Raw genomic sequence first — 144,179 nt, 5'->3', positions numbered from 1 at the left:
AAAGCCATGGTCTCAAGCTCAATGCCAAAAAGTGCATTGTCATCCCTTTTGGTAAAAATTCTGTACACATGAACTACCACATAGGCGGTAGTCTACTTAACACCAAAAGTGTGATAAGAGACCTTGGGACACAGGTGGAGAGTAGTCTCTCCTTTGATATTCACATCACCACAGTAGTCAGGAAATCCTTTAACATGGCACACCTCATCACAAAAGGTTTCTCATCCAGGAAAAAAGAGGTCATTGCTCCCCTCTACTCATCACTCATTAGACCCATTATAGAGTACAATGCCCCTTTTGGTATGTATCTCACATGACACATGACATCTATAACAACTGGAAAGGCCACAGAAATACCTGACAAAGAGGATTACCGGCTTTAAACAGATGCCCTACGCAGACCAGCTCAAGAAACTCCAGCTTTACTCTGTCACATATCACCTATTCAGAGGCAATCTTTGCCTAACATACAACGCTATGTCAAACCCAGAGCTGTTGGACATGCTCTACGTAAAAAAATCCCAATCCCTCTGAGCTACACATTCTAGGGACCTAAACCTTGTCACCACAATAAACAGAACATGCTGGAGGGATAGATTCATGTCCCAGAGACTTCCCATACTCTGGAACAAACTACCTATCTATATCAAACAAAGCTCCTCATTAGCACTCTTCAAGAAAAATCTTGATGATTGGATGGGAGACAGGAAATTCACCCCAGAGATCACTTCTGTGGCTCTGCTTGACAGGGGCACAGGAAAATAATTTTCTTGGGTGGCAAAAGCCAGGGTACCATTTGGCTAGGCTTATATAGTACCTAGGGCCAATAGCCTAGTACCTAACTATGAACCTATGAACTTGGTATTAACCAATATGAGTAACCAATGCAGCATCCGTACAGTGTCATCTTCCCTGGTAAGATCCAAAAACAAAGCAGTCACTTTCAAAGTTACCATCTCCCCTGAACCCCCTCCCCCAAGCTAGGTTCAAAGAAAAAAAACTTCTCCAAAGCTGATTACAGCCTCCTGAGGGAAGTTATAAACAGTTTCACAGGCCCCTCTGCCTCCATAGGAACTGGCACATATATCAAAACCTACACTGAAGTAATATATGAGCATTTATATAGCTGCATGGAATCAGAAATACCCAAAAGGACAAAATCCTCCTCCTCAAGGAAGAGTAAACCTGTATGGTGGACATCTGCTATAAATAAACTCTATAATAAATGGAAAAAAATGCTGCCCAGGACCAAGAAGGAGCAGGTGCATAATTGGAAGCAATCTCTCCTTAGCTCGAACAAGCAAATAATAGCACTAGTGAAATCCTCCAAAGTGAACTTTGAGTCTAAACTGGCCACATCTACTAAAGACAATCATAAGGCCTTCTTCAGATATGTCCACAAACTCAAAAGAAGCACTCAGGTCTGTTCATAACCGGTGGTCAAGGACACCACATAAAGAAATGCCATAGATACAGCCAACCTGCTGGTGGAGAGGTTAAGTGAAAACTTCACCCCCCCCCCATTAGTAAACCAGGACATCCCCAGTATCCACCCCCTCTCCTTATCTCTAGGAAGTAAGTCATCACTGCCCACTGAAAGGCAAAAAATACAGCCTCCATGGGACCCAATAACATCCCAGGCTGCATCCTTTAAGAACTCATGCAGGAACTTGCAGCAATATCAGGCACCCTGTTCAACCAAAGCCTGAGTACCAGCTTCATCCAAGCCAAACGGAGGACAGCCACTGTCATCCCTTTGCACAACCTTCTACATTTACTCCAAAAACAAAACCTTGGTCACCCTTACTGACCATACCAAACTCCTAGGGGTCATAATTGACAACAACCTAAAATTTGATCTATATATAGATCAAACCATCAAAAAAGTACATAAGAAATTTGGCCTCCTATATAGGAACAAGCTATTTCTAACTAACTCAACAAAAATAACCATTGCCAAAAGCCACTTATCTACACTCCTCTATGCATCCCTAGTCCTATCCAACCTCCGTAAAACTGACCTTGGTAAACTGGAAGTCTGTTACAATAAAATCTCTAAATTTGCCACCAACACATCTTACAAGTCACATCACTGCGTATTTCTTAAACAGCTCAATTGGCTCGAACTCCCAAAACTCCTACATTTCAATTAGCTAACCTTAGTCCATAAAATTCTCCACCAGCCAAATAACATACCAGCCCTCAAAGACCTCATTCAGCCTTCATCAGGTTCAAGATTCCTCTGCTCCAACAATAAACTTCTACTACAAGTTACTAAAGCAACAAACTCAGCAGGAGAATCCCTTTTCTCCAACTACATATTAAAGCTCTGGAATGGCCTACCAAATGTAGTAGTGACCATTCCCTCATCTAAACAATTCAAAATGCACCTAAAAATACATCATGCAAACTCCTGTCTCTGTCCCTGTTGCCCCCCAGGATAGCCTACTTCCACATTCCACTTTTGTCTACTAACACATCTTCTAACCCTTGCTTTAGTGACTTATGACCAGTTCCTGAAACTAAAAGATGAATGCTCTTTACACCTCATTGACAATGTTGTGTATATATCAACTATAATTTATATATCTCTTGCATATTGATAATACTTTGTAGATAACTTTTAGCCGTACTAGGCATTATAGTTGTAATGTCTAACATTGTTTTTTTAATGTCTTTATTGTTATGATTATAAGTTCTACGTGATGTTATATCTATGGTAACTATGTCTAATACCATTTTATTACCCTTGTTATTATGAAATGTTTTAAATTTTTAACATGTGATACTGTCACTGTTACTATTACTTTATGACTTGGCGCTTATCTCCCCGGGCCTCCACTGAAAATGGACACATGTTCATTTGGACTATCCTGGTAAACAAATGCAAAACAAATGTAAAATAAATAAATAAACAAAATAAATAAAAGGTGGAGCGTCCACCGATCCAGAAAATTATAGACCCATCAGCTTAACTAGCCTGACCTGCAATGCCATGGAATGGATTATCATGGACCTCATTAACAAGGACATTGGCAACCTCTAAACACTCGAGCCCACACAGTTTGGTTTCATCAAGGGGAGGTCATGCCTGTCAAATCTGGTTGACTTCTTTGAGACAGTAGAACTCCAAAATTCCAAAAGACAAACCACGTAAACCAAAAACGAGCTTCAAGAAGCAGTTCACGCAAGATGTTGTTTGATAAAACTATTGTTATTTAATAATAATAAACAACATTATTAAATAACAATAGTTTTATCAAACAATGTCTTAAGTGAACTGCTTCTTGAAGCTGGTTTTTGGTTTACATTCTTTGAGACAGTCACTAAAGCCATGAATGAGTGCAAACCGCCTACCTTGACCAGCCAAAACCTTCGATACTATTCCCACTCGGGTATAATAGATAAACTTTCTCAACTAAACATCAATATTTATGTTACCAGATGGGTAGCAAACTGGTGCACTGGTAGAATTCACCTAGTCAAAATAGGGGAAGTCACCTCAAGCAGTAGACCCATAATGAGAGGTGTACCCCAGGGATAGGTCTTAGGGCCTCTGTTATTTGCAATATAATTTTCTGAGGTGCAGGCCAAAACCATTGGGCTATGGCTGACCAAGTTTGCAGATGACTGCAAGCTGGGAGTTGTCATTAATTCCCCTAGTGATGTGGACATCCTCCAAGAGGGTCTCACCCAAAGAAATGAAGGGTGCCAGAAACATGGCCTCTAACTGAATGTCAAAAATCCTTATCATCCCCTTTGGGGAGACTGTCATCCCCACAAGTTATCCCATTAATAACAAGGTCATAAGCATACAATCAATCACTCGTGAGGGACTTGGGCATCCAGGTTGATAGTAAACTGACTTTTAACCACCATATTGCCTCCTTTGTATGGAAAGCTTTCTACATGACCCACTTCATTAGTAAGGGTCTCTCATCTAGGGGCAAGGAGGTCATAACATCCCTGTATTCTTCCCTTATAAGACATATTATGGAGTACAATGTTCCTTTTGGCATGGACCTCACAAAGCACATGCAGCAGATGAAGAGACCAAAGAGGTTCCTCACCAGGAGAATCTAGGGCCTCAAACATCTACCCTACACAGATAGGTTAAAAGCCCTGTCCATCTACTCAGTCTCATACAGACTCCTCAGAGGTGACCTCTGTCTGGCATACAAAGCAATCTAAGACCCCGCCTTGATGGGACTGCTGCATATCTGCAAGTCAAGTTCTACTTGAGTAACCCACATGTGCAACCTCAACCTCATCTGTGACATCAATAGAACTTGCTGATGAGACAGATTTGTGTCTCAGAGACTCCCCCTTCTGTGGAACAGACCCCCTCTCCACGTCAAGCAGAGTACCTCATTAACCCCTTTTAAGCACAACCTGGATAACTGGATGGGGAACAGAAAATACACCCCTGGGATTCCACCTGTGTCCTTGCTGGACTGGGGCATCAGGTGCTGACTTGTTGGAACATGGGCTAAATTCTTGGCTAGGCTAGTAAGGACCTCTGGGCCAATAGCCTAGTAACTTCCTATGATCCTATAAAATTGAGACATACACAACAAATACTACCTGGAGAAAGATTGATATTTTGCATGAGTTAAGTGACCAACTGTCAAATCTTACAGGTATAACCCACACCGGCTAACAGTGCCATTACAGGTATGAAGACTTACAAAAGCGTAGTGCTGACCAGTTGGTTGAGTGGGTAGATCAGGTTGTGGCAAGAAGGCCAAAGTTCTATAGTAATTAAAATAAAATATTTGGTTTCTTACTGAGTCACTTTAAAGATAAAAAAAAGTTAATAAGATTGCATAACCACAGGTATTAGCAAATAAAGATATGTGCAGCTGAAAATATTACTTGTAGTCTTGTCATGAAATGCCTATATGTTAACAGATTTTAATAATGTATACAAAGATCACAAGTCTATTAAAAACAGGTACAAGTAATGGTGATTGGATTTATAAAATAATGAAATAAAAATTGCAATTATACATTTATAATTTATTAGTATTGCAAAAAAAGACTTCTAATAGTTACATTAAATGAAACCAGTTTTGTGTAGGCCATAGAAATATAATTAAAACAGTTAACACATTTTTTTGTTCAAAAGTATTTCTAACTGCATGCACAACATGGCTGAAGTTACACAAACCACATGCTAGTTAGACTGCAAGTCGGGGTATAAGGTTGAAGGTTACTGTGCCAAGTGAATGACCAGCACAAACTTTACTGAGAAAGTGCAGTTTTATTTCAATAGTACACGTTTGTACAGTAAAGGAAATGCAAACTTCCATGAATTACTACATCTCTGTGGTTGTGAATTAGTTATACTATAACACAGTGCAACGTGTATTTTGAAAACAACATTCCACACTCATTTCATTTTCCTCTGGAATGATAGGGGATGTTGGCACAGCACTATGCACATTCACTCAGCTATGCATGTACAAGAGAAAATAAAAAATAAAAAAAGTAATTATTGTTTAGACAAGAAAAATGACATATATAACACGTGCAAATACAGGTAAACAGGAATTGTCTTCTTTCTTTTAATCATAGCTGAGGAAGAAATTAACTATAATCAGCAGCAGCAAAAGCAAAGAATAGAAAGGCTGGTGGAATCTTCTGGTAAGTATAATTGAAGTCCAAGATACTTTTTGTCTTACTATTTTGTAGTATTTATAAGAAACATACAAAAAAAGGATTTAAAATCAGTAGAGTACTGTAAAAATAAAACTGAAATATGTGCTTGTACAACTGCTGCACTCTTTTATTTTTATAGATTTGCATATGAAAGAAATGCAGCTACAATTCAAGCTAGTGTTACTGTCTTTAACCCGATTTTTAACTTGATTGCATTGATTAATTGCAAGGTATATTTTAGAACTGCATTCAAAGTATTGCAAGTACATACCTTGAGAAATACATACATCCCTTCAAGAAGTCAAAAGCCCTTACCATTTGAATTCATCACAATTATGCATAAGCACTGCCCATATAATTTTCCCATGTGCAAAAGCACGTCCTAAATCTCTACTCCCATTGTACGCATAAACATTTCCTGTAGGTTTTCCTTCAATATTTACTGCAGTATTTCAATAGTGTATGAAATGGCGTGTAAACAGTATTGTGTGGCTTTATTGTGCTTTTTCTGTCTTGTCTGTCCCTCCCCATTTTCCCCTGTTTTTCTTAATTTGATTATACATTTATTTCTCCTTTATTCATTTGTTTCTCTCCTGTTTATTTTTCTTTCTTTATAGTTTAAAATCTCTCAGGTTCAGACTGAGCACATAGCTTGCAGGCTAGGGAAAGATTACCGTCTGCCTGGCCGGGCACATCCTTGGAGCCAAAGGTCCTGCAGGCAATACAGTAAGTGGCAGCCTGAAAAGCTTCACAGAAAGGAAGCTTCAGAACTTGGTTGAGGATGTGCTAGTGAAGGTAGTAGACAGGTGAATTCAGACAGTCAAAGCCTTTCTTCAATGTGTAGAAGACACACTATCTGAGTTGGTGCCAACCACCATGCCAACACAGGCCCCTACCCCCTCAACATCAGGATCCTACCTGAAACACCATCTAGCAGTAGATATGTTTCAGGCTCTGTGAACTGGGATTCCTGCTGGTACTTCCTCTGTACTTCTACCCTTATCCTCTCTCTCCTTTACCCTCTTCCCTATTTCTCACCCACACACAAAAAAAAAAAAAAAAAAAAAATGAAAAAATAGCAGATCTGTCCCGCAACAAAAACATAGTGCCCATCCTTTCCCATCTCCTCCAGTAGAAACCCTTATGATGTTTCCCTTGTGTGTTTATTTTGTCTCTCCTTTTTTATCTTTCCTGTCACGCTCTTTCTATTTTTTAACAAAACCATAAAGTTGTCCACAAAATGATATCCTTATATAAAAAAATGATAAATCCCTTTCCTTTAAAAAAATACCTTTTATGTATTGCACAGTATGCAGCTTTCCTCAAGTGTTTCAAGCATGACTGCACTCAGCCTCACTTGCCCACTATATGCGAAAAACATAACACCAACCCTCACAATTTTGCAAAGTAATTCACAAGTTTGGAATGCAAAACTTTTTTCAACTCACTCTTTTTGTGGTGTGTTTTTTTTAAAAAAACTTTGCTTTTCTGTATTCAATGCAAATGTCTTTCTCTGATGTCATTTGCATATCCATGTAGCACTGCTATTCACAGATAACTGTAAGTTATTTACAAAGCCCTGGGCTATGAATACTAGCCATAGATGATATAAATGCGCATATATCACTCTTTCTCTTAGTTTGTCTATCTATCTGTACTCACTCATGCGATTGCACACACACACACACACACACACACACACACACACACACACACACACACACACGCACACACATTAATATATATGATGGAGGAATTACTCCTTGTATATATACATCGTTTACTCCTTGCAATTGCTGCCAGAATCATTACTGCTATGAATATTGTTGAGGTTGTGTTACCTGGAAGGTAGTATACATGTTTGTGAGATACTGTGCTACTGATATATAAGTCTCGTCAGGAGATATCCCCCTGCCAGAACTCATCTGAGGTGTTAAGTAGTGTTAGCACCTGCTTATAAATGTAACTGTGCAATACAACACATGAGTTTATGTATTTACTTATTTATTTATGTTCATTTGATAACCATTGTGGGTGAATTGGTCCATTAACCATTTTCAGTCATGGCCCATGAGAGAATGATCTCATAAATGCCTATCTTCAAGTATAAAAGTGACTTCAACAGTTAAATTCTGAGACAAGTACTACATTTACAAGCACAAATACAAAATCGTCTCAAGGAAAGAAATGAATTACTGCTTTATACGACATGAAGGAGCACTCTATATGTAAATGTTTGTACCTTCTTTTTAATACCGTACACTAAACCAGTACTTACTTTTGTTTTCTTGAGACAGGTTTACAGTAGCATAGCTAAGGTGAGGTGAGAGGGGCAACTTCCCTGGGTGCAAAGTGTTATGAATGTTCAACAAGACCATCCTTATTTCTTTTTAATGGAATACCATCATTTTTAAAACCAGAATTGCATTTAAGGTCAAATCCATGTACTGATGTGCTCCATGTGTGGCAAGCAATTTGCTACAGTTTAAAAGTAAAAAAAAAAAATAATAATAATATTTTTTTAACTAAAACATTAGTGCTGTAGCACTCCTTGCAGGCATGGTATAAACTGGTGTAACATTGCTACAGTTTAAAGGATTTTCTTTTTTAATAAAAGACGTTGAAGGAAGGATGGTGGCAGGGCACAGAAATGGGACCCGAATGGCTGAGGCAGGAGGGAGGGGGGTTGTGTTGTTGTGTGGTGCATCTGGCTACATGGTTGGTGTGGTAGAAGAAACGTCTTCTTTTTTTTTTTTTTTTATTTTGGTTGCTCTTCAATGGAAGAGCAGGTTTCAGTAGATATAACCATAATAAGCTGATCATTTACAATGTAGCAATCTGCTTATTACAGTGAAGTGCTTTTTTTGTTTGAGGGAGTGGGGCATTGGTTCACAGTACTGGCCCAGGGTGCTGGCTGTAAAACCTATACTTCTGCAGTTTTGTTTTGTTTTTCACTTACCTGACTGCTCTAAAAGCTTAATACCAAAATTTCAAACAATTAAAATGTTATAACCTTGAATAACAGTCAATTAGTTAAAATGGCCAGATGAACTATTTTACATTAAAATTAGCTACAAAACATATAAATGTCACACATAAATTGTAAATCTCTAACTGCAAAAAAAAAAATACAGATGCCCGTTGTATACATGCAGTAAATCACCTGGGGATATGCATGGAATAGATAATACTACATGCAGGGGATTGTAAGGCCCTTATCATTAGGGCTTGTGCCTCATAACACCCCTGTGTGTGTGTGGTGATATCTGTTTCGTGTATGCCCCCCATCGTGTATGCCCCCCATGCCTAATTACATACATATGCCACAAACGTGTTTAATGATTTCAAGAATGAATTTAAATAGAGACATGTAGAAGGACACTAGACAGTGTATGATTTTCTAATGAAAATGCCTATTAAAAATATTTATACTCTTGCATGTCTTCATAGCACATTTGCTCAGATTTCACAGAACTATTGGAGATATAATTAAGGGAGGAAGTGAGATTGGTTCCATATATTTTAGGCCTGTCCACTGCTTCTTGATTATAAAGAAGGTGTGATGTCAATATTAAATAAGTTGTTTGGGGATCCTCAGCTTACCACACAATTATATTTTTTGCACGGTGAGTGGTAAATCTTTGTTATGTAGATAAGAAACTGATATTTCTGATTTTGGTACTGGCTAAAAAGAGAGGTGGAAATCTGTAGATGAACAAAGTGGTTTAGAATAGGGCAATTGACATAGGAGAAAGTAGGGGCAGAGGTGGGTGGGATGATGAAGCAGACATATTGAGAAACAGTCTATATGGCTAAGATATTCAGACACAAAACAGTTAAGAGAGCATGACTATGGTTGGTGATTAAAAATTCACAATTTCACAAATGCATGGTTAGATTGGAACTGGCTGGTTAATATTATAGCTGGAGAATAATAAAAAATAACATGTGAGAGTAAAAGCTGGAAACTATAAACAATTGTCATTATGTTCACGCTTAGAATAATTACAGTTGATTGTTGTTTAGAGTTCTAATAAAAAAAAAGCAACAAAGGGAGAGAGAGAAAAAGAGAGAGAGAGAGTCTAGCAGTGCCCATGATAATATAGATACATACATTATCTAACATATAGTTGCATATACTTTAGTTTAGTGGCAATTTGTTGACAAATCCCTCACTGCAAGTTCTTACAAACTGGTCCTGCTATTCCTGTCCAACAATATCCCTAAATTAAAAGCAGGAAAGACATATTTTAATGCTGGAATATGGATTAATATTTAAATTATGCAAACTCATATACACATCCTTTAACTTGTTAAGACCTTCCCCATCATAAAACGAAACACACCAGTTGATGTTTCCTCGCATATGTACTCCATATTAAAATCGATAGAGTGAATTGTATATCTCCCTCACAATTCCTTGAGGGAATTGCATAGTTCCCTCATAGAACTGCGCTTGCATAAAGAGATAGTTGGTGCCTGCATCCTTCTTTATCTTACATTTTCCTTCCTTCCTTTTCTTTCTTTCTTTCTTTGATACTGACTAATAGCAGTCTTGTATTCCATGCTCTAATATTTTGCATGAATACATAAAAATGAATTAAACAACCTTGATTCTTGTTTCTACAATAAAAAATGTATCCAGCACAGTCACCCTGAATTTCACTTAACTTTTTCTCACATTGCTCAGTGGTCTGTCATCCAGTTATTAATTTTTGCATTCATAGATTTAGAAATATTAAGAATCTGATACAAGGATAAAGTATTGCTTTGTTACAGTTATATACAGAATAAATATCTGGGAACTGTTTTCTGTAGGAGTCAAGCTTAATAATTTCAGTGAGGAGTTCAATTAATTGCTTAGATCTGTTGATGTTATTTTTGGCATGCCATATATGCCTTGTATTAATCATGCTGTTTTACGGCAAATGTGCCCTACAAGGTGTTTTTTTACAGGAACCATCAAATCATGCCGGAATTTGCAGCTATACTATCATATGCTGTAAATGGAAACTGGAAGATAAGTAATCTTAAAATTTGCATACAATCATTGACAGTTGTCAAATAGGTGTGCTTGTTTTCGTCTTTATGACTATTTACAAAATATAATTGCAAACATAAACATAATATGCATTCCTTCTGATATGCTGAGTGAGATGTTATAGTTTAGCTTGCAAAAACTTTCATTTAATTTGTACCATTCTGAATGAAAGCTCATCACATCTGTTACTGAATATTATCATCATATGTCAATTACCCTTGTATCTTAATTTTTTTATAAATTCCATTGCACAAATCAATTGAAATTTTACATATTTTTCTAAATTTTGATATATATTATAACACATCTTCTGAGAAGCATTGCCTCATGAGTCACAGACCCACTGCTTTGCACTTAAGTAAAATTATCTTTTAGGCAGAAATTATGGAACTGAGGAGAAATCATCAGCATTCAGAAAAAAAGGTATTACCGTATTTCTCTGTAAATAAGACCTAACCAGAGAATAACAGGAGAGAATACTTCCAGATCCCACTAAAGGTGGTGAAGACAAAAATACGAAAAAGCAGCAAGTGAAGACTTCAAAACACCACCACGGCAACTGTGTTCCAAACAAGCGACCAAATAAACATGAAAAGTATAAAAATAAACATTTATTGGACAACAAACACTTGAAATAAGCTATTAATAATGAAAATCGATAAGCGCTTTCAGGCTATTCAGCCTTCATCGGATCGTAACGCTTATTCCCAAGCATCATTTAAAAATCATTTAGAAAAAGACAACCATCCAATCATCTTCATTATTCTAAAATAACAGTGAGATTAATAGCCAATGGCTGTAACCAAAATAATAGTTTCTTATAGGACGTATAAATGAAACAAACATCCAATCAGAAGAACAGAATAAGTTCCATTTAATTTATTTAGAGCCAATCAAGTGGTGGTAATAACCACCAATCATTGTTCATTACCTTTAAGAACCTTGTTCCTTGCTCGTCCATAGAAACTTTAGTATTTAACGTGCAACCCTTGCCATTAACCCATAAAATAAAAAGAACATTTCACTACTTCATAGGCTAACTACATATCAATCGTCCATTATGAAGTATAATGAAAAAAGTCTCTTATCAAATCAATAACAAAAACCAGTAAATAAGAGCACAAAACATAATATTACATTGGCCCCTTATCAAAATATACAATTAGGAAAGGGAATAGACTGATGTTCAAGCAAATAGACTAATGACAGCTGTCGCCTCATACATATTCCTTTGTTTCAATGAAGCGACAGTTGCCAAGGCAACATTTACAGCTCCGTGAAAAATGACAATGAAAACTGACAATAAAAACTAAATAAATGAATCATCAATAATGGCAAACATCCCTAGAGAGATTCATCATCATATAGCTAATGAACATATATCAAAATAGTGAATAACAATTCTTTCTTCCTGGCATTTTGGTGCTAATGAGATACAGAGAATGAAATTCTCATTATAGATTGATCAAAAAAATTGGCCAATAGATGATACATAAAGACCAATATCTTATTGGTCAGCTAGCGTGACAAGTGTCCAATGAAAATTCATATCATATCTTGTCTAGCCACGGAGGATGGTCAGCTGTCAACACCAGCCTCTCGTCAATCAAACTAATGCTAATAAATATTTAAAAAAATATATATACACAAAAAGTCCCAAAACACCGCAAAAGTGCTATAAGTGAGTTAATCGTTAAATAATTCTTAAATAACATTAAAAATTCTTGCAGATTCATCACCACAAAACTAGCAATAGCACAACAACTTCAGTGTTCTATAGATGGCCAATGGCATAAACTCATTACATTAGGTAACCAATGAGTTGGGACAAGCTCAATTCTTCCCCATAGGTCAATCAAGAGAGCAATTCTCCAATGGAAAATGCATAAAAACAATATCTTGGTCAAACAGCATAACAAATGTTCAATAGAAATTCAAAATATAACTTGTTTAGTTGTGGAAGAAGATCAGCTGTCAATACCAGTCTCACATCAATCAGGGGCATAAGCTAATACTAATGGGTTATAAAAATATATATACACAAAAGCACCAAAAAGGCGCTATGAATAAAACGGTCAATAAATAATTCTTAAATAGCAATAAGCATCGTCATAGGCTTGTCACCAGAAAACTAGCAAGAACATAACCACATCAGTGTTCTATAGACAGCCAATAGCAATAGTTCACATGACGGAAGTATTGAATTATAGAATAATAATATTATTGACACCTATTGACTGTGGTTATCGTACTCTGCTCGCCATTTTCGGACCATTTGGTCACCCAACTTCTTTTCTTTGCAGAAAGTCATAAGATTCTTTCCCCGGGAGTCCTCCATGATTCTTAATGTAACCCGAATCCTTAGTGTAACCCGAATCCTCACTCACACTTCACGTTTGAAATCTTTGGCCCATAAACACTGGTAAGTGTACTTTGATTGGTCAAAGTACAGACAATGCACGTATAACATGTGCACTTGATAACAAATGGGTGTGGTTGTGTCTTCTTAACTGTCACCATTTTTGTTGCCACTCCTGTCTCATAAGTTTTCAATTAACCGCCCCAGACAAGATGAGTGGAAAAAGAAAGAGCTATTCCATTGAGTACAAGAAATGAATCGTGGAGGACTCCTTGGGAAAGAATCTGATGGCTTTCTGCAAAGAGAAGAAGTTGGATCTCTGAATGGAGCGAAAATAGCAAGCAGAGTATGATAACCTCAGTCAGCAGGTGGACAAGGGAAATGCTAAGAAGTGCAAGTGTGGATCAGGTCAACAACCATTATTTCCTGAGCGGGGAGACATCATCTGTGAATGGATTGCTAACAGGCAAGCAAAGGCTTTCGTTCTGCGCAGGGCTGATATTCAAGCATTTGCCCTTGCAATGGCACCACAGTTAAAAATATCCCCATAAGAATTCAAAGCATCACAACACTGGCTGGATGGCTTCCTTCAGCGATATGAACTGTCTCTAAGAAGATCGACAACACTGTTCAAGCTGGAAGATACTGAAGTTATTAAACGTGCACTTGCATTCAAGTCCTTTGTTGATGGCATCGACTTTTCTAAATACCAACTCTCCAACGTGATTGCTATGGATGAAACTGCAGTGTTATGGGACAAGTATCTCAAACAACAATTAATCAGAGGGGTGCCTTGTCAATCTACATTCCCTCCACTGGTCATGAAAGTGCATGTGAGTGCATGTGTTACCTGTATTTTGGCAGTTCATGTAGATGGAAAGAAAACCCCACCTCTAATCATTAGTAAGGGCAAGAAAGATAAGACTGAACGTGTTTTAGGCATTTACATTCTAGAAACCGAAAAAGCCTGGTGCACACAAGAAGTTATAAGGAAGTGGGTCGATTGAATGCTGCCACTTGTTTTGCGAGGTGGCAAAAGAGGTCTGCTAGTCTGGGATTCAACCAGCACTCACTGTGCTAAAGACATCAAGAACTTTCTTGCACAGAAAAGAATAGATCAAATAATGATTCCCACAGGAATGACTGCCTATATCCAGACTCTTGATATTGCAATAAACAAGCCATTCAAGGATGATTTGCACATGGAACTCAATGACTACATTCTAAATAGAATGGGGAGAAATTAGCGTGGAAACTTTGTGAAGTATAGCCTGCAAGAGGTCGTGACTTGGGTGAGAAATTCATGGGATAAAAATCACTGACAGCTGTGTTGCCAATGCACTATGAGCAGGCTACATGGACAAGCAGTGCTTATTTAAGGAGACCTCTGTTGCTGGGTATGACAGATTAGGGCCAATGGTTCTACAGGAAATGGAGTCGCAAGAAATTCCGGCTGGAATTCGGGGGTTGGAGCCTTATGGCAGTGTTCCAGAAGAAGATGACATGACTGTATTTGAATAAATTTTCCGTTATCAGGGCAACATAATGGATTGCTTCTGCTTCCAGCTGCCAGCAAACTCTTGTCAGTTTTTTTACTTTATTGTATTAAGGTAACGTTTCTTTATCAAGGGGTAATTACAAAGTAAGGCCACTAATTCCAGACTTCATTTTTATGGCTTTCCATCATTCTTCTCTTATGGTTTGGTTAAGGAATAAAGAAAACATCACCACTCAAAAAGTGGCAGTTATTCACCTGCTTTATTCCCCTCCTCCAATACACATGTATTGAGATTTTTCTCCACTTTCTGTTAAGATGAAATATTGCACTATGAAAACCGAGGTGTAGATATTCTGAAGTTGAAATGTTTGTTGCACTGTTTATGTAGAGTTCTCACACAACTGTTAACGTGTTACCTAGAACTGTTGCCCAGTAATGGAAAAGTACCAAATAAATGTCAATGTACATGATAAATGTAGATTTTTGTACATGAATAAATGTATATTGTTGTACAGGGGGAGTAAATAAGCCATCCCCTGATAATAAGCCCTAATGCGTATGTCGGTGGGGGGAAAAAAGTATAAGACCCGATCTTATTTTTGGGGAAATATGGTAGGAATGTTACAAGTTGTCAATATTATGAACTTGTACTACATTTGATGAACACTTTCCATTTTCCATTTCCTAAATGTGAATTTCATAGTTTCAATAAAACATCTTTGAAGACTCTTTTCTTGAAGCAGAACAAAGTTGTTATGCACTTTCACCCAAAAAGGTAATTTCTCACATCAATATTAACATCAACCTATGGGATGATATTACACATCAATTCTGTAATTAATCAAAATAGGTTTGCAGAACAGCTATTCTGAAGATAATCTTCTGAAGGTTATTATTTTTCCATAGGTAAAAACATCAAAAAGACCCTGGTAAACCAGGAATTCACTGTGTGTGTGACACCTTGAATATTTCTGAAGGAGACCCATGAGAAATAAGCATGCTATCTATTAAGGACAAACAAGTGTTCCAGCAGCTGAGTACCCCTCACCATTTATTGTTTGTTTTTATTATGGCATTCAGCTAATAAAGTCAAACCTCACTAGCTGTATATATGACATAGTTCACCCTTTTATTGACTTGTGAATGCAGTGAATTGTTTGGCTGTAATCTGGAAATACTCAACTTTAAACAGTCTTATATCTTAACATTAAAGTGACTGCAAAATTTCCTAATAATGAACAAAACATCAAGTTAAGAGGTCACACAGAAAAAAAATCATTAAGAAAAATATCAGAAAGTCCTTAGCAAACCAAAGACTTTGCTGTGTGTAATACCTTAAATCTCCTTTAACAGAGGTCCATGGGGAAATATAATTCTGCAGGCCTCCATTAAGTGACATAACTAAAGCCTTTCCAACCATTTACTACCCACCAACTAAGAACTAGACTCTTCATCCACTGGTCTACACCCGCTAGCATCTTATGACACAACCTTTCACTTCCCTAAAATTACAGAAAAACAGACCATGCCCCTAAACAATTCTGGATCGAAATCCAACAGTCTTTACTTCACCTTCCTAAGGCTTGCAGTTCAAAAAAATGTATAACCTATTATTCATGTCTTCAACCTCTCTCTTACCTCGGGCACTGTCCCAGCAGCATCAAGCACACAGTTATAATCCCTCTACCTAAAGTCACTTCTACTAATGGTTTGAAGGATTATAGACCCATTTCTACTCTGTACCCCATTACCAAGAAATTTGAAAGACTGCAATACAAGCAACTACTTCAGCACATTAACAGCTAAGGCCTGTTATATGTTGAACATCATTGCTTTCACAATGCCTTCAGTACTTTCATTGATCTGGTAATAGCCACTGATATCATTTACTGCAACCTGAATGAGGGTCCTATTACTGTAGTTCTCTTTGTTTATATGACAAGGGCTTTTGAAATGGTCAACCATACCCTTCTTCTTAACAAATTCAAAAGACTCAACTTTGGAGATAACACTATCTGCTGGTTTCATCTATCTGAAAGACAGAGCCTTCTAAATTCATAGAAATGTCTTACTTTGTAATGCTGGTAAACTTAATACAGGTGCACTATAATGGTCTGTTCTAGGTCCTCTTCTTATTCTGTAATGCTGGTAAACTTAATACAGGTGCACTATAATGGTCTGTTCTAGGTCCTCTTCTTATTCTGTAATGCTGGTAAACTTAATACAGGTGCACTATAATGGTCTGTTCTAGGTCCTCTTCTTATTCTGTAATGCTGGTAAACTTAATACAGGTGCACTATAATGGTCTGTTCTAGGTCCTCTTCTTACTCTGTAATGCTGGTAAACTTAATACAGGTGCACTATAATGGTCTGTTCTAGGTCCTCTTCTTATTCTGTAATGCTGGTAAACTTAATACAGGTGCACTATAATGGTCTGTTCTAGGTCCTCTTCTTACTCTGTAATGCTGGTAAACTTAATACAGGTGCACTATAATGGTCTGTTCTAGGTCCTCTTCTTACTCTGTAATGCTGGTAAACTTAATACAGGTGCACTATAATGGTCTGTTCTAGGTCCTCTTCTTACTCTGTAATGCTGGTAAACTTAATACAGGTGCACTATAATGGTCTGTTCTAGGTCCTCTTCTTATTCTGTAATGCTGGTAAACTTAATACAGGTGCACTATAATGGTCTGTTCTAGGTCCTCTTCTTACTCTGTAATGCTGGTAAACTTAATACAGGTGCACTATAATGGTCTGTTCTAGGTCCTCTTCTCTTCTTTCCCATTGCTAATGATCTTCCTCGAGAATTACCAAGTCTTAAATTAATAATGTATGCAGATAATATGCTACTCCTGCAATCCATTACTAGCCACTCTGACCTACAAGTTACCGGATATTTCACTCAGCTTTGTGCCTGGTCCACTACTAACTAACTATTAATTAACATAAAAAATATGGTTTTTGCATCAGCCAAGAAATTACCCACTATTTCTCCTATTTTCTTTAAAGATTCTAATGAGAGCCGAATACCTAATGTCACTAAAAAGAGGTGCCTAGGCCTAATACTCAAATCTACCCTTTCCTTCATGACACAAACACACACACACACACACACACACACACACACACACACACACACACACACACACACACACACACACACAGATCTTGTAACTAATAAAGTCCTTGTTCAATTAGAACTATGTTACAACATTATTCATCTCCTATCACCTGCTTGCCACAGGGCCATTGCTAAAAACATTTTAATACCCAAGTCTGAATATGGCCTGCCTTTCCTCATTATGGATTCAGCTCTCAATAACCACAGAATACAAACTGCTGAGAATAAAATCTGCTGATCCATTCTATTATTAGACCTCCAGATACATCACTGCAATTTGCTAAAAAATTTCAGATGGCCTTTGATGCCTCAGTAATGGCACTTTTCTTCTAAGTACTCTAATTTACAAGGTGTGAAAACATGACTGCGAGGGGTCTATATCACTTTGTTGAAAACTCAAATGAATGAACGCTCATTTGTCGAGCACATATTCAGCAAAACACTATTCATCAAACGACGTTTTAAGCAAAAAATTTTCTAGGCCAAACTGATGGTAGTCTGTCCTAGTGACCATAGAAACCATAAACAAAACCATAAAACTTAACACCTATGCAACCCCTCAATGTGGGGCATTGTGCCCCCCAGACTCCCCTAACTAAATATACCAACTCCAAGATCACACTGTAGTGGGGAAAAGGGCAAATTCCAGATGGTGGCCAACTATCAGTTTGCCTAGGAAACTTCACACTTAAAACGTCTTTCGATGAATAGTATTTTCGCTGAATAGAGGTGTTTGACAAGTGAGCATTCCCTCATTTGAGTTTTGACAAAATAATATGGACCTGGCCATGAGCCTGCTTAAAGAGTGAAATTACCTTTACAAGGCAACCCTTATGTACTCAGAATTACACATGACAACAGTTTTCATTCCAGTACACCCCCCATTTATAACTGCTGTAAGTGAAAGAGCTTTCTGTACTCTAGTACCTGCTACCTGGGACCACTTGCCTACTGACATAAAAAAAAATCTAGAAACCATTAAAAGCTTCAATGATGGACTTAAAGAGCATATATTTAATGGATTTATCTGCAACTGCTACCATGCCATTGGTAAGGTAACTTAATCCCATATCATAAATATTAAAGTACACTTTTCTCCGTTTCTTAATGTGGCATCTTATATGCATATACCTCACATATATATAGAAGTGTATGTATTATATGTCTTGAACCGGGGACCTTGGACTCACCAGTCTGCATGAAGTACCACTACACCACAGCAGATATAACTGATATAATTATCTTCTCAGAAAGTTGTTATCATGTAGTATGGTTGTATCTAAAATATTGTAATAACTTGGATAATTAAGAGGTAATTTATTTATTTATTTATTATTTTATTCATCAGGTAAGTGGACTGGTCTATTGATCCTTTTCACCCACGACCCAAGCAAGATGTATGATTGCACTCTATTTTATGCACAGCTTAGCTTGCATTTTTAAAATATGTTTTTTTTCAATGCACTCTGACTGGATCTTTTAATGTTTTCCTGTATGCAGTCGACCCTACAATGTTCTGGAATTTGCTATGTACACATTTTATATACTATATTGTAGATAGACAGACCATTATGTATTTTCTGCTTGGGTCGTGGGTGAAAAGGATCAATAGACCAGTCCACTTACCTGATGAATAAAATAGTAAATAAATAAATAAATTACCTCTTAATTATCCAAGTTATTACAATATTTTAGATACAACCATACTACATGATATCAACAGCAATTAATAGTATTAGCTAAAATCTGATGGTGACTAAATGGGTATCTGAATGGCCATTTTTCTGCTACTCAGCCATGTTTGATGGTATGTCTAATTATCAGTTATATTCTTACTTAGTCATGTGGCCCCTCCCATTATCCACATTTCTAGCCTGTTATCTTCTCAGAAAGTTGTTTAAACATTGTATGTAGTATATGATGAATATTACCAGGAACTTATCCTATATACTGAAGTTAGCAGATTAAGTTAGTCCTTACTCTGCAAACTAAAACAAAACTCTTTTTTTCAAATGTTGTTATATTGTTTTATCTGTGTTATTATGTGCAAACATTAGTGCCACATGAGATAATAGAAATGTTGTGATAAGAGCGTACATAGGGGCATTCTATGACATCAAATGTTTGTAGTGTGCTTTTTGTATTTGCCTGTATGTTTAGGAATTAAGACACAACTTAACGTGTTAATATGCTTCTTAAATGGATCAACCTGCAAAGAAAATGATAAATGAAAAAAATATATTGCTATCAAAAAAGAAGGAAATTAGATGTAGCTTAATATTTTGAACCTATGGTCCTGGATTCCAAAGGAAAGTTACATATAGCTCAGTATACTGAAGGAAGACATCAGTGCATCAGTGGCAGACAAAATTCCAGAACAAATGGGAAAACAAGAGCAAGTAATAACATACTCAGCACTGGATAATTGAGAACTCTGTGCATGCCCACAGATTAAAAAAAAAAAAAAAACAACACATGCGTCTAACAAAAATAAAATTGACAGCCTAGTGCAGTAACAATTTCATGAAAGTACTCGGTAAAAGACTATTTGTGCTTTCACTTAATGCTACCATATTCTCTGAATTTGTAAGCAATCCTATGCATTCTGCGAAATGTAACTCAAAAAAAAAAAAACTGGAAGCTGCATTTAATGCACTAGAGCAAGCTACACGCCATAAAAGAGGACGATCAGCAAACACATCCTACAAATCAGCCACCAAGATGCTAAATTAGGCTACACTTAATCCAACAATCTGAACAGGAAAGAATAGATAGATGCAGATTAGGTAGAGAGGTGCTGCAGGCTGTGTGGAAGATATCTCCACCCCACATGCATGCTCATAATCTCTGAGGTAACCCAATACTAGTAGGAACAAAAGTGCATCGGAGTCTGGGTTTACTGGTCACTGGGACATATCAACAGCACACGGGTGATGCTGTTGATGTGTCAAAGACAGCTGGCAGTTTGCATTCTAGCACAGTTCCTGGCAGTAATGTGCATGAAAGTGGATGAATGCATCCAATTCACAACAGCCATGGAGCACAGAAGTGCCAAACAATAAATCCATGCCATTACCAACTTCCCCTGTGTCCTCGGTGCAATCACGTACATGGCCATCCCAGTCTCAACCCTAGCAGTACATGATGCTGAATGGTACATGAATAGAAAGGGAAGTGGCCATAACTCAGTTGTCAGGTGGTATGCTCCCCGGGTGGCATCATTACTAATATATCAATATGCCCTGAAAGTGGGCACTATGCAGCAATTTGGAGGGAAAGTGCATTGAGGGCTGCTTTCCAACATGGTGAAATACCAGGTGAGCTCCTACTAGATAAGTATATGACCACCATATTGTAAGCAGTAGCCAGACAAGTGAACAGTAGGCATGATGAATAAATATTTCTTTTCATCACCCTAAAAACAGTTGACTATAGTTAGCCACTGGAGCCATGGCATTTGATGCCATACAGAGCCCCATCAACACATGCTGAGGATGCATACAACAGAGCACACACTGTGACACAGAACATGACTGAGCATGTGTTTGGCATGCTGCAAGCAAAGTTCAGATGTCTGGACACATCCGGGTGTGCACTACAATACACACCAGAAAAGGCATCACAGACTGTTACCATGTGTGCCATGCTGCACAGCATGATAATATCAAACCATGGTGGCCTGCAAGCCATAAATGTGGGTGAGCTAGCCCAAGAACCTCAGGTGTCAGACATGGAACTATCAGTGCTGTCAGAGGATGATCAGGAGGACACAGGGATAACAAGACATAGGCTTGGGTGACAGAGGGTGTGGTCATATGTTCTAGCTCAAGCAATATAGCAGCATCTGACTTACACCTTTGAGCCTTTGACTCATGATAAACCATATGTCCAGAATGATATATATATATATATATATATATATATATATATATATATATATATACACATAAAACAGAAACGTTGACACAGTGTTGCCCTAGAACAGTGCAGCACAGAGAACGACTAACGGAAACAGCTCATTATTTCTCCACATTGAACATTGTATATAACATAAGCATATGATTCAACTGTAATACCTTACACATAAACATAAGATATAAAAAGAACATATCTGAATGTCTACAGAGGTAAAGTCACCACATGAATGCTCTCTGCAAGGTATAGCACAAAAGTGAACCACACTGGCATATGTGTGGCCTGCATGACGTGCACACAACAGAAGGTGTTTTCCAGGTAGGATATCATCACACAAAAAAAACAGCATGTGAAGTTAGCTGTACAACAGCTAGTAATACAATACATCTTGGCCCATGCAGTTTATGGGCATGTATCAACAGAAACAAAACCTAATTACAGGGGTGTTACAATAACACACATGCATCACACATAGCATAGTGATGTGTAACAGTTTCATACGACACACTATGCTGTGGCTTACAGCAGCATGTGCACTGACAACATGTCAAGGACAGGCCAAAATGAAACACATCCGTATCAAAAACAAGTTTCATGTTACATGCCTGATCTGGAATGTCACACATAAAGCAACACTCCAAAGAATAGGTGATTGTTGCAGCATGAGTTATTAAGCTGTAAGAATATGTTCAGTCATGCAGAGCATTAATGGCAGATAGCACACATCAGCCATGGAACATGCATCCTTGTTCTTGATATTGCAACACAGGTATATATACTTGTGTGTGTGTGTAGGTAGGTAGAGATGGGAAGACACACATGGAAAGTACATGTTAGCAAGAGGATAATAAAGTGAAATATGTAAACCTAAGTGCATGTAGGGCCGAAGATGAGTCATATACGATATTAAAGTGCCACATGTAACACTTGTAAGCGTCCACAGGAGTACCTGCTCATGCAGGAATAGCAGATAACAATGAAACATGTAATGTAGCAATCAATGTGGAAGAATAAGATCCCATGTTGATGGCCATGAAAAATTATTGCTGTATGTGAAATATCAAGAGATGCAATCATGGAAGCAGGGAGATTGCCATATAGAGCATAGTAGCCATCAATATCCAAACTAACATCTAATAATGACATATATGTACAACATAACACAACTTGAAGGTAGTCATTTAAGTTAGATAAATGATCAGAAAATGTCTGAGTATCAGACATTTGAGAAACAGCTCACAGATGTAGTAGGCAGTGGTCAGCCCAGCAGTCATAATTGCCACAGGGTCAGAATGACACAACAGGAAGCACATTGGATCAATTCTCAGTGTTACTGTAACTCAGCCTAGGGCACCCATGCTTTCAGCTCACACTGCAGTCCTGGCAGTCCTTTCAATTTCTAGAAACATTCATCCCACTGCTCTGTTCCCTCCCTCAAAATAAATAAATAAATAAATTAAATATATATACCCTATTCAACTGTTCTTACTGTAACTGCCTAGTTGCTGTTCTGGGTGCTGTTATCTGTTCAGTCGCTCTTACTCTGCACTTATTACTGCTTGTTAGTAGCCTTCTAATTTACTGCCTTCTGCACTTGTTTTTTAGTCATTTGTTAATTTAATTGCATTTATTTAAACTGCATTTGCCGTAATATTGCTACATACTCAAGTGTGCTAGCCTGCACTGCAATTTGAATTGTATTTATGCTGTTTTAGCTGCTTTTCTGTAAAAAAATTCTAAGCGTGTTTTCTGCCTTTCCTGTAACTAGTCTAGTCCAGATACAGACTTGCTGTATCCAGGACTGTCGACAAGCTTCTGAGCCCCCCAAGCCTTTCTGTGTTGGAGGAAAGCCTTCTAGCTTATCAGTAGGAGTGGTAAGCACTAGGTAGCCTATCTACCACAGGAGGAGTGGTTTCTGACCCAGAAATTATAGTTTATTGGCCGTTTGGGAAGCTTTTCCATCTCTTTCAACCTTCTGATTTGAAAGCCTGTGTTTGCACTTGTTTCCTGCCTTTCCTGTTACTAGTCTAGCCCAGGTACAGATTTGCTGTATCCAGGACTCGTTGTAAGCTTCTGAGCCCCCCAAGCCTTTCTGTGTTGGAGGGAAGCCTTCTAGCTTATCAGTGGGAGTGGTAAGCATTCAGTAGCCTATCTACCACAAGAGGAGTGGTCCCTGGCCCAGTAATTGTAGCTGTTGGCTGTTTGAGCAGTTTTTTTCCATCTCTTTCAATTTTCTGGTTTGAAAGCCACACTTGCACTTGTTTCCCACCTTTCCTATAACTAGCCTAATCCAGATATAGAGTTGCTGTATCCAGGACTGTTGGTAAGCTTCTGAGCCCCCCAAGCCTTTCTGTGTTGGAGGGAAGTCTTCTAGCTTATCGGTGGGAGTGGCAAGCACTAGGTAGCCTATCTACCACAAGAGGAGTGGTTCCTGGCCCAGAAATTGTACCTTATTGGCCGTTTGAGCAGTTTTTTCCATCTCATTCAACTTCCTGGTTTAAAAGCCACATTTACCCTTGTTTCCCGTCTTTCCGGTAACTAGTCTAGTCCAGATACAGACTTGCTTTATCTAGGACTGTTGGTAAGCATCTGAACCCCCCCCCAAGCCTTTCTGTGTTGGAGGGAAGCCTTCTAGCTTATCAGTGGGAGAGGTAAGCACTAGGTAGCCTATCCTCCACAGGAAGAGTGAGTTTTGGCCAAGAAGTTGTAGTTTATTGGCCGTTTGGGCAGTTTTCCATCTCTTTCAACTTGCTGGCTTAAAAGCCTGCATTTGCACTTGTTCACCACCTTTCCTGTAACTGGTCTAGTCCAGGTACAGATTTGCTGTATCCAGGACTCTTTGTAAGCTTCTGAGCCTCCAAGCCTTTCTGTGTTGGAGGGAAGCCTTCTAGCTTATCAGTGGGAGTGGTAAGCATTAGGTAGCCTATCTACGACAAGAGGAGTGGTTCCTGGCCCAGAAATTGTAGCTATTGGCCGTTTGGGCAGTTTTTTTCCATCTCTTTCAACTTTCTGGTTTAAAAGCCGCACTTGCACTTATTTCCCATAATTTGTTTAACTGTTGTAGGCTACACACTAAAGTGCGATAGCCTTTTCTGATCATTTGCAGTCATTTAAAGCTGTTTTAAGTATATTCTTTACTGTTTTTGCCTTATCTTTTCAAAAAAAAAAAAAAACAAAAGAAAAAAAAAAAAAAACAAAACAAAAAAAAAATGTCCCTGTTTCCTGCCTTTCTAAGCTAGTATAGTCCAGTTTTCAGGCTAGTGCTGAATTCAGGGCTGTGTTACAAGTTTCTGAGTTGCCCATACCTTACTTGGATGGAAGGAAGTTTCTCTGTTCAGCTGTGAGAGAGGGGAGCTTTAAGCAGCCTATCTGTCCCTGGAGGAGTGGTTCCAGCCCAGAAGTTAGTAGTTTATTGGCCATTTTGGGCTAATTTCTCTTTCATTTTCCTGCTATAAAAAATGTGTTTGTGTGGTTTTGCACGCTGGGCAGCATTGTTTAGCTAGGGATTAAAGTATTCCCAGCTCCACTAAGTCTCCTCTTCAGTTTTTCCCTTGAAACTAGTCTAACTCTCAACCTAAGCACTCAAAAAGCATCCTACAGCCCAGCACTTGCTCAGACCTAATAGCAAGCACTAATATACCCTGACATTTGATTGCCCAGCAAGGCAAGGCTCTTTATTCACCCTTCATCAACCAAGCAACTAAGCAGCTCACCCTACTATTCAGGCATGACCAAAGGGCAATTTAAGGTGTACTCTCCAGTTCAGCTGGTGAATCTGGGTGTCCTGAGGCAATGTTACAACTGCCTCATGTACACAGACAACCCTCTCCTCCTACCACAAAACACTAATATATGCGAGAGATGTAATTATACAGCTAAACTGGAGGCTAAGCTCTCTCCACCCAAGACTGGAACACATAGACCTACTAAACCTGCACTGGCAAAAAATACACATAAATACACAAAATCATACTTGGAGGCTCTAAATTCTTCTTCTTTCGGCTGCTGCCATTAGGGGTCACAACAGCGGATCATCTGTTTCCATTTCTTCCTGTCCCCTGCATCGTGTTCTGTCAAACCAACCACCTGCATGCCCTCTCTCACCACATCCATGAACCTTATCTTAGGCCTTTTTCTTTTCCTGTTACCTGGCAGCTTCATCCTTAGCATCTTTTTCCCAATATACTCTGCATCCCTCCTCAGCACATGTCCAAACCAACATAATCTTGCCTCTCTGGCTTTGTCTCCAAACCTTCCAACCTGGGCTGACCATGTAATATACTTATTCCTAATCCTGTCCACCCTTGTCACACCCAGTGCAAATCTTAACATCTTTAACTCTGACACACCCAGCTCTGACTCCTGCCTTTTTGTCAATGCCACTGCCTCCAACCCATATAACATAGCTGGTCTCACTACCCTCTTGTAGACCTTCCCTTTCACTCTGACTGGAACTCATCTGTCACAAATCACTTCCTGATACTCTTCTCCACCCACTCCATCTTGCCTGTACTCTCTTCTTCACCTCTCTTCCACACTCACCATTACTCTGAACTGTTGTTCCAAGTATTTAAACATATCCACCTTTGCCAGCTCTACTCCCTGCATCCTCAATATTCCTCTATCCTCCCTCTCATTCACACATATATTCCTGCTGACCTTCATTCCTCTTCTCTCTAGGGCATATCTCCACCTCTCCAAGGTCTCCTCCACCTGTTCCCTACTCTCACTACAGATCACAATGTCATCTGCAAACATCATAGTCCACGGGGACTCCTGTCTGATCTCGTCTCTCAACCTCTCCATCACCATTGCAAATTGGAAAGGGCTCAGAGATGATCCTTGATGTAATTCCACCTCCACCTTAAACGCATCCATCACTCCCACTGCAGACCTCACCGCTATCACACTACCCTCGTACATATCCTGTACCACTCTTACATACTTCTCTTACACTCACGACTAACTCATAAAATACCACAACTCCTCAATAAGCACCCTGTCATATGCTTTCTCTAAGTCCACAAAGACACAATGCAACTCCTTCTGACCTTCTCTGTACTTCTCCATCAAAACTCTGAGAGCAAACATCACATCTGTAGTGCTCTTTCCTGGCATGAAACCATACTGCTGATCACTAATCATCACTTCCCTTCTTAACCTAGCTTCCACTACTCTTTCCCTTAACTTCATGCTGTGACTGATCAATTTAATCTCTCCGTAGTTACTACAGCTCTGCACATCACCCTTATTCTTAAAAATCGGTACCAAAACACTTTTTCTCCATTCCTCAGACATCCTCTCACTTTCCAAGATTTCATTAAACAATCTAGTTAAAAACTCCACTGCCATTTTACCTAAACACCTCCATGCTTCCATAGGTATGTCTTCTGGACCAACAGCCTTTCCATTCTTCATCCTCTTTATAGCTATCCTTACATCCTCATTGTTAATCCACTGCACTTCATGATTCACTTTCCGAACATCATCCAACCTTCTCTCCCTCTCATTCTCTTCATTCATCAGCCCCTCAAAGTACTCTTTCTTTCTGCTCAACACACTCTCCTCGCTTGTGAGTACATTTCTCTCATTATCCTTTATCACCCTTACCTGCTGCAAATCTTTACTCGTTCGGTCCCTCTGTCTAGCCAATCCGTACAGGTCCTTTTCTCCCTCCTTAGTGTCCAACCTTTCATACAACTCTTCATACACCTTATCCTTAGCCTTCACCACCTCTCTCTTTGCCATGCACCTCATCTCCTTATACTCCTGTCTACTTTCTTCATCTCTCTGACAATCCCACTTCTTCTTCGTCAACCTCTTTCTCTGTATACTCTCCTGTACTTCCTCATTCCACCAACAGGTCTCCTTGTCCTCCTTCCTCTTTCCAGATGTCACACCAATCACCTTTCTAGCCATCTCCCTTACTAGCTCTGCTGTAGTTACCCAGCTATTCGGTAACTCTTCACTGCCACCCAGAGCTTGTCTTAACTCTTCCCTGAAGTCCACCTCACAGTTACCCTTTTTCAATTTCCACCATTTGATCCTTGGTGCTGCCCTTACACTCCTCCTCCTCTTTTTGATCACCAGTGTCATCCTACAAACCTCCATCCTATGCTGCCTAACTACACTTTCCCCTGCCACTACTTTACAGTCTCCAATCTCCTTCAGACTGGCCCTTCTACATATCATGCGTTCCGGCCCCAAAACCCGGACCACTCCACAAAAGGAGGGGGTGTATCCATATTCATAAAGGATACTCACACCTCCAGGTTGGTGGCAACGCATGAAGCTTCGGAAACCATCCAGGTGCAACTAACAATAGGCAAAACTGCTCTACAAATTGTAGCATGCTACAGGCCACCCTCTCAAACTCAGGAACCCCACACAGCCTTCCTGAAGACACTGGAGGGTATAAATGTATCTCCAAACACCATCATATTAGGTGACTTCAACTACCCGAATATAGACTGGGAACATTACTCAAGCCCTAACTTTCTAGCCCAACGGTTCCTGGAGTTCATAAATTCAAATGCCATGGAACAGCTAGTCACTGTTCCCACGAGAGGAGAAAATATACTAGATCTCATTGTCACAAACATGGGGACAAAATGCTCCACACCGAAGTATATCCCTCATTGGTGAGATCTGATCATAAACTAATCTCACTGGAAATCCACATCCCGCCCCACCCCAAACAAAAGACCATAGTGAAGAACTTCTCTAAAGCAAACTTCACACTACTCAAGACTGGTGTGGTATCCTTCAAGGCCCCTGAGTCAGAGGAAACCACAACCCAAGCTGCGGAAGCCCTTACAAATGCCTTCTATGAACACCTCCAGGACTGCATGGATCAGGCAATCCCAAATAAAACCAAGACTCTTTCCACAAAGGGCAAACGTCCAGTCTGGTGGACCCCAGCCATTAACAAACTTTACAATAAGAGGAGAAAGCTATTACATGATAGAACAAAATCCATAAAAGGGAAGTCACCCCTGATCATTATTAGTAAAAAATTATGAGCACTCATAAAATCAACTAAGGCCAATTTTGAGAGAAACATTGCCATGGATTCAAAGGACAATCATAAGGCCTTTTTCAGCTATGTTAGGAACTTGGGTGGAAACTCACAGATATGCTCAGAATTAGTCCAAAATGATACAAAAATCACTGAACCCACAGACATTGCCAACATACTGGCAGACAGGTTCAGTGCAAACTTCACCCCCCTCCCCTAAAGGAGAGATAACTAGCCCAGCCGAGTGTGGCCTCCCGGACATCTCAAATGCTCAGGTGAAAGCTGCTCTCTAAAGCTAAAACACAGCATCAATGGGACCGGATGGTGTCCCCGGCTGTGTGCTACACGAGCTAAATGAGGAATTAAACCCGCACATAAGGCAGCTGTTTAATCTCAGCCTTACCACAGGATACGTGCCCAAGGAGTGGCGTACGGCAACTGTGGTCCCACTCCACAAAGGTGGCGCCTCTACGGACCCTGGTAATTACCGCCCCATAAGCTTAACAAGTCTAGTCTGCAAAGCTATGGAGAGGATCATAATGGAGCTCATAAACAAAGATATAGGGGACTTGCAGACATTGGACCCGACCCAGTTTGGCTTTGTCAAGGGAAGATCATGCCTTTTGAACTTGGTCGACTTCATTGAAATAGTCACCAAGGCCATTGATGAGGGAAAGGCAGTCCATACAGCCTACCTTGACCTTGCAAAGGCTTTCGACACAATACCCCACTCGGGTATTGTAGAAAAACTTACCAGCTTAAATGTAAACCCATATGTCACAAGATGGGTTGCAAACTGGCTTAAGGACAGAACCCACAGGGTTAGAGTTGCTGGCGCTGTGTCAGACTCCAAGCCGGTCACAAGTGGTGTCCCACAGGGCTCGGTCCTTGGCCCCCTATTGTTTGGCATCTACTTCTCAGAAGTACAGGCCAACATGGGAGGACTTTGGCTGACAAAGTTTGCAGATGACTGCAAACTGGGCGCCATAGTGGAAAGTCCATCGGACACTGATATCCTTCAGAAGGGACTCACGGAAACAGATAGCTGGTGCCAGAGCCATGGCCTGAAGTTAAACGCCAAAAAATGTATAGTCATACCCTTCGGGAAAAACAAGGTAACCCCAAGCTACCATATAGGTGGCAATCCACTAAGCACAGAAGAGGTTATCAGGGACCTGGGGACCCAGGTTGACAGTGGCCTTTCTTTTGACACTCACATTGCTAAAGTGGTTAGAAAGACCTTCTACATTGCCCACCTGATCATGAAGGGATTCACATCCAGATCTAGTGAGGTCATTGTTCCCCTGTACTCTTCACTTATCAGACCAATGATCGAGTACAATGCCCCATTCGGGATGTATCTCACCCGACATCTGCAGCAATTGGAGAGACCCCAAAAGTTCCTCACCAAAAGGATAAAGGGACTCCAAAATCTGTCATATGCTGCCAGATTGAAGAAACTCCAGCTCTATTCAGTCGCATACCGTCTGCTCAGAGGTGACATGTGCCTGACATACAAGGCCATGTCCAACCTGGAATTAATGGACATGCTCCACCTCAAAAAATCCAAATCCACCAAAACCACTAGAGCAAGCGACTTAAACCTTAGCACGGATATAAATAGGACGTGCTGGAGGGATAGATTTATCACTCAGAGACTCCCTATGCTGTGGAATAAAATCCCGGTCCATGTGAGGCAGAGCACCTCGCTGACTCTGTTCAAGAGAAATCTAGACCTGTGGATGGGAGATCGTAGGTTTACCCCGGGAATCATCTCTGGGTCACTGCTGGACAGAGGCACAACAAACTAATGGGCACAGTATTTTTTCATATAAGGGGTGGCGTAAGCCACAATAATTTGGGCTAGGCTTATAAATGCCTTAGGGCAGATAGCCTAGTATAAACCTATGAACCTATGAACCTAAGATATCTTCCACATGTGTGCATCTCCCTCCACTCTTGCATGTCACCCTATTTTCCTTCCTCTTGTTAAAATACATATTTGCTACAGCCATATCCATCCTATTTGCAAAATCCACTACTGTCTGACCTTCTGCATTCCTTTGCTTAACACCATACCTACCCTTAACTTCCTCATCCCCTCTGTTCTCTTCACCAACATGCCCATTGAAATCTGCTCCAATCACCACTCTCTCACCCTTGGGTACAGTCATCACCACTTCATCCAACTTACTCCAAAATTTTTCTTTCTCATCCATCGCACACCCAACTTGTGGAGCATATGTGCTAACAACATTCATCATTACACCATCAATTTCCAGCTTCATAAACATCACTCTATCCAACAATCTTTTCACCTCCAAAAACTCTTAGCATACTGTTCCTTCAGGATACCCCCTAAGCCATTTCTCCTCCCATCCACACCATGATAAAACAATTTGAACCCACCTCTGATACACCTAGCCTTGCGCCCCTTCCATCTGGTCTCTTGCACACACAATATACCAACCTTTCTTCTATCCATCATATCAGCTAGCTCTCTCCCTATACCAGTCATATTGCCAACATTCAAAGTTTCAAACCTCACTACTACAGTCCTAGCCTTTACCTGCCTTCGGGCATGCCTTCCCCCTTTTCTCCTCCTTCAGCCAACAGTAGCCCAATTTCTGCCAGCACCCTCTTGACCAACAGTACTGGTGGTGGTTGTTGTTAACCTGGGCCTCAACTGATCTGAGAGGCTCTAAATAAAAATCTGCAAAAGCATCAGAGACCTCCAAAGCAGACACCCAAACAACCTGGACCTCCTGTCACAAACCAGACAACACATAAAACACAAAATCAGTGTGCCTCACATTCACAGTCCTAAAGGCGAAATAACATACCTAACTCACTAGTAATAGGTGACTCTATAGTCAGGCACACTGACATCCTACTCACTAGGCTGGACAAGGAGAAGGTTACTGTTAGCTGCCTGTCAGGAGCCAGAATCTGCCACATAACACAAGCACTCAGGTCACTCCATAACAAGTACAAATATGACTCTGTCATTGTTCATGTTGGTGTGAATGACCTGAGGCGTACCTCCAGGGACTACATGAAAAGAGACATGGAAGAGATCTCTGATCATGTAGCCCAGGCGGGTATGACCCTGACCCTGAGTAGCATCCTGCCCTCACCAAGAATGATACCTCAGTATAAAGAAAAAATGATCAATTTCAGCAATTGGCTAAGCTTCTGGTGTCATTCAAAGGGGATCCAGTGTCTGACAGCCTGAGATGACATGCTCGACAAGCCGCATTGCTTCGCAAGAGACAGCTTGCACCTGTCACCCCTAGTCTTTTGAATACTGGCCAAGGCTCTTGCTGCCCCCCATAGTGCCTTTTTTAGGCAAGGCTCAAAAGTCAAACCCACCTCCATAAACAGCACAATTAACAAAAAACTGAGGGTTATACTTCTCAACGTCAGGAGTTTAAATCTCAAAATGCACACGCTCGAAGCACTCCTCATTATGGAGTACATCGACATCTGTGCAGTAACTGAAATCTGGTTCAAGGCTACAGAGAGCACCCCAGCACTACCGGGCTACAAATCATACCACGTTTCGGCCACAGAACACGGACTGAAACACAAAAGGAGGAGGTGTATCCATATTCATCAAGGATACCTACACCTCCAGGTTAGTGGCACAGCATAATACCTCTGATGAGATCATCCATGTGCAACTAGCATCGGGTAAATCTGCAATGCAAATTGTGGCCTGCTACAGATCACCCTCCATGACCCAGGACCACCACTCCGCATTTCTGGAGACACTGGAAAACATGAAGGTCCTACCAAACACCCTGATATTGGGCAATTTCAATTACCCTACCATTAATTAGGAAAACGTCTCAAGTACAAAGTTCCAAACCTCACTATCACAGTCCTAGCCTTTACCTGCCTTCGGGCATTCCTTCACCCTTTTCTCCTCCTTCGGCCAACAGTAGCCCAATTTCCACCAGCACCCTGTTGGCCAACAGTACTGGTGGCAGTCGTTGTTAACCCGTGCCTCGACCAATATGGGAGGCTCTAAATAAAAACCTGCAAAATCATCAGAGACCTTCAAAGCAGACACCTAAACAACCTGCACCTCCTGTCACAAACCAGACAACACATAAAATCCAAAATCAGTGTGCCGCACAATCACAGTCCTTAAGGTGAAATAACATACCTAACACACTAGTAATAGGTGACTCTATAGTCAGGCACACTGACGTCCCACTCACTAGGCTGGACAAGGTGAAGGTTATTGTTAGCTGCCTGTCGGGAGCCAGAATCTTCCACATAACATAAGCTCTCAGGTCACTGCAGAACAAGTACAAATATGACTCTGTCATTGTTCATGTTGATGTGAATGACCTGAGATGCACCTCCAGGGACTACATGAAAAGAGACATGAAAAAGCTCTCTGATCATGTAGCCCAGGTGGGTATGACCCTGACCCTGAGTAGCATCCTGCCCTCACCAAGAATGATACCTCAGTATAAAGAAAAAATGATCAATTTCAACAATTGGCTAAGCTTCTGGTGTCATTCAAAGGGGATCCAGTGTCTGTCAGCCTGGGATGACATGCTTGACAAGTCACATTGCTTCTCAGGAGACGACTTGCACCTGTCACCCCTAGGCTTTTGAATACTGGCCAAGGCTCTTGCTGCCCCCATAGTGCCTTTTTTTAGGCAAGGCTCAAAAGTCAAAGCCACCTCCATAAACAGCACAATTAACAAAAAACTGAGGGTTATGCTACTCAATGCCAGGAGTTTAAATCTCAAAATGCACACACTCGAAGCACTCCTCAGTATGGAGAACATCGACATCTGTGCAGTAACTGAAATCTGGTTCAAGGCTACAGAGAGCACCCCAGCACTACCATGCTACAACTCATACCACACATTTCAGGAACAGAACATGGACCAAAACACAAAAGGAGGAGGTGTATCCATATTCATCAAGGATACCTATACTTCCAGGTTAGTGGCACAGCATGATACCTCTGAGATCATCCATGTGCAACTAATATCAGGCAAATCTGCAATGCAAATTGCAGACAGCTACAGATCACCCCTCCATGACCCAGAACCACCACTCCGCCTTTCTGGAGACACTGGAAAACATGAAGGTCCTACCAAACACCCTGATATTAGGCGATTTCAATTACCCTACCATTAGTCGGGAAAACTACTCAAGTACAAACTCCCAGGCCAAGTGTTTCCTGGAATTCATCAACTGAAATGCCCTGGATCAACTGGTAAACTCCCCTACCAGAGGTGAAAACATATTGGACCTGGTCATCATCAACATGGGTGACAGGTGTACCACACTGGAGGTCAACCCGTCACTGGTTAGATCAGACCATAAACTAAACACTCTGGATGTCCACACCCCACCAGCACCCCCAACTAAGAAAACCACAGTAAAAAACTATTCTAAAGCAAACTTCACCTTACTTAAGACAGATGCGGTAAGTTTCACAGCCCCCCACGCTAAAGGATAACGCTGCCCAAGATGCAGAAACATTTACAAATGCACTCTATGAGCACCTACAGGGATGCATGGTTTGTGCCATCCCTAGCAAAACCAAGATTCACTCCTCTAAGAGAAGGAAACCGGTCTGGTGGATCCCTGCCATAAACAGGCTATACAATAGAAGGAGGTAACTAGTTCAGAAAAATAGCAAATCCCAAGAAAAAAAGACATCCCTGATCAGTATCAGTAAGAAACTAAGGTCCCTCATAAAATCATCCAAGGCTAACTTCGAAAGAAAAATAGCCAAGGATTCAAAAGATAACCACAAAGCCTTCTTTAGCTATGTTAAGAATCTAAATGGCAACTCACAGATATGCACTTACTAGTGCAAAATAGTACAAAATATATTGAAACTACTGATATTGCCAACATCCTGGCAGAAATATTCAGTGCAAACTTCACCCCCCTCTCACCCCCAAAAGGGCCCACAACAATACTGGAAAAGTGTAGTGTCCCAGAAATCACAGACGCACAGGTGAAAACAGCCCTTTCAAAAGCCAAAAACACAGCGTCAGTGGGTCAGATGGTGTCCCAGGTTGCATCTTGCAAGAATTACAGAATAAACTAACCACCCATCTAAACAAGCTGTTCAACCTCAGCCTCTCCACAGGTTACATGCCCATAGAATGGCACACAGCAACGGTTATTCTGCTCCACAAAGGAGGGGTAACAACTGACCCTGGTAAATATTGCCCCTCACCAAGCAAAAGACTGACAAATTATGTTCATAATAACCACAATTTGCTTGTCTAGTTTAAACCCATAAGAAAGGGTTATAACAACAAGGTGTTCTCCTGTTTCACGCTGGTAAACAGACCAATTTGCTGAGCCAAACGGTACTTGTCAACATTGGTTTGAAAAGACACTAAACTAGAAACAAAAAACAAAAATATTTCCAACGCTAGTTGAATCTTGATGTGCAGGAAGCCACAGGCCCACAGCAGGGAAACAACGTAATCCAAGAAACAAACAACCCCTGCAAGTAAGGCAACTGCCAGGTCCCAAAATTCACATAAGTCAAAGTCAATGACCAGCAGACAGTGGTATATAGCACGTTATAATATATTTATTGTTGGTGTTTAGAAGCACATTATTCCATAGAGTTAAAATATCACCAGACCGGTTTCGGCTGTAACAATAAAACCTTCTTCAGTGTGACATAAATAACAGAAAAAAGACAAAAGAAAAATCCTTCTATTTATAAGTGTGGCAATCAAGCCTAATGTCAATCACCTAAATTTCTACTAATGCCTTATATAAGTACACAGTTAAACACCCCAATGCCAGGTTTTTCTTTACAATTATAGATAAGATCCAAGGCAACAGATCTAAAACTGCTGGTTGGCATGAGATTCTAAATCGAATGGAGAAAAAATAGATTATTAAATTAGGAGGTTTGTTTTCTCCAGGTTTGAATGAGCACCTTTAAGAAATTTAGATGATTGACATTAGGCTTGATTACCACACTTATAAATAGAGGGATTTTTCTTTGTCTTTTTTCTGTTATTTGTTATGTTACACTGAAGAAGGCTTTATTGTTACAGCCGAAACTGGTCTGGTGAAATTTTCACTCTATGGAATAATGTGCTTCTAAGCACCAACAATAAATATATTATAATGTGCTATATACCACTGTCTGCTGGTCATTGACTTTGACTTATGTGAATTTTGGGACCTGGCAGTTGCCTTACTTGCAGGGGGTTTTGTTTCTTGGATATTTAGTTAGGGGTCAGGAGTTGTGGGGAACAAATCCCCGAACTTTGGTGGGTTTTAATCTCTTCATTGAGTGTTTGTTGTCCTGGTAACCAAGTGATTACTTTCCCATTGAACGTTTTTGCTAGTGTACAGTTTTGTGGAAGTGAAACTTCTATACTCTCATCTCGATGATGTGGGTTTCGCTGATATGGGACTTCAGTATTTTGAAGGGGACCCATCCTCTGACAATACTGTTCATCTACTCCTAGCTATCCTGACCCTTTGATTAAGAGTTCCACTTGATGGTATAACTACTCAAGGATTTGAGCATTTCTGTGAGTAGTATTTGAAAATATGGGGTTCATTGAAATGTGTGATGAAGAAATATGGTGATCCCTTAGTTTAGTAATTCATGAAGTGATTGCTGTTACTCTGAGAGACTTAAATGTTTAACTGTGAGTACAGTATAAAGGAAGCTTTTTTTGTCTGTAAGATGAATAAAATACTTGAATTTGAATTTCTTGTTACTTCAAACTATTTGCATGTGTTTCTGGAATGATACTGAATCTCTTTGCTAATCAGTCAGGCAAAAATAATATTCTTTCCTGAAAAAAGTTAAATATCTAAAATTTAAGTTATTTTAAAAACTACTAGATTTTACATGAGGAGTTAAAATATTTTAGGCATAACACAAAAAACACACATGTACACATTATTTTATATGCAATATATAGCATTAAACCAATTTTATTTCTAGTATTAAAGGTGTGGTGGTGCTGCAGTAGCGTTGTCGCCTCACAGTTAGACGTTGCCCATTCGATTCTCAGTTAGAGCATCTTCTGTCTGGCGACATGCGTGAATGGGCGTTCCTTCGTTGAAGGTTGTGCGTTAGGCCCAGCAAGCCAGTACATAAAAATCTACTGCCAATCATTAGCGGACCGGAGTTCTGCTGTTGCGACCCCTAACTGGGAAAAGCCGAAAGAAACAAACATTAAAAGTGGAATGTTGAAAAAACTCAAAAAAATCTGTATTCATCTAGTTTTCATTCTAATGTGGAATTAGAAAAAAAACCTTTAATTTCTGAAGTAGAAAAGTATTAATATTCAGTTCATGCAGTTTATTCAGATCAGCAGTATTTTGTGGACAGATGTTGGTTCAAGAGGAAATAAAAAAAAAAGATATGTGTTATTTCTGAATATCACATATAAGGTTTTGCAAACAGAACAAAATGAGCAGGATACATTATTGGTTATAATGTCTTTCATAATTCTTTCGGTACAGTCACACTGTTCTTTTCATTTCAGATCACAATTTTGGCACTGCTGTCAGACAGACACACTTATGAAATGAAATGTGGTTGTCTGCAAAGAACTGTTATGAAGTGATGAATATATGCCAAGTGACAGAAATATGACACTTGGACATGTTATGTAGTTGCATTTCTGCTGTCCTTTAAGAAATCTGTTTTAGGTACCAACCATTCAAGAACGTGTCTACTGCAGGCTTGTATACCATTTTCTGCATTTTAATCAAGTTTAGAACTACTTGTCATATGAATGATAAACAATCTGCCAGAGATCTCAGACTCATCATATAGATTGATCTGCCATGATGTCAGTTCTGGAGAGATAAGGAGGTCTGAATGATTGCACTGGTAATTACAGCCACAGTTACTGAGTTAGAGAAATATGGCTTAAACTGTGACACAAACTTTAGAAATACATAATCTGTGATTTCTAGCCTTTATACCTGAGCATACTGAAGTGATTGCTGTTTACTAGTTTGCATTAGAGCATACATACTCCAAAATGTGTTTCAATAATATCTTCTCTTGCACACTGACTGTTCTACTCATTCTGAAACTAAATGCAGCACACTGCAGGACACAGCAGGACACTACTCAACTGAATTGGGCTAGAAGCATATAGGGATAAGATAAACAATTGTTTCTTCTTGTATATAGGTATATATCTATATTTATTTATATATATATATATATATATATATATATATATATATATATATATATATGGATTCACTTTATATCCTTGAAATACTGAAATGTCGAAATTCAGTATTTCGAATCTATAAAGTCGAATTTTTGAAACATAAAAAACTCAGAAGCATGAAATTCAAAATCTCGCACACCGGAGATTTTGAATTTCGCGATACTACTGCATACACACACACACCATCCTCCCCACACACACAAACACAAGCTCTCTACTACATAAAAAAGGGGGACAAGCCACCCTGCACCACCCATGTGGGGGGCTGCACCCCCACACCCCCCCTACTTAAATATTCTAACTCCGAGGTCGCACTACATACAAACACACACACACCACCACACAAGCTACAGTCTGCTTGCACACACACATCACAGCAACAAAACACACTAACACACACCACAGCCCCTACACAAAACCCTTAACACACACACACACACACACACACACACACACACACACACACACACACACACACACACACACACACACACACACGCACACACACACACACACACTTATCTGAATCCATAACCACAGTGGAACCTCAGAAGCACGAAATTCAAAACCTCCGGTACTCGAGGTTTTGAAATTCACACTTCTGAGCTTTCGCTCTTTTCAGGATTCCACTTTATGGACTTGAAATACTGAATTTCGACATTTTAGTATTTCGAGCTTCTAAAGTGAATCCGTATATATATATATATATATATATATATATATATATATATATTTTTATATATATATATATATATATATATATATATATATATATATATATATATATATATATATATATATATATATATATATATATATATATATATATATATATATATATATATATATATATATATATGTATAGATAGATATATATAAATTCTACCTCTATTTTTCATCAGATGTCCATAATCTACCAAAACTGAGTATTTTGAGCTGAAATGTTCAGTATAACATCTCTGTGCTGCCTCCATCTGAGCTATGGTACTGGATTTGTACAACTCAGATCCAAAGACATGGCTTACATATGCAACTGAAAAACCTTAGAAACTGTTCATGCTTTTTTGGTCAAATAATACAAATATCAATGTCTTTTCTCCACAGCAGTACATTTTCTTGATAACTAGGCTCTTCTGAGATATAGTAAGATGACATCCTGATTCATTAATCTTGGAGCAATGTAGCACACCCCCTCTGGTTTGTACAGACTCAATGTGTGTACTGCTAGAACTTAGATAATGCACCATTTTACCCACTAACAATGAGATGAAGGATGTCGTACCTACGAATGTCAGATCTGTGTATAGAATGACTAAACTGCAATGAAAGAAGCCCATGCTAGTTAATGAGAGCTATCACATCCACAGGGAAAGAAATGATAGATAGTGGCTGGACATACAAGACATGTGTCCAGAAAAGGACCATGGACTTCAGATATAGGATTATAACCCTGCAAACCAACACAGGAGGGAAATGATGATGATGTCTGTATACCACCAACAAACCTCTGCTGACAAGTTAAAACAGCTAAAATCATAACTTAGGCATCAGTGTCTTCACATATCCCAATTGCTCACTGTTGCAGTGAGAATGTTAAAGGAGATAGTGCAACACCTTCCAAGAAAAAAAAAATCACACTCTAGTAAATGACTAAAAAAGAGAGGGGGGAAAACACAGGGACACAAAGACCAGGACATCCACCCCATCATGGGTGTGACTCTAGAGAATATGCCAGTCCAGAATGGATCCTTCATTTTTAAAAATGGTGAGATTGCAGAGGAATGACAGCGGATCTGTATATTTGTGGCAGAGGGAAACATCAGATGTGTTGAACACAATTCTCTGTGGACTATGGATGACACCTTCCCACCACAGACTGCTATGAACTTGCAGCTAAAGAATATTTACAACTGTCTCGAATCGGTGAATGCCAATGGGTATAACTATTGTACAGCTTTCACTAACATATGGAAAGATTTGAATTACAAAAATTCAACTGCTTCATTTATAACCTATCTGAATATTCTACCTTGCTTAGTTGTAATTCAATATAAACTGATAACTTAGAGTGTGCTTGATATCATGTAGCTTTTCAGATAAATGCACATTATAACAGCAAGCACAGTCATCATAATATAAATGTTGCCATCACTAGTGAGTTTTCATATCCTTCATCAGTTAGTTTAGAAAATGACAATGTTAGCAAACTTTTATATAATAAATATGGTATTAGTGTTAAACTGGTATTTCTAATTGCATGACCTTATCATTATAATGTTTGCAATGACATTTACGCAATACTTTACTCTCATAATGTCTGTATTGCCATGTACTCACTGTACACATTATTGTTGTTACTGTCAAATCAGATTAAAACTACAATATCATATTTAATGTAAATTTGTCTGGCATAATTTTTAATGAATATATTTGTTATTACACAAGTGTTCCTATTTGGTATATTTAACTATTGGCTCAAGATGTGTCTAAAAATCATGGTTGGACCAGTTAACTTACCCAATTAATAAGTGCAATAACAATAAAAATAAAAATAAATAAAATGTGGAACATTAGAATATTGTTGTAGTGTTCTGCAAGAACTGACAATGAGAAGACTGGGTCTTTGACCATTTGATTTCTCTGGTAGAGGAGTTAGGTATCATCTTTGCATGCAGTTCTTTATCATGACTTTGATAGTGTGCCTGTGAATGCTGGGTAATCTGCATTTCCTGTTACAAAATCACATATCTTTATTTTTCACCTAAGGTAGATACTGTTGCACAGGATACAAAAATTAGGGCTAAAGGTGACAGAGGTCCTTTTGCTATCAGAGCAGTTTCCAGGTAGATAGCAGTGGCCTTTCAACTACAGTGGGAGCATTCTTTTTGTGGTTCAATGGAAACTATATGTTGGATTGTACACACAGGTATGGCATCTATGTATCTATCCCCACAGACTTACCCCAGCCTTTCCTGGTAAATTTTGCCCACATTCTAGCTGTTGTATGACTACCTGACATGCATGCAAAATGGCATGGAATGCTGGTATTGATGGCAGAAGACATCATGTTGTTCAAAGTCTGTTCATCTGCATGACCTCCTTTGTGTTTTCTGTTGTGGAAAAAAACTCCAAATAACTACGTGAAGCCTTTATCTGAGGTGTTTTGACTCCGCAAAGTGCCATAGGTTGGTTATGCTCTGCTTTGCTAGCATCTCTTTTCCTGTAAGTGTCGGCATTCTGCTTTGATATCCCTCAACTATGCCAGGTTTATTGCCTTATTGCTGCATATTTTGAGTACCATTTTTTTTTGGAACCGAATGATGAGTCTTACCTACATAGTGGTACAGAATCCTACACTAGACCTTTCTTCAGCAATGTATTTTGAATTGTTACATTAAAGGCATTAAGACTTTTTATGCTGCGTTGTCCCTTATAGAAATGCAAGCTTTAGTTCTCATCCGTGAACTGTAGCTACTTGTTTTGGTCACTGCCTCGTTCATTTTTGGCCACTACCGCCACAATCTGCACTTACATGTGCACACTATTTACTACACTGCTTTCCCCTCACATCGTGAACTGTATGTTAGCTTTTCACTACAGTCATTCATCCACTTGCACTCAGTGTGCTCCATTTCAAGCAGCTGCAGTGTATATGCAGTGCAGCTAAACGACGTGCAATCAAAAGCAAATACTCTTTGGCACATAACAGATACCCCATATCATTTACAAGTAGAATTCTGTGACAGCACACACTAGTTTGACATAAGGCTATGACTACACTGAAAATTTCACTACAAAATTCCAAGTAGTTAATAGTTATCGCCATGCATAACAATTGATTTGTTAAAATGGTCAATGGACTTTTTAACACCATCTGTGAAGTAGTTTCCATAAGCTTGCAAAACTAAACATTTTGAGCTCACATTTTTAATATATCATCAGTAGATCAGCATAGCTGTAGATCCCCAATACCTGAATTATAATACTCAGGCTATACAACCTGGATCCAAGCAATGACTTATAAAAAGGACTGAAATGATGTTTACAAATGGAATTGTCCAAAGACATAAAACAATTTGTTACAAGGGCCCCTAAAATTGCTTGTATGAAAATGCAATGTCCACATTATATATATTTGCAAAAGCTGTAACATTGTACAGCAATGATATAGTTAAAATGAGTAGCACACATGTTTGGCATTATTTTCACTAAGTATATATTACTCTGACAAAACTTAAATTTTGAGATGAAGGTTTTAAAATGTCATTATGGAACACCACCACTGAAGTGTAACATTGAATTTGTTTAAAAGTGCTTCTAAAATAAAGTTTGCAAAAACAACTATGAAATGACATTTACAAATGGAATTGTGCAATGGAACACAACAACATTACATTAAGTTTCTCTAAGTGACTATGCTGAAAAGTTCTTCTATATAATTAAACACTATAATGTTGCACATCAATCTGCTAGCTACAATGCAACAATTTTGCCTCAAAATACACTACATCTCATTTAATTGTTATACATAAACTAGTAAACATACAATTAAAAGTGTAAAAATGCAGCTCTGGGGTATACTATGCAGATATTTCTACATGCCCTGGAAATGTAAAGTACTAGCCCTTTTTGTTTTTGTCTCACAATGTCTCTAATTATGCAATAATATTTTCACAGTGTGCACATAAATTCTCAGGAGCATAGTTCTAGGTAATAACATTCACAGAAGACATAAAGTACAAATATTTTAGGTAACATGATAAAGGCTACACAGCATGAACAAGGAAGAAATTCACACCCACATATATATATATATATATATATATATATATATATATATATATATATATTTAAACTGATTATATTAATGATATCCAAAAACAATGCACTTGTTATCTTCAGAAATTTCATATCTGCATTGCATAGGTGGGCACAAATGTTTAAAGGACTTATGTTTATTTACTTTTTATGCAGTATTAAGCAAAGATTGTCTTCAAAACTAGTAATTTCAGAAGTGCAAGTCAAATATGTTTTTATTTCACCTCCTCTCCCCATTAGCTCATACCCAAATTAATCAGTGATTGACAAGAGAGTTTAATAAGTAAGTATTAACATTAACACTAACATTAAGACAGAGTTCTCCATTTCTAAGACCAGGACCAGCATTATTTGTTTATACTTTTATATATATAGATAATATTTAGAACTTCATTTTTAAGCAATTCCATTACATCTCTATAGCCATCATTCAAGAAATAATTCCAGCATTCCTTCATTTCCATATAATTCCATTTTGTACCTTACTTAGCATTCTTCTCTAATCAAACCTTAATCCTTCAGTTGTAATTCAGCACCTCGTTATTTTTTTTACAGGTTTATATATGTGCCAATTATATCTAAGTCTGTGAGAGCTGCAGAGTTAACTTACTCAGTGTAACTCTTGGAAGCAAATTACTTTCTTACCATTTCAGCTTTCAACATTCACCAGTCGTATCCACTATGTCATGTTCTCATCTTATAACCAATAATCATTTTTAACTAGAAGGGTATGTGGAAAACAATTTTGCAATTAAGTGAATGTCAAGGGAGATATAGACTGCATCCTCACAGCTAGCATGGGGACATAACTCACACCATATAAACAGGCACTTGGGGCATTATCTGATTCCCACACTCCAGCAAAATTTCTATTTAACAGAACAAATTATGAATTTCTAAAGAACAATTGACTGCTCTGCATTTCAAAGAGTACTGTGTACTTCTTATTAGGGTCCATAGCCCTAATATCATGCTCTTGCATTGGGAAACATCACCTATCCCCTGTCATGAATGTTTCCATGAGGAGACCTGACCTGCTCCCTACAGCAAGGATGTAAGGACACAGCCTGCACATCCTACCTTGGTGGGATGAGGGGGCATCACCCATACCTTGCACCATATCATGAATATCTCACCTATGACATATAGCTGAAACTATCTCTTTTTTCTAAATGCTGTCTATTTCTTCATTTTATTCTTTTTTATTATTATTGCTAGGTTATAGAATAACAACCTCATGTGCAGGTTAAACAAAGCCAATGTAAACATCCACTCAGTAGCCGATACGAGGGCAGAGTTTTGTACTCCAAATCTTCAGCATGCAATCCACAAAAAAAAAAAAAAAAAAAAAAAAAAACAGATTGATCATGTCTGCAGGTTCATTTATTAATGCATTTCTTGGCTTTGTCGATGACTGTTACAGGCCTCCATATAAAACTTTATTGATATTCTTTTTTTTTTTTTACTTTTTCACAATTAATACTGCCTAGCATAACTAAACACATGAAAATGAATATTTATCTTGTATGAACCAATATTCATACCTGATTTCAGAGTTAAACTATAGCCCAGATCCTTTCCTCCTAAGTGGTTATTGCTCATGTGTTAATTTCTGTTCACTAAATTGATGTTGCTATAAGCCGGACTTACTTGCCAAATATTCTTACAGGATATAATGGCCTAATTACTGAATGATCATATCAGGAATTCCAACTGAGAAAACTGTCATCCATCTGTGTCTTTTAAAACTTGGTTCAAGCAAACCTAATCTAAGAAAACATATGCAAAATCATGGCTAAAGTGCATGAAAACTTTTATTGCATAAATTATGATATTACAGCAGGAATCATTTCCCAGAAATGTAACAACAAAACATTGGCCTGTCACACATTCAATGTTCATAGGTTCATAGGTTCATAGGTTGGTACTAGGCTATCGGCCCTAGGGCCTATACAACCTAGCCATAACAATTCCTTGGCTATTTCTTCCCACAATATTTACTTCCCTGGACCGCTGTCTAGTAGGGTGACTGACGTGATCCCCGGGGCATATTTCCTATCTCTCATCCAGTCATCAAGGTTCCTTTTGGAGAGGGTGAAGAAGGCACTAGGCTTGACATGTATGGGCAGTCTATTCCAGAGTTTGGGAAGTCGCCGGGTCAGGAACCTATCCCTCCAGCATGTTTTGCTCATTGTGATGACAAGGTTTAGGTCCCTGGAGTGTGTGGCTCTGATGGATTGGGATTTTTTTAAGTGTAGCATGCCCCACAGCTCTGGGTTTGACATAGCCTTGTATGTTAAGCAGAGATCACCTCTGAGTAGACGATATGCGACAGAGTATAGCTGGAGTTTTTTTAGTTGGTCAGAATAGGGCATCTACTTTAGGCCTGTGATTCTTTTAGTGAGGTATTTCTGCGGCCTTTCCAGTTGATGTAGATGTCTTGTGAGGTACATACCAAAAGGGGCTTTGTTTTCGATAATGGGTCTAATGAGGGATGAGTACAGTGGGACAATGACCTCCTTTTTTCTGGATGAAAAGCCCTTAGTGATGAGGTGTACCACATAGAAGGATTTCCTGACTGTTGTGGCTATGTGGTTATCAAAGGTGTGTTTCCACCTGTGTTCCTAAGTCTATCACACTTTTGGTGTTTAGTGTACTGCCACCTATATGGTAATTCATGGGTACATGGTTTTTCCTAAAGGGGATACCTATACACTTCTTGGCATTGAGCTTAAGACCATGGTTCTTGCACCAAGCATCTGTTTCTATAAGGCTCTTTTGTACAATATCTACATCACTTGGGGATTCAATAATGGCTCCCAGTTTGCAGTCATCTGCAAACTTTGTTACCCAGAGTCCCTCAGTGTTGGACTGTACTTCAGAGAAGTAGATGCTAAACAAGAGCGGTCCCAGGACTGAACCCTGAGTCGACTAGTTTTATAGTGTAGGTTCTTTCAGTAAGCCAGTTGGCAGCCCATCGAGTGACGTAGGGATTTATGCCCAGCTTAGTAAGTTTATCTAATTTTCCAAAGTGGGGGATGGTGTTGAAGGCATTGGTGAGGTCCAGATAGGCTGCGTGAACTGCCTTACCCTCATCCACAGCTCTGGAGACTGATTCGAAGAAGTCAATCAGGTTCAGGAGACACGATTGGCTCTTCACGAAACCAAACTGAGTGTGGTCCAGTGTTTGAAGGTTGCCAATATCTTTGTTTGTAAGTTTCATGATAATACGTTCCATGGCCTTGCAGATCAGGCTCTTCAGACTGATGGGACGGTAGTTCCCAGAAACCAAGGTGGACCCCGCCTTGTGGATTGAGATAACTGTAGCTGTGCACCACTTCAGTGGGCAGAAAGCCTGAGGTGAGGCTATGATTAAACATGACACTTAGGTGAGGTGCCAGTTCATTTTGTAGTTCATGTAGTACACAGCCCAGGATGTCGTCTAGTCCCACGGATGCTGTATTCTTAACTTTGGAGAGTTCTGTTTTTACCTGTGTGGCCATAATTACTGGATTTTGACAATCTTTCTGTATTGAGACAGGCCCTTTAGGGGGTGAGAGGGGAGTGAATTTGGCACTGAATCGATCTGCCAGGATATTGGCAATGTCCTTAGGATCAGTATACTTAATGCCGTTCTGTTGTAGCTCAGGGCAGATCTGAGCATTGCCATTTAGATTCTTGACATAGCTATAGAATGCTTTGTGATTGTCTTTGGAATCTTTGTCAATTTTATTTTCGTAACTAGCTTTGGAGGATTTTATGAGGGATCTCACATTCTTACTGAGGCTGGTAAGGGAGTTTTTTGCATCCCGGGATTTTTCTCTTTTCTGCAACAGTTTTTTTCCTTCTGTTGTATAGTTTGTTTATGACAGGGCCCACCAGATTGGCTTCCTTTTTTGGAGGAGAACATCTTGGTTCTATTTGGGATGGCATGATTCATGCACGAGTGGATGTGCTCATACAGTGCTTTAGTGCAGGATTCAGCAGTCGAACTTTCAGTTCCTGTCTGCATGGATGTCATGAAGTTTGTCACTTCTGACTTGAGTAGCATGAAGTTGGCCTTGGAGAAGCTTTTTACAGATGTCTCCTTACTGGGAGGTGGGATGTGGATACCAAAGGTGATTAGCTTATGGTCAGACTTAATCAACAAGGGGGTGACCTATGTTGGTAATGACCAGGTCCGGGATATTGTAGCCCCTGGTGGGACTATGGATTAGTTGATCCAGGGCACTGGAATTTATGAATTCCAAGAACTGCTGGGCAAAGGTGTTGGTACAACAGTAGTTTACCCATTTAAGGGCAGGGTAGTTGAAATCACCCAGTATTAGGATGTTTGGTTGTACCTTAATATTTTCCAGTATGTTTAGAAAGGTGTAGTGAGAATCTTGGGGCATGGTGGGGGATCTGTAGCAAGCTATAATTTGGATTTCAGTCTTATCTAGTGGTCATTGATGCATGTCATGTGGTTCTTTCTCCTTAAAATCTCTCTCCTCTGTGTACAGACTTTCCTGATAAAGTCAGATGTTACTTGAAAAATGTTGTACCCTGATAAACAAGAAGAAATCAGCCAGGTCACACACTACTGACCTCACTGCCTATGACCGCTATCCATTACCTTCTCATACCCTAGATCACATGAGCGACATTTCTCCATATTTTTTATGCTAATTGTTTTTCTTTATGCATTGAATGCACTAAAAGAAAAGCTCTGAAAGCCCCTCTATCCATCCTTTTAATGCACTTCACAGCACTCTCCGTCTAGCCTAGTTCATAGCATACCCTATCTATAACAAATGATTGGAAAATCAGCTTATATTGCTATCTTTATACTCCAGAATCTGCTCCACAGCTGTGTTAAAGTACTCTATTTGCAAAATTGTTTCCACTGAGTGCCACAGTTATTATCATCCTCTACATTTTGATTCTCAGAAACTTTTCCTAGTAAAGACTATTCTGTCAGAACAGAGGCTTACCTCTGTGTGGGTTCCCAAATTGTCTGTAGTTGCCATAAACATAGACAGCACCTTCTGAATTTTTGTGATTTCATTATACTTGACATGACATTGAACAATCCATTCATGTACTGAAATACCAGTTATTCTGGTGGCTTCCAACAATGCTTGAATACACTTTTCATGTACGTCCAAAACCCTTCTGATCTATGTCCACTTTTACCAAGCCAACAGCCATTACGATATTTTGTTCTTCTCTCTGTTTCAGCAATAACAGTCACCTTTTATACTGAACCCACATTCAACTCATTTATTCTTCCCTATCCACTTGCTAGTGTAGTTTTACTCTTTTTTCTTCACATCTGTTGAAAAGTGAATTCACAATGCCCAAGCACTGCTTAAAACAATCAAACAAAAAATGCTTATTCCTTCCCAAAGATCAGTACAAAGATAAATTCATCTTTAAAATCTTTTCAAATGCAATACAGATATATAAGCAATATTCCAAACAAAACTGCTTGGAATAACAACTGATATCAAATACAAATTTGAGTTCTACTTGCAACATAATGCAAAAAAAAAAAAACCCTCTAAAAACTAGGTGTGTTATATAGACACAGACATTGTCTTACTAACTCCACAAAAGCCATCATAGCAACAACTCATCTATCTCACTTTCCCTCTCTCTCTTTCTTCTCTTATACAGTGCCCCTATCCTTACCAACTTGCAGGTCTCTGTTAACGCCAAACTCAAATTATGCTGCAACATTTCTAAATTTGTCACCAGTAAACAATACTGCACATATCACTGCAAAGGTCTCACAATCTTGTACTGGCTTGAACTACTCCAGCACCTTAACTTTGTACAACTAGCTATGACCCACAGTACCATACATAAACTTCTCAATTGCCCAGCATTAAACTCAATTCTGTGCACCTGTCGCCCAAATAGACCCCTTCATTAACATGAGATGCAACTCCTTAGCATCTCTACACCTGAAAAAGGGCTCTACTCCTGCTCATTTGCCAATAATTGAATTGTTTTCCACAATATATTAGATTAGGAAACAATAATCTTTTTTTAAATGCCTTATGAAAGAGCATTTATCAAACTCATGCTTTTGTTCATGCTCAAGTCCTGGCTGAAATGTATCATTCCTTATTACTGCTATGAAATGACTCATTATCCTCACTAATATCTCCCTGTTCAACCTCTCAGACTTTCTCTTCCTTTCCTTCCTCTATAACTATAAACTATAAGCAATACTTTCCAAATACTGCTGTCATTGCCTTATTAAATATTATTCCTCAAACTAAAATTATAAATTACATTTTATCTTCTTTCTTCTTCTCACTGTCATATTTGCATATTTTTATCTGTCTGTATTATACTGTAAATAATTGATTATGTATCTTACCAATATGTTCTGTAGCTTAACTGTTTAAACTGAAGCTTTTCTTCTTAGGCTTGCTCTGAAAATGGGTTCTTGAGACCCAGGTGAACTTTCCTGGTAAATAAATGTCAATCAATCAATCAATCAATAAATTAATTAAATACGTTATTAAAAAGGCAATATGTCTTAATATCAGTCCATCTCTCTGGATTAAACCTACACTTAGAAAATTACTATTGGTATCAGGACGCACAGGTGTTGGGTTGTCACTTCATTGTAGGTGAGCAATGCAGGTGACATCAGCATTTGCCAAACTATGCTGAACATTTGGGCTTGAAAAATCCCAAGCTGTATTTGGAAAATCTGTCTGAGAATGTTGACAGATCTGGTACAAACTTAGCCAAAGAAACTGTCAGAAAAAAATGTATTAATGTGTGTGCTTAATACTAATTAGAAACTAAATGAGTTAACATGTTTTTCATTCTATTTTATATGCACAATTTTATATACAGCTTAATTTCATATGAGACTAAAAGATGGTTTTGAAACTGCAGTGTGCTTTCTGAAACTTGTAAGATGCCCTCTAACCTAGTAATTGCTAGCACAGCAATATTCATGTTTATGCCTTTTGGAAATGTACTTGAGAAGCACTTCGAACAATTAGCTCTGTTCGAAGTATGAGAACATGCACAGATGCAGAAGGAAGAGATAAAACAGACAAAGGACTGTTGGAGAAATGAACTGCAATCTATACTTGCTTTGTGCTCAAATTAGCCATAGTACCTTGAATGGTAACATTGCATATATCTAACCGGTGGTAGCCAAGGCCACATTGTTTTTCTTAGGATGTTTCTCACAAAAATTGATAGTACAAGCAGAAAATCATATAAACAAGCACTACGAAATGATGATGTTAAAACTTGTGATTTACTATGTCAGCTTGGTAGGCAATGTCTTATTAGAAAATGTATAAAAATGCTTGCATTTCCTGATTCTAGTCAGACAAACTCTGTATTAGCACATTTTTGTCTCCTTGCTGCAAGATTAAAGTGCCTTAACCTGAACCTACCGTGTATTGATCATTTTTAAAGTATATTTTTCCTTTGACAGATTGGTCCTTCGAGCCGGATACATATCTCTCACTCTGGCTCAGGTCAGAATTGGGCCCGGTGGCATGAACCAGTACGGGGAAGAGGCCACATCGGTTCTTCTGCTTTGAAATACCTCCGACTGAATTGTCATTCAAAAGAGGCCAGCCACTGTTTCTGATCTGTGATTGGAGGACCAGTCAATGTTCCGGTGGGATCAACACACGGAGGCTCAGGTAAGGAGGAATTTACCTTTTTCTGTTTTAGATCAGGGACTTGTTACAGTATTATTGTTTTTGTCAGGGATATTTGCATGTGCAGATCAGGGACAAAAAAGATTGCTGTCTTGTCATGGATCAGGGAAACAGAATAGGTAGGCAGTTATTCTAGATAAACTGTGAAAAGGTGTAAATCGTGGTACCACATGATAAAAAGGGTTACGTAACAATTTCTAACTTAGCTAAGGCAACATGGGAAATCAGTGCACAAAAAGTTCCCGAGACCCACCCTTAACCGAAGACACAAAATATATGCAACTACAGCATGCCGATAATATTAGGTATTATACAAAATGGGTTAATAAGTACAAATTTGATGGTAATTTAGATAAACCTTCACTTATTAAACTTGTTAGACAACTTAAAACAGACACGAAAGATCAGCTAAAAAAGCAACGACAATTAGGAGTCCCTCAGGCACACAGGTGGCTTGAGGAAGCAAACTGCAGGGAACAAAATATTAAAAATTCAAAAGCAATGTTTTTAGATAAAGAAGACAATAACTTGGTAATAGCAACAGCCCCTCCGCCCTTTCCGCTTCCCTTAACAGAATATGAAGTGAGTGGACAAGCTGATCCACCTCCACTATACTTACCTGTTCCTGCAAAACCAAAACCGTTTGTCAGAGATCCTATCGAGACCAGATCTTGAGCATGCAACTTTAGAGGGGATATTGAATTGTATGAAATAAATAAAAATTCACAAGCTATGAGTGAAGAAGACATATGTCCACTCATAGGAGTACCAAATCCACAGGCAGGACAGGACCCAACTCTTCTAGTATATAGACCATGGACACCGGAAGACATCCGGAAAGCCACAGAGGGAATTCCCATCCAAAAGTTAATTTTAGAAAATTCTTAGAAGACTTACAGGGCATGAGGTTAAGTTACCATTTAAATGGAGAGGAAGTAGAGAAAGTAGTTAGACAAATCGTAGGTCCAGATTGGCACATGATCTGTGGCAACTGGAATCCCCGTGACGCAGAGCTTAGACCACTCCCACATAGTAACGCAGAACTGGACAACAGAGTGAAAGGTCTGACAGACCAAATCTCTGAGAAATGGAAGCCTAGGGCTGATTGGACTTGCATTAATCAATGCATACAACAAGAAGGTGAAACTGTTGATAGATATTATGCCAGATTATTAGAATGTTTTAATAACCATTGTGGAATGCAGGTACCTGAAGACCAAACACATGATTCCTCATATGAGCAGCAGCTAAAGAATGCATTTTTGAAAGGCAGTTTTGCACCATTAGCAGCTTTATTACAAAGCATATGGTAGATCATCATACAAGTAGATTACAGTCATTACTTGAATATGCAAGACATGCCAAAAGGCATTTTAATAGCAAAAAGAAAAAGAAAACTCAAGTATTCGCAGTAGAAGATGGATCAGAAGTCTTTGTAGTACAAACTGGGAAGAAGGGTAAGGAAAATACCCAGGGAAACAAACAATCTGATAAACGATCAGAAGACTTTGAAGAGAGAAAGAAAAGGGGTGAATGTTTTAAATGCGGGAAAAAGGGACATCTAGCAAGGGATTGCAGGCAAAATAAAAAGGTAACCACAGAAGACAAGAAGGGTGAGGACTGACTATATGGTAGTCAAGAATCACTAGAAACGAATAAACAAGAAAAGACAAGTGCAAATGTAGTAGAAAGGGTAGAGGATGTGATAGAAGAGGTAGAAGATGTCCATGAAATCACAGATAATGAAGAAAATGAAATTTTGGACTTAGCATTATTGAGCCTAGAGCTCTACTTAGCAAACACAAAACCGGAAGTTACACTTCTGGTAGAAGGGAGGGAAGTTAAATTCCTGTGTGACTCAGGGGCTTCACGGACCCTGATACATCCTTCCAAACTACCAGAAAATTCAGAATCACTTGACTACATATTAGTGAAAGCAGCTAATGGACAGCTGTATCGGGAGCCACTCTCCCACAACATAGCGATAACTGACCCAGTTTCAGGGATGACCCAGAAAAGCAAAATTGTTGTTTCTGCAAAATGCCCAGTGAATCTCTTGGGCAGAGACCTAATGCAGATATTTGGCATAGCCATAGTTCCAACTATGCAGGGTATGGAAGCACAGCAACAAATGGATACTTTTGAAGTGAGACCGGAGGGTGAAACATTTTATTGGTACAGCCAGGACTTAGTTACTACTGGTCCAGGGGCAGTAACCGAAGAACTTGATGAACGTAGCCATCAGTAAATCCCCCTCCCTTGACACTGATAAACAGCATTTGTTGCATTGCATTCTATATTACTGTAGCAAACCAGGACCTGATAAAGAATATGAGCAAGAACTGTTTAGAAACCATGCTAACAGATTAGTATTATGAAATTTGTACTGGGACACAGAAGGAAACAGTGTAGTGAGCTGTTCATTGCCCCAGGAATTCCTAGCACTTTACAAATCTAATCAATTACCACATGTGAGTTTAACTAAAGATAGAAATGTGAAGTGGGCAGACCTAGGAGAAAAAGTCACAAGGTGGGAAAAGCAGACAGAGTTAGAACTTTCCGAACAGGGAGTACAAAAGCAGAAAATAAATTGGATAACGCAGACACACCAGCTGTACACTCACAGGCAAGTGAGGACAGCTGAGTAGCACTCTTACTAGAGGAAGAGGAAAAAGCCTTACGAGACATACCAGAGACTCTCTGGTCAACAGGGAAATCATATGTAGGACTTATTTGTACAGCAGGACCAGTTACTATCACACCAAAATCAGCATTTAGACCTCAAAAGAGACAGTATCCCTTGAGAAAGGATGCAGAAATAGGAATCAAACTTATAATAGCAGCCTTACTTAAGGAAGGAGTCTTAATAGAATCTCCCGATTCACCATGTAATGCACCCTTATTTCCTGTTAGGAAAGCAAACGGAGAATGGCGTATGGTCCAAGATTTACAAGCTGTGAATGACGCAGTTATACCCAGGGCACCTATGGTGCCAGATCCACACACTTTATTAAATGATTTGTAACCTCAACAAAAGTATTTTTCTGTGGTAGATATTAGCAATGCATTTTTCTCAATACCGATACACCCTGACAGCCAACATTGGTTTGCATTTACATTTCAGGGGAAAAGGTATACATATACATGACTACCACAGGGATATTGTGAAAGTCCAACAATATTGGCACAAGAAATGGCAAGTAACCTTGCGGGATTTATCCCACCGAAAGGCAGTCAGATTTTACTTTATGTAGACGACATTCTGCTGGCAGCCCCCACCCAGCAAGAATGCAGAGAGGATACCATAGCATTATTACAATTTTTAGCTACTCAGGGACACAAGGTAAACAAAAACAAACTGCAACTTTGGAAAAAACACGTCAAATACCTGGGATATGTAATATCCAAAGAAGGCAAAATATTAGATGAAGACAGATAAACAGCAATATTACAAGCACCTAAACCAACTACCAAGAAGGAAATGATGTCCTTCCTGGGTACTACTAACTTTTTTCGGAGTTGGATTCCAAACTATGCTTTGGAATCTGCTCCGCTGACCAACTTGATATTTAAAAAGCCTATGGCAGCACAAGATTTATTACAGTGGACACCAGAAGCAGAATCAGCTTTTTGCAAATTGAAATAACTGATAGCTTCTTCATTAGTTTTAGGATTACCAAACTATCATAAATGATTTTTTCAAACTGTAGATTGTAAGCAAGGTTATATGACATCAGTGTTAACACAATAGCATGGGGACAAACAACGCCCCATAGCTTACTATTCATCACAGCTAGACCCAGTGGTGCGATCCCTGCCCCACTGTGTACAAGCAGTAGTTGCAGCTGCAATGGCAGTGCAGGCTTCAGCCTCAGTAGTATTGTTCCACCCTCTCACATTGAGAGTGCCTCATGCAGTTGCGATTATTTTACTGCAAGAAAAAGTAGCATATCTTTCTCTTGCTAGACATCTTTCCTGTATGACTATACTGCTGAGCCAACTTCATATGACAATTGAACGATGCACAACTTTGAATCCATCAACCTTGCTCCCAACCCCTGCAGATGGCAAACCACACTGCTCCCTGCAGGAGATTGAGCAAAAGACACTACCTAGAAAAGATCTTACAGATGTTCCCTTGGGTGATGCCGAGGTGACATACTATGTGGACAGCTCGTGCAGGAGGGGTCCTACAGGACAGAATCTAGTGGGGTATGCAGTAGTTTCTGATACTGAGAGTTTAGAAGCAAAGTCTTTACCACACAACTTATCTGCACAAGCAGCAGAATTGATTGCTTTAACAAGGGCATGTACCTTGGCAAAAGGTAAACGAGTGAACATTTTTACTGATAGCCAGTATGCTTTTTCTACTGTACATGTTTTTGCGCAACAGTGGAAAAACAGAGGAATGATAACATCTACTGGTAAACCAATTAACCATGTGCAATTTATTTTAGACTTGTTAGACTCTATTCAGTTATCTCAGAATGTAGCTATTTGCAAATGCGTAGCTCATACCAAGCAACAGGATAGAATTTCAAAAGGTAATGCAAGGGCTGATACAGCTGCAAAACAAGCAGCTTCAGCTTCAGAAGTATTTCTTTTGAGTGAGGAATTACAACCATCTGAGATTTTATACTTAGAAATGTTAAAAACAATGCAAACACTTACTACAAATGTAGAAAAACAAAAGTGGATAAAACGAGGAGCAATCCTTGAGAAGGGACTGTACATCTCCAAAGAGAAGAAACCGAGTTTGCCATCTAACTTGTTTAGATATGCAGCTTTGTTGAGCCATGGGCAGTGCCATGTCTCAACGGGGGGTGGTACATTAGTGAATTGAGTGTTTACAACGTATGGATTTACAAACTACACAAAAAATTTTTGTGCAGCATGCCATGTTTGTAACAAGCATCATACACAAGGGGCATTGAAACCTAAGCAAGGGAGTTTCCCTACACCACCGTATCCGTTCCATACTATTTGTATGGATTTTATAGAGCTGAACAAATGTGAAAATAAGAAGTATTGCCTTGTCATTATAGATATGTTTTCCAAATGGGTGGAAGCTTTTCCAACTAAAAATCCAGATGCAGCTACTGTTGCAAAAGTCCTCGTTAAAGAAATTATTCCTAGATTTGGCATACCGGAAAAGATTTATAGTGACAATGGCACACACTTTGTAAATCAAACTATACAACAACTCAGCGGTTATTTCGGGATTTCTCTGAAAAATCATTGCGCATACCACCCCCAATCTGCAGGATTAGTAGAGTGGCACAATGGGGTTTTGAAAAACCAACTTAGGAAATTGATTAGTGAGACACAAAAGAACTGGGTGCACTGTCTACCTCTGGCACTGTTGAGCATGAGAACTGTTCCAAATGCAAAAGGGTTAAGTCCTTTTGAAATTCTGTTTGAGAGGGAATATTATACACCTCAATGGAAACCTCTCATGCCTGCAGAGCAGGAGGCTGACAGTTCACTTGCAGAATATATGAGGCGATTTTTGAATAACAAACTTTTGCAGTTAAATTCTGTTTCAGATAAAGAACAAACCAGGCCATCGGAGGCAGCAATAGCCACAGGCACATGGGTCTGGGTGAAGGTCGTGAAGAAAAAGAACTGGAGTTCTCCGAAGTGGGAAGGACCATACCAGGTACTACTGTCGACACCCACTGCAGTCAAGACCGCAGAGCGAGCATCCTGGATTCATCTAACACACTGTAAACTGGTTAAGAACTTTGAACTGGACAAAAACTTTGTTACTGTTGTACAATGAGAACAAAATGACCAGGTATAGAGTAAACAGAGATGCAGAACAACCTCAGAAAATTTGCATGATTATTCTGATAGCTATACTGATAACATTGATCTTTTTGCTGTGGCCTTTCCTTTTCCCAGCCAAAAGAGTTGAACTGATAAAACGTGATGCATTACTCACAGACTGGCATCCAAACTTTAACACTTACCAAGCAATTAAATATGTGTATGCTGAGACTTTCAATGTTTCGAACTGCTGGATTTGCACAGCTATACCAACAGCATACGGGGGATTATTAATGACTGCTGTCCCCCAAGGGGTCAACGAGACCTGGAAAAACTTGATTTTTGATACTACACCTGTGAAATCACAAGACAAAATAGCATTGTACCTACCTGTTACACAAAAAGGGATTGTATGTTTTTACAAGAATGACACTATTCAGGTGGGTTGGAGGAATTGCAATGTGACTGTTTCTTATAAATGTTATATTAAAGCCAGTAAGACTAAAACCATTTGTGATACAAACTATGATGCATATTTCATGAATATGCATAGAAACGTTGATGAGATACAACATAATCCTGTTCTTTTAAAGCAGCTTTCTATTATTGATAAGAAAATGTTTCATGCAGGGCAAGCTTATATCAATACTAAAGTAGAGAATTGTTATTTTGTTTGTGGGGAAAAAAGCATATAAATGGCTACCTAAGAATTGGTCTGGCAGTTGTTTATTGGGTTACCTGGTTCTGGCCATACGACACACTGCAGCTTTGTCTCAGGGAAAAATTCAAAACAACACAGAGGTCAGCAGTAAACCTAGAAGTCCAATTAAGAGACCCGAGAATCCAGTAGGACGAATCGAAGCAGGATGAAGAAACCATAACTCCATAAAAAACAAAGATAAACTGACACACATGGATTTGAGTGACACCATTATATCATGGGCAGGCATAGCCCCTGCATATGGCACAGTGAAATCAATTTGGGAGCTGAGAAAACTGTCTAAACTTCTCGAAGTTATAAGCAATGCAACTTTTTCTTCTCTTGAATTAGTGACTGATGAACTGAATGCTATGAGAACTGTGGTGCTTCAGAACCGCGTGGCTCTCGACTTCACCCTAGTGGTGAGAGGTGGTACGTGCGCTTTAATCAAAGAAGAATGCTGTTAGTATATTCCTGACAACCAGCATGAAATAAACAACCATCTTGAGGTGATCCAGCAAGTGTCAACCATGACCAAACCAGGCCCAAACCCTCTGATGGACTTTTTCCAGAATTTGTTTGGGGGGGGGGGTTCCATCCTAATGAACATCCTGATTGCCATTTGTGTGGGATTACTCCTATTAAGAGCATGCATTTGCTGTGGTATTCCCTGCATGAAAAAGTTAATCAAAGAATTTATAGATATATCAGTTTCTGAGACTTTGTATCAAAGTACTGAAATTGAAGAATTGTTGAAAAGTGAAACACTTTCATAAGTTTAAACTGAATGACTCTCTTAACTGCAAATCCTGAATGGAAGAGGTTAGGAGAAGAAGCAAACTGTTTATTCTTTTGAAAATAGAATTAAAAAGTATTAACAGGGGGGAAATGTCAGAAAAATATGTATTAATGTGTGTGCTTAATGCTAATTAGAAACTAAATGAGTTAACACGTTTTTCATTCTATTTTATATGCACAATTTTATATACAGCTTAATTTCATATGAGACTAAAAGATGCTTTTGAAACTGCAGTGTGCTTTCTGAAACTTGCAAGATGCCCTCTGACCTAGTAATTGCTAGCACAGCAATATTCATGTTTATGCCTTTTGGAAATGTACTTGAGAAGCAGGTGATTATCTGCTAGGTCAGGAAGCAATGAATGAACAATGCCATATTCTATAATGTAATGGTTTTGAACAATTAGCTCTGTTCGAAGTATGAGAACATGCACAGCTGCAGAAGGAAGAGATAAAACAGACAAAGGACTGTTGGAGAAATGAACTACAATCTCTACTTGCTTTGTGCTCAAATTAGCCATAGTACCTTGAATGGTAACATTGCATATATCTAACCGGTGGTAGCCAAGGCCACGTTGTTTTTCTTAGGAAGTTTCTCACAAAAATTGATAGTATAAGCAGAAAATCATATAAACAAGCACTACAAAATGATGATGTTAAAACTTGTGATTTACTATGTCAGCTTGGTAGGCAATGTCTTATTAGAAAATGTATAAAAATGTTTGTATTTCCTGATTCTAGTCAGACAAACTCTGTATTAGCAAGTTTTTGTCTCCTTGCTGCAAGATTAGAGTGCCTTAACCTGAACCTACCGTGTATCGATCATTTTTAAAGTATATTTTTCCTTTGACAGAAATGTATTATGTCAAGGCCATACATTCCTCATTTACACAGGACCTTTAGCTCTGCAATGTTTTTTCCTTGCTTAAATCTAGCCCGATTGCATTAAAACATATGCTGTAAAGCAGATATCAAATTCCAGGCTTAACAAAGCTGCACTTATTACTATTTAGCTTCATACCCGACTTTCTAATTGTTTGGAACATTGCCTCCAATCTATTGTCATGTGTCTCTTTATCAGTACAAAACACTAGCACATTCTGGGACTGCTCCTATTTGACATTTACTTCTCTAAAGTCAAGGCCAATGTCAAGGGCCTTTGCCTGACTAAATCTGTAGATGATTGCAAGTTGGAACTTTCATAAAATCTCCTACTGACACACATGTTCTTCAAGAAGGACTAACACAGACAAGTAATATGTGTCAGACCTGTAAACTAAAACTAAATGCCAAGAAATACATAATAGTATCCTTCAGGAAGTCATCCACCCCTGGTAACTATAATATTTACAGCACATCCTTAGGAATTGACTCAGTAGTCAGGGACTTCAGAACACAAACTGACAGTAATCTAGCCTTTGCCCATTGGATTTTGGAACACAGATTGACAATAATTTAGCCTTTGACTATCATGTGTCTACAGTAGTGAGGAAATCATTATATGCTGTGCAACTTATAAACAAAGGTATGGCATCTAAGTCCAAGGAGGTCATTGTTCTACTCTATTCAGCATTCATCAGAAACTATCAATGAGTACAATGCTGCCTTTTTTACTGTACTTATCCAGACGCATCCAACATTTGGAATGTTCACAAAGATTTCTCACTAAAAGAATACAGGGCATAAGTATCATGTTCTATGCAAATCACCTCAAGGTCCTATTCATGTATTCTCATTCCTACAGGATGTTGAGGGTCTACTTCACTTGACCTAAAACTCATTTAACTGACACCCAATTGACCTAAATTTAATTTATCTGACAACTCATTTGATTGACTCCCATTTCACCCACATTTAAGACATAGACTTGTTGTAGGTTTTCCTTCACCTGTGACTTGCTTGTGATAAAAATAATTACTGTAACTTACAGTGCTGACTGTTAGAATTCTGATAGTCATGTCACAAGTATTATTGTAGTGTTTCTAAATGTGGGTTTGTCTCTTTACATTTTTATGCAGTAGTAGTGGCAGCGAGTAGGTACTCTAAGGCAAGTTAAAGGTATATGCCCTTTTCCCCACTGTAGTGCAATCCTGGAGTTAGTATATATAATTATGGGGGTGTCTGTGGCACAGCCCCCCACATTGGGTGATGTGGGGGGTGTACCCCCACCTAGTTTGGTTGTACATTGTCCCGTTTCTGCTAAGAGGGTAAGTAAGTAGTTTTTAAGTTCTGGAAAGGGTTAGTTATTGGTGTTCTAAGTGTGCTTGTCTATGGTTTAAGATTTAGGATGTTGAAATTCAGCATTGTAAGCTGTCAGTGAAATGGGAGTCAGTCAAATGAGTTGTCAGTCAAATGAAATTTAAGTCATTTGGGTGTCGGTCAAATGAGTTTTAGGTCAATTGAAGTAGATCTGCTGTTGAGGTGGGACCTATGTCTGGCATACAAGGCACTGTCAGACCCCACCTTAATGGCCATCCTGCATATCCACAAAACAAACAGCAGCTAAATTGCCTGTTCTATCGACTTAAACCTTGCCTGTGATATAAATAGGACCTACTGGAGATATGGCTATATATCCCAGAGACTACCACGTATCTGGAACAGGTAACCCATCCATGTGATGGACTGAGAGTTCCTCACTAACTCAATTCAAGTGAAACTGGGACAGTTGGATGGGGAACAGGGAATCCATCCTTGGTTTGGCACCTAAGTCTCTAATGGACACAGGCATCCTGTAAATGTTTCATCTCAAGCCCCTGCTTACCCTTATTGATGGTATCAGTACTTGTCAAAGATTTGGGATGCTCATTTCATGCTGAAATATTTTCTTGCCCAAATTAAACCCAATGGCAGTCTTTTAGGAAAAAATAGATTGGAATAATGATGGTTGTTACCTTTTGAGTGTCTCTCACTAGGGATACCTGCCAAACCCTTCTTCAAACACCTACTGTGGAGAACATTTTGACAATAACAAGCTTAAGTGTGATATCTTCAAGAGTAGCAATAATGAAGCTTTCTCTCATAAATACATCATTTAAGTTTTCTAATCAACAGATATTCTTACATTGCCATTTTTCTGAACTGTACAAAGTATCATTTGAGTCCTATTCCTGCTTTAAACAGTATTCAAAATTGTTCACTTCTGCAACTGTAGGCATTTTGAGATGCTTCTATGAGAAACAAGTCACTTTACAATGTCAGCCTGTATCTATTTTAAAGCTTACTGGGGTCCTCTGTACTAGTCATTTGACATAACAGACTAATTCAATGCTTGACTTAGCAGTCAATGAACCCAGAAGAAATGCATTCTGAATGCATCCCTCAGTTTTATTATTATTTTACAAGTTTAGTTTTTCATGCATCAGGGAAGATGCCTCATTTTCCTACATTTCTTATACCTACTGCACAGTGCAATGCACTCCTCATGCCCAGTATGGCAATGGTTTAAATATGCTCTTGCCCAGTACGACAACAGTTAATATATACACATTTGTCCAGCATGCATCTCTCTTCTTCTTATGCACATGCTTTCTTTGACCATTATCATACTTTTTGCTGAATTTGACATTTTCTTTTTCAATTTGCATCACACACATCATTTGCTGTACTTACATTAGCATTTTCCCTAGTAATTCACCCTCCAGCAATCTGAATGACCTTTTCCAAAGTTAATTTCATAAATAGGTTCATAGGTAAATATCTGTCTGCAGACTATTACACGTCTAGTCAATAGCCACAGATCAGAATTAAACCCAACTTATCTGCACAAGCAGCAGAATTGATTGCTTTAACAAGGGCATGTACCTTGGCAAAAGGTAAACGAGTGAAAATTTTTACTGATAGCCAGTATGCTTTTTCTACTGTACATGTTTTTGTGCAACAGTGGAAAAATAGAGGAATGATTACATCTACTGGTAAACCAATTAACCATGTGCAATTTATTTTAGACTTGTTAGACTCTATTCAGTTATCTCAGAATGTAGCTATTTGCAAATGCGTAGCTCATACCAAGCAACAGGATAGAATTTCAAAAGGTAATGCAAGGGCTGATACAGCTGCAAAACAAGCAGCTTCAGCTTCAGAAGTATTTCTTTTGAGTGAGGAATTACAACCATCTGAGATTTTATACTTAGAAATGTTAAAAACAATGCAAACACTTACTACAAATGTAGAAAAACAAAAGTGGATAAAACGAGGAGCAATCCTTGAGAAGGGACTGTACATCTCCAAAGAGAAGAAACCGAGTTTGCCATCTAACTTGTTTAGATAGATATGCAGCTTTGTTGAGCCATGGGCAGTGCCATGTCTCAACGGGGGGGGGGGGTACATTAGTGAATCGAGTGTTTACAACGTATGGATTTACAAACTACACAAAACATTTTTGTGCAGCATGCCATGTTTGTAACAAGCATCATACACAAGGGGCATTGAAACCTAAGCAAGGGAGTTTCCCTACACCACCGTATCCATTCCATACTATTTGTATGGATTTTATAGAGCTGAACAAATGTGAAAATAAGAAGTATTGCCTTGTCATTATAGATATGTTTTCCAAATGGGTGGAAGCTTTTCCAACTAAAAATCTAGATGCAGCTACTGTTGCAAAAGTCCCCGTTAAAGAAATTATTCCTAGATTTGGCATACCGGAAAAGATTTATAGTGACAATGGCACACACTTTGTAAATCAAACTATACAACAACTCAGCGGTTATTTCAGGATTTCTCTGAAAAATCATTGCGCATACCACCCCCAATCTGCAGGATTAGTAGAGAGGCACAATGGGGTTTTGAAAAACCAACTTAGGAAATTGATTAGTGAGACACAAAATAACTGGGTGCACTGTCTACCTCTGGCACTGTTGAGCATGAGAACTGTTCCAAATGCAAAAGGGTTAAGTCCTTTTGAAATTCTGTTTGAGAGGGAATGTTATACACCTCAATGGAAACCTCTCATGCCTGCAGAGCAGGAGGCTGACAGTTCACTTGCAGAATATATGAGGCGATTTTTGAATAACAAACTTTTGCAGTTAAATTCTGTTTCAGATAAAGAACAAACCAGGCCATCGGAGGCAGCAATAGCCACAGGCACGTGGGTCTGGGTGAAGGTCGTGAAGAAAAAGAACTGGAGTTCTCCGAAGTGGGAAGGACCATACCAGGTACTACTGTCGACACCCACTGCAGTCAAGACCGCAGATCGAGCATTCTGGATTCATCTAACACACTGTAAACTGGTTAAGAACTTTGAACTGGACAAAAACTTTGTTACTGTTGTACAATGAGAACAAAATGACCAGGTATAGAGTAAACAGAGATGCAGAACAACCTCAGAAAATGTGCATGATTATTCTGATAGCTATACTGATAACATTGATCTTTTTGCTGTGGCCTTTCCTTTTCCCAGCCAAAAGAGTTGAACTGATAAAATGTGATGCATTACTCACAGACTGGCATCCAAACTTTAACACTTACCAAGCAATTAAATATGTGTATGCTGAGACTTTCAATGTTTCGAACTGCTGGATTTGCACAGCTATACCAACAGCATACGGGGGATTATTAATGACTGCTGTCCCCCAAGGGGTCAACGAGACCTGGAAAAACTTGATTTTTGATACTACACCTGTGAAATCACAAGACAAAATAGCATTGTACCTACCTGTTACACAAAAAGGGATTGTATGTTTTTACAAGAATGACACTATTCAGGTGGGTTGGAGCAACTGCAATGTGACTGTTTCTTATAAATGTTATATTAAAGCCAGTAAGACTAAAACCATTTGTGATACAAACTATGATGCATATTTCACGAATATGCATAGAAATGTTGATGAGATACAACATAATCCTGTTCTTTTAAAGCAGCTTTCTATTATTGATAAGAAAATGTTTCATGCAGGGCAAGCTTATATCAATACTAAAGTAGAGAATTGTTATTTTGTTTGTGGGGAAAAAAGCATATAAATGGCTACCTAAGAATTGGTCTGGCAGTTGTTTATTGGGTTACCTGGTTCTGGCCATACGACACACTGCAGCTTTGCCTCAGGGAAAAATTCGAAACATCACAGAGGTCAGCAGTAAACCTAGAAGTCCAATTAAGAGACCCGAGAATCCAGTAGGATGAATCGAAGCAGGATGGAGAAACCATAACTCCATAAAAAACAAAGATAAACTGACACACATGGATTTGAGTGACATCATTATATCATGGGCAGGCATAGCCCCTGCATATGGCACAGTGAAATCAATTTGGGAGCTGAGAAAACTGTCTAAACTTCTCGAAGTTATGAGCAATGCAACTTTTTCTGCTCTTGAATTAGTGACTGATGAACTGAATGCTATGAGAACTGTGGTGCTTCAGAACCGCGTGGCTCTCGACTTCACCCTAGTGGTGAAAGGTGGTACGTGCGCTTTAATCAAAGAAGAATGCTGTTAGTATATTCCTGACAACCAGCATGAAATAAACAACCATCTTGAGGTGATCCAGCAAGTGTCAACCATGACCAAACCAGGCCCAAACCCTCTGATGGACTTTTTCCAGAATTTGTTTGGGGGGGGGGTGTTCCATCCTAATGAACATCCTGATTGCCATTTGTGTGGGATTACTCCTATTAAGAGCATGCATTTGCTGTGGTATTCCCTGCATGAAAAAGTTAATCAAAGAATTTATAGATATATTAGTTTCTGAGACTTTGTATCAAAGTACTGAAATTGAAGAATTGTTGAAAAGTGAAACACTTTCATAAGTTTAAACTGAATGACTCTCTTAACTGCAAATCCTGAATGGAAGAGGTTAGGAGAAGCACAAACTGTTTATTCTTTTGAAAATATAATTAAAAAGTATTAACAGGGGGGGAAATGTCAGAAAAATATGTATTAATGTGTGTGCTTAATGCTAATTAGAAACTAAATGAGTTAACACGTTTTTCATTCTATTTTATATGCACAATTTTATATACAGCTTAATTTTATATGAGACTAAAAGATGCTTTTGAAACTGCAGTGTGCTTTCTGAAACTTGCAAGATGCCCTCTGACCTAGTAATTGCTAGCACAGCAATATTCATGTTTTTGCCTTTTGGAAATGTACTTGAGAAGCAGGTGATTATCTGCTAGGTCAGGAAGCAATGAATGAACAATGCCATATTCTATAATGTAATGATTTTGAACAATTAGCTCTGTTCGAAGTATGAGAACATGCACAGCTGCAGAAGGAAGAGATAAAACAGACAAAGGACTGTTGGAGAAATGAACTACAATCTCTACTTGCTTTGTGCTCAAATTAGCCATAGTACCTTGAATGGTAACATTGCATATATCTAACCGGTGGTAGCCAAGGCCACGTTGTTTTTCTTAGGAAGTTTCTCACAAAAATTGATAGTATAAGCAGAAAATCATATAAACAAGCACAACGAAATGATGATGTTAAAACTTGTGATTTACTATGTCAGCTTGGTAGGCAATGTCTTATTAGAAAATGTATAAAAATGTTTGTATTTCCTGATTCTGGTCAGACAAACTCTGTATTAGCAAGTTTTTGTCTCCTTGCTGCAAGATTAGAGTGCCTTAACCTGAACCTACCGTGTATCGATCATTTTTAAAGTATATTTTTCCTTTGACAGAAATGTATTATGTCAAGGCCATACATTCCTCATTTACACAGGACCTTTAGCTCTGCAATGTTTTTTCCTTGCTTAAATCTAGCCCGATTGCATTAAAACATATGCTGTAAAGCAGATATCAAATTCCAGGCTTAACAAAGCTGCACTTATTACTATTTAGCTTCATACCCGACTTTCTAATTGTTTGGAACATTGCCTCCAATCTATTGTCATGTGTCTCTTTATCAGTACAAAACACTAGCACATTCTGGGACTGCTCCTATTTGACATTTACTTCTCTAAAGTCAAGGCCAATGTCAAGGGCCTTTGCCTGACTAAATCTGTAGATGATTGCAAGTTGGAACTTTCATAAAATCTCCTACTGACACACGTTCTTCAAGAAGGACTAACACAGACAAGTAATATGTGTCAGACCTGTAGACTAAAACTAAATGCCAAGAAATACATAATAGTATCCTTCAGGAAGTCATCCACCCCTAGTTACTATAATATTTACAGCACATCCCTAGGAATTGACTCAGTAGTCAGGGACTTCAGAACACAAACTGACAGTAATCTAGCCTTTGCCCATTGGATTTTGGAACACAAATTGACAATAATTTAGCCTTTGACTATCATGTGTCTACAGTAGTGAGGAAATCATTATATGCTGTGCAACTTATAAACAAAGGTATGGCATCTAAGTCCAAGGAGGTCATTGTTCTACTCTATTCAGCATTCATCAGAAACTATCAATGTCATATTCTATAATGTAATGCTGCCTTTTTTACTGTACTTATCCAGACGCATCCAACATTTGGAATGTTCACAAAGATTTCTCACTAAAAGAATACAGGGCATAAGTATCATGTTCTATGCAAATCACCTCAAGGTCCTATTCATGTATTCTCATTCCTACAGGATGTTGAGGGTCTACTTCACTTGACCTAAAACTCATTTAACTGACACCCAATTGACCTAAATTTAATTTATCTGACAACTCATTTGATTGACTCCCATTTCACCCACATTTAAGACATAGACTTGTTGTAGGTTTTCCTTCACCTGTGACTTGCTTGTGATAAAAATAATTACTGTAACTTACAGTGCTGACTGTTAGAATTCTGATAGTCATGTCACAAGTATTATTGTAGTGTTTCTAAATGTGAGTTTGTCTCTTTACATTTTTATGCAGTAGTAGTGGCAGCGAGTAGGTACTCTAAGGCAAGTTAAAGGTATATGCCCTTTTCCCCACTGTAGTGCAATCCTGGAGTTAGTATATATAATTATGGGGGTGTCTGTGGCACAGCCCCCCACATTGGGTGATGTGGGGGGTGTACCCCCACCTAGTTTGGTTGTACATTGTCCCGTTTCTGCTAAGAGGGTAAGTAAGTAGTTTTTAAGTTCTGGAAAGGGTTAGTTATTGGTGTTCTAAGTGTGCTTGTCTATGGTTTAAGATTTAGGATGTTGAAATTCAGCATTGTAAGCTGTCAGTGAAATGGGAGTCAGTCAAATGAGTTGTCAGTCAAATGAAATTTAAGTCATTTGGGTGTCGGTCAAATGAGTTTTAGGTCAATTGAAGTAGATCTGCTGTTGAGGTGGGACCTATGTCTGGCATACAAGGCACTGTCAGACCCCACCTTAATGGCCATCCTGCATATCCACAAAACAAACAGCAGCTAAATTGCCTGTTCTATCGACTTAAACCTTGCCTGTGATATAAATAGGACCTACTGGAGATATGGCTATATATCCCAGAGACTACCACGTATCTGGAACAGGTAACTCATCCATGTGATGGACTGAGAGTTCCTCACTAACTCAATTCAAGTGAAACTGGGACAGTTGGATGGGGAACAGGGAATCCATCCTTGGTTTGGCACCTAAGTCTCTAATGGACACAGGCATCCTGTAAATGTTTCATCTCCAAGCCCCTGCTTACCCTTATTGATGGTATCAGTACTTGTCAAAGATTTGGGATGCTCATTTCATGCTGAAATATTTTCTTGCCCAAATTAAACCCAATGGCAGTCTTTTAGGAAAAAATAGATTGGAATAATGATGGTTGTTACCTTTTGAGTGTCTCTCACTAGGGATACCTGCCAAACCCTTCTTCAAACACCTACTGTGGAGAACATTTTGACAATAACAAGCTTAAGTGTGATATCTTCAAGAGTAGCAATAATGAAGCTTTCTCTCATAAATACATCATTTAAGTTTTCTAATCAACAGATATTCTTACATTGCCATTTTTCTGAACTGTACAAAGTATCATTTGAGTCCTATTCCTGCTTTAAACAGTATTCAAAATTGTTCACTTCTGCAACTGTAGGCATTTTGAGATGCTTCTATGAGAAACAAGTCACTTTACAATGTCAGCCTGTATCTATTTTAAAGCTTACTGGGGTCCTCTGTACTAGTCATTTGACATAACAGACTAATTCAATGCTTGACTTAGCAGTCAATGAACCCAGAAGAAATGCATTCTGAATGCATCCCTCAGTTTTATTATTATTTTACAAGTTTAGTTTTTCATGCATCAGGGAAGATGCCCCATTTTCCTACATTTCTTATACCTACTGCACAGTGCAATGCACTCCTCTTGCCCAGTATGGCAATGGTTTAAATATGCTCTTGCCCAGTACGACAACAGTTAATATATACACATTTGTCCAGCATGCATCTCTCTTCTTCTTATGCACATGCTTTCTTTGACCATTATCATACTTTTTGCTGAATTTGACATTTTCTTTTTCAATTTGCATCACACACATCATTTGCTGTACTTACATTAGCATTTTCCCTAGTAATTCACCCTCCAGCAATCTGAATGACCTTTTCCAAAGTTAATTTCATAAATAGGTTCATAGGTAAATATCTGTCTGCAGACTATTACACGTCTAGTCAATAGCCACAGATCAGAATTAAACCCACTACCTTGTATCTATGAGATAAAGACATTCACCACTATGTCAAACCCTCTCTTCCAACAGTATTTTTTGAAATGCAACACTGTCATCTCAATCACTATTCTATGCCTAATTTGTTGACCTTTTGTGTAGCTAAGCTGCTAATATCCAGTTTATGCAAGCTTCTGACAAATATTTCCAGTGATTCTCTCTTAGCTTGACCACAAGCATATAATTTTATAAATAACATTTTTATTTTGCAGAATATGCTCATTGCTCTTACTCATTACAGAAGATGAAAGTGGATTATAAATGGCTTCTACTTCTTTGCTCATGGCTTAAAGTGTTTTCCTTCCATCTCTTCACTTCTTTTTTTAAAACTGATGTTTTTCAAAAGCCGGCAAATATCTGCCTCCATGGTGGCAAGGCTATTGGTGTTGTGAAATTAAGTGGTTCTGGAAGGTTGAATTTTGCCACGTTGTAATTAATTTTAAGTTGTGGGGATGTTTTTGGTTAAATATCAGTAAAAGAATTTTTGAGGCAAAATGGCCAACCATCAGTAAAACAGCTTTGTGTGATCTTTGTGCTATCTCATTGGTAGAGTGCCATAATTTCTGGTTCTAAATCATATTTTTCCATTTAGTTTCAGTCACACTAAATGAAAAAACACTACAGTGACAAGATTTCACAAATTCCAGTTATGGCAATCAATACCAATATTAGACTTGGGATTATAAGGTTATGATATAGACTTAATTTCACACAAAATGTTAGCATACTGAAAATACCATTAACAAAGCTTCTTCAAGAGAGTGAGATTAGAGCATTATGCATTACACAGATTAAATATTCTTAAAGGTACAAACACATTTACATATGCATATGTGTACACACACAATTTATATATATATATATATATGTGTGTGTGTGTGTGTGTGTGTGTGTGTGTGTGTGTGTGTGTGTGTGTGTGTGTGTGTGTGTGTGTGTGTGTGTGTGCGTATTAGGCTATTGCAAGTGGTTATGTGCTATTAACTCATGGCATACCTGCTTGCTGCCACTTGTTTGAAAATGGAAGCTCTAGCTTGCTCTTACTTGACTTTTTATGCTTCCCAACACCTAACCCTATTAAACTATAAACTATACTCCTCTAATGTATCTTCTCCCTTCTCTATCCTACTTTCATTAAACTGTCTCGCTACATTACTGCCCCACTAATGTATCTTCTCCCTTCTCTGTCATGCTTTCAGTAAGCCATCACCATGCACTTTATGTCAGCTTGTATCAGAAGCTTACCTTTGTGATCCTTCAAACCAACATGGTACAGCAAAACTGTATCTAGACACAAATTAGAGGACATAGAAAATGCTATAAGTCTGAAATTAAATACCTCAAAGAAAAGTATTAGCTACTACAATTAAGACTATCTACTTTTGTTCATTGCTTTAATGTATATATAAGGGTGCAATGTAAACTCTATATATCTCTAAGTGTGTTATGTAAACTCTATGTATCTCTGATGTATTGCAAAGTGTGTTATGTGAACAAATCTGTCAGATGTAAAAGTATGTAAAAGTTATTTCCTGTATGTGGAGCTTTTCTTCCCAGGCCTCTGCTGAAGAAAGACCTTTGTCCAGTCAGACTTTCCCTGTAAACAAATGTAATATAAATAAAATAAATAAATAAAATATATAGCAGGACCCTATCTCTAACCTTAAAACTTTCACCTAAGTCCTAACCCAATCCCTCATTCCCTAGACCGAAAACTTCAACCCCCCCCACCTCCCTAAACATAAAATCCCCTATTACTCCTAAATCTTAAATTCAATCCTCTCCCTAAACCCAAAATTCCCAGATTACTCCTTAGTCCTAAACTCCTTTCCACTCACTAAACCTAAAGTCCCCCCTGCTCCATAATCTTAGAAATCCTCTTCTGCTCCCTAACCCTAAAACTCCCTTCTTGGTCCATAAAGTAAAAACCTTTTCATACCCTAACCCTAGAATCACTCTCCTTCACCCTAACTCTAAAGTCTCCCTCCCTCTCCCTAACCATAACCCAACAATCTCCTTCTCTTTCCCTCACTAAAGCTGCCACTCTTAGCTCACTCAAAGTCCAATAATGTGCTTGATTAAGGTGTAGCACCAGCTTGTCTGAACTCATATTTAAGTCTACGCATGAGAAAAAGCGTACATGCATTACAAGCCTCTTGAGTACATGGCCATATATTATGAAAATTAAAATGGCTATATATTATATAAACTAAAATGATCTGCTATCATCACACCAAGGATACACCACTTTTACAGTCTGATTATATATTAAGTCATTTTCTTATTTTGAAAGTAGCAGATGGACAATATCATCAAAAGCATAAGACCTCTAGTGGTAAACAAAAAGGCATTACCAATCTTTATTGTTATACAGGAGAGTTTTCCAGATAACAGCAAAGTCTGATAGTATCATTAAGTCATTGCTATATAATTTATTTTATGACAATGTTCTTCTACCTCTGACCAAAGTACTAAGATAGTCTTTTTCCCGGATTCAGTAAACTGCCATGTAGGAATAGCTTATTCCTACACGGAAAGCCTGTTCCTGTGCAGCATGGCAGCCTGCCATGCATATTTATGAAGGCATGCTGTCATGCTCTAATACGGACATGGTTCTGTGTACAAGTGCATAGGGTGTGTCTGAGAACAGTGCTCTCACAATGCACACACTCCCTGCACACCAGAATTTCCATACAGCAATTTAAATAGAGCAAGATTGCTAGTTATACCTCCCAACCTGTCAGGATAAGACATCTGGACAAAGCCATAAGGGAAAACTGTCCCTACAAACCAAGAAAGTTGACTGACTAACAGGTTTAGCATTACCATGAATTTTCGGAAGGGTATGAAATATATAATGCACACTTCTCAACCTGTTAGAGTAAGAAATCTGGAGAAAGCCATAAGGGACAATTGTCCCTACAAACCTAGAAAGTTGATAGAATAACAAGTTTAGCATTAGCATGGATATTCTGAAGGGTATGAAGTAAAAACCGCAACAAATATTTTTTTTTTTCACATGTGCAATAATGTTTAAGCATAGCTGTGTGGGTGTGCCCTTTACTTAGCTATGCTTAGGCCAGCTGAAATAGCACAATAAGTTAAATAGCAATAGACATCCAACCTAAGCATTAGTGCAGTAGTCTAGCAGTTAGAGCATGTGCCTTGCATGTAATCATTCATGGTTCGAGCCTCACCAAAGCAATTTTCATTTTGTATGTGTAATCATTACAATTTTAATTTATTTGTATATTTATGTAGGAAGTAACTTATTTTTCTCAACCAGAGTAGTGTATTAGGCCCAGATGTGAGGTGTCAGTGTAATAAAGTAGTGAAACCCCCATATAAACACAAGTGCCCCATACAGTATAGTCACACAAGAATAAATGTAATTACAGCACATTGGTGGATATCAGGGAAGGTAATCAAATTTATAATATGTCATGAATGATGAATCAATCCCATACAGGTGGTAGTCCAATAAAATAAAACGTAAGCAATGCTAAGCATTGCACATCTATGCTGACTGGGTGCAAGCATTGTGTACATATGAATGCTAAGGAATGAGTAGCCCAGCTAAGTGGATTTGCCTATTGGTAAGCAGTGCTGAACCTGCCCCTTTAAGCACTGTCAACCTTTGCTAAGCAGGTTTGCCCGTAGCTTAGTTTAGCTGAGCATATTCAAAGCCATCTAGTCATGGCAAAGGGAGGGAAATTGGCCATATTTCAACCCCACAGGTGGGAATACAGCTCATAATTGGTTGCAGCTCTCCACTGTAAGCAGTATGGCAGCTATTGGAGAGGGCATGTGCTTTTGGGCACAGCGTTGGGGCATACAGGAGTCTAAGGTCATGGTAGGACTCCTGGTAAAAAAATGACAGGAGACTGCTGCAGGACCAGTACTAGGGCTTCCAATACAAAGCAGAAGCCTGGGAAAATCTAACTCATGATCTCACCAGTGCCACTGGTATCCCTCAGACTGGTGAGCAGCTCCTGCACCACTATGCCGACTTGAAATGGAGGAAGAGGGAGCTCTTGGAACAGTGGGTCCAAGAAGCAAGACATAGAGGTGATGTCCCAGCAGTAAGTATTCATAGCAATAACTGTTTACCAAAGTCCAGCCTGTGTATGTGATGGATAGGTATGCAGAAATGTTTCTGTATTTTCATTACAACTCCAGCTAAGCAGGTTGAGAACCAGGAAGGCCACACCAGTAGGTTGCAAAGGCTGCGTCGCGAGGATGGTGAGTAACAATCCTGTTGTAGTAGTCATACCAAATAAATATAAAGGAGTAGAATGCCGCCTGGCAGTATAAAATGTGTATGGTTTGTACTGAATAAACCAGACAATCTGACAGTAATAGTCCCATATAGGTCATATTTAAATAAAACTGTAACTGCCTGGCAATAAAGTTCTAAATCCTAGACTGGTTGTGTTTACTCTGGTATTGTATGGCTTGAAATGTTGCATTCACCAAGATCTGATATATGAATAGTAATGTTGTGTTAACCTCTGTTTTCCACACTGTGCTACATACAAAATATGTCGAGGAATGTCTGTATAATAATGGTGTAATCACAAGATCAGATTGTACAGCCAAGAGAGAATTAGACAATAAACATTGAAAAAAAAAGACAGCTGTTTCTCATTAGCTCACTTTGATGAAACACAAATTGTATTTTTAGCAGACATAGCCATGGTTCGAATCCCGGGAGTGGTAGTAAGCTGTATGCATAATTTCTACCAGGATTTTGTGAAACAGTCAGGTAGTGTTAATAAACATTCCTACCACAGGTATTCCAGGTAAAAGAACTGTAACTGCCTGGCAATAAAGTTCTAAACCCTGGACTGGTTGTGTTTATTCTGGTATTGTATGGCTTGAAATGTTGCATTCACCAAGATCTAAAATCTGAATAGTAATGTTGTGTTAACCTCTGTTTTCCACACTGTGCTACATAAAAAATATGTCTAGGAATGTCTGTATAAGAATGTTTTAATCACAAGGTCAGATTGTCCAACCAAGAAAGAACTAGATAGAAAACATTGAAAGAAAAGGCAGCAGTTTCTTAATAGCTCACTCTGATGAAACACAAACTGCTGTATTTTAGCAGACATAGCCTGGGAGTGCTAGCAAGCTGTATGCATAATTTTCAACTAGGATTTTGTGAATATGTGTCGAAACAGTCAGGTAGTGTTAACAACCATTCCCCTCACAGGTCTTCCAGGTAAGGGAAGTAGAAAGTAACTATAAGAAGGTTGAATTATACACTGTGTACAAATATAAAACTGCTCAAACCAAGGTATAATTTATTGTAATAATACTTGTAGAGTAATGATTAGAGCAATGATCATTAATGTTGTGAGTACTGCAAGGATATACAAGTTGAGAAATTACATCTCTCCCCCCCCCCCCCACCATATCTGCAAGAATAATCTAAACACACAAATCAATGGGTCTGTTTTACACCAAACCTATTGTTGGGACATATGTCCTATTATTAAACAAATATTGAAATGTGTTTCTATTAATATTCCATGTTGAAATACTATCATTGGTGGCCTGTTGCTATCAATGTAACCTGCATGCTGTTGTAATGGCCACTGTGATTCCATATATGCATGTGTTCTGTTTGCTATGTAACTGTAAGCGGGAGTAAGCTGTTTTAAGCAGTAGTAAGTGGGATTAAGCATGTGTGCATGGCATTAAGCAATGCCTTCACAGATTAAGCACTTCTAAGGATAATTGTAAGCATATTTAACTGGAAATTAGCATTGCTTACTGCCGCACAAACCCGCTAACAACTGCTTAAAAGTGCATTAATCACTCTGTGTCCAGCAGCCCTTGTCCTGCCCAACAACAAAATAATCAGCCATTGCAAGTCTTAAACCTAAGACACTGCACACCACATCCACAGCAATTTACCACTATACCAATTGATCTGTAGATATAGCTGATGTTTTTTTAAACATATCATGCAGTACAGTCATTCAACAGTAGGGAAAATGTATTTATTTATGTATGTAAGTGTGTGTGTGTGTGTGTGTGTGTGTGTGTGTGTGTGTGTGTGTGTGTGTGTATATACACACACACACACACACACATATATATATATATATATATATATATATATATATATATATATATATATATATATGTATACATGCCATTCCCTATCAGAAGCCTGAAACACTATAAGCCTGAAAATCAAAATCCTGAAAACTAAAGCCTGAAAATTCAAAATCCCGAAAGCCCAAAATCCTGAAACTCAAAATCCTGAAAACACAAAATGGACATACTGACGTCATTGTGGCTTTGCTATTGTTAGCCCTGTGGTGTTAGGTCATGCGTTGGGTTCAGGTAAGTGTCTTGATTGGTTTTATGTTAGGGTTAGGGGCGGTTTAAGTGAGTTAGGGTTAGGGCGCAGGTTAGGCATGTATGCAATAGTGACAAATATTGGGGTTAGGGGCGGTTGAAGTGAGTTAGTATTAGGGCATGGGTCAGGTGAGTGTGCGATAGTGACGGACCTTAGGGTTAGGGTTAGGGTCAGGGTCAGTTGGTAGATATTAGTGTCGTTATAGTGACATATTAGCATTATTTGTGTTTTCAGGATTTTGAGTTTCAGGATTTTGGGTTTACGGGATTTTGAATTTTCAGGCTTTAGTTTTCAGAATTTTGATTTTCAGGCTTATAGTGTTTCAGGCTTCTGATAGGGAACCATACATGCATATATATATATATATATATATATATATATATATATATATATATATATATATATATATATATATATATATGTGTATATATCCATATATACACAGACACAGACACAAGCACACGCACACACACACACACACACACACACACACACACACACACACACACACATATATATATATATATATATTTATATATATATATATATATATATATTTTTTTTTTTTCCCTTTGGAACTAGACATACTTTCAACTTAAGCACTCAAATCATTCACTTCTCATCCCTGCACTTGCCCAAAACTCATAGAAAGCACTAATAAATCTTTGCACTAGGCCCCCCTATACTGTAGGGAAGGATAAGGCTCTCTATTCGAACTTACCAGCCAATCAGTAAAACAGTTCACTGTACCTATCCAGGCATGTCCATAGGGCAGTTTCAGGTGTACTCTCCAGTCCAACTGGTGAATCTGGGCATTTTGAGGCAATGTTACAATTGCCTCATGTACACAGACAACCCTCTCCTCCTTCCACCAAACACTAATACATGCAAGAGATGCAATTATACAGCCAAATTGGAGGCTAAGCTCTCTCAACCCAAGACTGGACCAGGCAGTCAAGAGGAGAAGGGAACTACTTGCATCACACCACCAGTCTCACATAGACCCATGAAACCAGCACTGGCAAAAAACACACTAAAATACACAAAAACACACTCGGAGGCTCTAAATAAAAATCTGCAACTGCAACAGAGACCTCCAAAGCAGACATCCAAGCAACCTCCACCCCCCAACACAAACCATGAAACACATACTTCACAAAACCAGTGTGCTGCACAATCACAGCCCTTAAGGCAAAATAACATACCCAACACACTAGTAAGAGGTGACTCTATAGTCAGGCACACTGGCATCCCACTCACTAGGCTGAACAAAGAGAAGGTTACTGTTAGTTGCCTGTCGGGTGCCAGGATCCGCCACATAACACAAACACTCAGGTCACTCCAGAACAAGTACAAATATGACTCTGTCATTGTCCATGTTGGTGTGAATGATCTGAGCTGTACCTCCCTGGACTATATGAAAAGAGACATGGAGGAGCTCTCTGATCATGTAGCCCAGGCTGGTATGACCCTGACCCTGAGTAGCATCCTGCTCTCTCCAAGAATGATACCACGGTATAGAGAAAAAATGATCAATTTCAACAATTGGCTAAGCTTCTGGTGTCATTAAAAGGGGATCCAGTGTCTATCAGCCTGGGATGACATGCTCGACAAGCCACGCTGCTTTGCTAGAGATGGCTTGCACCTGTCACTCTTAGGCTTTTGAATACTGGCCAAGGCTCTTGCCACCCCCATAGTGCCTATTTTAGGCAAGGCTCAAAAGACAAACCCACAACCGTAAATAGCACAAGTAACAAAAAACTGTGGGTAATGCTGCTCAATGCCAGAAGTCTAAACATGAAAATGCACGCACTCGAGGCACTCCTCAGGATGGAGAAAATTGATATATGTGCAGTAACAGAAACCTGGTTTAAGGCTCCAGAGAGCACCCCAGCACTACCAGGCTACAACTCATACCATACATTTCGGCCGCAAAACCCGGACCGAAAAACAAAAGGCGGGGGAGTACCCATATTCATCAAGGATACTCACACTTCCAGGTTAGTGGCACAGCACGATGCTTCAGAGATCATCCATATGCAACTAACAATGGGCAAAACTGCTATTCAAATTATAGCTTGCTACAGATCACCCACCATGTCCCAGGACCCCCACTCTGCATTCCTGGAAACACTGGGAAACATAAAAGTCCTACCAAACACCCTGATATTGGGTGATTAAAATTATCCAAACATTAACTGGGAGAACTACTCAAGTGCGAACTCCCTGGCCCAACATTTCCTAGAATTTATAAACTCAAACACCCTGGATCAACTGGTTAACACCCCCACCAGAGGTGACAACATATTGGACCTGGTCATGACCAAGATGGGTGACAGGTGTTCCACACCGGAGATCAACCCCTCGCTGGTTAGATTTGACCATAAACTAATCAGTCTGGATATCCCCATTCCGCCACCACCCCTGGTCAAAGAAACCACTGTGAAAAACTTTTCAAAAGCAAACTTCTCATTACTTAAGACCGAGGTGGGAAGTTTCAAAGCCCCCATGCTAAAGGATAACACTGTCCAAGCTGCAAAATCCTTTACTAATGCACTCTACAGGCACCTACAAGAATGCATGGATCATGCTATCCCAACCAAAACCAAAACTCACTCCTCCAAGAAAAGGAAACCGGTCTGGTGGACCCCTGCCATAAACAAGTTATACAACAGAAGGAGGAAACTAGTACAGAAAAGAGTAAAATCCCAAGAAGGGAAGACATCTCTGATCAGTATCAGCAAGAAACTACGTTACCCCATAAAATCATCCAAGGCTAGCTTCGAAAGAAAAATTGCCATGGACTCCAAAGATAACCAGAAGGCGTTCTTTAGCTATGTCAGGAATCTAAGTGGCAATTCTCAGATCTGCTCGGTGTTAATGCAGAATGGCACAAAATATACTGAACTGTCCAATAAAGCTAACATCCTGGCAGACAGGTTCAGTGCAAACTTCACTCCCCTCTCACCCCCAAAAGGGCCCATAACTATACCAGAAGAATGTGGTGCCCCTGAAATCACAGACACTCTGGTTAAAACAGCCCTTTCCAAAGCCAAAAACACAGCATCAATGGGACTGTACAGTGTCCCAGGCTGCGTCCTACACGAGCTCAAAGATGAACTAACCCCTCACCTAAACACACTGTTTAAACTCAGTCTCTCCACAGGCTACGTGCCCACAGAGTGGCACTCAGCAATGGTTATTCCGCTCCACAAAGGTGAAGCCACAACAGAGCACGGGAACTATCGCCCTATAACCTGACTAGCTTGGTCTGCAAAGCTATGGAGTGCATCATCATGGATCTCATTAACAGAGACATTGGAAACCTCCAAACACTGGACCCAACCCAGTTCAGCTTTGTTAAGGGCAGATCATGCCTCCTAAATCTGGTGGACTTCTTTGAGACAGTTACCAAGGCTATAGATGAGGGAAAGGTGGTCCACACAGCCTACCTAGGCCTCGCAAAGGCCTTTGATACTATTCCCCACTCAGGTGTTATAGAAAAGCTCACCAGCCTGAACATAAACCCCTACGTCATGAGATGGGTTGCCAAATGGCTCATGGACAGAACCCATATGGTAAGAGTTGCAGGAGCAAGGTCTGACTCTAAATCTGTTACAAGTGGCGTTCCCCAGGGCTCAGTCCTAGGAACCCTCCTGTTCGGCATATACTTCTTAGAGGTACAGGCAAACACAGGAGGACTATGGCTCACCAAGTTCGCAGATGACTGCAAACTAGGGGCTATAATTGACTCTCCGGCTGACACAGACATCCTCCAAAAGGGTCTCACTGAGACAGATACCTGGTGTCAAAAATCTTGGTCTCAAGCTAAATGCCAAAAAGTGTATAGTCATCCCCTTTGGAAAAAACAAAGTACCCACAAACTACCACATAGGTGGTAGCCCCTAAATACGGAAGAAGTAATAAGGGATCTGGGGACCCAAGTAAATAGAAACCTCTCCTTTGATAATCACATTGCCAAAGTGGCTAGAAAATCCTTCTACGTGGCCCAACTAATCACAGAAGGGTTTGCATCCAGATCAAAAGATGTCATTAGGCCCCTCTATGCATCACTCTTCAGACCCTTCGTAGAGTACAAGACCCCACTGGGAATGTACATTACAAGACACCTGCACCAACTGGAAGACCACAGAAGTTCCTCACCAAGAGGAACACTGGCCTCAAGCAGCTCGACTGAAGAAACTCCAGCTGTACTCGGTTGCATACCGCCTACTCAGAGGTGATCTCTGCCGCACATACAAGGCCATGTCAAACCCAGAATTGATGGACATGCTCTACCTAAAGAAAACCATATCCCCTTGAGCCACACGCTCCAGGGATCTAAACTTCACCACAACAATAAATAGGATGTGCTGGTGGGATAGATTTCTGTCCCAGAGACTTCCCATGCTCTGGAACAAGATTCCAATCTACATTTGGCAGAGCTCCTCGCTACCCCTCTTCAAGAGAAACCTTGATGAGTGGATGGGAAACAGAAAGTTTACCCCAGGGATCATTTTAATAGCTCTGCTGGACAGAGGCACAGGGAACTAATCTACGGGGGTGGCGAAAGCCAACACATTCCCGCTAGGCTTATAAATGCCTTCGGGCAGATAGCCTAATACCTACCTATAAACCTATGAACCTATACATATATATATATATATATATATATATATATATATATATATATATATATATATATATAAATATATATATATATATATATATATATATAAATATATATATTAATGGGTCTGCTTGATAACACCAACATGCCAAAACACTGACAATGAAATAACCGACACGACAAAACCAAAAGTTCAAAAACACGAAACTTCACATGCCCGACAAACCACAATCCCGACAATCAACAAAACAAATACCTTTCATGAAAAACACACACACAACACAAGCACACCAAAAACCTTACAAACCTACACTAAACCTTACATACACAACTATCTATGCACTAACCTTAACCCAATCCCTAACCCTAAGGTCTGTCACTATCGCACACTTACCTTACATGCACACTAATCCTAACTCACTTAATCTGCCCCTAACCCTTAAGTCTGTCACTATAGCATCCTTACCTGACCCGCACCCTACACTAATGGCTGTCACTATCACACACCTACCTTACCCATACCCTCACCCTAACGTCTGTCCCTATCGCACACTTACCTTAACATGTCGGTGTTATCAGCGTTGGGATTCTCAACTTTCGGTCTTCTCCATTGTCGATCTTCCGGTGTCGGTGTTCTCGTTGTTGGCATTGTGGACTTTCAGCATTTTCAGGTAGACCATATATATATATATATATATATATATATATATATACATATATATATATATATATATATATATATATATATATATATATATATATATATATACATACATACATATATATATAGATATATAGATATATAGATATGTATGTGTATATATATATATATATATATATATATATATATATATATATATATATATATATATATATACATATATATATATATATATGGTTTCACTTCATAATCTCAAATTGATGAAATCCCGAATTCCAGCATTTTGAAACTATGAAGACGAACCATTCACAATCCCGTAATCCACAATCACGAATCCCACAATCACGAACATACATGCACCATACACCACATAACACACACACACCACAACATTACCCACAGCACACAAACCACACAACACTACACTACATATAAGCAGGGGGTCAAGCCCTCCTGCATCACCCATGTGGGGGGCTGTTCCCCCCACACCCCCCTACTTATATATACTAACTCCGAGATCGCACATAATAATAAAAAAGAAAAACTCATACCACGGCATTTTACACTCACTCACACAAAAATACACATCACACATAAATAAACACCAACAAATCCAACACTCACACTCATACTTACACCTACCACCTCCCTACCCTTACCTACACATACACCATATAAAAACACACACATACACTCACTCACCTTCAATTTCAGACACCATACCAGCCAAACACTTCACGCAACATACCAGAAATGCATAAGTACAGATTCTAGATATTCAAATTCACTCTCATGCATTTTCGGCATTCTGCATTTTCAGCTTCATGGTCTCAGAATGCTGTAATTCGAGATTTCAGCATTTCGAGGTTATGAAGTGAAACTATATATATATATATATATATATATATGTATACATGTATGTGTGTGTATATATATATATATATATATATATATATATATATATATATATATATATATATATATACATAGAGAGAGAGTGTGCAGTTGGACATTGGATCCACACTCTGAACCTCTTACTGCAACAAATTTGACCAAAGGCTGGGTAAATGGGGGTGAAGTGGTCCAAACTAGGGTCCTCTTGCAATTATTGCCATTATCCCTTGCTCCACAGCAGAACTGTTCTGCCTTGCAACAAACTAATAAGGCCTGCCAAGTCCTGGCCCATGGCTTTGTAAACTATGATCAAAGCAATGTACCATAACACCATCTCAGCCCTACAAAATAGTGATGACAGTCCAAACATATCAGTTAGTACAGTCATCCAACAGCAGGGAAAGGAGTCTATAGAATCAGTCAGGTAGTCTATATATATATATATATACATGTATATATGTATGGAGATGCATATATGTTGACAAATCTATATATAATAGATCTATACACACATACACACACACACACACACACACACACACACACACACACACACACACACACACACACACACACACATATATATATATATATATATATATATATATATATATATATATATATAGATAGATAGAGAGAGAGACATCCACATTTATATCCACATAAACACATACATATATATATATATAAAAATATATGTATACATAAATATTGACAGCTACAAAGACATGCAATCAGAGGGTCACGTTGCTGCACACTGGAATTCTAAATTTTGAAATTCACTCACTGGAAGTATTCCTTAAAATGAAAAACAATGACATCTGTGCTGTAACAGATAACTGGTTAAAGGCAGCAGGAAGCACCCCTGCAGTACCAGCTTATAATTAATTCCACAACTTTTGGCTGCATAACGTGGACTGAAGCTCCAAAGCTGGTGGTATTTTCATACTCATAAAGGATGCACACACCTCCAGAGTGGTAGACCAACATTTTGCATTACAGATCCTGCAGGCGTAGTTGGCATTGGGTAAGACAGTGGCTCAGGTTGTAGCCTGCTATAGGTCCCCATACATGTCCCAAGACTCACACTCCATGTCCATAAATACCATGGAGAATATTAGTGTCCAGCCTAACACTATCATACTGGTTGACTTCAACTACCCCACCATTAACTGGGAAAGCTACTCATGTAGTGATGCACATGCCCATCACATCGACCTGGTCCTTTCTAACATGAAAGACTGTTGCTCTACACCAGTATACAACTCCTCCCTTGTTATAAATGAACACAAATTAATCACCTTTGGAAATCCACAGCCCTCCTACCCCCCTGCACAGGTAACCACCATGAAAAGCCTTTCCAAAGCTAACTATGGCCTCATAAAATCAGGGGTGGCTAACCTCACGTCAGCCATGCATATGGAGACTAGTTGCATGACAGCTGAATCAAACAACAATGCACTATGAACACGTACACAAATGCATGGATACCATCTTAGCCAATACAACCAGGGCCCTCACCTCCAAAAAAAGGAACCTGATCTGATGGTTCCCTGCCATAAACAAACTGTACAACAGAAGGAGGGAACTGATATGGAATAAGTTGAAGTCCCAAGACAGGAAATAAACCCTTAACAGCCTCAATGAAGAGTTGAGATGTATCATGAAATACTACAACATTAGCTGTGAGAACAGACTTGGAGCACATAGTAAATACAACTACAAGGCCTCATACGGTTATGTAAAGAATCTCCATGGCAATACCAAGAATTGTTCTGAGCTACCAGACAATGGTACCTCCCAGACTGAGCCAACAAATAAGGTCAATATAATGGCTGGCATCTTAAGTGCAAAATTACCCCTCACTCTTGCCCAAAGGACCAATCACAATACCAGTTCACCACCAGTTACCCAGTATTACTACAGCACAGGTTACAACACTACTATCCAAAGCCAAGAATGCAGCTTCTATGGGACCTGAGAATGTCCCTAGCTGATAACCAAAAAAGAAGTAAGCACAAAACACCCACACAACTTGCAATTCCAGAACAATAAAGGCTGTGTCAGTGTTCAAGGACCAGACTGGTCCTAAAATAATCCCAAAAGTCTGATGAAAGGTAAAATTAAAAAACATTTTATTGCACTGAGGAATGTACACTAAATAAAATAAGATGTATAAAAACAGAACATAGATTAAGCGCTTTCATCTCCCTCCGGAGACTTCTTCAGAATCTAACACCATTTTCAAATAGTCCTTGTTTTATACATATTGCTCCAAAATCATTGGCTAGCAGTATCATCATTAATTACCTAATTAATCATTAAAGGGCTAACATATGAAAAGGGCTAGCATATACAACAACAAAAAACAATACACCAAAAGCAGTACAATAAAATGGAGGCAAAACCAACATACTTAAAGTATATAATATATGATATAAAAAAAAAAAAAAAAATATATATATATATATATATATATATATATATAATTATATATAATTCAGTCCGATTCAGAATGGTTGAAGAACAAATTTGTTTCTATGCTACACAATATAAATATAAATATAAATATATTTACCTATCAATATAAATATGAGTAAATAAATAAATAATTAGATATGTATAAATATGTATATGTATGAACAATGAATAAATACATAAATATATATATAATATATATATATATATACAATACAAAATTTAGTGTAAAATTCTAAAAAATTCTAAACATTTTTAAAGGAAAGGAGGATGAATTTAGTACTATCATCTTGTTTTAACTTTATTGCTGCTAACAATTTTAGTGCTGGAGTAATAGAAATATGGTAATTGAGACTCTTCCCACAACATGCATCGAGCCTCATTTGCCAAATCATTTCCCTGTACTCTAAAAACGTCTCCCAGTCACCACCCCTGTCTTGGTAAACGACATCCTCTATTACCCAGAATTTAAAATCAGCCACTTTACAAGTCAAGGCATGCCTATACAGGGCATTATTCTCATTATGCTTGTTAATGTCCCTGATATGTTCATAAATTCTAGATCTGAGATGACGCTCGGTTTTCCCTATGTAGTAACTCCAACATGCTTGACAGAATACTAAGTAAACTACCCCTTTTGAGTAGCAACTATTGTACCTTCTAGCCCTAAGTGTCAAGTCCAGGCTAGGTATTCTCACTTCCTTTGATCCAGCAATATAAGAGCACTGTGCGCATCTACCACATCTAAATGTGCCATACTTCTTACTGGTCCCTCTTGTGTTTATTTTTTCTCTTTCAATCATGTTTTTGATATTCTTGTTTCTCCTAAAACTATATTTTATATTGCACTAAAACACATTAGTTCTGGTAGATATATTTCTGAACAAATCCCAAGTCTCATTAATACATTTTTTAACCATCTCATACCTCTATAATATGTTAATGTCAAATATGGTATTGTATTTAAGTTATCAGTATTCTCACCCCCCTGTTCATTGTGGGTGTTCGTTACAGTATTTGATTCAAAACTAGAATCTAAAATGCCCCCACTGGTTAAAAGGGGAATATATCTGTTACCCCTGCCTATAAGGACATATTCTTTGATGGAATTAATGAGTTCCATCGGATATCCTCTCTCTAGGAACATTCTCTCTACATTATTGATTTCATTCACAAAATCACCCTCGTCAGAAATCATTCTAGCCATCCTGATCATTTGTCCTTTTACAATATTTTTTTTTAATTGATAAGGATGGTCACTTTCAAAGTGTAAGTAAGCATTTTAAAAATGTTCCTTCTGGTAAATATTTGACCTGTAACATTTCTTTTGATGGTCTTTATTTAATTTTACATCTAGGAAGTGAATTTCATCTCTTCCCACCTGATATGTGAATTGTAAAAATGTGGTTGTGTGATTAATGTAATAAATAAACTCCTTTATACAATCAAAAGGACCTGTCCATAGAACAAAAATACCATCCAGAAATTGAAAGTATTTTGCTATATGCTGCCTATATTCTGACCTAAAAACATGTTTACGCTCCAAGAATAACATAATAATATTTGTGTATATGGGGGCACATGCTGATCCCACAGCAACTCCCTCTTTTTGGTGGTAATAATCACCCTGAAAATAAACATAATTATATTTTAAAACTAATTCCATGCACTCTAAGACCACTTTAAATTCTTCTCCTGTTAAAAAATTAATTTCAGTCAACATTTCTTCAAACCATTCCAAACCTCCAGTCTGAGGTATCACTGAAAACAAGTCCCTTATATCGATCATAATAAATATTATATCATCTGTATATATACTCTTATCAATTTTGTTTAAAAAATCCCATGAATCAACTAAAATATGGTCGTATTTATTATAAAACATTTTTAACTTAGTATCTACATAAATAGCTAAAGGTTGTGTCTTGGACCCTTGTGATGAAACTATAGGCCTCATGGGTGGATTATAAAGTGACTTATGTACTTTCGGTATACCAAAAATAACAGGTATAACAGGCTTAGGGACTTTTAGAAATTTATACAAATCATTGTCAATCAATCCTTGTAACACATTGTCTTCCAATATTAAGTATATCTTCTTGTAGGAGATATTAATCTCATTCCTAGTCACTAACCCGTAATAATTTTCCTTGTCCAAAATATCTTTCATTCTTTTGATATAATCCTATCTATCCATTAATACCACCCCTCCACCCTTGTCTGGTTTCATCACACAAATTCTATCATTACCACTTAATTCATTTAGCAGATGCATTTCAGCCTCAGTCAAATTTTTGCCTGTATCAATTTCTTTTTTGTATTCACTACGTATTCTATTAATAACACATCTCTCAAAATGCAAAATTTCATACTGGAGCAGGGGGTTGTAAGTACTAGATCTAATTAGTACATTTTCCCTATCCTGGAACTCCCTATCCTTGTACATGTGTGTAAAATTTAATTTACGTGTGAAAATTTTAATATCCAGTAGAGTATTTTCAATCCTAGTTTTTTTAATAGGGACAAAGGTAAAACCTTTTATAAAAAGGTTACAATAGTTTTCATTGATGGGTATATCAGTATAGTTAAAAATATTGAAATTGTTAAGTGAACTAATGATGTCATCATGTTGTTCATCTACTTCAACCATTTGACCTACTTCATTACTGTCTACAGTAGTATTTTCATTGACATCTTCCCTTATCTGCGTATCCTCCCCAAATGTTGGGTATTGTTGTTCATCATAACTTGTGCATACGAGGATTGTTGGTCCCGATTCCTTAACCTCTCTGACCTCCTGGGTTCCTCCATTTCTAAAGGGACAATCACTCTTTCATTGTTTTCTCCATCGCTACCATTAAAAAATGTGTTCATGTCCATAGGAACTGTACTCATAATAACCTTGCTTCCCTTGTCTATCCATACCATCTTGTCTGAACTTATTCATTCTGTTATTTCTATTGTTCCTAACATTGTAATGGACATTGAAAGTTATGCCCCATGTATTGCTTTTATTTTTAATTTCATTACAATAAGCAAAACCCCTTTCATACTCATTCAAATCTCTTTCCAGTTTCCTAAGATTCCTGTTAGTGTTCACGTTAATAGTATGGTCAACGTCATGCAAAACCCTAAAATAAATATTTTTATATTCATTTATTGAAAACAATAAATCTGTACTAATTTCATTGTACAGTCCATCAATTTCTTTTTTAGTTTGTTCCATGACCTCAACATTACGTTTCATCATCAATTTTAACAATGCCAGCCCACAATCATTAAAAATGTCACATACTGCTTTAAAAAACATTTTATCCTCATACACATTGTTCAGAAATTTAATAAGCCTTAGTCCTTTTGGTACTATCTTATCTTTTAAACATTTCTCAAAGTACCAGTTCTCTACTGCCAGGGATTTGTATTTAAGTAACAATGATTTAAAAGTCTTACACTTTTCCTTATATGTCAAGTTGATCGTTTCTTCATTCTTCTTCTCCTTGGTGTTGAATCTAAATGATTGATTCAACCACATTTGAAAATCAATGTCCTTGTAGGATTCTGTTGCTTGGTATCCAAAGTTACCTTTTTGTTAATTAATATGTCCCTGACCACCATTAGGTCTCGTACGCCCATTATCTGGATGTATTTCACCCCCAGCATGCTCACACCGAGCGTCTGGCATCATTGGTGTAGCTGCCACTCCTCTCAGGCTGCTCTGTGCACAGGGGATTTTGTTAGCAGGTCTTGAAAGTACTAAATTGGCCTGGGAATGGGTTTGAATAACCCTGAGAAGTTCATTAAGCATAGTGCTATTCTCCATCAAACCAGACTCCTCGTACCCGGAACAGCAGCAAAAAATGTCAACTGATAACCAAAAAAGAAGTAAGCACAAAACACCCACACAATGTGCAATTCCGGAACAATAAAGGCTGTCTCAGTGTTCAAGGACTGGACTGGTCCTAAAATAATCCCAAAAGTCCGATGAAAGGTAAAATTAAAAAACATTTTATTGCACTGAGGAATGTACACTAAATAAAATAAGATGTATAAAAACAGAACATAGATTAAGCACTTTAGTCTCCCTCCGGAGACTTCTTCAGAATCTAACACCATTTTCAAATAGTCCTTGTTTTATACATATTGCTCCAAAATCATTGGCTAGCAGTATCATCATTAATTACCTAATTAATCATTAAAGGGCTAACATATGAAAGGGCTAGCATATACAACAACAAAAAACAATACACCAAAATCAGTACAACAAAATGGAGGCAAAACCAACATACCCTGGCTGTGTTCTACATAAACTACAGTGACCTGGCATCTTACCTGTGTGCCCTGTTCAAGCACAGCCTCACCTCAGACTTTGTCTCTACTGAATTGAGCACTGCTACAATCACCCCTCTCCACAAACAAGGTGTAATTACAGACCCTGGGAAATACTGCCCCAACTGCCAGACAAGTCTGCTATGTGAAGTTTTGGAATGCATCATCATGCACCTAATAAATACGGATATGGGAATCTGCAGACTCAGGATCCCACACAGTTTACCTTTGTGAATAGTAGGTCATACCTGCTCATTCAACCTGGTCAACCTCTTGCCATCAGTCACCTGAGCTGTGGATGAAGGCAAGGTGACACATACAGCCTACAGTGATCTGGTCAAAGCCTTTGATAACATTCCCCACTCACTAAGGTCGGCATCAACCCTTATATCACTAGGTGGGAACAGAGGCACAAACACAGGAGTAGATTGGACGTACTGCTGTCATACACTGAGACAGTTGCGGATATCACTGGGTTTGTTGAAACAGCCTTTATGAGGAATGTTATGTCGGTAATACCAATAGATGTGAGTATTTACTGACTGCATTCCCCAGAGTCCACAACTGATATAGCAAGGCCAACAACTGTCTGATGAGCATACAAAACATGGCAGACAGACATGTGGCCAGTCTGTGGACAGTGTGCCAGTGGAGAGGTATGTCAGAGACATATCAGTGTGAGTCATGACATCACACACTAAATGCATGTCCACACAAACCCTGTCAATCTATCAATCCACCATGTGTATAACAGCACTGATGACACAGAATCTGTTAACAAATCTGGGGATATGTCCCTCATGTTGATTGCTTGTCTCCAAATTTTCTGTCCTGTTACGTATTGCCACCCACTGTATGTGAATCTGTTGGCCACCATCTCTATAATGTCCATCACACAGACAAGGAAATGGGGCAAGGCCCACATTAAGGAATGTCCCATAGGTCGGAACTAGCAGCAGTGTCCAGGCCCACAGCACAATACAATGTGGGCACCTACATAGTGGTATGGCCATAGCAATATCTGACTTCTGCACATCTATACAGAGGACAGACAGAAAGTAAATAGCCAACAGATTATGCATTAGGATGAATGTTTTGAAAGATACACATCTGAAACTGAAAGGTATGCCATTACTACATGACAGCAGTCCTCAATGACATGTCCAAAGAACATAATAGTCTACAGTTAATATCAGCATATCAGATCAATATCCAATAGGAGATACATATAAACATACTTCTCAAACACCTAGTACATGATACTCAGTACTCAGAGTCCAGCTTTGCATGCAGGGGTGTATGGTTCCAGTACTACAATCTGCAATCTGCTCTTACTTGAAAAAACACTGTTAAAAGTCCTAACTTAATGATATCATATGTGATAAACTATTTCTGCCAACCAGTGCACTGTAGCTGGTGTAACATGCAAGTGTGACTGCATATAAACTGGGATACTACCCATGTATGAAACAAATCCAAAGAGAAAAGATGGTGGTGCTACCCATGTATATCCAGGTGTCCCATACAGTATATTCACACCTATTGCTACTGTAATGACAGCACATAGAAGCATATTATGTAGAGGGAATTAAGTACCTGTATTAAAGATGTCATTACCCTGCTATTTTTATCAGACTGGAATGTGGTCACTGATTACCAGGGCTAAGCTTTCCTTAGCAGGTTTCAGCATTGCTTAAATGAAAATGCTAAGCAGATTTGTGCACTGGTAAGCAAGGCCTACATGGTGTAAGCACCTATTAATTTAACCATACATTAGCACCGCTTACCATCGAGCAAACCCACACAAACATGCTCAAAGCTGCTCAAAACTGCCTTATTCACTCGGTATCCAACAGTCCTTGCTCTGCCTAGCAACACAATAAACAGCCCTTACAGGTCTTGAAGCCAGGACCGTGCACACCATAGCCTATGCAATTTAACAGTAAACCACCTCAGCTGTATTGTTTGAGGATGTTTTCTCAAACATACCCTTCTTTTCAGCCAGTTTACAATAGAGAAGAGACAAGTGTGCAATTAGGAAGGATTGGTATCTATAAATATATATATCTGAATAGAAACATACATAGAGAGAGAGTGAGATATGTACAGAGATCCATATATGTGTACAACAATATATAGATATGTTACCAATAAATATATGTATGTATACAAATATATGCATATACATACACACACACACACACACACACACACACACACACACACACACACACACACACACACACATACACACACACACACACACACACACACACACACACACACACACACACACACACACACATATCTATCTATATATATATATATATATATATATATATATATATATATATATATATATATCTATATATATATATATATATATACACACACATACACACACACACACACACACACACATACACACACACACACACACACACATACACACACACACACACACACACACAGACACACACACACACACACACACACACACACACACACACACACACACACACATATATATATATATATATATATATATATATATATATATATATATAGTTCCCCTTCAGAAGACTGAAACATCATAAGCTCAAAATTCATAAGACTGAAACCAAAAGCCTGAAAATTCAAAAGCCTGAAAACTCAAAAGCCTGAAACCCAAAAGCCTGAAAACACACAAAATACATATATTAACTTTAAACAGCATAAACCATATTACTTTCCACTAAGTGCAATCTTGGAGTTGATATATTTAAGTAGCAGGGGGTGTGGGGGTGCAGGTTTTCCCCACTGCACATACTTGGTTACTACTGCTATGCTTTGTTTTGTATGTGTTTCTGTGTGTGTTTGTACTGCCATATTAGCATTATTTGTATTCTGTGTGTTTTCAGTCTTTTACATTTCAGGGGCTTTTGAGTTTTCAGGCTTTTGAATTTTCAGGAATAAATAAGTAGCAGGGGGTGCAGGGGGGCTTGCTCCCCTGCTAAAACATTTTGTTGTGTTATGTTTTTCTGTTTTTCAGCTCCCTTTCACGAAGTCAGGCTTCAGAAATTCGAGCATATAGCTTCGGCCATATGCATTTCAAGTTTCTGAACATTCGACTTTGTGAAGGGGAACCTATATATACACATGTATATCTATATATATATATATATATATATATATATATATATATATATATATATATATTTATATATATATATATATATGGGTTCCCTTCACATGGTTAATATTTCAGAATGTCGACATTCATATTGCCGAGACCATATGATCGACATTCGAAATGTCAACTATGCAGAACCATTATTTCCATACAGTGTGAAATGGAAAGATTTCCATCTTCCACACTGTAGTGCGATCTTGGAGTTGGTATATTTAAGTTCCAGCAGGTGCAGAGGGGAATAGCCACCCTGCTAGCAGCATGAAGGTAAGTTTTTTTGTGTTTTTTTTTTCTTCTATGGTCGGCATTTTGAATGTTGCTCATATGGTCTCAGCCATATGAATGTCGGTATTCTGAAATGTCGACCATATGAAGCAGATCCATATATATATATATATATATATATATATATATATATATATATATATATATCTACATACACACACACACAAATATATATATATATATATATATATATATATATATATATATATATATATATTAAAAAAAACAACCAACAAAACTGCAACGAATGGACCAAATACCTTGCCGCTGCTGAAATAAATAATAAAAATCAACCAAAAGAAAGAGCAGCACAGGCAACCACAGACTTTGTAAGAAGCCACTGTCAACTAACAGTTTATTGTGCACAAAAGTACAAATGGTAAGTGCTTTCACTATCGCTTCATCAAACCTTAAATACAAAACACATCAAATGGTCTGCTTTTATACTAATGTCAATCAACTAATTAAACCTAGTTTAATGCCATTCAATTTTATAGCTATACGCTAATAAAACTGATGAAAAGCATGACAGCAATCAATACAAAACTATGCAGAGTATTAAAACCTCATACAATACCATCTATACATAATACCCCCCATAATAAAATAAAATGTTCAATGTAAAACATCCAGCTCAAAATGCTTATGCACAGTTATTAGGGAAACATCTATACTGACTGATATAAAGTAGGAAAAAATAAAAAAAAGGAATAGAAAAAATGGAAAATACAACTAGCATTGCTCACCTAACCTTACATCCCCTTGGTTTCAATACCGGTGAATTGAGCCTAATAGCATAAAATTAATTAATACTGGGGTGTTTAGGAAACAATGTTACAGGAAAACCCTACTTCACAGACAGAGTATGCATCCACAATATGTTTTTAGGAACATCATAAGGGGTCAAGGGATGTGAGCCTCTAGGCTCAATTCATCTGAAGTGGATTTTTACAATTGAGTTGGACTCACTAAGGACACGATTGGTTGATCGATGTTATAATGAAGCAGAGGTGAATACAGGATTGTTGGATATGGATATGTCAAGACAGGATAGGGCTAGTCCCTATTTCTCTAATTTAATGAGAGGAGAGTCTAGCAAAGCAGCATCTGCGCTGATGGAAATTAGGATACCTATGTTTTTTACTGTTGATAATAAGATTGTGTCAGATATTATCAATAGACATTGGGGATTCCTGACCACAAACACTGATATTTGAGCATTGGTCGGTGATGAGCCCAAGATTATTTTTAAAAACAAACCCAATTTAAAGAATATGTCATCATATGGGTTATAAGAATAGGGAGGTAAGGAATGTTTTTGGCTCCTTTCTTTGTGGTCATTGTAACTTTTGTACTTACATTGACACTAGTGATAGGTTTTTGCACCCAGAGACTAAACAGTTGCTTAAGTTTCATGTTTTGGCCAGTTGCGACACTGCACATGTGGTGTACTTAGCCGTATGTGATCTTTGCAGATCATTTTATGTTGGAAGGACCTACAGGGAGTTTAAAACTAGGATTAGGGAGCATTTATATGCTATTAGGATCAATTTACCCACCAATGCTTTAGTTAAGCATATTAAGTTTAATGGTGTGGAGCATCGGTTTAGAGTTTTAGATGTTATAGAGCCCATCAAACGAGGAGGGGACATTAGAAATGGTACTGAAAAGAGGGAGATGGGTTGGATTATGAGATTAAGGGCTGATTACGGGAAGGGTCTCAATGAGAGAGCTTCATTGAGATTGGTATTGAAATAAAGGGGATGTAAGGTTAGCTGAGCAATGTTAGTTGTATTTTTCATTTTTTTCTATTCCCTTTTTTATTTTTTCCTACTTTATATCAGTTGATATAGATGTTTCCCTAATAACTGCGCATAAGCATTTTGAACTGGATGTTGTACATTGAACATTTTTTAACTTATTTTATTATGGGGAGTATTATGTATAGATGATATTGTATGAGGTTTTAATACTCTGCATAGTTTTGTATTATTGATTGTTGTCATGCTTTTCATCAGTTTTATTAGTGGTGTGTGGATGGCCCTACAGTTGAGAGCTATGCAAAGGCAGAACTTTGTCAGACTGAAACCCATGCAGAAGTAGCATGTGCAGACAAACCCTGTTAAACTAACAGTATTCCAAACATATAACAGCAATACTCACATTCTGCTCCTAAGTCTTGAACCTTCCCCACCATTTAGTTGGCTTGTTTCCACAAGTCTTGTTGTAAGAGGTAGTAGCTCACACAACTCCAGGATGTCTTCCTCACAAGTAAGGGAAAGGGCCAATGCCCACATGGAGTACTCCTTTATAGGAGTGTGTTACCATGACATTGGCTATTGGAAGAACTACACAGCTGCTCTGCATGCAATTAGCAAGTGGGGAACCCCAATAGGTGCACAGGCCATCACCTGGTCATGAGCATCACTTACAAAAGCCATGCTGCCACCTATTCAAACCAGCTCAATCCCTGTAGTGCACAGAGAGAGAGAGAGAGAAATAACAAATGCAACATAAAGTGGAATAAAGAAGAAAGAAAAAAGGTAAGAGGAACATGTAAGCAATAATTGAATGTAGTGCTTTGTCTGTAATAATGGGAAATATGATTTGGAGGAATATATGTCCCAACAAGGCATGCTGTACTAATGTCCTGATAAACAGCTGCTATGGCCATAGCATCTGGCCCTCTCTGCAAGGGGAGATATCACAGACATACCTCTCAAATGTACAGATCCTCACAGAAGGTCCACAGTTTACTGTCATGTATTTTTGTCTGTTCCTCCTGACATCTGTACTTTCTGGCAAATAACTGAGGATTGAAGTCATCGGGTAATGACAAACACTTGAGTTTAAGACTCCGAATCCTTAGAAATATACACTGCAATGCAAAATGTATCATTCTATGAACTTCTTATGTTTGTAACATATATATTTAATGTCTCTCCCTATTTATATCCCCATCATTTTAGGCATTGTCTAGTTATGATACTCTGAGAGGTTGTAAGTTGGGAACACAGCTCAGGATCCTGACTCCCCTGGGAAAGAATCTCAATGGCAACACTCAGATCTGCTCTGAGTTACAGCACAATGGCACTAAATATACAGAACCAACTGATATTGCCAACATCCTGGCAGATAGGTTCACTGCTAACTTTACCCCTCTCTCACCCCTAAAGGGCCCATCGCTATACTGGAAGAATGCAAGATTCCTGTAATCATGGCTACACAGGTACAAAACAGACTCTCCAAAGCCAAGAACACAGCATCCGTGGGACCTGACAAAATCCCAGGCTGCGTTCTTCACGAACTACAGAATGAACTGGCACCCCACCTAAGTACCATGTTCAGTCATAGCCTCACCTCAGGCTTTGTGCCCACTGAATGGTGCACAGCAATGGTTATCCCACTCCACAAAGGGAGAGCCACCATGGACCCCAGGAACTACCGCCTCATTAGCCTGACGAGCCTAGTCTGCAAGGTTATGGAACATATGATCATGGAACTTATAAACAATGACATTCGTATTCTCCAACCTCTAGACTCTACTCAGTTCGGGTTTGTAAAAGGCAGATCATGTCTCCTAAACCTGATAGACTTCCTTGAAGCAGTCACCAAAGCTGTGGATGAGGGTAAGGTGGTTCACACAGCTTATCTAGATCTCTCCAAGGCTTTTGACACCATCCCCCTCTCTGGCATTATAGATAAACTCACTTCACTAGGTATAAATCCCTATGTCACAAGATGGGTTGCCAACTGGCTCACTGACAAAGCATACACTGTGAAAGTAGCAGACTCTAAATCCAACTTCAGACCTGTGACAAGTGGAGTACCACAGGGTTCTGTTCTGGGTCCTCTCCTGTTTGGTATCTACTTCTCTGCAGTACAGGCTAACACTCAAGGTCTTTGGCTAACAAAGTTCACAGATGACTGCAGACTAGGAACCATAATCTAAACTCCTAATGATGTAGACATCCTACAAAAGGGCCTCACTGAGAATGATACCTGATGCAAAGCCATGGCCTCAAGCTCAAAGCCAAAAAGTGCATTGTCATCCCTTTTGGTAAAAACTCTGTACCCATGAACTACTACATAGGCGGTAGTCTACTTAAAGCTGAAAGCATGATAAGTGACCTTGGGACACAGGTGGACAGTAGTCTCTCCTTTGAGAATCGCATCGCTACAGTAGTCAGGAAATCCTTCTATGTGGCACACCTCATCACAAAAGGTTTCTCATCCAGGAAAAAAGAGGTCATTGTTCCCCTCTACTCATCACTCATTAGACCCATTATAGAGTACAACGCCCCTTTTGGTATGTACCTCACAAGACAACTACAACAACTGGAAAGGCCACAGAAATACTTCACAAATAGGATTACTGGCCTAAAACAGATGCCCTATGCAGACCTTCTCAAAAAACTCCAGCTTTACTCTGTCGTATATTGCCTACTCAGAGGTGATCTCTGTCTAACATACAAAGCTATGTCAAGCCCAGAGCTGTTGGACATGCTCCACTTAAAGAAATCCCAATCCCTCTGAGCTTCACGCTCTAGGGACCTGAACCTTGTTACCACAATAAACAGAACATGCTGGAGGGATTGATTCCTGTCCAAGAGACTTTCCATACTCTGGAACAAACTACCTTTCTATATCAAACAAAGTTCCTCATTAGCACTCTTCAAGAAAAATATTGATGATTGGATGGAAGATAGGAAATTCACCCTGGGGATCACTTTTGTGGCTCTGCTTGACAGGGGCACAGGAAACTAATTTTCTTGGGTGGCAAAAGCCAGAGTCCCATTTAACTAGGCGTATATAGGCCCTAGGACCAACAGCCTAGTGCCTACCTATGAACCTATGAAATGCCAGCTCATATATAACAACTGCAGAGGTGTCTGTCAAACAGTTGTGACTGTGCCACTGCTAAGCCAGTTAATGGGATGTTTTCCATATCCATGTTACCACTGATTATGAGTATGACATATATTTGCCTTGTAAAGCTAAGACACCTATAGAGGGTGTGTGCATAGTAGAGTACTGTTGCAGACATGTGTTGAACTGGATGTGATATACTGAATTAATAACATTCGACTGTACAGTATACTGCTGGACAATAAGCACATTTGTAACTGATATCTTTAATCACATACACATATACCTGTGTTATGTCAGCCAAACCATTGGCAGGTCTGTGAGCAATGGCATTGTAACATAATAGCCTACTTACAACTGTTGGACATCTTCCAGGTTATCACAGTGATGTCAAACCCCCCTGTGCTATCAACATACTAATGTATGATGCAGCTATATTAATACAGTATCAATACTGATGTCTCTTTTGACACCTATTTATGTGTGCCATTGTCCAGATGTACTGCTGTAACAGGTTGAAAAGTATGATTGAGCAGAAAGACTGTAAATACAGTGTGCCATACTTAAATTCAACATAAATGTATACCAGGTATCCCCTGGGCTCATGTATGTATGCATATGTTCAGCTGAAAAGCATAAAACTAATCACAAGGGTTTCAAGCAGTCAGGTAAATAGGTTGTGCATGTTGCACATGTGTGTAATACCAGTGTCGGTGCATACAACAGACATATATGTGTACAGCTACTGGTGGTTGCATTCCCCTGACACTGATGCGGGTACTGAAGTAGACATTATTATCAGGTATTAATCAGAGAAGTGTTCACCTGTGATATGACCCTCTGTCCATGCCTACCACTACCAGCTATATCAACACATATATACAGTGGATATCACAAGTATACACACCCCAGTTGGAATACCAGGTTTGTGTGTTGTATGACAATCAGACCACAGAAGATCATTTCATAATGTTTACCATCTTGAATGTGACCCCAACCTGCACAATTCCATTGAAATACAAATAAAGTTGTTTCTAGGAAGGTGAGCAACTATTGCCAAGTGAAGATGTGCCATTATGTTAGATTTCAGACGAAGATGGATGAATGCTGTAACCATCTCAAGAGGTGCATACACAAGTTTAAATGTGTGTACACTCATTCAACTGGCTTATTGTAATGAGTATTATTTCCTTATGTTTTCACAAACTGGATCGTTATGTTTTCAATTGCATTGTACAGACTATAGGTCACAATGCAGGTGGGAATTGTTATGAAATGAGTTATTGTGGTGTCATGTTCCAATTGCACAAATACCAGGCAATGTATCAGGGGTGTGTACCCTTTATATCCACTGTAGCTATATGGACACAGCAGTACCTGACCTGTATATCCAGCCTCCATCAAGGTAGAGTAATCCCCTTTGGTGGACAGCAGCAATACACAAACCACATAATAGGTTGCTACATTGGCTGTATAGGGACACATAGGTGCAGACAACAACTTTGAAGCAAGGCCACCTGTATCTGAGCAAGCAGGTAAGTTCACAGATGACATCCTGTAAGGCTGACTATGACTATGAATTGGACATATCCACACCACCAAGGACAATTGCAACTGTATCTCCACATATGTTGTAAGTCACAGATGAAACAACACAATTCACCCTGTACTGGGGATAAAGAACACCTCATACACACATGCTGTGGATATAGGCAACCTGCATCACACAGTTTAGGTAAGGACATCATCACCCTGTCCATCCTAGTCATACATGGAGATTTGCACATCAACCACACTCCTCCCCTCAGCAATGGTGAGCATGTACATATTGCCTACTGATGACAACAAATACATATCTCCATGGGGCATAATAACATCAGTGTCTGCCTCCTACATGAACTCAGGCATATGCTCAAAGCTCCATCACACACCACAGTCAAACACAGACCTGTCACCATACACACACCATCCACATGGAAGCTGTCCACTGTCAACCCTCTGCACAGAAATGAATGGAGGATAGAGGATTATGCAATCAAGTGTCCAACATTGGAGTGAATAAGATAGCTCAGGGGCAGGCATGTAATGCAAGCTGCTATACCCATGATAGCTTGAATGTTTCTAGTGTTGTCTGGAATATTTGCAAGTAATATCCCCTGTTTGTGTATATTTTGACAACCATATGAGGTCCTGTGACCTTTTCCTGTTTATGTCTTCCAGGTAACATGCAGAGTGCTTGCCTACCAGCATTCTCTGTTAGGGAAACAGACATCATCACCCAATATGTGATTGGACATTATGCCCTGTCATGTGGATGGAGAGCAGAAGATGTGCGGGAGGGGACTGTCCTGTGGAACAGTGTGGTCCAGAAGGTAAATTATGCTGACCTGCACAGCAGAACTTATACGCATGTGCAGCATCGGGCCACTGACCTCAAATGCTATGTCCATCAATGGGCTGCTTTTCTAGTGAGGGACTGGCTAGCCACAGGTGGGGGCCCAGCCATCCGGCCCCCACTGACACCCACCAAGGAGCTCCTCACCACACTTGGACCACACTCTGAATGCACAAGCCATGACGCTGACAGATGCATTTTAGAGGGGGGTTGCACACATACACACTGGATGAGGAGCATGCAGGTAAGGGCCCAGTGGGGATTAGTACACTAATGTATCAGACATACATGTATCTGTATTGTATCTAAATGCATGTGTCAGGTCCGATTGCAGTTGTGGATGGGTTTTTCTAATGCACAGAGGTGCACATCTATGGTGAGGACAGGACATTGTGTATTATTGCTTTTAGTACTGTAGATGTGCAGACATGCTGCATCCATCCTATACCAAGGCCACATGTGCGTCTGCTGACAATAACTCCCTCTCACAACTACCTAGGACCCTCTGGTCTGCATATGGGACAGCAGCCTGAAGCTAATGAGTATTACTTTGTGCTGTTGTTGCCTGGCAATACCACAGGCATGTGAAGGGCATGCAATTTAACATGCACACAACCATCAGTAATAGCTATATTGCCGTATGTAATAAATATATTTCTTGTTGTGCATGTTCCCTTGTGCTGGGGTTAACTGTATTGCATCACAGTGGTCACCACTGGTGCCAATCTGACATGAATTCAACATTCCTGTAGCATACCTCGCAACTTGTCAGTGCCAAGTCGTCTGGACAGAGGCCAGCAAATTGTGCTGGACAAATGGCCTAAGTAAGGTCATGCGTGACACATTACTGCTATACAGTGGATACAAATTGTGTACACACCCCTCTTAAGATGAAAGGTGTTTTTGTTACATACTAATTAGGACAACATTATGACAGTCCACACCTCTTCCAGCCTTTAATGTGACCCATAACAGATACAGTTCACTTGTAAAACCAAGCATCTGTACTCATGTGTTGCACCTAAAAGGTAGGCCACCTGTGAAGGAGGCAGATGCCCTATCAGCATGATGTTTCAGTCAGGTATGATACCTCATGCTGCCATATGTGTCAGTACACTCACTGTGGCCTATTTGGCTATAATATCACATACATGGGCATTGTTAAGGCACACAGACCACTTCCGACCATGTAAACATTTCAAACATATGGATATTCCAGACACATCTGTACAGAGGACTGTACAATGGTTAAACCTGATGCATGTGATGCAGATGCTGTCACCACACTATATAAAGTAATGGCAGGGGGAGATGGTCACCAGCCGTGTATGATATACACATCAGAATGGTATAAGCCACACATGATATGATCCTCACACACGCACAAACAGTTGCCAATGTTATAATTAGAACTCCTGCCTATCTAAGTATTCCTGCTATCATGCTATGCAGTTATCAGATGCACCGCAGAACTTATACATTTCCACCTTTTCTAAAGGTAGTTCTAAGGTGGATGACATCAACAGGCCTACTAAATTGGAGTGAAGGGAAGTGTAAAGGGTAGTATACAGGTCATAACTGGAATGAGCCAGACAGTACATGATTCACACACATGCACACACACACATTTGCCAGCATTAGGATTAGAACTCCTGCCTATCTAGGTATTCCTACTATAGTGTTACACAGTTATGAGATGCGCTACAGAGCTTATACATTTCCAACTCAACCAAAGCTACTTTTGTGGTGGATGACATCAACAGGTCTACTAAATTGGAATGAAGGGACTTGTAAGGGGTAGTATACAGGTCAAAAATGGAATGAGCCAGACAGTATATGATTCACACACACAAACACCTGCCAGTATTATGATTAGATCCCCTGCCTATCTAGGTGTGTCTACTATAGTGTTATGCAGTTACCACATGCACTACAGAGCTTACTTTACTTTCACATGGCTAAAAATGCTGATAACTGCACAGCTGTGGTAAAGTATTAAAGTGTCAGACAGTCTGCCTTCTGTTCTACCCATACATCATGCTATTTTTTTCTGTCTTGCACTTCAACTGGTATTATGGCTTGGCACCTCACCGGGTTATTGTATCATGAAGCGTGGCACACTCTTGAGCCATCAGCAGTACTTGTTCATCACAGATGTCACCCCAGTATTTACTAGTTATGTCCACCCCACCTGGCATGTTTGAAGGGTGGTTATATGTGCTTTCACCCATTGACCTGGTCCACATGTCCATTCTGAAGCACTGTTGTAACTGCCGCATGTACACAGACAACACTCCCCTCTAAACTCCAAACACTCAGACTTGTGAAGGTTGCCCATAGATCACCCAATGTGGACATATGCACTCTATAGCACAGACTGGACTAGCAGGTCAAGAGGATAAGATCAACAATTGCACCACAACATGTGGAACATGTAGCTCACCATGACACCCACTTTAACAGCCATTACATACAGTGAGAAGCCACACACCCACCTTCCTAGAAGCTCTCAATGGACATCTACCAAACAGCACAGACCAGCAAGGCAGATACTCACTCAGTCACTGTGACATGGCACATGTCAAGGGACACATGTTTAACCTATATGGTGTGCCCCCAACCTAAGCCCCTAAGGCTAACCACCTTGCACAATACAGTGATCATGGGTAACTCAGTACTGAGGCACACACATCCCATTCACTAGGCTGTATATGGAGCAAGTAACAGCCAAATATCAATCACATGCCAGCATCTGAAACATGACACAGCCAGTCATGTCACTCCACAACTGCGAGTATCACTCCGTATCCATGTGGGTGTGAATGACTTAGGACACACCTCCCTGGACGACATGACAGGAGACATGGTTGAACTCTCTGATTATGTGGTCCTGGCAGGTGTGACAGTAGCCCTGGGCAGTGTATTGCTGTCACACAGAATGATGATGCGGTACTATCAACAGATGGTTGACTGCAACATTGGCTTACGTGTTATGTGTCATTCTCAGGGGATCCAGGACCTCTCTGCTTGGGATGGCATGACTGACAGTATCCAATGACTTGTCATGGATGTCCTACATCTGTCACCACTGGGTTGCCAGGTACTGGCTACATGTCTTGCCACCCCTATGGTGCCTTATTAGGCAGTGTTCCTAATGTTATTACCATCATGACAGCTACACATGTATGCAATATGAGGCTCATGCTGCTCAACAGTGGACATCTAACTGTCAGGATGCAGTCACTCATAGCAGTTGCATTTAGTGGAGAACACATGTCTGCTGTAATGGAGAGGTGGTTTACAGCAGCAGACAGCAGACTTGCAGTATCAGGCTATGATGTATTCCACAGCTGCCAGCCCCCAAACATGGGCAATACCACACCTACACAGGTGGTGTTGTCTCCATATTCATTATGGATAGGAACACCTCCAGATTAATATCCCATCACAATACATTGGAATTACTTCTGGTACAACTGCCTTGGGGTAATAGTGCAATCAAGGCCATAGCCTACTATGGGTCCACATCTATGTCCCTAGACTGACAATGCACATTCCACAACATCCTGCCATCTCTGATGGTCCAATGCAACACTGGCATAGTACGAGTCTTCAACTACCCCTCCATCACCTGGGGAATGAAGCCAATTGCCAGTACAGTGGCCCAAAACTTCTGGTATTCATCATTTCCATTGCACAAGACCAGCTCATATTGACACTTGGAAGAGGATGCAACAACCTTGACCTGTGTTGACCACTTAAGTATATGACCGTTGCTCATCCCCAAATGTCAATCCCTGCATGGTGAGATTCACACAGGTTGTAATCAATATGGAATTCAACATGTCAGCCACACCCCCCACAAAGATAACCACCTGGCAAAAACTCTCTAAAGCTGACTTTGCAGCCAGGAAAACAGAGGTGGATGTTTTCACTGCACCCATGGCAATGAGATGTAGCTGCAAGACTGTGGAATCATACACATAGGCACTGTACAAACAGGCACATGAATGCATAGTACTAGCCACAGCCAACAGAACCAAGACACTGTCCTTCAAACACTGGGAGACAATGTGATGGTCCCCTGCCATTACTAAAGTTTACATCAGGAGGAGGACACTGTTGCAGGGAAAGGTGGTGTCCCATGACTGTTGAACTCACTTATTAGCCTCAAACACAACTTTTCATCCCTCATGGAGTCCCCAACAGGCATTTATGGCAGCAGAGATGCAGCAGACACTGAAAACAGTCACAACAGCCTTGATAGTTGCATCAACAACCTCCACAGCATTAAACACATGTGTTGAGAGTTACTGCACAAAGCTAATACCTATCCTGCAACAACAGGTATTGGCCACAGTCTTGGCAACACATTCATTGCCAGTTTACCTGTTTGTCTCCCCACAAGTGAAGTGCTGAGTGAATGTGTTCTCCTATGCTGTATCCAATTTCTGTTCTAGGCATCTGTTTGTCACCAGGATGTGGCCCTGCAGCAAGGCCACAGTGTATGGCAGTGTGGTGACACATCCATCATGTCATAGGCAGGGTACAGTATGTGCACAGAAATTCCCAGTCTGTTACACAATGATTGCATATGCCTCACAGATTATAGCATTGAGGGTTGTACAGGTACAATGTTGATGTTCAACATCTGTTGTAGAATGGAGAATGGTACATGTTCTGGTTTGAACACACCTCCAATTGCTAATAACCAAAGGCACAGGAGATATTCATCAACCAAGCACACTGGGATCACTATTCACACACACACACACACACACACACACACACACACACACACACACACACACACACACACACACACACACACACACACACTCTTGCCAGTACTGAGATCCATAAGTTCATTGCTTCATAGGTGTGTAGTAGGTGAATGGGCCTGAAGGCTTTACAAGCCTAGTCCAAGGGAATACCTTGGCATCAAGCCACATGACAATAGTCCCCAGTGTGGCTTAGGAGTATAGTCACTGGAGTGGTTCCCAGGGGTGGGTATTGTATTCCCCATCCACTCATCCAGGTGGGTGGCCAGTAATGTGCATTGCTTCCCATGTATGTGATCTATATTCCATAACATGGACAGTGTCTAGGTTGTGCACATGTCCCACATGCATGTTCTTTGATGGGTGGAAGTTTGCTTGAGGTCTCTGGGGCATGTTGTGTGGACAGATTGGTATATTCTGATGTAGCATTCCTGACATCATTTGGTGAGACCTGGCTATGTAACTGAGGTAGTGATTGCACCTACATTGACAGTATGATACAGGTATTCAGTGGAGTTAGTGGTATCTGTCCATACAGGGCATGTGTATATGGCATTGTATTCCCTTTGTGGGGGTCCATTTGCAGACTTTGCAGTTGCTGCAGGTGTCCAGTGGAGAACATGGCAAAAGGGCCACTGTACACATTGATTGGGCTTCTGAGGGGATGGAACAGGGTGCCATGTCCTTTTACTTCCTGGATAACACACACTCATTCAGGAGATGTAACACATCAAAGTAATTTTTGATGTCAGTGGCACTGTTGTGGTCAACAGGCGTGCAGTCCACTGCAATCACGCTGTGGGTACTATCTGTGAGGCAATATGCAGGGGAACTTACCAATATAGTGGCTGTTGCCTAGCCAAGTGTGTTTGTGCATAATACGTGGGTGGAGAGTGCTCACTGATAATAAAAGGGTTGCCTATATTGGTCACATTTAGGGCTGTGGTTTGTCTACACCAACATCTATGGTGTTTGACAGCTGTTGGCCTTGTAATGTGGACATTGTGACATATACTAGATCCTCCACATAATAATTTAGCAAATCCCATCCCCCAGTGGATCTTGTTATTACACAATCACACTGATCCCCACACAGGATACTGATGACAGACACAGACACTTGCCAGTACTGAGTTTCAAACCCCTACCTAGCTATGTATTGCTACTACAGTGTACTGCATTGAACATACACAGCACAGAGCTTATAGGATGGATGCTATCCCAAGGTACTTCTAAGGTGAGGAACATCACTAGCCCTTGTAAATACTGGCATTGGGTGATGTAGTGAGTGAGAGATTCAAAAAAAATATTTTACCCTATTTACATTTGACAGGGATGAGGTTCAAACCTATATCTGACTATCTTTTCGGACCATTATGGTTACACATTTACTACATGCACCACTGACTTACATGGTTTAGGGTAGCCAACCGGTAATTTTAAGGAGAGTGATATCTGCAGGACTGCTAAAGTCAGGCACAGAGATGTGTACTGCGTATAAATGGGGCAAAAATCTTTAAGGTATGGACATACATATGTACACATACGAACACTTGCCAGGGATGAGATTTAAACCCATACCTATGTAGTTATTGCTACTACATTGCTCTGCATTTATCACACATGGCACAGAGCTTATATGTTGGAGAGCTGCCCAAAGATATCTTTGAAGGTGAGTCACATCAGCAGCAGTGGTAAAGGAGGGGTAAGGGATGTGTTGTAAGTGAGAATGACCACAAAATCAGGTCTCTACAAGGATACACACACTCTCTCATACAAACACTCACATTTATATAGTTGCCAGGATCAGCATTGGAACTACTACCTAACTCGTTTGTTACACTATAGTATTACGCAGTTATCACAAGTGCCATGGAGATCATATGTTGGGGAGCTCTCCAACGGTATCTTTGAAGGTGAGTGACATCAGCAGCAGTGCTGAAGGAGGGGTACAGGAGATTTATGAGTGTGAATGTCCTCAACCACATTCATCTGGAAACACACAAACACACAAACTCACACACAACTTTACATTTGACAGGACTGAGTTTACAACTGCTACATGGATACCTATTTGTACTGTAGTGTTACACAGTTATCACAAGCATCACTGACACTATAGGGCTGAGGGCTAACCAAAGGTATATATACAGTGAATGACATCAGCACATCATGTGATATAGGCCAATGGGATGTGTAGTCAGAGGGACAGGCCTCATAATGGGATTCTCTCTGTCTGTCTTTCTCTTCCCCACATCTGTGTGTGTGTGTGTGTGTGTTTGACATATTATATTATGTTGGCCTTAGATATGTGTGTGCATTCCTATCCAATGTGTGTGTGTGAAGTATCAATGGATTACAATTTGGTGAGTGTGCACAGACAGCTGTGAATAACCGATATCCATAGTCCACTGTATTGTGAGACATGGGTTTCATTTCCCTAGATGTAGGTGCATGCCCAGTAGGACGTTCTATATTGAGTGTGTGCATCCATTCCAGGGAGGGTTGGACTCCAGTTCAGGGTTTTGTTTGCTATAGCTACACTTAGCAAACTGTTTCTGGAGGATATCTGTAGATATGTTGCCAATATGGAGACACAATGGGCTAAACTTACAGGGGATACTATAACTATTGCTGTCTGTGCTGTTTTTGTGACAGTTGTTGAAGGGAACAGTGGGGATGAGGAAGTGATGGGTAGGTATGGTGTTAAACAAAGGAATGCAGAAGGTCAGATGGTAGTGGATTTTGCAAAAAGGATGGATATGGCTGTGGTGAATACGTATTTTAACAAGAGGGAGGAGCATAGGGTGACATACAAGAGTGGAGGAAGATGCACACAGGTGGATTATATCTTATGTAGGAGGGCCAATTTGTAGGAGATTGGAGACTGTAAAGTGGTGGCCGGAGAAAGTGTAGTTAGGCAGCATAGGATGGTGGTTTGTAGGATGACATTGGTGATCAAGAAGAGGAGGAGGACTGTGAGGGCAGCACCAAGGATCAAATGGTGGAAATTGAAAAAGGGTAATTGTGAGGTGGAGTTCAGGGATGGGTTAAGACAGGCACTGGGTGGCAGTGAAGAGTTACCAAATAGCTGGGTAACTACAGCAGAGCTAGTAAGGGAGACTGCTAGAAAGGTGCTTGGTATCACATCGGGACAGAGGAAGGATGACAAGGAGAAATGGTGGTGGAATGAGGAAGTACAGAAGAGTATACAGGCAAAGAGGTTGGCAAAGAAGAAATGGGATTGTCATTGAGATGAAGAAAGTAGACAGGAGTATAAGGAGGTGAGGTACATGGCAAAGAGAGAGGTGGCAAAGGCTAAGGATAAGGCATATGAAGAGTTGTATGAAAGGTTGAACACTAAGGAGGGAGAAAAGGACCTGTACCGATTGGCTAGACAGACGAACCAAGCTAGGAAAGATGTGCAGCAGGTAAAGGTGATAAAGGATAATGAGGGAAACATACTCACAAGCGAGGAGAGTGTGTTGAGGAGATGGAAAGAGTACTTTGAGGGGTTGATGAATGAAGAGAATGAGAGGGAGAGAAGGTTGAATGATGTAGGGATAGTGAATCATGAAGTACAATGGATTAGCAAGGAGGAAGTAAGGATAGCTATGAAGAGAATGAAGAATGGAAAGGCTGTTGGCCCAGATGACATACCTGTGGAAGCATGGAGGTGTTTAGGTGAAATGGCAGTAGAGTTTTTAACCAGATTGTTTAATGGAATCTTGGAAAGTGAGAGGATGTCTGAGGAATGGAGAAAAAGTGTTTTGGTACCGATTTTTAAGAATAAGGGTAATGTGTAGAGCTGTAGTAACTACAGAGGGATTAAATTGATTAGTCACAGCATGAAGTTATAGGAAAGAGTAGTGGAAGCTAGGTTTAGAAGGGATGTGATGATTAGTGAACAGCAGTATGGTTTCATGCCGGGAAAGAGCACTACAGATGTGATGTTTGCTCTGAGAGTGTTGATGGAGAAGTACAGAGAATGTCAGAAGGAGTTGCATTGTGTTTTTGTAGACGTGGAGAAAGCATATGACAGGGTGCCTAGAGAGGAGTTGTGGTATTGTATGAGGAAGTCAGGAGTGTCAGAGAAGTATGTAAGAGTAGTACAGGATATGTATGAGGGTAGTGTGACAGCGGTGAGGTCTGCAGTGGGAGTGACTGGTGCGTTTAAGGTGGAAGTGGGGTTACATCAAGGATCAGCTCTGAGTCCTTTCTTATTTGCAATGGTGATGGACAGGTTGACAGACGAGATCAGACAGGAGTCCCCATGGACTATGATGTTTGCAGATGACATTGTGATCTGTAGTGAGAGTAGGGAACAGTTGGAGGAGACCCTGGAGAGATAGAGATATGCTCTAGAGAGAAGAGGAATGAAGGTCAGCAGGACTAAGACAGAATATATGTGTGTGAATGAGAGGGAGGATTGAGGAATGGTGAGGATGCAAGGAGTAGAGGTGGCGAAGGTGGATGAGTTTAAATACTTGGGGTCAATAGTTCAGAGTAACGGTGAGTGCGGAAGAGAGGTGAAGAAGAGAGTACAGGCAGGATGGAGTGGGTGGAGAAGAGTGTCAGGAGTGATTTGTGACAGACGAGTACCTGTAAGAGTGAAAGGCAAGGTCTACAAGAGGGTAGTGAGACCAGCTATGTTATATGAGTTGGAGACAGTGGCATTGACAAAAAGGCAGGAGTTTGAGCTGGATGTGGCAGAATTAAAGATGTTAAGATTTGCACTGGGTGTGACGAGGGTGGACAGGATTAGGAATAAGTATATTAGGGGGTCAGCCCAGGTTGGAAGGTTTGGAGACAAAGCCAGAGAGGCAAGATTACATTGGTTTGGACATGTGCTGATAAGGGATGCGGAGTATATTGGGAAAAAGATGCTAAGGATGAAGCTACCAGGTAACAGGAATAGAGGAAGGCCTAAGATAAGGTTTATGGATGTAGTGAGAGAGGTCATGCAGGTGGTTGGTGTGACAGAGCAAGATGCAGAGGACACAAAGAAATGGAAACAGGTGATCTGCTGTGGTGACCCCTAACGGGAACAGCCAAAAGAAGATAATGATGATAGATATTCTGACATATGTACTGTTTTCCACTGTGATGTGTAATGTCATCAACTACTGACAGTTATCATTCTTTGCTCACAGTTATTTACCGGGAAATACAAGATGAATGAAGCTGAGACCAATATTCTGAGGAATATAGACTACACATTCTGGCACACACCTGTCTTTGTGGCGGGGTAGCTACAGACAATAGACTGCTCCCGGGGGTGAATTTCCTTTCTCCCATCCAATCGTCAAGGTTCCTTTTGAAGAGGGCCAAAGAAGCGCTCTGCTTGACATGCATGGGCAGTCTATTCTAGAGTCTGGGGAGCCTCTGGGTAAGGAACCTATCCCTCCAGCATGTTTTGTTTATTGTGATGACAAGGTTTAGCTCCCTGGAGCATGCGGTTCTGAGGGATTGGGATTTCTTTAAGTGTAGCATGTCCAACAGCTCTGTGTTTGACATGGCGTTGTATGTTAAGCAGAGATCGCCTCTGAGTAGACGATATGTGACAGAGTATAGCTGGAGTTTTTAAGGCGGTCAGTGTAGGGCATCTGCTTTAGGCCTGTGATTCTTTTAGTGAGGTATTTCTGTGGCCTTTCCAGTTGTTGCAGATGTCTTGAGAGGTACATGCCAAATGGGGCATTGTATTTTATAATGGGTCTAATGAGGGATGAGTACAGTGGGACAATGACCTCCTTTTTTCTGGATGAAAAGCCCTTAGTGATGAGGTGTGCCACATAGAAGGATTTCCTGACTGTTGTGGCAATGTGGTTTTCAAAGGTGAGACCACTGTCCACCTGTGTCCCTAAGTCTCTAATCACACTTTTGGTGTTTAGTGTACTGCCATCTATGTGGTAATTCATGGGTGCATGTTTTTTCCCAAAGGGGATAACTACATTTCTTGGCACTGAGCTTGAGCCCATGGCTCTGGCACCAAGCATCTGTTTCTGTAAGTCCCTTTAGTAGAGTACCCACATCATTTGGGGATTCAATAATGGCTCCCAGTTCTGGTCATCTGCAAACTTTGTTAGCCAGAGTCCTTTAGTGTTAGCCTGTACTTCATAGAAGTAGATGCCAAACAACAGCAGTCCCAGGAATGAAACCTGAGGTACTCCACTTGTCACTTGTCTGGAGCTGGATTTGGAGTTGGCTACTTTTACATTGTGGGTTCTGTTAGTAAGCCAGTTGGCAACTCTTCGAGTGACGTAAGGATTACTGCCCAGCTTAGTAAGTCATTCAGTTTCAGACTTCTTACCCTTCAGAACTAGAATGCAACTGCCAGACCTGTAGTAGTATGTCTGTGTAGGTCTGGTGGGGGGCTGTTCACCATTGCTATCATTTGGGGCATTAGACCAGCCTTTCTTCATGGTCATCTACACCTCTCCTGCTGGGTGAGGCTGGTGATGGATATGTGACCCTCATTGACATCCATGTGTGTGACCTATTGACACCCACAGTTCTTTGGGCTATCACATGTACTGCAGTGGGGGTTGTCACCTTATGTAGTGCTGCCTAGTATGTTCACATCGGTATTTGTTATTAATTTCCTGCTGTCCCATATAGCTGTCTGCTGCTATCCCATTCACCCACCCAATTCCCTTGCATGCTTGTATCCATATCATACATACAAGTATAAGAACATACTACTCCATTCAGTAATTGATAATAAGAGTGACTCAGCTTGTTGCTGTGCTAGTATTGAGGACAGTGCTGGAGGTCTGACTATGCTGAATGCACATACTACACTCCCTGTACATGGTAAAGCTCAGGTAGTGTCATGTTTGGCATCCCTTTTACTGTATGTGTGAGTTAGAGAGAGCTATTAGTCCCCAGGTCCCTACAGTGTCAGTATGTGTGCTATGCATTGCCTCTTTGCCAAGGCCTGGACATACTGTGCATGCCTCCTTTTGCCTACAGGGGCAGGCTCAGGATGTTTCTCCTCTGAGTCCCTCTCTGCCTGTGCTGGCCTTGGCAATGGTGCAGCGTTTTGTGGCCCTGCTCCATGCTGTTCCTGCTGCAGCTGTTTCCGCAGGATCATATTGTGTAGCATGGCACATACTATGAACATCTGTGTACATGTAGCTGGTGAGTACTGCAAGGTTCCACTGGATATGTCAAGGCAGCGGAACCGTGACTTGAGCATCCCAAACACACACTTTACAATGATCCTGGTTTGTGCGTGTGCCTCATTATGGTGTTCTTGTTCAGGTATGTATGCATTTCTGATGGGTGTCATCAGCCATGGCTCCCGTGCATAGCCAGAATACCCCATTAGATGGCCATATGGGACTTCCCCCCTGGCAAATACCTGATACAGCTGTGAGCAATGCCAGATGTGGGATTCATGATAGCTTCCAGGGCTGCCAGCACACCCATTCATAATAATGCCCAGGGCATCGCACATGACCTGGCAGTTGCTGGAGGGGAAGCTCTTGTGGTTTATGTAGACCGTGCCCGATCACCGGGTGGTGCTTTGATGTGGATGTGCATGGAGTCTATAGCAACAACTACCTCAGGGTATTCTGCTATATAATTGAAGAGATGCATATGTGTGGTCAGCTCCTCACAGGCAGTGGGGAAATATATGTGCTCATTGGCATGTTGTGTCATGTTATTCAGGAACTAATGAGGTACCCTGGATGCTGATGCTGGTGAGACCTCCATGATATTCCCAGTTGGTCTTTGGAAGGTACTTGTGGCTAGTATTCTTAAGCCTAGACATACCTTGGTATCCACTGGGATGGGTTCCCCTCTATTAGTTCTGTGTGTAATGCATGACTGGCACAGCTCAACGATTTGCTGTAGAATGTCCCTGTCCACTCTATAGTGCTCTACCATCTCCAGCTCATGTAGGCCCTGGTAGGTTACCCTGGGTCTGTACACTCTTCTCCTCCTCCTCACTGTGGGTCAGTTGTCAGCATTCTCCTACTCACCACCCTCAGTCTCTAGCACATATTGATGGAGTAAAGCAGCAGCAGCAGCCTCTAACACTTTTAGCTAGTTTTGCCAGTTAATAATCCCCCATCTGTGTACACTGGTGGTGTAGAGTTTGTGGGAAAAAACAGTCTGTAGGGTTTTTGCATAGTTTATATTAGGGTGCTGAGCTGCTGCATGTGTAATTGGCTGATTCTGATACATTCCACCTGCCAGCTATGCTAGTTCTCCTTGATTGCCTTCATACTGCTGTTTCCTCTTTCCAGTTACTCATTATTTAAGCCCCAAGGCACGCTGCACATACCCAGTACTCATATGTAAACAGTGCTGCCATTTCCTCTTTTTTATGTTTAAAACCTGGTGCATAGCACGCACACCTGTTTAGGCTATGTACAAACTGCTCAGGCACATCTGACACACCCCTTCCTTAGCTCTACTTGGCTAAGGGCAAACACGGGCCACAGAGCTCCAATGAGCTTACAGCAAGCATGAAACTCCCCCTTATGAAGTCATTCAGCTCTTATACTTGCACTGTTGTATTGCTGCTCCTACACAGTTAGGTACAAGCTGACACTTTGAGGAAATCTGTGATTCAGTATAACTCCCCTTATTTGCATACCCCATTGTGTAGGTCCTTAGTTAATGCACTTAGGTGGATCCTTTCCCCTTGAGAACCAGTGTTCCCTAGTATTGTTTACATTCTGCATTCCATTGACTATAATGGCAAAATGTAGAATTATCTTAAAATTGACTTTTCTCATTTTTTTTTTATATTCAGCATGATCCCATTTGCGCACCGCTGCTCTAAGCTTAAACGTCCATGATCGGCCAAAAATAAGTTTAATTTTATAAAAAAATAAACTTATTAATGCCAACGGCCTTATATTTGGCAATTGGCATCCACAAGCTGTATTGCCTACATTTGTCCAGATGCAGAAATGTATTCAGTTACTAACTGATTACATTTCTGATCTGACACTGTTCCTGCACAGAGTCTGGCCAGCTTCGTGGATCACAAAATCACCTAATTTGCATGTTTTTTACCAGCAAATGAGATGATTTGCATCCCACACTGCTTTCCATGCTGGAACAGTATTGGGCTGTTTGTGCATGTGAAAACGGCACTTTCCTGGATTGCTCAGCAACCATTTCCTGTGAAGGAGCTCCTTCACTGTTCCTGCAAAGAATCTGGACATTCATGAATCCTAGTCAATATTTATTGAAAAAAATACAGTAATGTGACATACCATGTATATAATTCTCTCTTGTCTCCTTTAACCCAATCTGTCTCTTTTTTTTTCTTTATGGGGCTACACTTTATTAACATTCTGCTGTTTGCATACCTTGCTGATGAAAAATAATTGACCAACAGCACAGGGAGGTACACCAACCACTGTGGCTAGGACTGCCATTATTCCACAGATGGCAGCAGAGATACTCAGCACTTTGAGTTTTACAACCTGTCAGTCTTGCCTCAACAACCCCTGCCCTACCAGCTCCACCTGTGTCAGGTAGCTCTACCCTGGATGCTAGTGCAGTGATACCCTATAGGAGCAGTACTAGTGGAGGTGCCAATTTTGTTACCTGGCAGGAGCTGACAGTCCTAGTATAGGATATCATGGAGAGGGACCATGGTGCATATATCAGCAGGGTTGAAACGGTCCTGCATCAGACTGCAAAGATGATGCCATATCCAGGACTGATCCAGGGAGCTGCTGAAGGAGACAGTGATGACAGTTCTGATGGTGAGGACTAGATTCTCACTGTCCTCAAGCTGGATGTGGGTGCACCTCCAATATCACATACTTATCCTCAATCATGGTGGCCTCCTCCCTTTTGTCTCCATCACCATCCCTGTCTCTTTTGTGTGTCCTGTATTCCTGCACATTGCTTCTAACCTATCATACCTACCTGATTCTCTCATTCCTAAGCATCTTTCCCAGCATTCCCCTCTCTCTCCTCAAAAATAAATAAATAAATAACACTGTTCCATTAAAAAAAAAAAAAAAAAAAATATATATATATATATATATATATATATATATATATATATGTGTGTGTGTGTGTGTGTATGTGTATGTGTGTGCATATGTGTGTGTGTGTGTGTGTGTGTGTGTGTGTGTGTGTGTGTGTGTGTGTATGTATACCCGCATGCATAGCTCTCCATTTCACCTATATGCCATCTTGACACAATTGATTTTGGCCAATTGGCCATGCAACATTACTTTGTTGTTATCCATTGCTGGTGTGGTGACTTTCCAAAGGCATGAAACTGTGTGTACATTTGTACATTTATGTTGTATAGAAGTGGGTAGGTATATTTCTCTTCCACAACCCTCCTGCAAATTTCTGTATTATTTCCCTGTGTCCTACCCTCTGCTTGCCAGTCCCATTTTTGTAACTGTCTTATCCAACCCCTTTTTTCACATGGTTCATCTGGTAGAAAAAAATAGATTCACAAATAGCACACATGGCCTCGGTATTTGAATGGAGGCTGGCATAGCACAACAATGCTGAGTGCTGGTGAACACTGCTTAACTTCTTATTACAAAAGGTGATGATTTCAGTTTAATCCACAGTGGTCAGGTTACTTTATCACAAATGTCCTTATATCTAATGCTCTATGGGAATACAGAGTAAAGGCAAACTAAAATCAATACTGTAATACAGTCAATGTAACAGTTCTTAGGCAGGTGCCGTTCCTATGTGGTGTGTTCAGATACTTACCCTGTTCATAGACTGATGTGTTTGCATAGTGTCATGGGTTCAATTTCAACTGTAGGTCAGTCTATAAATTAATGACATGTCATATTCCTATCATGTATTTAACTGCAAACATCTGTATTTCTCTCCATATACAATATTTCAAGATATCATTTTCAAATTTTTTTTTTCCTGACAGGGTGACCTATTAAGCTAAAATTATACTGCTTATGTATTCTTGTTAATTGCACTCTCTTATCCCTTATTTCTCCCTATGGCAAGCACTATATTGTACAGAGAATGACAGATTAATAATGATTTAATAAGTAAGAGTAAAACACCATACAGATATTCTTTTATGTCCCACACAATGTATTGTTGCTGGTGGGCGGCCACGGTGGTGCACCGGTTAGCATTGCCACCTCACAGCAAGAGGTTCGCTAGTTTGATCCTCAGCTGGGGTGCCTTCTGTGCAGAGTCTGCATGTCCTCCCTGTGGTCATGTGGCTTTGCTCCGGTTTCCTCCCACATCCCAAAGCCATGCTGTAGGTGGATTGGACACTCTAAATTGGCCCTAGGGGTAAGTCAGTGTGTGTGTGTGTGTGTGTGTGTGTGTGTGTGTGTGTGTGTGTGTGTGTGTGTGTGTGTGTGTGCGTGTGTGTGCGTGTGTGTGCGTGTGTGTGCGTGTGTGTGTGTGTGTGTGTGTGTGCCTTCTGTGGAAGGTTGGGCGCTGGGCTGGCAACTCAACATGGTAAAGCTCCACTGCTAATCATGAGGAGACAAGGTTATCTGCTGTGTTGACCCCTAACCGGGAAAAGCCAGAAGAAAAAGAATGTATTGTTCCTGTTCCTCTCTGCATCTGTTTATTTTCCGCTCTCTTCACCCCACTGCTTCAGAAAGTATTCACTGTGTTTCAGTAGTGTTATTTAAATGTTTTGCAGTAGTAATTCCTTTGTGGTGAGAGGAAATAACATGCAGATTTATAGGCTGAGTGTTTGAGTTCTTTCAATGGTTCTAATCCAGCTATTAGCTAAGCATCACTGACTGTTTTTTTTACACTATTTTATGAGGACCTGCTGGCTACAAATTATTATGAGACATTATCCTTCTGTCATAAGCTACATTGTCCCTACCTGCATATGACTATGTCAATGTATCTTATGCCTTATATCTTATGCTTCCACCTCCGCATTTGCACAGTGTCTATTGCCAGGTAACATATGCAAATAAGGCTAAATGGAAGTCCACAGCTGATTGCAATAACTTTGTGATTTTATTGCCTTCAGCCATGTTACATTATTGAGCTTCACACTACTGTGCTTAGCTATGTATATTCAATTTAATGTACTTTTCAACAAGCTGAAGATTTGGACTTACAGATTACAGTGGTCATTACCCTATTGACAATTGTACAGTATACATTCATGCTTACTGAAATATGCTGCCAAATGTGAACTATCAGAAGTATGCAGTGCACCTAGATAATACCCAGGTATCAATGTTTTTCTTGAAATGCTCTAAATGTTCAAATTATGATGGAAGACAAAATGCATCAGAATATTTTGCCTTACTCCTGTGACTGTAAATGTTGGCTACACCTTTCCTTAACACGTCATTACCCAGCTGCTATATTAATGTGCCTGCTCACAATTGTGAAGCCTGTCCTGTACTGATCTTTGCATAAACGTCAACACAGAGAAACATAGAATAATGCTACTTGCCATTCTAAGTTCAACACATCAAGATATGATTACACATGCACTAATACTTTGCCATCAGCAGCACAATTCATCTAGGCAGCACTGTGCTCAAAGTGTAACATAAAAAATGAAAATCAAATAAATATTGTTTAGGTTACACAGTGTATGTCTGCATTCATTTTGTCAACAAGTTATATTGATTTCAGAATTATGTACACTCAGTTAATTCAGTTGTTTAATGTATGTCTGCTCTACAGTGTTTACAATTGCAACTGCGTTACAAGTTTGTTTAATGCATTCTCACATAATCCATCATGGTTATTATGCAGTGCACAGTCCTATGTATCACTTGCATGTTTGCCTTGTCAATGCACATAGTGCAAGTATGAGACAATATGAGTGTGTACTCATTCCACCATGAAGTTGCTGAAAACTTTGCTTGACAATCCACTATTTTTGCAACAGTGAAGCTCTATGGCACCCCACAATGTGAAGCATGTCAATGTCCCTCACAATAACACAATGCGCACGAAGTATAGTGTCTAAATATTAGTTGAGATGTTTGTAATTGAATGTGGCAATCATAGTGATGCTACATTGTCTTGTGGACACATATGCATTTGTTGCACATCCTATGATGCACAGCACCATCTATTCAAAAAAGTGGAATTTCCTAAAGTACAAATGTGCCATTTCACATTGTTAAAGTCAGTCTTCTCCTGTGCCACTTGCAAATAATACTGTGAACTCTAGATTGAATAACTAGATAGGCAGGAGGTTCATTGTTTAGCATAGAAAATATCTAAGTGTGTAATGCTTGGTGCTGAATCCACTTCCCTTGAGGAGAATGCATTAAACTCCTCGCAGAGCTTCCTTACCCCACTTTCTACTGAATCACAATGATGAGGTCCTCATAACAAACATGTACTCTCTACCTTTAAGAGTTAGACTTCTGTAGTGCTTGCAACTAATACAGTGCTCTCTAGATTGTATAACTAAATAGGTTGAGTCTCAATGCTCAGCATGAGAAACTTTTGGGCATGTGTGAGTGGTTGTAATGGTAAGTGGTGTACCCACTTCCCCTGGGAAGAATACATTTAACACTTCATACATCTCCCTTATCCTACTTTTTACTGACATACCTCACTTCAACACAATGACGAGATCATAATGATAAAAGTGCACACTCTCCACTTAAAAGGTGAACTTCTCCTGTGGTTACTATAGTGCTTTCTTGATTGTTTTGCTAGATGAGTAACACGTTCAATGCTCAGCATGGGAAACGTGTCTATGAGAATCTGTTTAACCCTTGGTGCTGTATGCATTTCCCCTGAAAATAATACATTTAACTCTTTGAACAGCTCCCTTACCCACTCTTTCCTCTAACATCCTCACTTAAACTCCGTGATGAGGTCATCATAACAAAAGTGCACTCTCTCCTCTTAAGAGTCATGCTTCTCCTGTGGTGCTTGCAACTAACACAGTGCTCACCAGATTGGGCATCTAAGTAGATAGGAGGTTCAATGCTCAGCATGGGAGATGTGTGTGAGTTTATAACACTTTGTGCTGTATCCACTTTTCCTGAGGAGAATACATATAAATTTGCACATAGCTCTATAATACCACTTTTTGCAGATGCATCCTCTTTGTAACATAGTGATGATATCATCATGACAAAAGTACACTATCCCCCTTAAAAGTCAGACTTCTCCTGTGTTTTTTTACTAATACAAGATTGCATAACTAAATAGGTAGAAGGTTCAATGTTCAGCATGAGAAACTTTTGTGTGTGTGTGTGTGTGTGTGTGTGTGTGTGTGTGTGTGTGTGTGTGTGTGTGTGTGTCTATGTGTATAATACTTTGTGTTGTAGCCACTTCCCTGAAAATAATGCATTTTAGTTTCCACACAGCTGTCTTATCCTATTTCTTATAGAAACATCCTCTCTGCAACACAGTATTAATGTCATGTTAACAAAAATTACACTCTGTCCCCATAAGAGTCAGACTTCTGTGGCACTTGCAACTACTGCAGTGCTTTCTAGATTGTGTAATAAAGTATGAAGGAGGCTCAGTGATCAACAGGGGAAACTCGTGAGTGTGTGTAATACATTGTGCTGTATTCACCTCTGCTGAAGGGAATGTATTTGAATTTGCACAGTTCCTTTATCCCACTTTTTTAGAAACACCCTGTAATGCAGTGATGAGGTCATCATGACAAAAGTTCACTGTCTCCCCTTAAGAGTCTGATTTTTCCTGTGACACTTGTGCTTCTTACACCATTCTTTACAGTACTTAAATAAATAGGTAGGAAGTGTGAATACAGTGATGCTTAACCTCTTCAAGTGTGTGCGTGTGATTGGAAAGTAATTTAGGACTGGTTTTACACACATTTGCAGCAGCAACTATTATAACTCTTGAAGGCTGTAAAAGTCCTTTAACTAGAAACATATTTTTGACAACTTGCTGCAGATGTCATTCCTTCATAGATAGTGTATGCTTCACCTGTACCTGGTATTCTGATGTGGTGCTCATTGCTGATAATGTGCTGTATAGGTTGTCTACAGTAGGTAGATAAGTGGTTTGAGTCTATCACTGTATAGGTAGTGTGATTGATTACTGTCATAATCTGTTGACCACCTTGCAAACACCTTTATTTACACTTCCACGTATTAGATGGATTTACAGTGGCATAGTGTTACACTAGCAAATCCTAACATCTCAAAGGAAAATAACATTTGGGCTATATAATGACATAATGCTAGCATAAACTGCAGTATCTCAGAGGTGAAGTGCAAAATCTCCCATGTTGCATGACTTTGAAACTGTGTTTTGTATACTGTGCAACTACAAAGGTAGGAAGTTTGAGGCCAGCAGTGAGTTTGAGTTTGTCTTTCACCCTCATACTGTGTATACTACTCTTCAAATACATATAGGATGTGTAGATGTAAGGTGTTAGTGTGCCCTTGAACCACTTTTTTAACATAAGCATCCAGCTAATAAACAGTGATGATATCATCCATTTAGCTGTGCACTATCTCAGCTGTACCTTAACATGTCAGGTGATACTTGCAATTCAGGCACTAATCTGCAGTTTGTGATCTTAGGTAGCTAGTTCAAATCCAGCCATTTCTGCTTAGACTATATTATGTCAGTCTTGTTGTGATTGTACATGTTGCTAAAACTGTTGTGAAACACATCTGTTCTGTACATGTGTAGATGTTGATTCCTCTGACAATTTCTCACATAATGCTTTTATTCAGAGTAATAACATGTGAGTGCATTTTCCTTACATAACATATGTAGGAAGGGTTATTCTTTTGCATGAGGGAATGAGAAGACATTTTGTATGTTAATGCTTTAGTACAATTACTGGCACACATATCCTTTGTTGCAATAACATGATGTAATATTTTAACATACCAACATATCTTACAATTGATACTTCTACCATGATGCAATCATCCTGTACAGTATCATGAATTTTCTGTTGTCAAATGCTCTTCTGTTCAACATCCACATTCAGTGCCTGTTAGCATTGTGTGGCCTTATACTGTAATGCATGAATGACATCCACCACAGTTATAATGTGTCCATTGACAGTGGGAGAGGCCTCCACCGCAGTTATAAAGTCTCCATTTACAATGGGAGAGGCCTCCACCATCCTTTTTATCTCAGAAAGATTGTTTACATCTTAAACACTGTACCTAGACTGCCTTACTATCCTTTACTCAAGAGGTTGCAGATGCTAGGAACAACAACTTCCTCGTCTCCTGTCTATTCCTTAATCTTTCTAAAGCCTTCGACACCGTGTCTCATCTCATCCTTCTTAACAAACTCTCAAACATAAACCTCTCTCCTTCTACTCTTGGTTGGTTCCAATCCTACCTTACTGGTAGAGAACACACTGTTAGATAGCAGCAGACTTTCTCTCCCTTACTTGCTGTTCAAACAGGAGTACCCCAAGCCTCCATACTTGGATGCTCATTTTCAACATTTCTACCAAAAACCTACATTCACCCTGCAGTCTCTCATCTGTAATACAATATGCAGGTAACTTTACTCTCATATCTATCTCCAGTTCTATCTCTAAACTACACACACTAACACAGAATTCCTTTATCTTTGTTGAGAAATGACTCAGAAATAATCAACTAATCCTTAACCCAAAGAAAACTCATCTCCTTCTCTTGCTACCTCAGACACTCTCTTACCTTAAATCCAACTTTTCTCTTTCCTCCCTAGATGGAGCCACTATCTCCCCTGCCTCACACACCAATCTCCTTGGGGTAATAATTGATGACCGACTAAAATTTGACTTGCACATACAACAGGCCATAAAAAAACACCAAAAACTCAGACTACTTTATAGGAACAAAACATTCCTCATTACTGTCACTAAAGACACTCTTGCACAGGTATTTCTCTTACCTAGTCTTCTATATGTTTCCCCCCTCCTTACCAATATCCAAACTACCTCAGTGCAGAAACTGGAACAAACACACAACAAAATTCCCAGATATATTCTAAACCAACCACTCTCGTCACATCACTGCTTCTCACTAAACAAACTTGGCTAGAATTTCCACACCTTCTCCTACAATCACAACTCCACACTACCTTTTCCGTACTCAACAACCCCTCTGCCTGCCCTGCTCTCACCACCCATGTTACTCTCTAATCTCCCTCCCCGGCCTCTCCAGGGTGCTGATCAGCATCTTCTCTCAGTTTATAAACCCAAAAGGAATACTGGCAAACTACTTTACAAACACTCTGTCTCACTAAATTGGAACAAACTCCCTCTCCATACTAGATCCAACCTTTCCTTTCCCTGTTTTAAAAAAGAGCTTAAATCCCACCCACTAAACTTGAAATTATGCCATTGCCTTGACCACATGTAGTCTTAGTCTGTCCTACTGTATAACCTGTTGCATCTCCTAACTTTCTTTCTCTGTTGTAACTTCTGATTAAACTAACCTCCTAAACCCTCAGCTCTACTGCTATAGCCCTACTATAGCCCATCCTTTCTCTCCTCCTCCTATTCTACACACTATTTATCTTTTCCCTCCCCACTTCCTATTAGTGTCTATACATTGTTCTTCTTTTGAACAATGATTATCCTATTGCTTGTACTCTTATATGTAGTAAATTTAGACCACTGATATCAGTGCAACCCATAATGTTCATATTTTTTCTTTTTTCTTGTTATAATTAATTTTGTATTTACATTGTTATTTTTAATAGTTTTTGTCCTGTATGTTTATCTTTGCTTATGCTTGCTGGGACTCTTTCCCCTTACGTCTCCACTGAAAATGGGTTGCTTACTATCAATGTAATGCAAATAGTTAATAACTGTTTCATTTTACAATTATTCTGTATTGTGATTGTTATTTAATATTTGTATATCATCACTTTATCTTTAATTATGTTTGCTGGGGCTTTTCCTCTTGGGTCTCCACTGAAAATATTTTTTTTTTGCAAACTCAGTTGGACTAACCTGGTTAACAAATGTGAAATAAATAAATAAATCTGTCCATTTGATTTAATAAGTTAGCATAGGTGGAGTCTTACAGTTGGTTAAGACTTCCACTGTGGTTCATCCACATATCATTAGTCGGCAGAGTCTCATAGCTTGCTATTCAATTCCTGAAAGGGCAACATTATATGAATGTACTGCTGTCACATAAACACCATTGTATCTAGTTATTTTTATCCATTTTTATGTTGGACATTAATATATTATCACAAGCTTTGATTGCATGGCAGTGAAACAGTTGTTCGAGGCATGTCATGGTGAGTGCTCCTGTGGCACATGCATTGACTACTGGCTTACAAAACATATCTACACAGATAAACTGTGGTTCAGTCCTGGGACAATGCACGCAGCACAAGATGGAAACAGTTTCCTTGTTAAAGATGAGTTGATGTTGTACTGCTCACTGTTTTGTGGACAAAGCCATTTACAGCTCCTTTCCAGCATTATGACTAAATCTGATTGTTCATATATTTGTAACTCCTTTTTTAATGCAGACATTCAATTCAGTTATTTGTGACAGACGTCATTGTTATCTGATGTACAATAAATACAGAGCTCTGGAGAAAACCTAGCATAATAGGCAGGTATTTGAATTTGGTACCATCTGTCTATCAGACTGCAGTGGCTTACATGCAGGCAATAATTTTGGGCAAAGTCAGAGGGTCTCTTTTTTCTGGTCTTGTCCTACAAGGTAGAGCATCCATAACTCTTATGATAGGAAAGTGCTGTAAGCCCTTCAATGGTGTTTTTTGTGATATTAAAAATATGCATATTTTTGTGGCATTCACAATTGGTATGAATCTCTGTGATACCCGTCCCAGCATGTTTTAAGAAAAAACATGATGCAAATGTTTACTATTTCATTCATTGCTCACAGGCATTACCTACTCCCAAAAGAATTATGGTCTGTATTACATGCATTCATCTGGATATTTCTTTATCACTGATATTGTTTTTGTCACATAATGGCAGATAAACATTTTTTATGGTATGATATGCAGCCACACCATCTATAACTATGATTGTCCCTTAGCTACAACACTTTCTTAAGTGTTGGTGCTGTTGAATTGTTGTTATGTTGCTTTTCCCTGTAATTCCATGTGAGCATGCCCAGTATACCAATGTCTGAGATGTTTGCAAATTAGCAATGGAAAACTTCAAATCATGAAATGTCATCTGATCTGTGTTGTCATTTGCCACTTATGTATGTTGTGTGGAATTAGAGAGTCCACTTCATATGACTGAAGGCTCAAAATACTGAAATTCACTGGACTGAGTCCACAATACTGAATGTTCAAATTACTGAAAACTCATTTGACTGACTTTCAGAATACTGAAAGCTTACAGTGTTAAATTGCAAAATACCAAATAGCAGTGTGTACAGTACTTTAAGGTAAATAAATGGTATATTATATATGGCCATTTTCTCCACTGTAGTGTGATCCAGGAGTTAGTATATATAGTTTGTGGGGCTTAGCCCCCCACCTAGTTTGGTTTTATATCATTCAGTGTCTGTTAATAAGGTAAGTAAGTAATTTTTAATTTTGGAAAGCGTTAGTCATTGGTGTTGTAAGTGTGCATGTTTTTCTTTTATAGTTTTCATTTGGTCAGATGAATTATTTATGATATTTGCACGGTTTATTTGGTCTTGTGAACCTAGGTTTTGTGAATGTAAATGTTATTTGTGATAAAATGTTTGGTATTCATGGATCTGTGCATTTTTTGTTATGTTTAGCAATTCACAGGTGACCACATGTCATGTCTATGGCTTAACATTTTGTATTTTGCAATTCAGCATTGAAAGCTTTCAGTATTCTGAAAGTCAGTCAAATGAGTTTTCAGTACTCTGAACATTCGGGATTATGGACTCAGTCAAATGAATTTCAGTATTTTGAGCTTTCAGTCATGTTAAGTGGACCCATAATTAGATTACAATTTAGCATTTGCGTAACTATACAACACCTGCTTGCTTGTTACATGTTTATACATGATCAACCGCTTTCCTATGGAGGCCACTGACATTTTTTTTGCAAAAAACATGTCTATTTCTACTGTACATGACATTACAGTTGTAAGGTTAATTTGTTCTTATGTATACATGCTGAGGTGAAGAATACAACAGTGGTGTGGCCTTTTGTATATAAATTCCCTGAATATACATCTTATATGCAATAACTGCAGTCTATGAGTTCATCCCATAGTGTATCTTATGTCCTTTCTGTTATCTCAACTCAGTATTTTATTAGCATGTTTATCACATTTTAAATACCCTTTATTGTACTTTATAACCCTATTGCATACTTTGCGAGCATGCCTGTTTTTATTTATGTGCATAACTCCTGTATTGTCATTGACATTTTAATTATCATTGCATGTATATGAAAGGATTTATGTTAGATAATGAAAAAGGAGGTCAATTAAAAAGGCTAGGTGTGATACTATCAATATACCTGGAATAGGTTGAATACATTTGTGAAGTTTAGGCAACATGCAGAAGTACTGTCTAACAAGATCTTTACTAACAATTGTTTCCTAACCTTATCAGAATTAATACTATGCTGCACAAAGCTATTAAAAATCATCAGTTTACCTCATCAACACATCAGTGGGGATTATGGTTATTTTGTTGTAAATTAAAGTATTATTTGTGTTGATTCCTCATAATCATAATCTTTTTTATTCCATATAATCATTGCCCCACCTTTGTCTGCATGGGTAGTACTAAGATCAGTATTCTCTTTTAAAGAACTTGCATGAATTAGTGTATAAAATGGTGGCATGTCTCACAAATCAAATGCACACCTGTTTGCATGATGTACTATCAAAGTGGGTACGTTATGTGAATATCAAAGAATCACTTTACTCTGCTGCATTGCCTCTGTGACTTAACACACACATTGTTGTTTATGCTCACAAATGACTGCTCTTGGTCAAAAACTCCTGTTGGAAACCTGCACATGTATACATGCCATTCTATTTTATAGCCACACGGTGCACTGCTCTGTAATTCTGAAATTATGTTATAAGCATGGTTAACAGGCTACAGTTTTATGCCTTCTTAAAGTGGCACTGTTTTCTGAGGATAACTACCTGGCTATGGCAGCTTTTGCTAGTGCTACCAAAGAGGACCTGTATGATACTTATACCTAGATCCGTTAGCTAAAGTGTCAGGGTCACACATGGGATACAATGCTTCTTTCAAGCCCTCTGTATTACATCTGTTGTGTCCATCATATTTCTTAGCATGTTTGGCCATAGGGTTGGAGATAATACCTTGTTGGATATCAGTGTAATGGTGTGCCATTCTAGTCTTTAATTTGTTAATGGTTTTGCCAACATAAGATGCATTGCAGTTTTGACATTGGGCCCTGTATACAACCATTTCAGTGCAGCAGTTGCCATGTCAGAAGGTCTTTAAGGTTTTCTTGTTAGTAGAAAAGTATGATGATTTACTAAACATCTATTTCCAATAGTTGCAGTTCGGAGGTCTGCATGGGTAGGTACCTGCAGGTTATCATTGAGGCTGGACAAAGTGGGGGGAGAGTTTGTTGTTCTCAATGTAGTCTCTGATGTCTTTGCTCTGTAGATTTTGAAGATCAGCCTTGGAGGGAGTATCTTATTCAGTATGGTATTTTTGCTGATGATGCACCAGTTGTCATTAAAGACTTTTTTAAGCTCAAGACAGTCGGCAATATAAGTGAGGGTCATACTGACACTTCATTTGTTGCTTTGTTTCTGTTGTATAATCTTTTGGAAATGTTGAGAGTCCCTAGAGTCCCTGGTGATGAATATATCCTTATTGTTTTCTTTGCTTTTAATAATGGTGTCAAAAATCTGTAGGATAAGCTTTTTACTATAGCCTCTAGCAATAAAATCTTATTTAAAGTCAATCATCTTCTTAGTAAAAAACAAAAGTTGCTTGGTGACTTTTGCTATGCTAAGCCATTGAGATTTCATGACATATATTTTTTTAGAAAAATAAGCATTATTATATCCTTGTTTTTAAACATTTACTGTCATATGTATGACCCTCAAAAGTTTACAAAAGCTGAAATACACATTTGTTGCTTAAACTTTGAACAGTAAGATACTTTTTCTAGATCCATATGTAAATCCAAGAATTTTCTTGAGCATTGAGAAACAATTGGTTCAACTGAAGACTAGAAAGGTCAAAAAGCTTGACTGGGACTTATATGAATATAAAAAAGGCATAGCCTACCCTACTTGTCCATCATCACAAATATGTGGGCAGAAAAAGTTTGACAGGATTGCTGTTTATGGGTAACAGACTACTAATCATGGGCTTGCTTACTCTTCTAATGTTCAGCACTCACAACCCATAAATGAACAGGGTATTCAACCGTTAGCTGATGGTAAAAGTAACATCCTCAACCATTCTTTTTCCAGCCACCCTTCAGATTTTCCTCCATTATGGAGATCAGAGGGAATAAAGGAAAGGGAGATCAACAACCAATGGTCAGGAAGGAATCCACCAGCACCCTCAGTGAAGAACCAATGAGGTTGCAGGAATCGGTCACGCCACTTTCAACAGAATAACTGCAAATTGAGGTGATAGATGATTTGACATTAGACAGGATTCCTCATGAAAATGATCAGCTTCTTGACTGCAATAATGATTCTTTACATAATGATTTGCACTGTGACACCCCTGGTGAGATATTAATGGGTTGGAAGGGATTGTTTATATCCCTTTCAATGGAACAACTGCAACCTGAGAAAATAGATCTTTTGATGTTAAAAGGGATTCCTCATGAATATGATCAGTCTCATGTTGCACCAATTATTCTTTACTTAATAATGTACATTGTCATATTATAACTAACAACAGTGAGGACTTTATACAATTATACAGCTGCAACAATTGATACTGAGACTATTGAACTTCTTTCTAAAGGTATGTCATTTGTCCCTTCAAAAAATGTCAACATAGCTAATGTCATAATGGATATTAAAAATATATATTAGAAAACTTAATTTTAGATCAATATTTAATGATCTGGTGCCTGGTATGAATTTTCTTAAAATTTCAAGTGCTTTTTATCGCCCCTCCACCCGACATTACAAATATATGGAAAATTATGTGAAAATGACTTGAGAAATATTTTGATTAATAATTCTTGTACACAAAACTCTAATATTTAATTGAATCAAAAAGAAAAATTAGAATATCTGAAGAGTCAAGACCTTAGGATTATGTAGCCGGATAAGCAGGTAGGATTGTTATAATGGACAGGGTGCATTATATCAAAAGGATGTTGGCAATTTTGGATGGGGATGCATACTGTTTAGTAAGCATCAATGAGTTAAACCAGGCATATAGAAAAATTGGGATACAAATTAAAGATTTGTGTATAGAGGGTAGAATTACTGCAGAAGAATTTTACTAAGTATGTCCTCACCGGTCACACCCACCATCTTTGGAATCCGCAAAGTCCATAAGGATTTATTTGATCCACCTATGAGACCAATAGTTGAGGGAAGAAGGTCCATAACTAGCACCTGTGCAAAGATTATAGGCACAACATTAAAGATCTTGGATGATGAAGTGCAAGTCTGAAGGGATTCTTGGGATTTTTTGGAAAAAATTAACTTGTTGGAATTTAATGATAGTGATGTGGGGGTAGCGATTAGGTGTAATTGTGGGTACCTGATTACAAATATGGTTATGGTTCACTGGGGAAAACAATTTGTACTGAATGGTTCTGACAAGAATTCCTTTAGGTTCTGCACTAGGCACCTAGATGACATCTTTATGGTCTATAAAGATTCTAAGGCGAGCCTAGAGGAATTAATTCACTACATCGATGGTAGTATAGAATTTTTGATATTTACTTTTGAATGTGATGAAAAAAAGTATTCTATATCTAGATATGGGTCCCAGCACCAATACCTCTTTAGCTAAAATCTGTAGAAACCTACATACTCATACACTTTACTTCACTACACTAGTGCATATCCCAGGCATCAGAAGACAGCTATTGTCAAAGGCCAGTTTGTTAGGGCTGCCCAAATGGTGACAAGGGGAAATTGACTTTTTGAAAGAGTGTCATTTTTTGGAAGGCATGTTTTACCAAAGTGGTTACTCTAAATTAATGGTAAAAAAGTTTAAATAGAAGGTTATAGCCAAAAGAAAAAACTGAGCACTTTTACCCTATTCTATCAGATGGCCTCCCAAATAGCAATAGTAATCACGTTGTAGGTAATAATGGTAACAACATCTTTGGTAGCTCTCTTCTCACTACTTTTAATATGCAAAGTGAACTGGTGAAATGAGGTATGGAAAAGAATTGGGCCATTTTTGGTGATGATGAAGAAATTATTACAAGGTTAGATAAGAGACCTATTATACTGTACCAAAAGGGAACTTGTTTGAAAAAAAAAATGTTTGAGAAGCCTCATCATGTTACTAATGCCACTACAAAATGGGCATGAACAAGTGTAGTTTTTGTCATTATTGTAAATTTATTCAAGTAGGGCAAGATTTTGTGATAAATAACAGAGAGCACCATATAACGAATACTTTTAACTGTATGTCAAAATGTGTGAATTACTTGGCTTTATGCCAGGCATGTTATGCTTACTATATTGGGAAAACCAATAATATTTTAAAACAATGGATTTATGAGCATATTTATGATATAAGAAAGGGCAAGAATACTAATGCACTTGCAAAACATATTATGGGTAACCCTAGTTATTATTTTAAATGTATTGCATTGGAACAGATTTTACCTAACAGCAGAGGTGGAGCATGGTTTCTGCTTTTAGAAGTAACGGGACTGTACTGGCAATTGCAGTATAATGCCTTTAAACTTCCTGGTCTTAATGAGCATTGCTCTATAGTCTATTTGTTAAAATTAAAAGTATTGGATAGATTGAAGTGCGTAGTAATTTATTTTATCTTAAATATTTTGTATTTTCAACGTAAACACGCCATCAATACATTTCTAATATAAGTATAAATCAATACTTTATATGTAGCACTTATTTTATTAGTGTTCTTTTATTTATTTTAAGAAGGGTTGCTTTAAGCAGTTTTTTATTAATGGGATCTAATCTGTCATGTGACCTGTATTGGTGGACTATTTCAATTGAAAAAGTTGTTGGTGATTTTCTGAAAAAATCTTGTGGATATATGAGACAAAAGTGCTTGGTTTTATTTAGTTATTTTTGGTTAATAAAAAGCAGTTTAACTACTTGTGGGCTCGTTTATCATCTTTGCTACTTTCAAGCAGTCACTGGCACTGTTTTATTACCATTTTTTTCTTGTCTTCATTGCATTCAGTTTCTTATGGCTAAACATGCTAAGGATTACCATGGACTCAAAATATTTTTATTTCTCATCATTTACAGAATCATCAACCAACCATTTCAAGGAAACCTTAATGACTTACTAGAGAAAAAGGAGCTGGAGCAACAAATATGGCTACCAGCTAACAAACCTCCAGGACTGAACACCACTACTCCTCTCAACTGTGTATAGAACCTAATGAAACTCAACCACTACAAATTTTATTAATACTTCTTCTTAACCTAATGATTTGGATCCACACACTAAGACCTCACTTTGCAATGGAATAGTACATGAAAACCTCCTAGTGCATTGTTTCCATGTGTTTGCTAATCCCTGGTCCTTTGATATTGATAGATATGGACCAGATTGTCTTATTTTGGAAATGCAGTGAATCTTTCTTGAATTCCTTATATATGACTTTAACAATTTACTCTAATTTGCTCAATGGACCAGGTTGCTTTCAGTTCCTAGTTTTCAGTTATGTTTTTAGTTATTCCTTATTTCTTATTTTTAATTCTTTAATGTTTATTTCCTTATCACATTCTCATCTTTTTAGTGTGTTATTTTTATAGGTTGGATTGTTCATTTTTACATAGAACTTTCTTCTGCCTTGATGTCTTTCATCATCATCATTATTATTATTATTATTATTATTATTATTATTATTATTATTATTATTATTATTATTATTATTATTATTATAATTATTATTATTATGTTTGTTATGTTTTATTCAAACATTGGATTTTTATTCATCTGGATATTAATCATTGTCACCAGCCTTCCATTTTCTGCATCCCTTGAATGTTTAAGAGCTAACATTTATGGCTCGCCTTTAGTTTTGCCTACTCCATTGTTTTTAATGTTTCTTTTTATTCTATCTGTTATTCCGTTTTTATTTTTTTCTCAGCCATTTCTGGTTTTGTATTTCTCTCCTTGCCCCCAGCTCTTGCTTCTTTTCAGCCACCTCCAATATTTTTCTTTTTGTCCTATTTTTTGATTATAGAATTTTTATTTTCTTATTATTGTTCATGTTTGTAGCTTTTTTATTATTGTTGACTTTACACAGGTAGATTTGAAGAAGTGCAAGCAAAAGCATTGACAGAACCAGTTTTTATTTGTTACTTGTTTTTCCTTCCCTTCTAGAGATTCCTTGTTCCCTTGATAGTTCCTATTTAATAGAGGAGACTATAAGACTATCAGTATTTTGACAAATACTATTGGCTGACACATGTTGTATTGTTGTTTGGTTTTAATAGAACTAGGGGAAGTAGCTCCTATCTGACTACTTTTAAATGTCTAAATTCCCTATTTTTCTAACACTGCTAATCACCTTATCCATTATCTCAGCTTTTCTCACATTTATGGTCATTGAGTATGTGGAGTTCTCCCACTATAATTTATCTAAATATATTTTAATATTTTATATAGTCAATATTTTATTTATTCTGTAAACTTTGAATCCCTTATGCGATTGCTGGATGATTTGCTATGTGGTCTCGATGGTTTCAGGTCCCCTCTGCCCATTTATTTTGTATATTTTCTTTTACTGATATGACTTTTACTTTGACTCACTGCAACTCGGATTGAATGGGGATACTTGGGATTAACAAGGCTAGGCTTGTAAAGGCTGTAGGACTGCTAGCCTATTAATTTCCTGTAAACTTATACCTCCACAGATGGCAACACAGACATCCAGCAGTTTGGGGTCACAACCTGTCAGTGTTGCCTCCACAACCCCTGCTTTACCTGCTCCATCTTTGGCAGGTAGCTCTGCTCCCTTGCTGGAACAGTTGTATCCTCCGGAAGCCGTACCAATGGAGATGGTGATTTTGTCACCCAGCAGAAGCTGACAAAGCAGGTGGAGGATAACAGGGAAAGGGGTCTCAGTGCATTCATTGGCAGTGTGAAAAAGGTCCTGCATTAGATTGCAAAGATGATACCATCTCCAGCACTGACCCATGTTGCTGTTACAGGAGACAGGGGTGACACTTCTGAGGTTAACAACTAGATTCTTAATGTTTTCATGCTGGACATGGGTGCACTTCTGATGTCTACTTCCTATCCCCAATCATGATGTCGCCAAACCTTTTGTCTCCATCACCATCCCTGTTTGTCTTGTATGTCCTGTCAGCACATGCTTTCTAACTCACCCTACTTTCCTGAATCATCTTTCTCAACATTCCTCTATCACCCAAAAATAATGCTGTTAAACTTATACCTCTTTAGCCGCACCCACTTTCCTACTCACCATATCACCTTAAAGTACTACTTATCAACTCCACCCCTAGTCTAACTCTCTCCTTAATCATCTCCACTCTATTGCAAGTGACAATAACCCCTCTACTCTACCTTTATCTTCACTACTACCCTCCCCCAAGCCTCCTCTGACCTATTCTACCACACTATATTTCTTATTTTACCTTATCCAACAATTTACATAACCTCTTAACCCTACTATCTCAAATGGCCTACTTACATAAGTCTATCCTCAAAAACTCTCCTTATTACATCTTCATTAATATTCCTAACCTTACCCTATGCCCTAACCTTCTACGAATACTTCTCTCTGGTTTATAAAGTACCTCCCCACTGGCAAACTCTACCAGTTGCACATCTTAACTCCTTCTCCCACAGCAACATAACCTCTACTTCAGCTTATCTACTAACAAGGTTTCATAGATATTACCATGTTACTTACTTCCCATGTTACTTACTTCCCCAGCAAGACAAGCCTGCCCAAGTACTCTAAAATTATAAAGTCTTTGCTAAAACATTCCACACATCTTCTATTAGATGGTGGCATTCATCCTAATCCTGGCCCAATTCCACAAATTGACAATAATCCACAAAAACAAACATCCAATAATGTTTCTACCTCTATAAGATTAGGTAGCTCTCTCAGAGTAGCTCAACTTAATATCTGTAGCATTAATAACAAACTGAGTCAATTGCCTGCTCTTTTACAAGTGCATGCATTTGATATCCTTTGCCTTACAGACTATGTTCTAACTACATAACAAAACAAAAGGCGCATAGCCCTAATAATAACATTTTTTTAACCTACCATTCTAAAAAACACTTTCAAGCTGAGAGCTTTCAAAATGAGCTAAAGGCCTGTAACTGGTCACCTCTAAAGCAACTTAAACTGGATAAAGCAGTTTCTTATTTTAATACTAAATTCCTACAAATTCTAAATTACCATGTCCCCCTTCGCTCCCCCCGAGTTAGGACAAAAATAGCCCCATGGCTCACAAAACAAACCATAGAAAAGATGTTCCTACGGAACAAAATATGGGCCAAATGCAGAGCCTCTAAGAGCTCTGCAGACCACCTATACTTTAAACAGCTAAGAAATGCTACCAAAAAGGAAATTATCTTAGACAAGAAAAAATATTATTCCCACCTTCAACAATCACACTCAAAAAACTCTCAAAAGTTTTGATCAGGCATCAATAAACTTCTCCAACCAGGGCAGGCTAAAACTCCGACCACATCCTCAATTCCCCATAATAGTCCTATGCAAATAGCTGATGCCTTTAACAATTACTTCACTGAAGCTATTCAAACTCTAGCAAAGACACTATCTCACATTACCCCCTGTCATTTACAATATACAAACAGTTCAGTTCCTTCCTTCCATATACAAAATGTGCCAACATCCCTTATCTGCAAACTCCTTCAAAAACTCAAACCTTGCACCCCTTCTGCTGACCGCCTGCCAGCAGAATACCTTCAAATAGCTTCCAAAGCCATAGCATAGCATATCCCATATCCATCCTTATAAACAGAACAATCACAGAAGGTACCATCCCTTCCATATGGAAAGTCTCCCACATAATCCCCTTACATAAAGGAGGCAAATCCACTGATATCTCCAACTTCCGACCAATTGCATTACTCTCTCCACTAGCCAAAATAATGGAAAAATGTATTCACCATCAACTACTTCAACACTACTTCAACACCTGCTCCACAATAATTTGCCAACTGCCAGCATGGATTTAGGCCCTTTTATAGCACAACTACTGCCTTGCTAACCTTTACTGACTGTATAAACAGGAATCGAAACAATAAGTCTCTCTCTTCTGCACTATTCATTGACCTATCAGGTCAACCATCACTTACTTATCAGTGTGCTAAAAGCCCAATCTCTTGACCCACAAGCAGTTCTTTGCTTTAAATCCCATCTAGAAAATAGACAACAAGCAGTGCTTTGGGACAATAATCTCTCCACACCCCTCCCCGTGAACATTGAAGTCCCTCAAGGCTCTATCCTAGGCCCTCTTCTTTTTTCCATTTTTATTAACGATCTCCATACTGTTTTTCCTCAAGCCACCTGTATACAATATGCCGATGATTCTACTTTAATCTGTACTGCTAAGTCATCAACCACTCTCCAGACCCTTACTCAAACTGTATTTAACTCTGCTGAAAATTGGTTCACCCATATTGCCTCCTCCTTAACCACAATAAAACAAAATTATTACCTTTTGCTCCCACCCAAAAGTTACCACAGATCCACTTCACAATCAACTCTAATAATGGAACTAGTATTTCCCCTGATACTACTACACATCTCCTGGGCATAACCATAGATCATAACCTCAGCTATGATGATCATATCAACAATACTATAAAAACTGTCAATAAAAAACTAGGCTCCCAGTATAGACTCAAACCCTTCCTCACACAGCTAGCTAGAACCACCATTGCCCAGACTCATCTCACTTCTACCCTATTCTATGCTTCTGCCATATATACCAATCTATCAAAACACAATCTTAGCAAGCTTGAAACTAGCTATAATAATATAGTCAGATTTGCCACTGGCTCCCCTTTTAGAACCCACCACTGACTCAACCTTAAACAACTCGGATGGTCAGAACTACAAAACCAACTACTATATAATCAACTTGTGATCACGCAAAAAATTCTTTATCACCCAAATAATACCCCTATCCTCTCTAACCTGATCTCCCCATATAAAAATCTTACAACACTACGCTCAGCTAATAAGCTACTAATTTCCAATATTAAATCTAATAATAAAGCTGGGGACTCACTTTTTACCAATGTTGTGGGCAGAATCTGTAACAAGCTTCCTAGAACACTCACATCTCTCTCATCTACACCACTCTTCAAGAAACATCTCAAAGAACATTTAAAAATACATTGGCTTTGTCCCTGCTCTAAGCCTGACTGAATCATACTTTTCCTCTTATTTCTCTTCTTGCTATACCCCTTCCTCCTGGGCTGCTGCTCTGCAGCATTAATCAATAGAAGCTAACTTTATACTAGCCCTTGTGTTTTCCTGCCTTTTCTCTTTCTACTTCTTTGACTTAATGAATGATAATTTTAAAATATTGTGTAAACTTGTAATTGATTGTATCTTACACCTACGCAAAGACTCTGTACTTGATTGTATCTTAAACCTACGCAAAGACTCTGTACTATTGTTCATAGAAACAATTTTTATTTTTTCTTCCAAGCATTTTTGCTCTCTAATGTATTTGAATCTAGTCATTTTTTAATTATTGTATTTTGTAATTTACTTATGCTTGGAGCTTTTCTCCCTGGGCCTCTACTGATAATGGACATGTATCCAGCTAGACTAGCCCGGTCAACAAATGTAAATAAATAAATAAAGAAATAAAAATATAAAAAATAAATAAAATAAAAATAAAATAAGCCCCATACATAGCACTCCACCTCACCTGTGTGCAATCTTGACACATGATTTGGTTCAATTGGCCATGCAACATTATTTGCTTGTTACCCATGACTGGTGTGGTAACCCTCCAAAGTCTTGAAAAAGTATGCTTTGAAGAAGTGATAGCTGTGGTGCTCTCCCATGACTCTTCTGCAAATTCCAATATTCTGTCCCCTGATCCTGCCCTCTGTTTGCCAACCTCATATTCACTACTGTCCTATTCACTCCTGTTTTCATTTGTTTAATCTTATCAAAAAATAGATTCACACACAATACAAATGGCCGGAAAAGGCTCATGGAAAAGGCTTCACTTTATGTCCTCGGAATTTGCACGAAGGTTGGCATAGTGCAACAATGCTGAGTGACTGTGAATGCTGTTGAACTTCTTATTGCAAAAGTTGATTATTTCAATTTAATCAACAGTGATCAGGTCATACAAATGTGCTTAAATCCACTGCACTATGGAAATACAGAGTAAAAGCAGACTACAGGCACTACTGAGAAACAGATAATGCAGCATTTCCTAGGATGCTAGATTTAAAGTATGAGTTTCTATGTGGTGTGTTGAAATAATTACCTTGTTTTGCATATCATCCTGGGTTTTATTAGCACTGTAGGTCAATTAATTAAATCATGACATTTCACATTACTATCATATATTGACCTACAAATATCTGTACTTCTCCCCATATACAACATTTCAGTAACCTAGTATTTGAATAGTGTAGCAAGACATCATTTGCAAACAAAGTTGCAGCCCCAACAGGGAGGCTTATCAAGCCAACCTTATCCTGCTTATGTCTTCATGTTCATTGCACTCTCCTGCCCTGTGTTTCTCCCTAGGGCAAACACTGTATTGTACAGAGAATGACAGCTTGATGGTGATTTAATAAGTAATATTAAGACACCATACGAATGTTCCTACACGTCACACACAACATATTGTTGCTATTCCTCTCTGCACCTTTCTGTCTGACTGTCTGTCTGTCTCTGTTTTCCCCTTCTGCTTCAGTAAGTTGCCACAGTGCTTCAGTTATGTTATTTGAATGCTGTGAAGTAGCACTTCCTTTGTGGCATGATGAGGTAATGCTCACATGGCTAGATTTTTGACTTCTTTCAAAGGTTTTAATCCAACCATTAACTAAGTGTTACTAACTGCTTTTGGTACAGTATATTATGTGTACCTGCTGTCTATATAAAATTCTGAGCCAACATTATCTTTCTTCTGCCATAAGCTACTTTGTCCCTGCCTCCATCTCACCATTTCAATGTATCTTCTTCCTTCTGTAGCATTTATTTATTGATTGATATTTGTTTACTGGGAAGGTCTGTCTGTGTAATAAATACCCATTTTCAAGGGATGCCTGGAGAGAAAAGCTCCAGAGAGTTAAATAAGATGAAATAAAACACTAGTACATATTTAATTTAAAAAAAAAAGATAAAAAACATATGTACATACAGTTTGACAGTGAAATATATAGGATACAATAAACCATGAAGAGACACCTGTGATGTAAAAATAAAAAATAAATAAATAAATGATTATGAAATATGACAATCAATATAAATATTAAAAATCAAAAATATTAGAAGTATAGTCTGTTTTGCTAGGAAATAAAAATAAAAAGATACCTTAAGAGTGGGGAGAGGGCAGGTGCTGAAAGGTATAGGTAGAGATTATGAAGAGAGGTTAGGATAGGAAGAATGTAAAGCATGTGTCAGTGTAGATGATACGGGTAATTCTTCTTCCACCTCTGCATTTGCACAATGTTTGGCTCCAGGCAACAAATGTAACTAAGGCTAAATGGAAGTTCACAGCTTATGGTAATAGAGTGTGATTTTATTGCCTTCAGCTGCATTTCTCTGTTGTTATAGTAATATTGTGTGATTTTATTACCTTTAGCTTTATTTCTCTGTTGCACTTGTGCCACTGGGCTTAACTCTGTTTATTCAGTTTAAGGTACTTTTCAACAAGCTGAAGAGTTGGATGTACAGAATACAGTGGTCAATAGGTTAATGAACACATACATTCACATTTTCGGAAAACTGCTGTCAAGTGTGAACTATCAGAAGTAGGACTTCCTATGTAGTGTGCTTAGACAATACTCAGGTATAAATGTTATTTCTTGCAATGTTCCAATGATTTGAATCCAGATGGATGAAGAAATGTTTCAGACATTTTTGTCTGACTCGTGTGGTGTAAATGTTCCTAAACACATTATTATCCTGTAGCTATATTAATGTGCCTGGCCTCTGTTATGAAGCCTGCGCTGTACTGATCTTTGTGGGAATGTTGGCAGAGAGCCACACAGAGTACTGGTAATTCCCATTCTAAGTTCACCACTTCAAGATATGATATTGCATGCACTAATATTTTGTTTGCAGTGCAATTCAGCATGGCAGTGCTGCACTCAAAGAGTAACATAAAAAAAAGGAAATCAAATAATGATTGTTTTAGGCTGCACAACATTTGTATGTCCAACAGTGTAGCTAGGCATGTGGTTTGTACTCCACTGAGTACAATTTTCTATATATTACCTAGAGAAATTGTGGCTTTTTAAGCTATACTATGTCCATAGCTGACTACCTTAATGCCTCCAAGGAGAGTTTCATAGATTGAAGAAATATCTATTTTATGGTTTTAGAATGAAAGTGATGCAAATATTTAAGTGGTGGGGAGGTAATGTTTCCATTTTTCAAATGACAGGTAGGATGGGGGGGCAGCAATAAGAGCACACAGTTATGGAATCATATTCTCTGCCAACAGCCTTCGTGAAACACACTGATGAGGTCATTCTTTCTAAACTGAACTGTTACATTTTAAGTGTTGGACTTCACATGTGGTGCTTGTGTTTATTACACTATTCTCTAGAATGTGTAAATACCAAAAATCCAAAAGAGGACCTAGAACACGAAAGGTTCAAATTCAGCAATCATAACAACTGAAGAAAATAATAACATAATTCAAACCACCACGCTGGAAAATACCAGTTTTTTTTTATTAAAACACTCAAAGTAAGCACTTTCAGATGAGATACCCTTCATCCGACAATTCACAAATTAACTGAATCACATTCAAAACACAGAGTAACAAATCACAGTCAATATTGAGCCCTCCTCATCCTGAGGGCAGGTTTAATGGGAATAACCCCATTCATCCCAGGTGGTCTGTGTGCACAGATCACTATAATCCATTTACTTTCATAGTATTATGTCAAATTGCCTATATCACCCTCTCTCCTGGATAACTTAACAATCTGTAACACCATAAAATCAAAGGTATGCCCATTATGTTCACTTACATGCTGGTATAAAGCATTGTGGGTATTACATGTATGTATTGCTGATAAATGTTGCAACATTCTGTTTTTTAATTTACAGTTGGTTTTGCCCACATAGAACGAATAGCAGTCCTTGCACTGAGCTAAGTAGACAACATCACTCGTATGACAATCTGCATATGATGCCAATGAATATTGTTTACTGGTAACAGGCTAAATTAATAAATTGTTCCTCTTAATATACTTTCAAGATTTGCAATGTTTACATGGGAAAGTTCCCTGATGTGTAATATTATTGGTATATCTCCTGAATCTCTCATTATATAACAGATCTTTTAAGTTTTGATTTTGTTTAAAACAAAACAATAGTTTATGAGTTATAATTTCTTTTAGTCTATGATCTGTATATAATATACCCCAGTTTTTCCTGATGATATCACAAATACCTCCTATGTTGTTACTGTACTTCAAATTTACTCCTAAGGGTTATTTCAGTGTCCTTGTATTATTCTGGCAGTCAGTTGTATCACCAGAAAACAAAGGTTTAGCCTTAGTTCATCTTTTGTTAACACATTCCTGATAAGCTAAATTTATGTTATCACCCTTGAAGCCTCTCTCATGAAAAGTATGCTATAACTCTAGTGACTTCTGTTTAAAACACATTTTGTTTGTACATAGCCTAGATGTTCTGCAGAACTGTCCGTTAGTTATATTATCAAACACATGCCTAGGATGCATGCTATCATAGGGTAGGAGCGTATTTCGCCAACAATACTTTCTATATAGCATGGTGTCAATTACATCACGGTCACTTTTAGTTGAATGAACATCTAGAAAGTCTATATTGCTATTTCAAAAAGTCACCTTAAATCTCAAAAAATCTGTTGTTGTCTCCAAGTAGGCTACAAAGTCATATAACTCATCACTATCACCCTCCCATAATAAAAGCACGTCATCAACAAAGCATGTATAATACTTCAGTTGTTCCTGCCATCTAAACATATTATTATCAAATATAGCCTGATTCTCCTAGTATGCCAACACAAGGTTGGTATATGAATTTGCAAAAGGGTTGCCCATGGTTACCCCACTATTCTGGCGATATATACCATCGACAAATATAAAGATGTTGCTTAAAGCACAATTCAACAATGCAGTTATCCTATTAACTTGAGTAGGTGTTAATCCAATATCGTTGCTTAAAATTCTTTCTATGGCCATTAACCCATAGTCTTTAGAAATGACTGTAAATAAGTTGTTTATGTCCAATGTTGTAAATAAACATCTGCTGTTATCAGTCAGTGAGCTGAGGTAAGAGTGTAAGGACTGCAAAAAATGTTCTGTATTTTTCAAGACTCTGGATATTTTACTTAAGCTATCCTTGAGTTGAGATTCTATCTAGATGGAGGCATGCTCTGTAACCCACCATGTACAAGAAACAATGGGACATAGGGGTGGGACTGAAAATCTTTATGTATTTTAGGATAGGCTTTGAAGACTGGTTTTACAGGGTGTTCCACCCACAAAAACCTAAAGGTGTTTTCCGTGATCTGGTCACTACTTTTTAAATTTAAGAAATTGCGTTTAACCCTATTGATAATCATTGTTGTTTCCAGGTATGATAAGTGCTAGTATGTAGTATTATCACTAAGCATATCTGAAACCTTGTTGTTATAAAAATTAGTACTCATTATGACTGCCCCTCCCTTATCAGCTGACTTGATGTTAATATCAGTATTAGCTATTAGTGACTGTAATGCCTGCTTTTGTTCCTTAGTCAAATTATAAAAGACATGTTGCTGCTTATTATTAAAAAATTGCATCAAATCTGCTTCACAAGTTTTAGGAAATGTTTCAATCACTGGACTTAAGGAAGGGTTGCACATACTGGGTTGTCTGGGTTCAGTAGTTTGTATTACATCATTATTACCAATCATTTTCTTTAACTCAAGGTTTCTCCCAAACAGCCTAAGTTCAATACTTAAATCAAGTAAACGTTGGCCTGTACTAGGGACAAACATTAAACCCTTATTAAAAACATAAAGATCTGCTTCAGTTAAAACATGTTAGATAAATTGTAAACATTACAATTATAAGCATAAAAGTCACCATTTGTAGTCATACAGAGGTTTTCCATCATTTGGCGCCTTGGTCATGTGGTGGATGGTTCAGCTGAAGAACCTTCTTCTTCACCAGGACTGGGAGAAAAGGAAAAGAGTTATTAGACACCTTCAGTCTAGCTCCTAACATATTTGCATTGGATGTAGATGCAACTTGCATGTTGTTCAGAGCCCTAGAGCTCTGTTTATCGGCTTCATTTCCTTCAGTACTAGGTGTAACTGTAGTCCTGCATGATGTTACAATGTGTGTAGAGGTCTGTGACTTCCTTTTATCACCTCCTTCACCTGGACTTAAGGTGGAACACTCCTGCTTCCTAGAAGTAGATTGAATATGTGGTCGAGTAGCATTCGCTTCCCTTGACCATGTAAAAAATTTTCCTTTTATGAAGTCTTGATAATCTCTCTGCAATTTCTTGCTTTTGATGCATTGTAACTTTGCATCATAGGTGGTGATAGTACAGTACAGGTAATGGAGTTTGGCCTGATATCGCTCCTCCTTAAATTTCAGTTCTATTTCCCTCTGCCTGTCCTACACAGATTTCAATAATTCTTTCTCTATGGGGAGAAAGAATTTGTTGATTAAACGCATATGGGAGAAGCTTGTTTTTAGATTTAGCTGCTGCCATTTCACTAACAGTGATGAATATTGCTCACCATACGTGAGCATGCATAACACCCGCATGCCCCGAGGAACGATTTTATGGTTCAAACAAGCCTCAAAGTCCAATCTCTGCCTTTGGAGGTGTTTTAATTTGTATAAGTCTCTTTTATTTTGTTAGTTCATATCAACATATCTCACAATTGTAGTGACAATTCTACAGTGTTGCATTCATCCTCTCTGTAATATCATGTATCTTCTGTTGTCAAATGCTCTTGTGTTCAACATCGACATTCAGTGCCTGTTAGCATTGTGTGGCCTTATACTGTAATGCATGAACGCCATCCACAACAGTTACAATGTGTCCATTTACAGTGGGAGAGGTTTCCACCATCCCTTTTATCTTAAACAGATTATTTACAACATACATCTGATGCAATAAGTTAGCATAGGGGGAGTGTCACACTTGTGTCAAGGCATCCGCTGTGCCAGTTGTGGATCATCCATATCATTAGTCATTGGAGTCACATAGCTTGCTGTTCAATTGCTGAAAGTGTAACATTATATGAATGTGATGACATTACATTTACATCATTGTATCTTGTTATTCTTATCCATTTTTATGTTGAACAATGATATATCATCACAGATTGTGAATGTATGGCAGTGAAATTGTTATTCTAGGCATGTGATATTGTGAGTACTTCTGTGGCATGTCCATTGAGTACTGGCTTGTATAACATATCTACACAAACTGTGGCTCAATTCTGGTCAGTGTGTGTACTACACAATAGATTTTTTTTTTTGTTAAAGAGGCATCAATATTTTACTTTTTACTGTTGTGTGGTCAGTAACGTGTAGCTCTTTTCCAGTATTCTGACTAAATCTGATTGTTAATAGTATATTTATAACTCCTTTGTCAATGCACACATTTATTTCAGTTATTTATGACAGTCTCCACTGCTACCTGATGTGGCACATGTAGTCAATACAGAGGTCTCATTAAATTCTAGTATAATATAATACACAGGGGTTTGAATCTGGTAACATCTGCCTGTCAGATAGCAGTGGCTTACACACAGACAATAGTTATGGCAGAGTCAGATGGCCACCTTTTACAGGCCTTGTTCTACAAGGTATGGCATCCATACCATTTATGATTGGAAAGTGCTGTAAGCCCTTCCAAGGTGTTATTCAAGATATAACCGATATCCATATTTTTGTGGCATCCATGATTGGTATGCGTATCTCTGACATCTGTCCTGGCATGTGTTCAAAAATGATATGATGTGAATGTTTATTATGTTATTCATTGCTCACAGGTATTACACGTTCCCAAAATAATTATGCTCTGTATTGCATGTCTTCATCCAGATATTTTTTTTTATTACAGAAATTGTTTTCATTACACTATACAGTTTAGTGAGAGATGAGGGCTTCCATAAATATTTCTTAACTGCATGGCATGCTGCCAGACCATCAGAAACTGTGAGTGGGCTTCTGTTATGACACTTTTTTTGTGTATTGGTACTGTTGAGTTGCTGTTATGTTACTGTTCCATGTAATTCCACGATATCTGAGATGTTTGCAAATCAGCAATGGAAAACGTGAAATCATGACATGTTATCCGATCTGTGTTGCCATTTGTCACTCATGTATGCTTTGTGTTATTCAATTGCCATTTATCATTTACATGACTATGCAACACTTTCTTGTCTGTTAAAGTCAAAGAAAACTTTATTGTCTTTCAGAACTACATCACAGGGTAGCTGAACGAAATTGCGATGCTTCATTCCCAGTACAAAAACATACATACAGAGAAGAAGAAGAAGAAAAATAAAAGTAAATATAGAATAAAATAATAACATAATGACCAGACACACTTTACATATAAATAGAATTGAGTAGCATGTGCATGACATTACTATAACATTAGAACTAAGCAGCATATGGAATGGTCAGCATGAATATTGCAGTGTGATTTATATTGCACTTCATAGAGTCTTATGGTAAGGTAAGGTGTGAACCAACGTTAAATATACACATAAGTTAGTAATTGCAATTGAAAAAGCTTAATACTTATAGTGCAACAAAGTCTGGATATGTAACGATCTGTACAGTCAGATAAATAGCATAACTATGTGGTAGGAAGGGAAGAATGCATTCACAGTCTCCTAGCTCATCTTTCACAAGAGTTCAGTAGTCTGATGGAGAGAGGAAAGAAACTGTTGTCAAGTCTAGAAGTCCTAGAGTAGATACTTCTGTACCTCCTACCTGAGGAGAGACGGGAGAATATATCGTCTACAGGAAGCTAAGAATCATTGGATAACTTCTTGGCTCTACTGATGCAGCATGATTCATATAGGTCTTCCAGAGGTGCAAGATAGGAACCAGTGATTTTCGCTGCTGCCCTTACAACACACCTAAGAACCTTACAGTCAGAGGTGTTGCAGCCCCCATACCAGACCCTGATGTTATTGGTGAGGATGTTTTCGATGGTACCCTTGTAAAAGGTTTGGAGGATGGTGTTCGATAGTCTTGCTTTATCAGTTTCCTTAGGGAGTACAAGCATTGCTTTTCTGATCATGTACGATACATGGACTGATCAAGACGTTATATGTACTCCCAGAAACTTTGTAGTTTTGACCCCTTCCACTGTCATCCCTTTCACCTCTAGAGGTTGTTGTGGTTCATGAGAACTTCTGAAATCCACAATCAGTTCCTTAGTGTTGCTGACTTTCAGCACTAAATTGTTTATTTCACACAAGCCCAACAGATGCTTGATCTCATTCCTGTAGGCCTTATCCTCTCTGTCTCTGACTAGACCTATGACCTTAGTGTCATCCACAAATTTGATGACTTTATTGAACTCATTTCTGGCCATGCAGTCATTTGTCAATAAGGTGAATATGAGAGGACTTAAGATGCACCCCTGTGGTACTCCTGTATTCAGGGTTATGCTTTTGGAACTATTGTCACCCACACAAACCCTTTGAGGCCTTTCTGTGAGGAAGCTAAGAATCCAATTACATAAGTGTGAGTCGATGCCCAATTGTAGTAGTTTCATTATCAGATTCTGAAGGATGACAGTATTGAAGGCAGATCTGAAGTCTATGAATAGTAGTCCTGTATTAGTATTACATGTTCATAGGCATTAATCCCCTTTCCTATGTGTGCCACTGACATTTCTTTGCAAAAACATGCCCATTTCTGATATGCCTGACATTACAGCTGTAGTGTCTATTTGTTCTTGTGTATGCATGTTGAGCTGGAGAATACAGCAGTGGTGTTGACTTGCCCACATAAATTCCCTGCACATACATCTTATATGCAATAACTGAGATCTCTGGACTCATACTATAATGTATCTTCTGTCCTTACTAACTATTACCTCAACTCAGCATTTTATTAACATGGATAATCACATTTTATCTCCCCTTTGTTACACTGCAGCTTTGTATCCCTATCACATCTTATGTTAGCATGCCCTTTTTTTATTTGTGTGCATAATTCCAGTATTGTCATTAACATTAATTATCATCACATCGATACTGAAGGACTTCTGTTAGAAATGTTTCTTTGACATTTCAGCACATTGGTGTGTAGTATATGAGTACACTTTACCCATTTACCTTTCCATCTTAATTAATTATGCAATACAAAGTATTACTATTTGTTACCAATACCCCCATTTTACTTCCTGTCCTTCAGAATTCTATCACTTTATTTGCCCTTAATATTTCTGTGCAACAGTCCATGTTCCTATCTTAGCTTTGCCTGTAAGCAAATCATTTTGTTTACATCCTGTGCTGATGCTTGCAAACGACATTCCATGGCTGCAAACGCTATTGCTGGTCACAGATATGTGTTTACAAATGTGTAGGCCCAACGAGCAACAAGCATATTTGATTAGTACAGTTTTTCACTGCCCAAACCAAAATCATGTAGGCTTAGTGTAAGGCCTACACAATTATTAATGAATCCCTCAATCTAAGAAGTATCTTTGTTAAGATGTTGTGCATTGGTTTTGTATGGCAAGACTAGGAAAAGAAAGAAAAGGTGAGTTTTATGGTTGATTTATAGTTTTTCCTTGTTGCTCAAACTTCTTCAGTCATCTAGATAGTGTAAGCAGACAGTAGGGATGTAGAGACAACAGCACCTACACTGCAACACATTAGGAAAACCTGAACCTGCAAAAATG

Source organism: Protopterus annectens, chromosome 6.part0 (genome assembly GCF_019279795.1).
Source record: "Protopterus annectens isolate FY-2018-M chromosome 6.part0, PAN1.0, whole genome shotgun sequence".
Taxonomy (NCBI): Eukaryota; Metazoa; Chordata; order Ceratodontiformes; family Protopteridae; genus Protopterus; species Protopterus annectens.
Note: the sequence above shows the minus strand (reverse complement) of the source record.